This window comes from Dasypus novemcinctus, chromosome 12 (genome assembly GCF_030445035.2).
Source record: "Dasypus novemcinctus isolate mDasNov1 chromosome 12, mDasNov1.1.hap2, whole genome shotgun sequence".
Lineage (NCBI taxonomy): Eukaryota > Metazoa > Chordata > Mammalia > Cingulata > Dasypodidae > Dasypus > Dasypus novemcinctus.
Genome location: NC_080684.1, coordinates 42778403 through 42922581, shown reverse-complemented (window position 1 = coordinate 42922581; position 144179 = coordinate 42778403).

Sequence of the window (144179 nt, the reverse complement as noted above, 5' to 3'; positions counted from 1 at the left end):
TTAAGCTGCTTTTTCCAGTTATAGGACTGTCAAGGTGACTTCGGTTTCAATCACTCAGCTTTGCCATCATTTAACTATTAGAGTGATGGAAGACTGGTCCTATACTTATTTATGAAGGGTGACATTTCAGGAGAGGGAAATCTCTCCCATTGAGTGTAGAAGGAAGTGTTACGTTTATGGATTTAAAAACAAACCAAAACGATACCATGAAATGAAATCATGAAATGAACAAATTCTATTTTTAAAGATGCTTTAGAAATCACAAAAATCAATTATTCCTAATAAGTAATGAATAGGTACCAGAGACAGTTCTGTGCTTGGCTTGCTTCCCATCATTTTATCAGAGGCACTATAGAGACCCTACTTTTTGCTTTGTAAACTAGTGACATTTTCCTCATGTCCTTGAAAATAAGCAAGTAATGGAGCCCAAAAGAACTGTTTTTGCATGGCGTTTAACTTGAAATACAATAAAGTCGAGATGACATTTGGAATAGGCTAATAAATTTTGTTAAATGGCACTTTCAATAAGCTCTATAAGCTTCATTACCAGTTCCTTGAGCATAGTGAGTCTCAGATGTTTTGACCATCAGTCACCACTGAAACATATAGGAAAACCTTATCCTGAAATGCTGTGGAAATGTACATATTTGCAACTAATTTAAATACTAATGAAAGACACTTCAGATTGCAAGTCTGGGAGAAGCCACAGCAGCATTTTGCCATAATTTTTAAAAACAGTCAATATTATTCTTAAATCCACAGTGAATCAGAGAGTAAACCGATAGTAACTCTCACGTGTTTATTGACTGGTTATCATGAACCAGACACTGTGTGCTAAGTGCTTTACATACAATCCCCCACTTAATCCTCAGAACTGTGTCTTGAAATAAACACAATGACCATTTTATAGATAAGGAAATGGAACTCTAGATTAAGTAGCTTGCCTGAATTCAAAGCTCATAAGCAGTGGATTCATATCTGCTGGCCTGGCTGTAAAGCAGTTATGTTTAACTGGGGTACAAAATGACCTCCTTTCTTTTGCTTTACCACTTTCCTTACTCTGTTCTTCTGCTTCACATGAGAATTACTTATATATGAATAAAAACTGTTCCAGAAGACAGTTATTTTTATAGGGATGAAAGAACTGTTTCTTGTCAGTGAAATGAGCTTATCCCTAAGAAATGCTGTAACAGAAACTTCTTTTAAAACTGTGTGATCCTGTTTCTATGCAGCTTTCTGTAGATGCAGCTACTGCTCACAGCCCAGCAGAATTTACATTTGATAATATTCCATTTTCTTTGCATTTGGATGTGGCTGAGATCAATATGATGGGAAACCAAACTGTTGATACTGGGCTCCATGATTCTCAAATAACCTTGTTCAAAAGGTTAGTTTTAATATACTTCTTGTAATCTCCTTTTCGATAGACTGCCATAAGATTAATGGTGTATTCTCTTCTCTTTGCAGATCAAGAAATCTTCAAATGTTCGTCATAAAACTCCTCCTCCCACAACTCCAACATCTTATTAATAAGGAAATGGTAAATATGAATGGGTCAGGAATCTGACTTTTTAGGTACATGTGCCACACTAAACACTGATCCTCATAACCTCTTGGACTGCTTTGATTTGTGAGGAGAGAGGAATTTTATGGACGATTGGTTGGGGCTCTTTGGAAAAGATGGTAGCCTGGGGCCCTAGATTATTGACGGAGTGGAACCGGCCTACCAGTCTTGGACTGTTATAGGAGAGAAATAAACTTCTATTTATTGGAACCATTACTTTTTGGATTTCTTTGAAAAAACAATTTAGGTTTCACTCCAACCAATATACCTTCTTACTTTGGATATATTTGGTTTGAACTGCATAAATTAATGGTTTGTACCTCATCCTTCCTTGCATAATACGGAGTTTGGTTGTTTTCTGATCCTCTTTTCTGTCACAAATGAGTCTGCTTGCCATATTGGTGAGCTCATTTCCTGTATCAGACCTGATATTCCAAGTGCAGATAATTCTTAATGTCTTTGTATGTGATTGTATACAATTCTGACTTTGAGGTGCAGGATCTTTATCAACTATATTTGTGTAGCATCAGCCTTTATTTTCCTGTTTGCAACTGCACAGATCCATACAATAATGGAATATGAGGGAGCTTCAATTTCCTTATGTCTCCACTTACTCCCTTGTAGCTAAAGGCCATTGTGATTTCTTTCTGGTCTGTGGTGGACATTGGCACATGAAGGTGGTAGAAACTTGTGAGTTATTAACTTCTCTGGCTGGGAGGTTGGACTGGGCAGATAATAACTGCTACTGAGTCCTGTGAAAAACACTGCCCCATCTTTACTCATAATCCATCTACTTTTATTATGCTTCCCTGGCTGCATTATTAAATGCTCCATTTAATAGATGCATAAGATATATTTACTTATATAGCTATTTTGGTTCTCTTTTTCCTTTAAATCTTTTCCAAAAGTAATTCATGCATACCTTAAAAAACATAAAAGAAAAGAAAAATTTATATGGTTTTACATGCTTTCAAATAGTGTGTTATTATTTTGCCAAAACAATGACAAGAATCAGGCAAGTTTTTAACAGTTTCAAATTATAAACAGAAAAAGAAAATAAAGATTCAAATATCCAAAGAATAGATTAGCAGAAACCCATCATTTACTTAAAAATGTAACAATCCTATTTTATCTTTCTAGTTCAGTTACTCTTAAAGAAGAGAAAATTCATTGAACATCATGCAGTTAAAGTTACATGTCCCTTTAGGCTTACCCAGTTTCTGAAAAGCCCCTAGGCCCCGAGAAACCGAAACTTAACCCTATAAAGAAAGTCCATTCCTGTCAAATGCCTCCTAACCCTGCCCCCAAGTTCTTCTTTATAAAAGGAACCTGAAAACTGTGCTGGGGACTCGGCTTTTGAACTCAAGTCTGCCAGTCCCGGTCAGCTGTAAGTAAAACTACCTTCCCAGGAAAGTCTCATGTGTTCTGGCTTTCAATACTACGATCACTGAATCCCGCAGTCTGCCACAACATTTCTTGGGAGCTTGTCCGGGATCCCTGCGAAAGCCAGAGACTGAAATGCTTGGTTGTTCCTCTCGGGGTCCCGAGGAGACTGGGAGGGCCCTAGACAACCTCCCTGCCTGGGGCGCTCCTGGACTCTTTTGATCCAGCAAAAGGGTAGCGGACCTTGCTGGAGCCCTCCTGGAAGGAGTTGGGACGTGGAGAGGTCTGCTAGAGACCCCTGGAATTGCAGCACAGGAGCTCTGCGTGCCAGATGGGTAAGCCCCTGGGGGCATAGTGGAAGGGAAGACCTGACATTAACAGTCAGAGGGGGCCGTGATCGCGTCCTGGGAAGACCTGAGTACTCCCAGAAAGGGAGGAAACTATCTTCCTCAGATCCAGGAAGGAAGGAGAGTGGTTGTGTATGTGTGATTGGAAATTGGAAATGATTGAGACACAAGGAAGCCTTGAAGGGTGAATGAGGAGTCCTAATCTGTGGATCCTTAGCAACCTCATACGATGAGAAGTAGTGGAAAGTCCCATAAGGGACCTTCCATCCGAATTGGGGGTTTATACTGACCTACCCTACTGAGAGGCGCTCTAAGTGCCCACACGGGGAGCGGCAAGAGACTGACGAAGTGAGAGACCAAATGAAAGTTGTGCAGCGCTGATGGAGGGTGGAAACATGGTAGGCACACAAAGAAAGACTCCACTAGATTGCATGCTCAGGAATTTCTTCAAGGTGTTCCATGGAAATGTTAGTGGTATAAGATTTTAGCCAGCAAAGCTTAGAATCCTTTGTGAACTAGAGTGGCTGACTTTTGGCATGGGCTGGCCATCAGAGAGCACTTTCGACCTCTGAATTATCCAAAGAGTTTATGATGTTATGACCTGAAAACCAGGGCACTCTGACCGGTTCCCATACATCAATGCCTGGCAAGACACTGTGGGCCAAAGTCTGCCCTGGTTGAAAAAACATATGACTAAAGAAGCCAGGATTTGCCTGATACAGATGCCCAGGGGCGCTGTCCATGGGCCCTGGTCAAACAAGCACCTTGTGAAGGGTCTAGAAAAAGTGACTTGAAATCTAGTCATGATCCACCCATTCTGAAAGGGCCAGATGAAGACCTCTTGCTGCCTTATGCAGTTACTCCTACCCTGCCAGTGCTGAGAAGTGAGGACAAGTCATCTTCTCCAAGTAGCACGGCCTCATCACCACTGCAGCCACTGTCTCCACCAATCTTGTCCCCTGGTAGCATAGTGTCATCTTCCCAGGCACAAGCACAGACAGTCAGTCAGGAAAGAGCCCCTGAAAGATGACAACTCAGATGACAACTCAAACAGATGCATCCGGGAGGAGGGCCACCCTACAGCTACCTCTCTGTGAAATCTGAACTCCAATTTATTATGATGCTGATGGCCATGTCCAAGGAGGAAACTGAATGTTCATGTACCAACCCTTCACTATTGCTGACCTCTTTAACTGGAAATGTTACACCCCATCATACTTGGAGAAGCCTCCGGTCATGACAGATCTCTTCCAGTCCATCATACAAACCCTCCTGGGCTGATGGCAAACAACTCCTCATGACCTTACTCAACTTTGAGGAAAGGATGCGGGTCATACAAGAAGCTCTAACCTGGTTCAAAAAGCACCCATGTGTGGAAACCCTGGACGTTGACCAATATGCCCACACACACAGTTCCCAGATGAGGACCCCTGATGGGATCCCAGTGATGTGACCAAGCACAACTGACTAGGAACCTTCCACAGGGCCTTAGTCGAAGGGTTCAGGGCTGGGAGTCAAAAGGCAGTAAACATGGCCAAGACCACCCAAGTCCTACAGACTCTTGATGAAAGTCCTGCTCAGTTATACAAGTGGTTATGTAAGGCATTTCGTATATATACACTCTTCAACCGGGATGCCCCCAAGAGCCAAACGATGGTCAATGTGGCATTTGTTGCCCAATCACAGGCTGACATCTGAAGAAAACTACAAAAGTTAGACAGGTTTGCCAGTATGAACATCTCCCAACTCATGGACACCAAGGTCTATATCAACCACGACATGGAGATCAGGAGGGAGAAAAACTGGAAAATGAAAAAGAAGGCTGACCTTCTTGAAGTAGCAAGAGTCAAAAGAAGCAATCCATGGCAAGGAGTGTAAACTGGGATGCCCGTGCTCCAAGGAGGGGCTGCTCACCCTTACGATGAAATTAATGTGTGTACTGCAAGGAGGAAAGTGTGCTCCAACATACAACTTGACCTCATTACTTCCAGGAAAGCAAACGAGGCACTGCAAACTAAACATCAGGCTCACAGGAATTCTGAAGGAAAACCTATGAGTCAACTCATCAGACTTGCAAGAATAGAGGGTTCTGATGAAAACTATTAGAGCAGACCAGGTTCCTACTCTCTCGGCCCCATGGAGCCTATGGTCAGAGTCCAGATTGGGGGCCACACCATACATATGATGGTTGACACTGGAGCTCGACACTCTGTGATGACTAAACCACTTGGGCCACCATCATAGGGGCAATGGGTGAAACACCCAGCAGCCCTTCATCCAACCCAGAACCTGTAAAGTTGGGGGTAAAGAAGTCATACATGAGTTCCTGTATCTCCAAGAATGTCCAGTCCCCCTCTGGGTCAGGACCTGCTGTATAAACTACAAGCTCAGATTACCTTTGATGCCACAGGCCAATCCATGCTAACACTCGGATCACCAAGCCTCCAACAGTGGCACTAACCCTCCCTCTGCAGGAAGAATGGAGAATGTTCTGCCTCACCAAAGTGGGCCAATCCACACCTGTATCACTCCCCATTGAAGATGTGCCCGAAGTATGGGCAGAAGGCAACCCAATAGATATGGCACATGTCATTTCCCCAATTGTTGTTGAAATAAAGCCCACTGCCAGCCCAGTAAGTATAAAACAATATTCCCATTCCACATGAAGCACAAGAAAGAATCCAGTTACATAGCCAAAGGTTGCTAAACAAAGTCATACTCAGGCCATGCCAGTCCCCATGGAATACCCCACTCTTCCTGGTTAAAAAGGCTGATGGGAATTACCACCCGGTCCAGGACCTGTGAGTGGTCAACTCAGTAGTAGTGACCCTGCACCTGGCGGTCCCCAATCCCTACACTCTCCTAAGTTTAATACCTCCATTGGCAGTCTACTTTTCATGCCTGGACCTCAAAAATGCTTTCTTCTGTATTTAAGTAGCACCCTGAAGTCAACTGATCTTTGACTTTATGTGGAATAACCAGAGTTCTGGCAAAAAGCAACAACTCACCTGGACACGACTCCCTCAAGGTTTCAAAAATGTGCCCACTATTTTCAGAAAAGTGCTGGCCAGTGATCTTCAGTCCTTTGAACCAGAAAGCCATAATTGTTTCCTCCTCCAATATGTAAATGAGCTCATTCTTGGAAATCCCACTTACCAAGACTGCACTAACAGAACCCATGCCCTTTTAGAGCATCTACTTACCGGGTGTCCAAAAAGAGGGCCAAATATGCCTGCCTCAAGTCAAATATCAGGGTTACAGGATAGCACAGGGGCTTCATGAATTAGGGCCTGAAAGAAGCAATCTGCAGCCTCCCTGAGCCCAGCATCCGCCAAAAGCTACAAGAATTCCTTGGAGCAGCTGGATTCTGCCACTTTCGGATCCCTAATTTTGGAGTCTTCACATGCCCTTTGTATGAAGCCACAAACTGGGGAGATTGGGAACCCTTGCTCTGGGAGAGCCCAAAGACAAACTCTTTCACTGCTGTCAAGCAGGTCCTAATGGAAGCGCTGAGTCCTGAGCTTCCAGATCTCAGTAAACCATTTTACCTCTATGTCCATAATCACCAGGTTGTCACAGTAGGAGTCCTCACTCAGTATCCGGGTTCCTGGCAAATACCTGTAGCCTCCTGTCCAAACAGTTGGACATTGTAGCCCAAGGATGACCCTTGTGCCTGTAAGCTGTAGCTGCTGTGGCAATGCTGACAACAGAAGCCACAAAACTAACTCTTGGGCAACCTATGATTGTTCAAGTTCTACATGTGGTAGTTACAATCTTAGAAGCCAAAGGAACACACTGGCTCACCAACAACCACCTGGTCAAATACCAAACCCTACTATGTGAAAACCTGTCCATTCAACTGGAACTTGTAAAGACCCTGAATCCTGCCTATTGAACTGGGAGCTCCAACCCACAACTGTCTGAAAACATTGCAAGAAGTGTATTCCAGCAGGCCAGACCTTCAAAACCAGCCATTAGCTAATCCTGACATGGACTTCTTCACCGATGGGAGTAGCTTCATCCAAGGCAATGACTGATGGGCGGGCTATGCTGTAGTAACCTTGGAATCCACAGTAGAGGCCCAACATCTCCTAGACAACACCTTGGTGCAAAAGGCTGAACTCATTGCCCTCACCTTAAAATTTGCAGCTGGAGCCAAGGTCAATATCTGTACAGACTCCAAACATGCCTTCCTAACCTTGCACATGCATGGAGCCTTGTACAAGCAGAAAGGACTCATCAACTCAGGAGGAAAAGACATTAAACATGGCATAAAAATTCTTAAATTACTAGAAGCAGTTTGGAAGCCTGCCAAAGTAGCCATAATCCACTGGAAAGGACACAGGATGAGCCATAGCCCTGTGGCCCAATGGAACCAAAAAGCAGATGCCAAAGCAAAAGAGTGGCATGCAAGGGGTAGCCATCCAAAAGTTTGGCCGCCAACCCTCATTTCCTAAACTTTGAACTAGCTAAAACTCCAGTATACACAACCTTCACTCATGTCTCACCCTCTAAATTACCAAATGCCACCATATATGCAGGCTGAAAAGGAATGACTGCTCACTGAGAATGGACCCAGGGAATGGATGGATGGTAGTCACTACCCAATCACAAAATAGTCATGCTCCAAATATTAGCCACAACCGTGGTACAAGTCCACCATGAAGGAACACACTTGGGAAAAACTCTTCTTCGAGAAATAATTAAAAGATTCTTCTATATTCCAAGTCTAGCTGCTATAGCCCATGCCATATGCCAGCGGTGTGTGACATATGCAAAAAACAACCATCACCCAGGATCCAAGGGAGCCCCAGCGAATCAGCAAAACACCTCTCAAAGATCTAGTGGTTGATTTCACCAAAATGTCACAATCCAGAGGATACAAGTACCTCCTGGTCATCGTTTGCACCTTTTCCAGCTGATTAGAGGCATTCCCCACTTGAACTGAGAGGGCTGAAGATGTAGCCAAGGTTCAGCTCAGGGAAATCATCCCTCACTATGGGCTACCCCTCTCAATCGTCTCTAACAACGGACCTGCCTTTGCTTCTGAGGTCACCCAAAAGTTTGCCAAAGCACTGCACATCCACTGAAAACTGCACACCACTCACAGCGGTCAAAGCTCAGGAAAAGTAAAACAGATGAACTGCACAGTAAAGACGTATATTGCCAATATATGCCAAGAAACGGGACTAACATGGGTGCAAGTGTTTCCCAGGCCCTCCTTCAAGTTTGAGCCAGCCCAAGGTGAAAGCTGGGCCTAACCCCTTGTGAAATCATCTTTGGAAAGCCCCCCCCCCCAATCCAAAGTATAGTAGGGGACCTCAGAGAAAAAGGGAACTTATCAATAGCTCAGCAAATGATCAGCTTAGAAAAAACCCTACAAAACCTGTATCACTGGGTCCAAGAAAGGGCCCCCATTAGCCTAGACAGCTTTGTACACCCATACCAACTGGGAGATGCAGTCTGGGTCAAAGACTGGAAAGCTGCCCCATTAACCCCTCAATGGTGAGGACCCTATCTTGTCATTCTATCTACCCCTTAACACTGCAGTTAAGGTAGTAGAAATCATCCTGTCATATGAGCTGCCCCAGAGTCCTGGACCTGTATTCCAGATGCCCACAACCCAACCAAGTTTATCTTGCAAAAGGACAAAATGCCAAGCTCTGCTTCAGTCACACTCTGGAAGCTGAGTGGTCTATACACAACTGAAAATCGGGAGTCCAGTCAAACATCAGTTAGAAATGCCCCACTGCCTATTCCCCCTAATTCTAACCCTGCCCCTCCCTTGGTCCCCAATAGGTACCTCAGAGTGTGGGCCATGTACGGACAGGGAGTCATGTTAATAATACATTAATATATAATAGCCATTACAACTATAAGGGTCATACAACCACCTGCCAGTTTCAGGAATTCACCTATAGTGTCTGCAACATATCTGGCCATATAACCTGCTTTGATTCCAAGCCCCCAGCAATCGCTCACCAATGGGAAATAAGGGTAATTGATCAAGATGGAAAATCACTCAATTCCACCCCAGTTACTTCCAAATCCCAAAGTGTCTCCCTCCTATTCAATGCCCGCAGAGCTCTAAATGTTAACACATGGAATGCCTCAGGTACTTGTGGGGGCCACAGCTGGGAGTGAGAACATGCATCAAATGACAAGTTTATGTGCAACCTTAAGGAAACATGGCACGGGGATGCTTGTAAAAACCTGTACTGGTACCACCGTCCATCCTGGAAATGTGTCACTGTGGCCACCTGGAGTCGGAGCACAACAGGCCAGCCGGCTATCCTTACCAAATGCAAACCTCCAACAAATTGTGTTCCTACACAGTGTAACCCTTAAAGTTCACTATTCTAAAGCCTGAACTTACAAGGAGTTCAAATGGGCCTCTTCACACACAGAAGAGGAACAAACCCAGGAATCCTCATCTGGGTAGGCCCCCTGAATGCATAATCCAATACTATGGGCCAGCAACCTGGGCAATCTGGGCAAAAGATGGCATGTGGGGTTATCAAACCCCTATCTATATGCTAAACCAAATGATCTGTTTGCAGGCCGTAGTGGAAATAATAACTAATGAAAACACCCATGCTCTAACCTTGCTAGCCCAACAACAAACCAAATTCAGAAACGCCATCTACCAGAACCACCTTGCCCTAGACTTCCTATTAGCAACTGAAGGAGAGGTCTGTGAAAAATTCAATCTCTCTAACTGTTGCCTTAAGCTAGACAGCACTGGAAAATTTATTGAAGAAATTACAAAAAAAAAAAAGTGATAAAAGTTGTCCATGTTCCAGTGCAAACCTGAAATGGTTGGAACTTAGGTAATCTCTTTGGGGGTGGTGGTCAATAGCAGAAAATTTCAAACCTCTGGTGGGAAGAGTTGCCATCTCATAGGAGGATGCATCATATTTCCTTGCCTCCTTCCCTTCATCACAAACAGGGTATGTATCTTAATAAATAGTGCAATAAAAACACAAACAGCTGCCCATCTCATGGCCTTGTACAATTATCAGCCAATCCAAGAGCATCCCAGTTATAGTGACGCCAAAGCTTAACAAGTTAAGTTAGCATCAAAGGGGGGAATGACATGGCCCTTTAAGCTTACCTAGTTCCTGAAAAGCCCCTAGACCCCAAGAAACCAAAACCTAATCCTATAAAGAGAGTCCGTTTGTACCAAATGCCTCCTAACCCCACCCCCAAGTTCTTCCATATAAAAGAAATCTGAAAACTATGCTGGGGGCTCAGCTTTTGGACTCAAGTCTGCCAGGCCCAGCCTGCTGTAAATGAAACTGCCTTTGCAGAAGAGTCTCATGTGTCCTGGCTTTCATTACCATGATCTCTGAATCCCGCAGTCTGCCACAACAGAAGGAAGTGCCACGGGGAGAGGGCCCCAAGAATTGGATGAAAGACAGAAATGACTGCTCTGTAGGATTAGAAAGGGATACAACATCCGGATGAGAGGGGAGGAGGAGAAAAAAGTTATCACCACCAGTATAGGAAATAAGCCAATGGCTTAGGAATGTCAAGGACAGAATTAAATGGTGAATTCTGCTAAAAGAGACTGGGATAGGGACCCTTGGAAGAGGGAGAAATAAACTCTCCTAGATCAGTATTCAACATTCTGAGATGGTGATTCATCTGCAAGAAGCTTGGTTGGGAAAACTGACATGCCAAGCTATGTCTGAGTTCCTACCTCACAGGCACTTGGCAAAAAAACTGGTGGCACTGACAAGAAGACACTTCCAGCTTTATATATGCACTGCTAAATTGATATTTTAATTCATTATTTTTCTTAATAAAATCCTACATTATCATTATTTTGTGTGTGTTATTATTTTTGTTATTGTTTATTTGTTTGTTTTATCCCTATTGTTTGTTTAATCCCTAGAGTTCTTGCAGGTTGGATTATGGAGAAAAAAGGTTTAGGTACACCATTTGGAAAACTCAATATCAAATGAGGTTATGTTTACATTTCACACCATATTTTAATTTTCTGATATCTCACCCATTAACTGGCAGAAAATTCAGCCTTTTCCTTGTGTAGCACCCTTCAGATATTTTCTCCAAACCTCAAGCATACTCATTAATCTAGCAGTGTGCTTCTCACCTATGAGTTGCCCTGGAATTGTCTACTTGTGATTGAACTAGCCAGCCCCTAAGTTGGCCAGAGGCAGTGCTGCTGAAATCAAGCAGCCCTCACTAGCCCACTGTGTCAATGGGGAAGCCGGGGCTCTGAAGCTGCCAGAAAAACTTGAAGTTTGTGGATGTAGTTGCTAGTCACATGCCCATGTTTAGTGAGGTGAGAGACAATGATCCTGCTTTCATCTAGGGGGTGTCCTGTAGCAACCTTTGGGACCACCAGTGGTGTTGAGTCTCTCTGGGGTTTTGCCCTTTTATGTTACCCCAAGACATACTGAGGATTCTCGGGGACCTAGGTCAGCCCAAGCCCTGTCAGAGCCTCATTATCACTTCCAAAGACACCTAGCAGAGGTGTTGCAGTCAGATCATGATTATAGGACATTGGTGCTTTGTGATGAGTTCCCTCTCAGGAACAATGGTATCCATTTTAAAGTTTGGTCTTGGTAGGCTTATTCCAATCCATTAAAACATTTTTATATTCTAAACCTCAGAGAGGATCCCAGTTCCCTTTTTTTTCTGGAAGGCTTTTCAGTCATCTGTACAAGGAAATACTGGTAAATAGAAGCTTTTGAAGAACACCACCTTGCTCCACTTGTTAGCATCCAAGATCCTAATAAAAATCATTCAGGGGAGTGGATGTGGCTCAAGCAGTTGAGCACCTGCTTCCCACATGGGAGGTTCCAGGTTCGAACTGTGGTGCCTCCTAAAAAAACAGACAACAAGCAAATGAATGAAAAATCCAGCTCAGGGGAGCCAATGTGGCTCAGTGGTGGAGTGCCGGCTTCCTACATATGAGGTCTGGGGCTCAATCCCAGGCCCCTGTACCTCAAAAATAAATAAATAAATAAAAATTAAAAAAATCAGAGATGGGTGATGTCAACATTAGGAAATAACATTAGGGTCTGGGCCATGCATAAGATGTCATAATGTTCTGCACTTCTAATTAACTGGGGAATTTGGGAGAGAATGCACTGAAAAAGGTTAAAGTTTATAAAGCTTGGCACTTTGGGTTCCTTGCTCTGGTACTATTAAACATCATGTCTGTGTGTCATCATCAATAATTATACGAGAAATTCCATATGAGCAGGACATTGTGCTAAGTTCAATGCAAAGTAATTTAAAGAGTGACCCAAAGCACTTGTAACCTTGTAAGAAACACTTTTTTGGGGGTTAGGCTTTCCTTAAAACTGTACTCTTTACCTTCACTTGCCTTATCTTTGCATCTCACTCCTTAATGCAATTATTACCTAAAATATTACTTCTTAACCTTCCCAAAGACCTCTCTTTGCCTTTGCTATAACTGGATATGGATGAACAACTGAAAGGTATACATTAAATTTGTGCATGAAGAATGCTGTAGAACACAATTTAGAGTCATGGGCCAATTTACAATCTTGTGTATGAATTAGCATTACCATATGAAAATAAGGTTAAAGCTAGAATAAATTTTATCTTTCCAAGGACATCTAGATATGTGTGCTAAGGATGGGAAACAAAGGAGGAAGAGTTCATATTCAAAACAAAAAGGTAAGTGAAGGCTATTTTTGATGATGTTTGAAATGATATTGGGAACACAGTTTTAATTTAAGGCTCAGTAGGTGCAGTGACATGTCATTAGTAACATAGAAATTTTGAAACTCTTTGGAGACCACTTATTTCCATGTTAAAGAGTTATAACTACTGTATGCCTGTGAAACGAGACAAATCCATTTACCATGGCCCCTGAAAAGTTGACTCTCCCATAGTTATCTGTAGCTTTGGGGATGGCAGCATCAGTAGGGAGAGAGTTCTGGTAACCACAATGTTGTTTTCTAATATACATAAAGTTAAGTTTTGGGGGATTTATTAGTCAGCCAAAGGGGTGCTGATGCAAAATACCAGAAATTTGTTGGCTTTTATAAAGGGTATTTATTTGGGATAGAAGCTTACAGTTACTAGGCCATAAAGCCTAAGTTACTTCTCTCACCAAAGTGTAGGAGCAAGATGGCTGCTGGCATTCAGCCTTCCTCTTGCTTTTAAGGCTCCAAGGTCCCAGCTTCTTCCAGCTGTAAGTGGAGATGAATCTCTTCTCTCTCCTGGGGCTCATTTTTTTCCAGGTTTACCTGCTCTGTTCTCTCCACAAGGTCAGCTATAGACTATCAGACTCTCTAGGCTTTGTCTCTCTCCCCAGGGCTGAATTCTCTCTGGGCTCAGCTACTCTGCTCTCTCCTGTGTGTTTGCTTCCTGGGCTCCAGCTCAAAACTCCCAATTCGGTCCTTTGCCATATCTTTTCTCTGTGAGTCCTCCACCCACCAAGGGTTGGGGACTCAACACCCTATAGACATGGCCCAGTCAGAAGCTCTTCTCCTCTATTCTGTAGCATGTACTTAATCATAATTTAATGAAGTAAAAGTGAAACCTCTGACAGACCAGTTTACAATCATAATCCAAAATCTATTTTTGGAATTCATAACCAATACCAAACTGCTACAAGGGGCTATATGTGACAGTTTGAATTTGGTGAATTCCCCCCACTCTCTGCTAAAAAAAGAGATTATGTTCTTGAACAAATCCATTCCTGTTGGTGTGGGCCCTTTTGAGTGGACTACATCAGTGATGCATGAAATCAGGTTGGGTCTCTATCCTCTTACTGGAACTTTATATAAATGGAGACACAGAGAAAAACACAAAGAAAAGAAGCTGCCAGTTTTGCCCTGCAATGTGAGAGAGGACTCAGGGATCACTAGGACCTAAGGTGTAAGCACAAAGCCCACAAGGAGATGGGCCCAAGGAGCAGCTCAAGGCTGAAGAGACAAGTCATGTGCCTGATAGCCCACAGCTGAACTTGGGAAGAAAGCAGAGCAATTGAGACTGAGAGAGGAAGCCCAGAAAGAGACAAACCCTATGCCTAGTTGCCCAAAGCTAAGCTCTAGGAGATAGTAGATTCTGGAGGGAAAGGCAGGGGCCTTGGTAGAGACTGGCTGCTATCTTATTTTGGCCAATAATACATATATATATATAATATATAATAGTATATGACATAATATATGACACAAAATATATTAAAAAGAACAGAATAGAATATACAATGTGTAACATTGGCATATACAATATATAATATATTTTGACACAACAGCAGGTCTAGCACATTAATAGCTACTCTACTTGTCATTCTTGTACATCAGCTTCTTTCTTTCTGATTCTATCATGATCTATCATAGTTGGTCTCTTGCTGCCACAGCTATCAACTTCCATCTCTCCCTGCCCTCTTCCCACCACTCTTCTCTTTTTCCCTCTCCAACTCTCCTCTTCACTCCCTTTCCTACCTTCCCATCTTTCCTCTTCCCTTGTTGGTCCTTTCCTTCTCTCTTCTCCTCTATTCTGTAGCATGTACTTATTCACAGTTTTTACTGTTTTATTATTTTATTTATGATATGCTGTCCATGTATCTCTCAGACTCTCTCAATTGCTGTTACCTCAAACTGTGCATGTGTGTGTGCACGTGAGCATTTCTGCTGTGTCCACATTGAAATGCCTCAAGAGAAGATCATGTTGGATCACCTGCTTAGTCACTACCCAATACAGCTCTTTATTGAGCAATCTCCAGGTGGTTCATAGGGATTTCGCAAGTTTATGGAAGGATGTCTTTTTTATTTATTTTTTTATGAGGTCTTTCAAAATTTCTATTTAACTTCACTCTAACTTTTTAAAAAATCTTTTATTTTTACAAGCAAATACTTTGACTCAAACACAGATCCTTGGTTCTGTCAGTGTTGAGATTGGGATGATGGCAACCATTTTAAACTCTAAGTAAGATACAGTGTAACTGTCAGGCACTTTCAGACTTCATGATTTGCCTAGTACATGATAGTTTCCATGTTTATATTTTTACCCCTAAGATTAACATAGTTTCAAAATCCAAAGTTTCCCTATACTGCTTTGTCCCACTGGCCTTTTCTAGTTTTTTCCCTTCCTAAGTTTTCTGAGCAAAATTCAGGAATTTTTTTCCATTTAAAAGATGTCATCCCTCCCTTTTCAAGTGATCTTTGAACTATTCATTCCCCAACCTCCAAATGGGAAAATTAGACTAGATAACTTTTCTGGTTTTCTTCACCTCAAAGATTCCATGACTAATTATTTTGTTTTCCTTTGAGAAAGTATTCACTATACATCCCTTCTCATATGTGTTTTTTTGTTTTGTTTTATTTTCTTTTTAATGAACAAAGGAAGCTACTTCAGGAGCTTAATTGTTTCAGAGCTGTAAAACCCAGAACATAAATGAGAAGAAATATTCAAAATTACAGAACTACAATTAACAATAAAACAAGGCAGATTTTAACTAGGTTCATCACAATACTACATTTGTGCTATGCTGCTCATGAAGAAAGCTGCATTTTCTTCCTAAAGTGCCTACAATAAGAATAAGTCTTAATCACTATTTATTCTAATAACAAATTAGTTAACTGTAGTTGAGATGGCTATTTCTTTAATCATATCCCTTAATCTCTTTCACTTTCTTTGTTCTTCCTTCTGTCACCTTTGCCGTTTAGGGAGAAAACTTCATGATCATCTATCATTGAGGAAGTCTTTGAAGTGAAGGAATAGTTGATAATTAACAGAGAGGTTATTTTAAGACTAGAGTTTAAAAATCAAACCAAAATAACCAAACAATCAATCAAACAAACAGTAAACTTACAGAGAAAAAGCTAAATTGTGAGGACTACATAGAGAGAAAGTCAACTATTTGGAATGACTATAGATTCTTGTGAACCTAATTACTCTTTCCAACAAAAAAATGTGAAGACTAGGTTAATTATAGCCATCAGGGTTTGTCTCAGACCACGTCTTTAACCAGCATATTTCACAATAGTTGGAACTGTTCTAAAAGCAATTTCTAATGATAACTTAGAATTTAGGAAAGTTTCTCAGGATGCACTGTAAAAGTGTAGAAATGGATAGAATTGATGTAACACATTATAGTGAGTAAAGTTAATACAGCTGGTCTATAAATGGGATTGTGCCTGAAAACAGTGGTCTAGGGATGTAAATGTTAGTTGAAAGAAAGCTAGAGAATAATCTAGGGACTTAATAACATAGTGAATGCAGAGGTGGATGAAAATTATGGTTAATAGTAGAAATACAAGAATGTCCTTCTATGAACTAGAACAAATGTATATCACTATTGCAAGGTGGTAGAATGTAGAAATGCATGGGAAAATACAATTAATGTAACCTATGGACTGTAGTTAATAGGAATATTGTAATATTCTTGAATCAATGCCAAAGATATGCTGTGTTAATAATAGGAGGGTATGGAAAAAATATACCAAATGTACACTATAGACCATAGTGGTAATGTTTGATGATATTATGTGATAATCTGTAACAAATGTTACAGATTATGGGAATTCCACACATGTTCATGATTATTTTGTAAGTTCACAACCTCTCTAATAAAAATATATTTTTAAAAAAGTTTGTCAAGATGCAAAGATAAGTTATACAATCTCTTTAGTGGTAGCATGTTCATGGCAAAGGGTGAATGCAAATCAATAAATAATTATAATGTTTATAAAACATTGTAATAGATATTGAAGGAATTAGAATTTTACAATGGGGACTTTAAATGCTCTTGCCCAACCCTCTCACCTGCCCTTCCCTACCCCTTTTTGCACAAAGTCTTTGCCCCTGACTTTGTCTCCCTTTACCTCTTGATAAAATCCAAATCGCTAAAGACCAATAATACACAAAACAATTCCTTGCCTTCTTTTGAACACTATTCCTGAAATTAGCTGAAATTTAGGTAACCTTCCCTACTAATGTCCTATAAAATTGCTTCCCCCTTTCCCACTCAAATTTAGAATACTACTTTGGAGCCATCTACTGCCAACCATTTTCAAAAACTTAAGCCAATGTGCTATGATTGATTTTCTTCCATACTATCTTGTCAGGTGGAGTCACACTCTTCTTAAAGTATGTCTTAGATTGGCTTAACTTGCTTTCCATCAACTTTGGCCAATGTCCAGCAGAATATTCTTACAAATTTCAGTGGTTCCATCTTTTCATGGTTACCTCAGACACTTAAGCTCCTACCTTCACAATTAGCTCAGTTTAGGGATCTTCTGTACAGCACCATAACCAGTGTCCCTTCTATGGATTTCTTTTGTTTAGCTTTTTTTAATTTTAGTTTTTTTATTTTAAAGAAGCTTTAGATTATATAAATGTTACATCAAAAATATAGGGGATTCCTAGAGTTGGATGAGAATTGTGATTGATTGTACAGATGAAAGAGTGTCCTATGAGCTAGAACAGATGTACATCACTATTGCAGGGTGGTGGGAACGTGGAGAAGCATGAGTAAAATACAATTGGTGTGACCTGTGGACTGTGGTTAACAACAACACTGTAATATTCTTGCATCAATGCTAAAGATGTACTGTGTTGATAATGGGGGGTATGGAAAATGTGTGCCAAATGTATGCTATGAACCATGGCTGGTGGTAATAGTATGATGATATTATCTCATAATCAGTAACAAATGTTCCACACAGTGTGATGTGTTGGTGACAGGGTATTGTATGAGAATTCTATACATGTGCATGATAGTTTTGTAAGTTCAGAACTTCTGTAATAAAAAATACATAAAAAAAAAAGGGTGAGTTGGGGGAAAGTACACCAAATGTAAGATATAGACTATAGTTTGTAGTAATATTTTGACAATATTCTCTCATAAGTTGCAACAAATGTTTCACAACAATGCAAGGTGTTGGTGGTAGGTAAAGTATGGGACTCCTGTATGATGTTATGCATGTTTGTTTTGTAAGTTAACAACTTTTACTAAACACTTATTGTTTATGTATGTTTATATATGAATGATGTACTTGAATAAAATTTAAAAATATATGTAGGGGATTCCCATAGATTCCACCCCTTCCCTTTCCCCTCCCCCACTTCCTCCCATTAATAACATCTTTCATTAGTGTGGTACATTTGTTACAACTGGCAAACATATAGTGAAACATTGCCACTAACCATGGCCTATAGTTAATATTATAGTTTGCACTTCGTACCATACAAGTTTATAGCTTTCCACAAAATGCATTATGGCCTGTATCTGTCATTGCAATGTCATGCAGAACAATTTCAATGTCCCCAAAATGCCTCATGTTCTACCTAATCTTCCCACTCCCTCCCCTCTGAATTTCTGGTGTCCACTGCCTTTATATCAATGACGCAAGTTCTTCCATTGCTAGACTAATAATAAGTCTACTTTAGTCCACAGGTGCATTCACCTTTATGTTTGTTCATTCCTTAGTCTTTAGGATTTGGAGATGGTGATGCCCATTCTGTTTCAGAATGAAGGGAGCTTAGATCCCATGAGACAAATGACTGGAATCGTCCTGCTGCAGTTGTTGATACTCTGTTTTATGGGATGGGCATTGTCCATCATCATCCTTTTGTTAGTTGTCCTGGGCAAATTTAATGAACTGGAAAATAAGTGTTGCAACTCTGCTGAGATTTAGGACTAAACCAGCACATGAACAGACTGAAAATTTAAGTCTCTGGGACATATATTTAGTGAGGATAGTACTAGTTATAGTTTCAAATAAAAGGGGTAGAAGGACCACATTTAGGGAAATTATAAATCAGTCTTTCTCTGTTACAAAATTAAGGTCCACTGACAGGGTGCTGAATTCCTGAAATTGTCTGCCCTGCCTATAGCGCCTAGATGTCTCTAGAACTCTCAGGAGCCCCGCTGTTTGAGGTACTGTTTAGAAGAATTCTGATGCCAACTTTTAGGTTAATTTAGCTATATTTATTTATTTAGAAATTTGTTCGCATATACAACAAAATTAAAACAAATTAGGTGAAGAAATGGTGTTATAAGTTAAATAAGTTTAGGTTCAGACAAGTGTAAGTTTACCATACAAAATGCACATTCAGTGGTCCTGCATATTTCTTGGAGAAAGGTCAAACATTTCTGTTTTGTAGAACTTTTCCATGCTCTAATGATCTAACCAAGGGGGAGATATATGCACAGGGTTCCTCAGAAGAGTGAGTGGCAAACTAGGGGCCCAAAGACAAGGTAAGGCAGGGATGCAGATTAATCTTTTTGGAAAACAAATATTTGAGCTCATTAGGTGTAGGAGCCTGGGAGTATTTCTAGTCAGAGTCATGGTATGTATGTTTCAAGGAAGATCACATAGTCAAGACAGGGATCAGAAGGCAGGATGAGAAGGGCTAAGAGATGAGGCTGGGGAAAAGCTTGGGCTCTGATGGTGAAAAGCCTTGGATGCCTAAGAAGGAGCTTGCTATTTATCTTTAAGACAGTGTGTGTGTGGGGCATTACTGAAGACTTTTTAAGCAGAGGTGAGACCTAATTAAATTTATATTTGAACAACTTTTCTCCTAATTAAAAAATTGTCACTATCAATAAACTACTTTTGAATTAATTTTTTTTCAATTCCTAAACACAATTCTCTTTTTAGATAAAGCAGGGAGAGGAAATCTGTGTGTTCATATGTGTGTGTATGTGTAAAGGGAGTTGTAGTTATAGTCATTGTTTTTAAATTAGACAGACAAAATTTACTTTGGGTTAGAGCTAAACTTTACGGTGCCAGTTTGATATTATTTATGAATTCCAAAAACAGATAATACTTATGTTTGTAAACTGGTCTGTTTCTCTGGGTGTGATACCTTTTGACTGATTTAAATTCAAAGACTTTATGTTTACTTGATTAGATCAAGATTAGGGCTCTGATTCCACCATGTCATTAGGGTAACTCAGTTTGAGTCCCCATCTCCTTTGTGGGTTGTATAAATGGATACTCAATCAAAAAGACAGAATTAGAACATAGAGAAGATACACAGCAGAAGAGAGAAAGCTCTATAACCCTGGCAGAGGCCCTGGAAAGAAGATGAGCCATTTGCCTGAGAGTTTACAGGTGACCTTGTGAAGAGAAGAGAGCAGCTGAGTCCAGAAAGAAATGAGCCCCTGGAAGGGAGATGAGCCCTATGTTAACCTATAGCTGAGATTGGAAGAAGCTGGACCCCCGGAGCGTTAAGTGGGAAGGGAAAGGCTGAACTCTCACAGATGTCGCCTGCCATCTTGCTTCAACCCATTGCAACAGAGTTTGGTAAGGAAGTAACCTTGAGTTGGAGTCTTCAGGGTCTTGTAATTGTAAGCTTTAACCCCAAATTAATACCCTTGCTAAAAGCCAACAGAAGTCTGGTACTTTGCACCAGCACAGCTTTGGCTGATTATACAGTTATCAACAGAAAGGTCAATCACAAAGATTTCTTTTTAGTTCAATTCTTATGTAAACACCAAAGAGTACAGTGTACAGATATCTGGTATTTGTTTTGAAAGAGTGGGTACACAGTCTTATAATATTTGAATTGTTGGGGTTATATTTTGTATAATTCATTCATAGGCATCATTCATAGGCAATTGGCATTTTATTTTTTGGAATTCCCTAAGAATATGCCTTCTCATCACTAGGAAATGAAATCACTGAGTAAATATTATTAACACAGGAAATTGAAAGATTTTAGTAGTATAAAAGCTACTAAATATCTTCTAATTTAAGATACCATATTTGGAAGTTTTTCCATTTCTTCCAATTAAAATTTAATTTTACTAAAATCCATCAAATAGAGTAAATTATTTAATACATTCTGTTCCTACAAATGGTTAATCTTTTCAGTATCTTCAATGAAGTGAATTGATGCAATCTTATACTTGGTAATAGAAAATACTGTAAGAAGATGTTAACAATTATCACATTCAAGTACGAAATAGCATGCAAGTGATTATTCTATCTGTTCACATTTCATAGAAATTCTAGATTTGCTAGAGAAAAAGATTAGCCAAGAGGAAACTGTGAAATTATTTAATTCAAAAGGTTTTAAAACTTATTTATAACAGTGTGATTGGTTTGGGGAGTGTTATTTGGAGAGGTTGAAATCCAATGAGGGAACAAATAGGCTCACAAGTGACACAGGCACAGAAAGAAATTCACTCACACTGACATGTTATTATGTTTGAGATTAATATTTCTATTTCCTGACACACTATGCTAAATTTGAGCTAATATATCATTATGAATGTTGTTTTTTTGTTAGGAAAGTAAATTATAATAGCATGTAAAGATAGGGATTAATGGTGCACTGGAAAAGAACATGATTATATCATAATTCACTTTTTCATACTGGTTTCTGTTGATGAGGAAAGAAAACATATTGACTGAAAGATTTTTGCCATTTGCGTTCTCTTAAGGGGTAACTCTTTCTTTAATCTACCCCCAATAGTATTTTGGATAGTGTTTGAATTAATCTTTCTATATTGTTTAAATATCAAGAAACATGAGATGCCATGTCGGCATATATGTGGCATCTGACATAGGCACCAATTATATTGTGAATTTGATCATAAATTTATGCTCTTATTGACATATTAGTTATTTTGCTTTCCTCATTTTTGTGAGCAATGGTGCAAACTGAGAAGCCTCATAAAACTAATGTGTGAGGTCAAATAGATTTTTCTCATTAGTAGGTACAACACACTAGCATGGATTACATGTGTGCCAAAGTATTGAGCCTTTCCGTTCCTGTGGCCTGACAGGATTTGAGAGAGCTGAAGCCTCAGGATACTGAACAAAGAACGCTTCTCGTTGCCCAAAGTGACTGAGCAAATATCATCTTCTATGTGTGTCACCATATTAAAGACTCTGGGAAGTACTGGAAGAAGACATAACCTGGGAAACCCCAAGATGGGCATGGCTTTTCTAGTAAAGTTTGAAGCACAGGGTGAGGAAGTCCAGGTTTGAGCCCCAACTCACCTAAATTTGTGGAGCCTGTTTTCTCATCTGCAAAATGGCATACAAAATTTGTTTACTTCAAGGTTTGTTTTGAGGATAAAATAAGGTAATGCATTAAAAACACTTTGTATAAAACTGTGCAAAGCTCCCTAATTGTAAGTACATGCAACCTGACACTTTGCTGGTCAAGTCACTTATCAGGGCAACATCATAATAGTTCAGATGAATTAAATGCTGCCATATGCAGTTCTGTTTTTAGAATTCGAGTGGTACAGTGGAGGATGAGGGATTTGGAGTGGAGCAGACTTAGCTTTAAAACTTGGCTCTGTGAGCTATTGGACAAAATATCCAATTTGATGGTCAGATGAAATTGAAGTGAGATCTGACATTGTGACACATTTTGCCATTTTTAAATAGGTCTAACTAGCATGAAGTGGGTTCAGTTCTCCCTGCTATCTACTTTATCTTTGTGTTGAAAATTGTGCATCGATTAGAAAATTGGGAGTCTCTCCCCTGCTACGCAGTATTGTTTTCTAAGGCAGAAGCAACACCATATACTTCCTTGGTCCCATTAGTAAGTTGTTAAATCCTTTGGGGTCTACATCTACCAGGAAACAATAGATCAGGAAGTTGCAGATGGTGCACAGTGGGATATCGCCTCCTGAGGTGTATGCTTTTCTAGATGAGGATAGAGGAGGAAAGATATGTGTGTAGTACATGCTTGAAGGTGTGGTCTTTCATGTACTAAACTTCAAAAGAAGAAATGTAGACGGTGTTAGACTAAAACAATTTATTTCTCCTTCTGATAGAGAATCAAATAGTGAGGACAGAGATTTGCCTTTGTTCAGCAAAATTGTCCTAGTAGATTCCTCCTGGTCAATGGAACTGGTCTAGGGGAAGTGCATTTCCATATCTATATCTGTTTATTTTAAGGCTGACAATGCCAGTTTAATAAGGGTGATCCATATTCTCTTTTTGCTGACAAACGTGGACCACATTAGTTTCCCTGTTAAACAGAAACAACAAAAACAATACTATCAATATGAAGGCTGTGGGGGAAAAATTGCCATACAAAGCAAGGGAGCATTATGATGTTACTCCAGGAGCATGCTTATATCTAAAATAATTTCTTACAGATGTCATAAAGAATTGAGGAAACAGTTGCTTGGTTTATAAGTAAGCATTTGGATGAATGAATGAATGAATGAATAGTTAGAATGCAAAAATACATGTGTTCTATGAAACATGACCACAGAAACCTTAGAAAGAAACAATCTTAAATAAAAACAGTCTTAGTTTGCAAGGATTGCTATAACAATACCATAGACTGGTTGGATTAAACAGCAGGAATTTATTGTCTTACAGTTGTGGAGCCTTGAAATCCAAAATTAAGGTGTCTGTAGGCCATGCTTTCTCCAAAGTTTATAGTATTTTGGTGGTGGCTTGTGGGCAATCTGTAACTCAATCTCTGCCTCCATCACAGGGCCATCTATCTCCTCCTGTCTCCACCTCTCTTCTACCTCAGTGTCTTAATGTCCTCTTCTTATAAGGACTCCACTCATACTGAATTAAGGTCACCCTGATTCTTCAAAAATCCTATTACAAATAAGTTCATATCCATAGGAACCACCAGTTAGGACTTGAACATATCTTAGTGGGTAACATGATTCAATCCATAGCATTAACATTGATTTCTGCTTCTGAGTTGGATATAATAGGTAATGGGAGGTCAATGGTCCCATTGCAAAAAGTAGAAAGGACTGGATAAACTGCAAGGGGGAAAACCCTATCTTAAAAGATATTAGAAATCTGCAGAAGCAACAAGGATTGGTGAATTAAAATTCCCAAGAGGATTTCTGACTATCACCAATTATCCATTTCCCTCTGAGGTCATTTTCCTATGGCATATCTGGGGTAACAAAAGGTCTCTTCTGGGAGAAAGAAACACCGATTAATTTTCCACCATTACACAGGACTGAAGACGCACACTAGAAACATGAGGGACTAAAATGAACAGTTAGTTTTTCACATGAGATATTTGTTCAGCTTTAGTGCTGTACAAGAGCTCTAGATCCAGGCCAAAAGCTTCTAAAAGGCAGAATGAAATCTCCTGCTTACTTAAATTCACGGCTGGTGTTTCCTTCAAAAGAGTGTGTAACTAGACCAGTTGACAGCCCCAGATCACTTCCAGCCAACAGCCAGAATCAGCTACCAGTGGCATGAGCCATGTTGGACATCCAGACCAGCCTAGGGTCCAATGACTAGAACCCTTTCCTACCTCGTGTAACCTATAGAGAGTTGACGTGTCACCAAGTCAAGCTAGAGATCTGTGAAAGAAAATGCTGACTTGTTGTAAGCCATTAAAGTTATAGAAAGGCTTGTTATATCCCAAACTTACCTGTCCATAGGAATAGCTATTATCTCCTAAGTTAGTGTTTTTCAGAACACAATTTATAAAACATTAATATAGATATGTACAGACTTCACAGATTTTTGAAGCACTTCAGTAACCCCTGTGAGAATTAAGCAGAGCGTATATCCTTTTTTTTAATCCCCCCTCCCGCCCCCTTGCGCCTTGCTTGCTGTCTACTCTCTGTGTCCATTCGCTGTGCATTCTTCTGTGTGTCTGCACTTTATTTTTACTCCCCCCCTCCTTGTGGCTTGCTTGTTGTTTGATCTCTGTGTCCATTCGCTGCATGCTTTTCTGTGTTTTTACTCGTCTCCCTTTTTGTTGCGTCACCTTGCTGAGTCGGTTCTCCATGGCACTTGCAGGTTGGGCAGCACTCCGTGGTGCTTGTGGGCTAGCCTGACTTCACAAGGAGGCCCAGGACGCAAACCCAGGGCCTCCCATATGGTCCATGGGAGCCCAACTGATGGAGCCACAGCCAATTCCCCATATATACTTTTAAAATAACTGAACAAGGAAAAGCAAACAAACACCATATAGTAAAAGAAAACTAAAAGATAACAGTGTAAAAATTAAAAGCTCAAAATAAGTCTTTAAAAATAACAAAAAACATTAGTTATTATAAATTGGGTAAAGTAAAATAAAAAATAGACTTTTAATAAATACACATTTTAAAATTATAAAGATAAAGAAATATACAGGTATGCAAGATACATTAAGTAAATCCCACTAAAATTAAGCAGGTTGTTAATATTAAAAGTATTCAGGGGAAAAATCATTAAAATATAAAAAAGAAAGTCTTTTCTTACTCCTGAAAGTTGAATTCCAAATTGAAGGTATAATAGCCAAAAAATTTCTGTGAATCAAAATATAGAAACAAATTTTTAGGCATTCAAGGTGAAATGAACAGTTGGGAAGGCTGATATCACTATCGGTCTTTATCATAAGAAGTGGCCACAAATTAAATAAAGGCATGTCAGTTTTGAGTAATAGAATTAATAAAGTTGGATTATTAGAAATACATTAATCTTTATATTTTGTAGGAAATATATATTCTTATTAAATGTACCCTGAACTTTCACAAAATATGTTCACAATTCTAGGAAGGAAAAAAGTAATCTTGATTCCAAAAAGCAGAAATTGCTGGGCAATATTTTTAGTTTAGAATAAATTAGAATTAGATGATAAAATAATTATAGATACAACAATAACTATCATAAGTAAACAACCATAACAAAATAATGAACCCTCTGTGTAAAACCACAATACTTGTCTAAATAATTTTTGTGTCAATATCAAACTAGCAATTAGCAAATAACAAATGAAAAATACTACTTATTAAATTAATTGTTAGATATTATGAAGGCTGGCCTCACAAGTAAATCCAGATTCCTAAGAATTTTCATTATTTAAAATGAAGAAGGAAAAAAATAGTTGGGAAATAATAATTATAAATACAAGGATAAATTATTAAACAGAAACACTACTAATACTAATTAAAGATTTTCTTTCTAAAAAGTCCAGTTTCTATGTATATAGAAAGGAGATTTTTAAATTGTAAAATAAAAAGACTATGGGTTTATGTTAAAATATTGTAAAATCATAGTCAAATAGTTAATTTTCTATCAAACATGAATAATTAAACTGACATTAGTAGTTTGGAAATCTAAATAAAAATAATCAACAAAATAGATATTAACTTAAAAATTATTTAAATTAAATTAAAATCCTGCTTTAAACAAAAGAAAATCAGTATAATGGAATCATGGTTTAAAATATAAGGTAGCCATTAAAATTATTCTTATAAGGAGTTTTTAATTACATAGAAAATAATTATATGTTAAATGGAAAAGTAGTCTACACAACAAAATACTATCTAAGTCATACATATACATGAACATGCTTGTGAATTCATAGAAAAATGTGAGAAAATATTCTAAAATATGAGTGATAACATCCAGGTGGTGGTGTAATAAGCACTTACATTTTTCTTTGATATTTCCATATTAATAAAAGCATGTATAATATTTAAAATCAGGATATCTTTTTAAAGGAAGTGAATGCCTCTTTCCCAATCAGTTTGACTGGCATTTGCTTTTTGATTTGTATCTGATTTGTGATGCTTGGAAAACCACGATCATAGTGAAGCAGGCTAGTAAGATAGGGAATCAAAAGACGGATCTGGAACCTGCAGAGAGTCCATGTGGACATCAGTAACCCCCAGATGGCTGCTGGAAGACCCCACCCCCAGGATTCTGCTATTTAGAACAAAGACTTCTTCTGGAAGCCAGGAGAAGCCCCAGGTATTCCCCAAGGACTTTATCATTGGGCCCTCAGGGGGAATTGATGGGTGGGGTAATCAATCAAAACAGCAAAGCTCTTGAACTCCTCCCCTGCCATTATTAGCAAAGGGGTGAAATCATTAATAGTTTATAAAGCAAACTGTGAGGCCTGAATGCACTCTTGCCCTGCTCTCTTGCCTTTGGACCCATTCCTGTCCTCTGTGTGCTGCTTTTGCCATTTTTCCTCTGCCAGGTGGCAATGCAAGTAAAACTGGGGATTTATAATTTAAAATGGTGAATTGTAGCTTGTAAATCAGCTATTTTTATCCCTTTTCACTCGCTTCCTCTCTACCTGGGACCCCTGCTCTGTTATTTTCTCCCATTTCTCTTCCCTTCCTACCTGAATAAATTACTGATCTAACTCACCTGGTGTGCTCTAGAAATTCCTTTCTACAGCATAGCCAAGAACACAGATAAAATCCAGTAACAATAGCTTCACTTTTTTTATTGTAAAATAATTTTAGGGACCCTTCAAGTCCATCCAGTGCAGCTGGGCATGATGTGATGACATTTGCTTTGAATGTGTTTGTGTTATCAACGCCAAGCTGAGGAATCTAAACACTAAACTGCCACTTTGGTGATCGTGGCTAAAATAGAGGGCTGTAAACAGAGAGAAATTGCAGCCCGGAGAAGGAAAAAGAAAGAAAAAACCAGAATACCCCCTCACACTGTGAACTGAACTGAACGTAGAATGTAGGAACCAGGGGCTTATTATGACCACTTCTTTTATTGCCCTGTCACTCTCTCTGAGCACTAAAGGTGGTGGCTGTGGTAGTAAGAGGTGAACAAAGACTGAAATACACTCCAGTTTTGGTGATTATAACCACATGGAATCCTTTAAGCTTTCCCCCATGGTGCTGTTTATAATGGATGTGGATCCATGTGCTCACCATATTGCAACTCATCTCTGGGTGGTAGGCTAACTCCTTAAATTTTGAAGTCAGATTTGGACTGAAATTCAGTAGGCCCAAAGCTATATTTTCTGCGTTGTGAACTTTTGTTCTTTTGTATGCTGAGTTGTTTCAGCTCATAGGAAAATGTAAGGGTGACAGGATGCTGCCTCTGGAAAATTCAAATTGAATTCCCTCTCAGGAGCTAACAGAGGCTCTATTCATCACCTTCTATAAAATAATCTTGATAAACTTCCATTAAGGAGTATGAACTTCAGGGGCAGGAGTTAGGACTTGAGTGGCTTGAAGACTTGGTCTCACTGTATTATTGCCCCAGGCCAGCCAGCTGTTCTTGTCAACAGTGTTGTCTTCCAGAGTCAATCCCATTTTACTTGCCAGGTTAATTCCCCAGGGGACTTCATCTCTCATGTTATGGTCTTATTTTATTAATTTTTATGTATCCATCTGGAGAATACTGTCTTTCTGCTCTTACTCCCTATTTTCTGTGATGAATTTAATTTTGGATGTCCACTAGCTGTGTCCTTCTTGCAAACTCGAAAGGTCTAATATGTTAATGTATTATTATCATTATTATTGTCATCCAATCTGGAATTTCTTAATGTATTTTAGTTTTGAATATTATGCCGTATACTGTCACCTTTTATATGCTCATTCCGTTCCTTGAACCTCTCTATAAATACTATATATTTGTTGAATTGTTAATGTAAGCATTTTCTTGGTTTTTAATATTTATGGTTTTAACTAGGAGATTTTGACTAGAAAACCCTTTCCACAATCAGTATGGCACATTCCCACGATTCTCATAGGAAAAGTAAAAGGAAGCAGAGAGGGCAGCCATTTTTCATGCCAGTAGAAATAATATCCAGGCATGCTGGTCATAGAACTATTAGTGGAAATCCCTTGAAAAATATTTGTTGAGGGCTTACTATGTGCCAGGTATTTTGCTTGGCAATGGAAAAAAAGATCAATAAAATATGGTTCCTGTGAAAGACATACAAACTTGCTAAAAAAGAAGATGGGTAAACATATTATAGCATGTGCAGTGTTGTGATTTGCATAATATAGAATGTGATACATTTTGAATATCATACTCTTCTGCCACTTCAGACTGTTAATGATGTTGAACAGGAATGTGTTTTCAGTTCAGATAACCATCAGGAAAGTATACATCCTGGCAGCAAGGACAGAACATATCTTTCCTGTTTCTTCTTTCCAGTATACTTAACTATGCTTGCTGCTCGAAAATGGTAGGGGCTATGCCTGCCTTGTTCCTCCTAGAGCCAAGCATTGTGCCTTGCACAAAGTAGGTGCTTAATAAACATTTGTTGAATAATATTATTGAGCAAAAAAGGTTTGGAGACTAATTTCCAGTTACAAGAACTTCTCCTTTACTACCCAAAACACATTGTAAGGACGCTATAAGAACAAACACACTATCAGGAGTGCTATGAAATATTGCATATGAGAATAAATACTTATGTGAGAAGGTGGAAGAAGAGATGTACTTATTCTGGGCAGAATATATAAGTTAACTTGTATAAACTTCCTAACAGAGCAGCAGAGAGGGGTATTTGTAAAACTTAAGCATGTCTTAAAGTCTAAGCACTGAGATAGGGCCCAGAGGAAAAAATACCTGTAATAAGTACTAATAAAAGCTACTTGCCAAGGCAGAAATCCCAAAGCCCTAAGAAAACAGGTGTGTGCTGATGAAGGGGACAGGAACCTATGATGTGAGATAGTCCGATGGCTGAGACAGTTTCTAGCTACTACTTTCCATGTCATGACTGTACAACTAAATGCACAATCTTTGTTAAGCTAATCTATTATAAGATGGAGCAGCGTCCCAGACCACTTTCCAACTGGAATTCGATTTTGAGCTTATCTGCTTATCTGCCGGACATCCAGAGCTTTTCCAGTCCAGTCTTGTTTTCCGTAGTGCAAATGAGCTTGGTTGAGTAGCTGTGTGCCTTTCCCCTTCCTGTTTTCTATCTCTCTTCTTTCACAGAAATAGGAGTGGGAAGAAAATAGAAGCATAAATAATCTTTGTTCTTAGCTTTAACTAGCCTTAGGGTAAAATCGTTTACTACTGAGGAAGAAAGCAATGGAAACCTAATGAGAGCTTTGAAATTCAAATCAAAGTCATGAAAGGATAAAACACTTAGCAGCAGAATGGCCAAAGCACAGTACAGTCAACTCCTAAGGACCCTGAGCAGAAATGCCATACTCGCCCATTCCGAAGCTGAAATAATCTATTGCATTTATTATTTAAGACCATACTAGCTGCTAAAATTTCAGTGTATTATCCGAAATTTAGTTTTCTCTCTCACGATATCCAAAAGTTCTTTTTGATGGGCGAGTGGCTCTGTTCAAAACAGTGATGTGAAAACTCAGGCTCCTTTCATCTTGTGACTTTACCAACTTCAAAACATTGTTGACAAGGTGGCCCTGAAGATCATCTCCACTCCAGCCAATTGCAAGGGAAATGGCATGGGTGTGGCTCCCTGCTTGCAGTCCCGAGGTGCAAAGCCTAGTTACTGACCATGCCTAACAGCAAGTAAATGTAGTTGTGTGCCCAGGAGATAGAGGCGATGAATCTGGTGAACAGTTTGTTTCAGCCTCAGATTAGGTACTTATGGTAAAACTTCAGCAATTTTAAAAGGGAATATTGAGAACAAAGACCCAAAGATAAGAAAACATCTCTGAACAGACTGTTAGGGGCCAAGAATTGTGTGGGGCCCACAAATGAGGGTCAGTTTATCTGTGACAACACAAGAACAAGAATCCTAACTGGACTGGTGTCATATAAAGTTAAAGGTCTTCACCATTTCTTAAAGAGGATTAATAAACCCACTGCTTGAATAGCTTTAAAATATAATTTTTGTGTATAATTATGTTAAGTAAATGTACATAATTTTCATTCCATGGTGGGGATTGTCACCTAAACTATTTTGCTGTCCTTATAAGGTTCAGAGTTAAATAATCACTTCTCTTAGATTTATATCTAGATGGGTGGGAGCAATCTTCCTTGAGGCACTGTCTACTGTAGCAGCCAATGAGATCCTCCTGAGATGGGCATAAGTGTAACCTATGGAATGATCTCCCAACTCACTTTGAAATCTCAGCCATAAAAACTCATTTATATTCACTATTTCCCCCTTTTGGTCAAGGTCTTCCTCCAAATGGATCACTAGTTGGTGCTTGGTACTAATTCCTCAGTGCCAAGGAGGCTCATCCCCTGAAGTCATGTTCCACACCGGGCGATGGGGGAGGCAGTGAGTTTATTTGCTGAATTTGTCTTAGAGAGAGGCCACATTTGAGTAACAAGGAGTCTTTTCAGGGGGTAACTTTTAGGCAATATATAATACTAGACTAAGTTGCAATTTCACAAGAACAAAGTTCATGAGTACTGCCATCAATGTCAAGGGCCTGGCATATTGGACTGTTTTCCTTCACTAGGCCCTGCCTATATACTCCAGGGATTCTTGCCGCTCTATTAAAGAATGAAGCAGAACTTCCCAGGATGGGAATTCAGTATTCTTTTGGTTATTGTGTAGGTCTTCCAAGAATACCCCATGACCACTTTAACATAGTCATATTCTATAAAGGAATGCCTCAGGTGCACACATCCACATATGTTCCCCCCTCACTGGCACCCTGCACCAGTGATCCTCCCCTGCCACAGTTGCAACATTTCTACAACCCAAAACCTCTCCAAAACAGGACCCCAAAAATAAATAAATAAAAATAATAAATAATAAAATAATAATTAAAAAATAAATAAAATACAAAAAGGAAAAAAGAAAAATAGGAAAATAATTTCTTTTATTGTACCTTTTATCACCATAGGGTCTATTATGTTTTATATACAGTGACAATTTCTTATGTATGCTTCCCCAGGGTCATATTTTTTTAGCTTTATTTTCAAAGAGGCTTTAGTGTAAAGAAAAGTCACATAGAAAATAAAGGGTATTTCTCTATACCTCATCACCTTCCCTTCTCACATTTTCCCTTAATAATATCTTATATGAATATGGTACATTTGTTACAACTGATAAACAAATATTGAAGCATTGCTACTAATCATAGTCTATGATTTACCTTTTGGACCATACAGATTTAAATATTTTGACACAATTTATAATGGTCTGTATCTGTCATTGCAAGATCAGGCAAAACAATTCCAATGCCCTCAAAATGCCCTATATTTCATCTATTCTATTCTTCCCTCCCTCTCCCCTCAGAACCTATTAATTCTTAGAGCCTGTTTAATTCTTCTGCTATGATCTCTTCTCCTTTGCATGACCATAGCACTTGAAATGTATTTCTGTTTCAGAACCTTTCTTAATTTCTGAAAGTTATAGTTATTTGCATAATTCTTTTCATTTTCCTAAACCTACAATGGGTTAAAATGTCTTCAAGGGCAGAGACTGCCTTTTCATCAGGTGCTGAGTTTCCCATATGCCATCTATGTGATAGGTATTTGAGTCAATGCAACAACAAAATAATTAATCAAAAATATGGTTCACTACTATAAATGATACCTTGATGGGTTTTAAAAAAATGAATTGAACATCTTGTTTGTTAGAATTTCTGGTTTTAGAAATAAAATTAAAATACATGAAATAGATAAAAGGTATAATGGTCTGTATCAAGTAGGGGGCTCCTGAGGGCTCTAGAGACATCTGGACACTATAGGCAGGGCAGACAACCCCAGGAATTTAGCACCCTGGCAGTGAGCCTTACCTTGGAATATATGATAACCTATCCCCCAAATGTATTGGAGTTGGGCTCATTTATAATTTTTCTATACATGGTTCTTATGCCCCTTTTATTTGAACCTATAATTAGCACTATACCTGTTAAATATGTGTTCCAAAGATTTAAATCTTTTGGTTGTATACTTCAATATGTGTACATCAATTGTAACAAATGTACCACACTAATAAAAGATGTTGTTATTGGGGGGAAAAGTATGGGAGGGGAAGGAGGCTGGGTATATGGGGATCCCCCAATATTTTCAATGAAACATTTATGAAATCCAAAGCTTCTCTAAAAATTAAATTAAATTAAATTAAACCAAAAAAGGGCTCTATGGTAGCGATTACATTCAACATCGTTTTTGAAAGATGATTAGCAAGGTAAAGTGAGATGGTAGATTTTCAATTTAAGATAGTACTAATACTAAGCACAAAGTATAGCTTAAAAATGAAGAGCTCAAGGCATTTGTAAAGAAAATGGAAATGTTGAGTGTTTAATACATTCACTTATTCATTCATCTGACGAGCAGGTAAGACCAAACATATGCTTTCTACGTACAAGGAACCCAGAATTGGTAAAGTAAAAATTCATCCAAAGAAATTATTACAATACATTGAAGTAAAGGCTACAATAGGAGGGTGTACAAACCATTATAGGAACACTGTGACAAGAATCTCTGTGTCCCAATTAGTTAAAACAAATGCTATGGTGCAAACTAGATAGAATTGGTAATGCAGCCATATTGGTTCCTTTGCATTTCAACTCTCCAGATTGGTGGCTTAAATTAATTTATTCTGAACAAGTTGAGTTCTCTAGGCAGACAGACTGATGTATTGCATTTCATTATTTTGGTAACATCACATGTTCTCCCTCAAAGTGGAGCAGGAATTGAGTCGATAGCTTGGCTGAGCTGTTATCTTAGGCTTGTTAACTTCTTGGATGTAGCCCATGAACATTTATGCTTGTGTGAAAGAGGTTATGAAAATATCTGTAAGTGAATTAAGTCAGTGGGGGTTTTCTTTGAGTGAAGACTTTTAGGAAGCAACCATTCACTAAAAGGGTCTCCTGTGAAAAACACTGTTTGTAAGAGCTGACTGATTTTATTTGAAAGCGTAAGCAGTGGGTATAATAAAAGAACACAGTTATTGAAAATTTTGTCATTTTGTGTTAATTTAACTGGAGTAATGGAATTCAAATTAAGCTCTGTGCTCTGATTTTTTTTTCTGACAAGTATGCAATATCTATTTTACATAAATATACTGTAAACTCAGCAAGAGATTCTCCTAAATTCTCATTGGTTCCACTGTTACCTGGCTCCTATTTTCTTATTGAATGCAAAAACAATTTCAGGTATATTTCTCCATTACCTGAAAGCAGTTTATTAAACAGCCTGAATGAGAGCAAACACCTTCATTCCAATTTAACCCCCTCATAATCAAATGCAACGAAAACAGCTGTGCTGGGAATAGAAAATTCCTGTGTTTTGCAGTTAGTAACTGTGTTAGCAACCACTACCAGGTGAGGATTCCTGCAGACTCACACCCTCCTTGATGCTATTTTACCAAGTCAAATTTTGAGTCCTTAGGGGTAGGTTTGAGCTGAAACTAGTAATGTTAGTGTGGAACTGTACCTCAACACAAGTTTCACTGTTCAATAGTTGACCTTGGCATGTTCCTCATTCAACCAGCTAACCTGTACTGACAAGTCCTTGAAATGATACAAAATAGGAACAGGCAGATTAATACAATATCTGAAAGAAAACTTTAGAAATACCATCCAAATATTAATTATCCCTTGAAGGAGCAGCTCGGTGTGGCATTGCCTCCTACCTCATGGGATTATGAAGGTGTTACAGCAAGATCATTACAAGAAAAAGGGTTTAGACTTTAGTTTCACACTGCTGGCTTGTTAAAAGGAAGGGCCTTAGCCTGTGTTCTTTCACAGTGTTTAATGAGCTGGTATGTCTACAATCAGTGGAGAGAAAGGTACAAAATGTACCTGTAAAGTTATATTAGCGAGTTATTAGCCATTTGAAATGACTGTAAGGAGCACATTGAGGTAAGATCAATGGGATGACACAGTTAGTGCAAGGCTTTTATATGAAAAGCAATTTTCAAACATAATTGCTTTTAGAGGATCTATTAATACTGTAAAATACACTAACAAGTTCATTTGAGGGAGTAGTGAGTAAGTAGGTGATAATTAGGAAATTGAAGGTTCAAATGATATTAGGAACTGAGCAATATTCCCTACCTGTGCTGTAGGATGCTCCACACTATGTGAACTTGGTGATGAAGTTCAATCTGGAAATATATTATAAAGGAAATTTAAATCAACTTCCTTTCCTTTCCAAATGTATTTCATACAGTATAATTTCAAAACCTCTAGTCTGGTGTCCTGCCAAGAAAAACATTGAGGACGGACGGATGGATGCGGCAGGTATCTACGTGTATGTGTGTGTGTCTACACAGGGGAGGATGGGCGCTCATACAGTGTATGTGTGTCTGGGTTAAAGTGAGGGAGAGTGTTGGCAGCAGCTCGATAGCCCTCCAACCTCACACTGCTTGATTTTAGATTGTTTTTGTACCTGGTTTCTTTGAAAACACTACAGGAGGCTTCTCAGTTTGCTTCATGGCTTGGCAGGTCTAGCATAGTACCAGGATTCTAGGCAGATGATTTCAACCTCAGCACTTCTCAACAGGTTCCATCATTTTTATTTCTCTCATCTACTTCTACCCTTTAGAGTAAACCTCTGGCTAAAAAACAAAAAGGAAGAAGAAATGAAGGAAAAAAGAAAACCTCAGATAAAAATTATGACAAAATAATTGACTACATTAACTTTAAACACTTCAGCTTTTGATATAAACAAAAAGTAAATTTTAAAACATAGCCTAATTGGCAATAAAAACTGTCTCTTTAAGCATTTCCTTCCTAACTTCTTTCAGTTCCTTTTTGAGGTCTCTGACCTGTTGCTTTCTCTTCTCGTCTCTACCGCTAGAATATTTTACATATTTCCACTGCCAAAGATCTAAATAGTAAGGAAACTTTCCACAGTACTGTTTCACCTACTTCTTGTTTGAGTTACCTTCACTCACATTTCCAATCTAACATAACAGTATCTAACATATTTATTCCTGAATAGGATGGCTTATTATTTTTTTCTAGAGATGATCAGAAGCATTGTAAATATAAATAATAATATCTATATATGTGGTTCTTTATACAAGTAATCTTATTTAATCTGCATAACAACTGTGGGATGTATATATGACTCTCATAGGTTAGGTAACTTGCTTGAAGTAGCAGAGTCATGACTTCAACTTAAGTTTTATAGAACTTCTACTTAACTTATGGATTCAAATCCCACTGTGCAATTTATTAGTTCTGTGACTTTAGGCAAGTGACTTTACTTCTCAATGCCTCATTTTCTCATCTGTAAATATAAAAGTGCTTTTGATAATACAGAGTCCTTAGAACTGTACTGGCACATAGAAAGCTCTGAATTGTCATTGTTATTCTGCCTCTAGAGCTGGCTGTCTATGCCAGGGCTTCTTGAACTTTAACAAGCTTTGCGGTCACCTGGGAACCTGATCACACTGCAGGTCAGGTTCAGTAGGCCTGGGTGGCATCTGAGAATCTGTGTCTCTGAAAGCTCCCAGTTGAAACCGATGCTATCGGTCTGCAGCTGCCTACCACTTCGTCTCACGGTCAAGGAGACATATAATTGAATTGTTCATAGAAAAAGGATGAAGGCCTAAATCTCCTCTTTTTTTCTTTGGGAGAATGACTTGATCATGCTGTTTTGGCAGGATAATTTGTGAGACATAAGTTTCGATTTTGTTCTCCATGCCTCCTGTTTTCTGTCCATTCACTTCCTTTCAAGAAGGCAGCCTGGCTATTTATCTGTCTTTGCCTCCATGCCTTTTTCACGTTAAAGATCATTCCTCTTTCTGTATCTTCTGAAAGCCTCTTTCTGTATCTTAGGAAAGCCTGTCCTTCAGGAAAAGAGGAGAATTATTCTCCTCATTTAAGGTCACTGAAAAAAGCGAGAGAAGGAGGGAGAGGGACAGAGAAAGGAAAAAAGGAGGAAGAAGGTGGAAGGGGGAGGGGAAGGAGAGGAAAGCGGGAAGGAGAGGAAAGCGGAAAGGAGAGGAGAATCAGGACAAGGAGAGAAAAAAAGGAAAAAGATACTGCCATAGCCTGGGAAGGTGTAGTCTCAGCAAAAGCCCAAAACAGAGGGATACTGTGCCCCGTGTCCTGGTAGTGCAGGAGCAGGTGGGAGGTGGCAGGCACTGGTCAAGGAAGGATTGGAGGTAGCAGTACTCTGTGCCATGTCCACTTTCTGATGTGGGAGTGAGTGGCAGGGTCACTGGACTTAATGAGGTTCCTTATTTCCTGTCTGAGGAGTTAGTCTAAAACCTCACCACTTCTTTTCTCTCTCAAAGTTCCTGATGTAAGAATCGCTAAATACCTCTTTTGGCTTAATTTAGTAGATCCCATTCACTCACTCACTATTTTGGTGAGGCATTTTCCTAGGCTGTTTGGAGGATTCTAAGTGGTATGTGTTAAAGACTTCAAGGAAAACAAATACATATGCCAAGAACATTTCCTTTAGGAACGCAAACAGTTGTGGAGCAAGTAGGATAGTGTGGGCTCTAGGCCTGGGGTTCTAACCCTTTTTGGTTCCACGGACCCCTTTTCCAGTAGTGAAAACTACAGACCCCTTCACAGAATGTAGTGGCCAATGGTTTTATGGCACTCAACATTGGCATGTCTTTAAATTAAATTTTAGGATTATTCAAAATTACTTTTTACAACTTTCCCATAATTTCAATACCTGATGACCTAACACAGTTCAACATCTGTTCAAATGGTCATTTTTGGCTAACATTTAGAAATTTGAGTTTTCCCATGCCTTCATAAAACCATCTTCTCCATCCTCACCAACATTTTTGCAGGCAGTTATCCACTGCACTCAGAACACACTATATCAAAATAAAAATCATATTAAGTCCACACTATACTGTGTATTATTTAGAAAATTTATCACAGTTGCACCAACACATCCCCACAAGAATGTTTTTAAATGCATAAAATAAAATACAAAGGAAATTAGTTACATATATTGAAATACAGTTGTTAAAATAAAAAACATATGATATAATACTATACATATGTGCTTCTTTCTTAACATTAAATAATCAATATATCAAAAATACAGGAAAGTTAAAGTTAAATTTTATTTTTTAAAGACATGTCAATGTGCAGACTCTTGTTTATCTTGAATAAGAACATTAAACTGTGGTTAGTATTTGACAAGACCACATGCATATCATGTTGGGCATCTAACTGTGTAGTTTTTTTTCAATTCAAGCTCATGGACCCCCTGAAATCGGTCCAGGGACTCCTGGTTAAGAACTGTTGCACTAGAATGTGTCAGCAGGCTTCCTGAAGGAAGCAGAGTTATAGCTTGACATTCTCCAAGGTTTGTCTCAATGCTCAGTGTAGTCTTTAAAAAAAAAGATACAAAAAACCCCCCACTTTATTGCATAAGCAAAAATTACCTCTCTCTCCTGGCTCACACCAGTCACGTCTAGAATTCCTTTATTTTTCATCATTCAGCCCAGGAGTTCTTAACCTTTTTTTGCTCCACGGACCTCTTTGCCAGTCTGGTGAGAACCACGGACCCCTTGAAAGTCCATAGTGTACTGTGTATTTTTTAATGAATATATCACACCTGCACCAAAACGTCCCCACAAGAATGAAGTTTTTTGAATTTCAATTCAAGTTCACAGAACCCTGGATAAGAACCCCTGATTTAGCCTCTTTTTTCCATGTTTCTCATCATCTTATTTTAGAAAGAAAAAATAATAACTGCTTTGTCTGTCTTTTCTCAAATAGGTCTCTTTGCCTTCTTCCATGCTATTATGTTAAGACAGGTTTTCTTCAAATAGACAGTGACATTATAAAAACAAAGGAAAGTGTTGCTTCTAGACAAAATTAGGAGTAAAATTAGAAATGGGAAGATGCATATATGATGCTTATATTCTTCTATTTAAAAGTGACTTTTAGCTGAAGAATTCAAATCATTTATAAATTGTAGTTCCATGAACACCACAGATGGAAGTATATAGTCCACTACATGATGATTCAGTTTGTTTACTGGTCTTTTCCTCTGGGCATATTAAATTATATTGGATTCAGAGGTTTCACTTTTCTTTGGACCATGTCAGAAGGACTTTGAGTCCCCACCCACTAAGGGGACAGGGACTCACAGAAACCACACCGCAGAGAAGGGAGGGTAGAGTTTTTATCCTGGAACCTAGGAAGTAGACACACAGAGAGGGAGATACCTGAGGAAAGAAAGAAGTCTCAATTAGACACAGCAGAGACCCTGGGAAGACAGATGAGCCATTTGTCTAATAGTTTGCAGCTGCAGGGACCAGAGCCCAGGGCAGCTGAGCCCAGAGAGAACGGTGCCCTGGGAAGAGAGGAACCCAGGAAGCCTGAACCCTTGCAGACATGGGCAGCCATCTTGCTCCAGCATGTGGCAGCAGACTATGGTGAGGGAAATAACTTGTACTTTTTGACCTGGTAACTGTAAGCTTCTACCCCAAATAAATATCCTTTATAAAAGCCAACAGATTTCTGGTATTTTGCATCAGCACCCCTTTGGCTAATACAATGGTGGACGCAGTATCCGTCCTGCCCACCATTATTGTATTCCCATTGACTGCTGGAGTCTGTGGCACGCAGAAGGTGCTAACTGAAGAACTTAAATACTGGCTTTACTAATGTATTTCTCTGTTGTGAATTGTATGGCTTTCCTCTGTCTGTACCCTTTAATATAGTAAATACCTAAAGTATTCTTTCTGAAGATACAGGGAGCAAGCTGAAAAAGCAAAACTGCACAAGAAAATGGTTCAAATACCTCTTGTTGGAGAAAATCATCTGGAAAATTAATGCAGTGTTAATCCACTGTGCCATTCTAATAAAATGAGTTAGCTTAGTTACAACTGACAGAATGGAAATCCTGTTTGTAGTAATGCTAATAGAATAGGAAACTATAGAAGACAATTTCAAAGTAAATTTTAAAAATGTTAACAAAGGGAGAAAAAGACATTTTCTTTTCATAGCATGCCAATGGACAGTTTTTTATTCATTCAGTAACATTTTCTAACAGGGTAAAAATAAATAGTAGAAAAATGTTAGAGTCTATGAAACTCATTTCGTTGAAAAATAAAATGCATAAACTTTTTTAATGGCTTAAAAGTATTAAAATACATTTCTGAGGTTTCTGAATTTAAGTTTAGATTAATAGATGTCATATTATTACCAGAAAGAATTGGCCTGTGACTTAGAGTATTCATGTAGTAGATAATGATGATATGCTATCCCTCCCCATGGGTCATACCACTTTTATTTATATTAAATCAATGTTACATTGTTATTTAGCATAGAAAAAATATGAATACATTCATAGCATTCTTTTACTTGGTAATTTCATGTCGTCAAATATTGACCATTTTTATATTAGGTCTCCTACTAAATTAAAAGAAGGGGGGGAGTGGATGTGGCTTAAGCAATTAGGTGCCCACCTCCCACATGGGAGTTTCCAGGTTCAGTTCCCAGTGCCTCCTAAAGAAAATAAGCAGACATTGAGCAGATGCTGAGCAAAAACAAGGAGCAAAACAATGAGCAGACAACGAGCGTAAAAAATAAGCAAACAGGAGGGAACCAACTTGGGGGGGACAAAGCTAAGGATTTAAAAAAAAAAAGGAAGAAAGGGTGAATGGATTTGGCAAACAATTCCTGTTGCGTCATGCAATTGATATATTAGTAATATTAATCATATTAGCAGGGATTTTTCACATAAATATAAAATTTTATGAAATTTCTGTCAGAAATAAGAATGAAGAGACACAACATAAAATGTTCCATTTTTGTTTTGTTGCTTATTTTCACACTTTTTTTTCTTGGAGAACACCTTAGCAAGGAAATTTTTCAACTGTTTGGAAACAATATAATGGCCATATAAAAGAATTTGTTGTGTCTCTTCTGGTGGGAAGGAGAAGTGCTTATAAGGTGATTAAGTTTGAGTTTTAGCCTTCATTTTCCATAGATGTAAGTGGTTTGGGTTAGAGTCACTTTATCACAACAGTCTTGATAAAGAATAAATAAAATTAAATTGAATGTTGAGCTTTGGGAAACCTATATGGTAACTATCTTCTTGAAGCTTCCTGGTAAGGACACTACAGTCCCAAGCAGAAAATGCTTGCCTGGATTTCTCATGTTCAGTAACACTTTTTGTCAGGGGACTATTCCTATATTCCTTTGACAATTCCTCTTGTCAAAGAAACATATGAAGAATAATTGAATAAAATAGGATTTGGATGGCTGTTTGTGTATTGAACTGAAAGGGACAGCCATTAAGACTTATTACATTTAAGGTCAGGGTTAACTAATTTACCATTTCTTTATACTACCTTGAATTTTTGCTTTGCATGATTGATGATTTTCTTACCTCTTTGCATATTTTTGAACTTTTTATTTTGAAAAATTTCAGATTTATAGGACACAAACCCCATACAGAGAACTCCAACGTACCCCCACCAAATACCCAGATCTACCAATTTTAACATTTTTCCACTTTGACTTATCTTTTATCTATCTATCTATCTATCTATCTATCTATCTATCTATCTATCTATCTATCTATCTATCTGTCTGTCTGTCTGTCTGTCTGTCTGTCTATCTATCTATCTATCTATCTGTCTATCTATCTATCTATCATTGCATATATTTTCTGAATATTTGAGAGCAGGTTGCAGATATTAAATCCTTAAACATATAACACTTCCATGTACATTTCCGACAAACTAGGATATTCACTTAAATAATCACCTTGAGTGGTGCTATCAAGTTCAAGAAATTTAACATTCTGTCATCTTTTCTTAAGTCCCAATAATATCCTTTGGGCCTTTTCTCCTCCAATTTCAAATCCATCCCAGCATGATTTATTACTTTTAATTATATTTCTTTAATTTACCCTTCTTTTTTTTAATTGTGGAAACATGTACACTGTCCCCATTCCAACCCCTCCCAAGCATTCCTTTCAGTGGGATTAATCACATTCACAGTGTTGAATCACCCTAGCCACCATCCGTTACAAAAACTTTCCCTTCACCCCAAACAGAAACCCTTTTGGCATTAACTCTCCATGGCCCCTTCCTGCACCCTGATAAGCTGTACCCTACTTTCTCTCTCTCTGATTTTGTATATCCTCTGATATTTTCTTTGTGGTTACAATGGGGCTTAATCTATAACAATCCTCATATCCTAAATCTATAAAAATCTTGTCTGCTTTGATACAAATCAACTTCAATAACATATATAAAGTATGTCCCCCAACCACCCATCACTCCACCTTTATGTAGTTCATGTAAAAAATGATATATTTATACATTATGAATCCAAAAACATAGATCTATTATCACATTTTATGCATTTGTCTTTTATATCTTGTAAGAAGTTAAAAGTGGAGTTACAAATAAAAAATACGATAGTATTGGTATTTATATTTATTCATGTCATTATCTCTACCAGAGAGCTTTATTTATTCACATAGCTTCAGCCAACTGTCTAGTGTCTTTGCCTTTCAACATGCAAAATTCCCTTCAGCATTTCTTGTAGGGCTAGTCTAGTTGTGATGAACTTCCTCAGTTTTTACTTATCTTGGAATATCTTGATCCATTCCTCATTTTTGAAAGACAGGTTTTCTTCTTTTGTTGAAGATGTTGTGGATTTGCAGAGAAATCATGCAGAAAATGTGAGTTCCTATATATCCCCCTCACACATGCAGTTTTCCCTATTATTACTACTTTGCTTTAGTGTGACACCTTTATTATAAATGATGAAACAAAATTATTATAATTATATTATTAACTAGTCCCATAGTTTACATTAGGGCCCATTGCTTATGTTATACAGTCAGTCCCATGCTTTAAAAAATTTATTCTAGCAACATACAAATTTCTCCTTTTAACTACATTCAAATATATAATTCAGTACTACTATCACCATCATCCATTACCAAAACTTTTCTTCACACCAAACATAAAATCTGTACCAATTTAGTTTTAACTGCCCACTCCCCACCCCACTCCAGCCTCTGTTAGCCTGTAGTCTAGTTTCTGATTCTATAAACTTACTTATTCTAATTATTTCATATCAGTGAGATCATACAATATTTATTCTTTTCTCTTGGGCTTATTTCACTCTACATGATGTCTCCTAGGTTCAGCCATATTGTCACATGGATCAGAACTTCATTATTTTTTAAGGCTCAATAATATTTCATTATGTGTATATACCATATTTTGTCTATACATTCATCTGTTGATGGGCACTTGGGTCACTTCCATCTTTTGGCATTTGTGAATAATGCTGCTATGAATATCAGTGTGCAAATGTCTGTTTGAGTTCCTGCTTTCAATTCTTTTGGGTATATTCCTAGAAGTGGTATTACCAGATCATTTGGCAATTCTATACTTTACTTTCTGAGGACCTGTCAAACTGTTCTCCAAAGCAACTGCACCATTTTAAATTCCCACCAGAAATGAATAAGTGCTCCTATGTCTCCACATCATTTCTAACACTTGTTATTTTCCACTTTTTAAAAATAGTAGCCATTCTAGTGGGTGTGAAATGGTATCTCATTGTGATTTAGATTGGCATTTCCCTAATAGATAATTATGTCTACCCTTTTCATGTTCTTATTGACCCTTTATATATCTTCTTTTTTATTTGATTATTTTTATTTCTTTATATATATTTTTAATGTTACATTCAAAAAATATAAGAAGTTCCCATATACTCCCCACCCCCCAACATCAACAACCCCACCACCACTGTGACACACTCATTGCACTTGGTGAACACATCCTGGAACACTGCCACGCCACAGGGATAACAGTTCACATTGTAGTTTACACTCTCCCCCAGTCCACCCCGGTAGGTTATGGTAGGTTATCTGTCCCTGCAACATCATTCAGTACAACTCCAAGTCCTGAATATATATCTTCTTTGGAGAAATGTCTGTTCAGCTTTTTTGCCCTTTTAAAAATTGGGTTGTTTGTCTTTTTATTGTTGAGTTGTAGGATTTCCTTATATGTTATTGATATTAAACCCTTATCACATATGTGTTTTCCAAATATTTTCTCCCATTTTGTTGGCAGTCTTTTTTATTATCACGATGAAGTCCTTTGTTGCATCAATGTTTTTAATTTTGATGAGTTCCATTTAACTATTTTTGCTTTGTTGTGCTTTTGATATAAAGTCTAAAGAAACCATTGCCTAAGACAAGGTCCTGAAGACATTCCCTGTTTTTCTCTAGAAATTTATAATCTTACTTTATATATTTAGGTCTTTGTTTACTTTTGTGTTAACTTTATATATGGTATAAGGTTGGGGTCAACCTTCATCTTTTGCATGTGGATAGTCAGTTTTCCTAGCACCATTTGTTGAAGAGATTACTCTTACCTAATCAAGTGAACTTGCCTCCCTGTCAAAAGTCAATTGACCATAACCGTGAGGGTTTATTTCTGAATCTTAATTAGATTCCTTTGGTCTAAATGCTGGTTTTGTGACAGTACCATGCTATTTTGATTGCTGTAGTTTTGTAATAAGTTTCAAAATCAGGAAGTTTGTCATCCATGTTTGTTCTACTTTTTCAAGATGGTTTTGCCTATTTGGGACCCCTTACCCTTCCATATCAATTTGATGACTGGCTTTTCCATTTCTGCAAAGAAGGTTGTTAGAATGTTTTTTAGGTTGTTTGAATTTTTATTAGGATTGTGTTGAATTTGTAAATCACTTTGGGTAGAAATGATGTCTTAAGATTTAGACTTCTAATTCATAAACATGGATTTTTCTTCCATTTATTTAGGTCTTTGGTTTCTTTTGGTAATATCTTGAATGCATAAGTCCTTTATAATTTTTATGAATTTTTTTCCTAGATATTTGATTCTTTTAATTGCTATTGTAAATGGAATTTTTTTCTTGATTTCCTCTTTAGATTGTTCGTTACTAGTTTATAGAAATACTACTGATTTTGGAGTCTTGATCTTGTATGTCATCATTTTGCTGAATTAGTTTATTAGTTCTAGTAGCTTTGTCATGAGATTTTTCAGGATTTTCCATATGTAGGATCATGCTATTTGAAAATAGGGAAATTTTTACTTTTTCCTTTCCAATTCATAATCCTTTTTATTTCTTTTTTCTAGCCTAATTGTTTTGGCTAGAACTTCCAATACAATATTTAAATAACAGTGGTGACAGTGGGCATCCTTGTCTTTTTCCTGATGTTAATGAGAAAGCTTTCAGTCTTTCACAACTGAGTAAAAGGTGAACTTTTCCTATATGTCCTTTATCATGCTGAGTGAGTTTCTTTCTATTTCTAGCTTTCTAGGTGGTTTTATCAAAAAAATGTTGCTGGATTTTGTCACCTAAGATTCTCATGTGTTTTCCTCATCAATTGAGATCCTTATGTGCTTTTCCCCTTCATTCTAATAATGTGGTGTATTACATTCATTGATTTTCTTATGTTGAAACAACCTAGCATATCTGGGATAAGTACCACCTGATCTTGGTGTATAATTCTTTTAATGTGCTGTTGGATTCAGTTTGCTAGTATTTTGTTGATGGTTTTTGCATCTATATTCATAAGATACACTGATCTGTAATTTTCTTGTATCTTTTTCTGGTTTTGGTAGTAGGGTGATGTTGCCTCATAGAATGAGTTATGAAGTTTTCCCTCCTCTTAAATCTTTTGGAAAAGTGTGAACAAGATTCGTGTTAATTTTTCTTGAAATGTATCGTAAAATTCACTAGGGAAGCCAGCTGGTCCTGAGCTTTTCTTTGTGGATGGTTTTTGATTACTGATTCAATATCTTTATTTATTAATGGTCTGTTGAGATCTTCTGTTTCTTTTTGAGTCTTTGTAAGTAGTTTGTTTCTAGGAATGTGTTGCGTTTCTCCTGGCTGTCTAATTTATTGGTGTACAGTTTTCCAGAGTATCTTATTAACCTTTTTATTTCTGTGGGGAAGTTAATAATGTCCCAGTTTTCATTTCTGACATTCTTTTTATCATTGTCAGTCTAGCAATAGGTATGTCAATAATTTTATTGATCTTTTCAAAGAACCAACATTGATTTCATTGATATTCTCTATTATTTTCGGATTCTCTATTTTAATTTATCTCTGTTCTAATCTTTTGTCATTTCCTTCCTTCTGCTAGCTTTGGTTTAGTTTGCCTTTTTATTTTTATTTTTTTAACCCCTAGATCCTTCAATTGTGAGATTAGGTCTCTGATTTGAGATCTTTCTTTTATAACATAAGCTTTTAGAGTTAAAAATTTTCCCTCTTTGCAACTACTTTGCTACATCGCGTATGTTTTGGTATGTTGTTTTTGTTTTCATTTGGCTCAAGATAATCCCTGATTTCCTCTTTGAACCTTTGGTTGTTTAAGATCACATTGTTTAATGTCCTCATATTTGTGAATTTTTAGTTGTTCCTCTTTTATTGATTTCTAGCATCATTCCATTGAGATCAGAGAACATACATTATATTATTTTAATATTTTGAGCTTACTGAGAATTGCTTTGTAACGAAATATGTGGTCTATCCAGAAGAGTGATCCACGTGTGGTTGAAAATATCATGTATTCTGCTACTGCTGGGCGAAGTGTTCTGTATATGTCTGTTAAGTCTAGTTGGTTTATATTAGTATTCAAGTATTCTGTTTCCTTATTGATATGCTGTCCAGATGTACTATCCATTATTGAAAATGGTATTTTGAAGTTTCCTACTACTAATGTAGAGTGATCTATTTCTCCTTTCAAATCTGAAATATTTTCTTTATATATTTTGGGGCTCTGACTTTAGGTACATATATATTGTTATGTGTTCTTGTTGAATTTACCTTTTAATCAGTCTAAAGTGGCCTTATTTGTCCCTTATAAGAGGTTTTGACTTAAAGTCTATTTCATCTGATATCATTAAAACTATATTAGCTCCCTATTTTGGTTACTATTTTCATGGTATATGCTTTCCATCCTTCCACTTTCAACCTACTTGTGTCTTTAAATTTAAGGTGAGTCTCTTCTAAAGAGTGTATTGTTGGGTGATGCTTTTTTAAATCCAATCTGCCAATATTTTCCCTGTGTCTGAAGAGTTTAAACCATTTATATTTAAAGTAACTACTAATAATGCAGGACTTTCTTCTGCCATTTTCCTACTTCGTCTTTGTAGTCATATCTTTTTTGACCATCAGTTCCTCTATTAATGACTTCTTTTTTATTTATTCAATTTTGTAGTATAGTATACTATTTTAAGTCCCTTCTCATTTCCCTCTCTCTTTATTTTTCATATATTTTCTTTGTGGTTATCATGAATTTAGCATCCTAATTCTAAAATATCATGTTTAATTTTATATAACTTAACTTCAATAACATACACACACACTATTCCTAGAACTCTCCATCTCCCCACTCCTGACCTTCTAGTGTTTACAAATTTTATTATTATACATTGTATGTCCAAAAACATAGATTTATCATTACTTTTTTGCATCTGCATTTTAAGCCTATAAAAATTAAAATGTGGAATTATATATCAAAAGTACAGTATAATAATAAATGCACTTATAATTACTGATACAGTTACCTTTGCTGGAGGTCTTTATTTCTTTATGCTGCTTCTATCCACTGTCTAGTATCCATTCTTTTCTGTTTCAAGAATTTTTTTTAGCATTGCTTATTGAGTAATTCTAGTGTTTACCTCAGCATTGTTTATATGTGAGTGTCTTACTCTTTCCCCCATCTTTAAAAACAGTTTCACCAGATATAAAATTCTTGGTTGGCAATTCTTTTCTTTCAGTACTTTAAATATTTCATCCCACTGGCTTCTTGCCTCCTTAGTTTCTGATAAGAAGATAGCACTTCATATTTTTGCGGCCTTTTGTGCATAATACATTGCTTTTCTATAAGAGCTTTCAGAACTCTCTACTTGTCTTTGTCATTCAATCATCTGACTACTATGTGTCTGGACATGGTTGTCTTTGAGTTTCTTATTTGGGGATTGTGTTCTTGAATGTGCATAGTCATGTTTTAAAATTAAATTTGGGAATTTTTCTGCAATTATTTATTTGAATATTCCTAATGCTCTTTTCTCTTTTTCTTCTACTTTTGGGACTCCCATTAAGCATTTATTTGTATGCTTTATTGTGTCCTACAGATCTCTAGGTTCTCCTCGCTTTTTTCATTCTTTCTTCTTTCTTCTCCTCAGCCTGAATCATTTCCATTTTCTTATCTTTTATTTCAATGATTCTTTCTTCTGCCAGCTCCAATCTGCTGTTGAACCCTGTAGGGAATTTTTTATTTCAGTTAATTTGTTCTTCAAATCCAGTATTTCTGAATGGTTCCTTTTAAAACTTTTATCACTTTATGTGAGTCTCATTTTGTTCATTCATTGTTTTCCTGATATCCTTCAGTTCTTTCTGCTTTTCTTTATCTCCCTGAGCATATTTAGGATAATTTTCTTAAAGTTTTTGTTCAGTATGTCCGAAGTCTGGTCTTCTTTGTTGAGGTTTCTGGAGTTTTATATTGTTCATTTGGATGAGCCTTAATTTCCTGATTCTTTGTGTTGTAATATTTTGTCACATATGGTTCATTTTAATATGTTAACAAGTAGACTTTGGGATTTAATTCCTGAGCTTTCTGTTCTTTAAGTTTGTATTCAGTTACTTTTTTGACAGAGATTTCCTTTAGTGCCTGGAGCTAACAAAGATTGGGGGGGGAGGGGAACAGAGGGAGAGAGGGACAGAAAGAGAGGGAAGAAGAGAAAGTAGTAGAAGAAAAAGGTAAAAAGAAAATAACTTTCCTAGTCTTTGCAGATTGACCTGTGCAAGTGCTTTCCTTCAGGATTATCCAATGAGTTTAAAAAATAGCTTTAGTCCCAAATTTAGAGGTGTCCCTGGTCCTTTCTGCTCATGTATCTTGTCATGGTCATGTGTATTTGGCCCAAATAAATCAATATGTGGCTGTATAAGAGAAGGTCTATTATTTTCAGTGGCCAGTAAGAAAGATCACCATCCAAGACTTTGATAAGGGCCTTTTTTTCTTTCCTTTCTTTCCCTTTACCTTCCTTTCTTACATCATTTCCCTCTTCTTCCTCTGTCCCTCCACTCTTGGCTCTTTCTCTGTCCCCACATTCTCCCCTATCTTCCCCTTCTCCCCTCTTTTCTCCTTCCCCTCCTTTTCTTCTTCTTCCCTCTGAAAAATAGAGTAAATGTACTAACAGTACTTGCTTTCCAAACATTTTTTTTAAATTGAATAGGGTATCTTTCAGAGCCTGACCTTGACCTTGTTATTGATAGCTCATGATGCTTAAGATTATTTGGTAGCTAATAAAATGACCTTTATATATAACCAGGTACAAATTTTCTAGGATTAGTTCCATAAATCAAATAGTCTTGTTCTCTGTTCCCTATTTTCAGGGTTTATAAATGAAAATCTCTAGAAGTCTGTTAGTATAATGGTGTCTCATTCCAGTTGCAGAGAACAGGTTTTAAACTGGGATGGGCTTGAAAATGAACATTTTAATCCAGGAAAAAATTTGCCCTTCTTCCATCTATCCATCCATCCATCCATCCATCCATCCATTCATTAGAAAAAAGGCCTATCAAATGCCACCACACTAGGATAGATACATGTCATCCAAGTAATAAGATACAATACCTCTTTTTAAGGAATATGCTTCTGTGGACAGAATTCATTGTATATGGATTGTGCGCACTTAAATTTGATGGTATGGATCTTTCAATCAAGACACCAGGGGGAAGAGCCTAGAATTGTGAGATATAAAAAACTAGGGTTGAGGGAGAGGGAGGAATAGAATATATTGAAATAGGGAGTATTTTGGGGGTGATGGAAGTGTTCTACATGATCACACAATGATGAATACAAGCCATGTTAAATTTCATCAAAAACGTATTAAAGTGTATGGTTGAAAATGTAAACCATAATGTAAACCATTGACTATGGTTAGTAGCTATGTTTCAATATTTATACATCAGTTGTAACAAATGTACCATCCACATATAAAAAGGCTACTAATATGGGAAGGGGGAAAAATGGGAGGATGTTAGGTAAATGGAAGTCCCCTGTATTCTGCATGTGACTTTACTGTGACCTAAAACTTCTTTGAAGACAAAAATGAAAAAAAAGTAAGACACCAGGGAATAAATGGAAGAAAATATCATGGTACATACAGGACAACAGATCTTACAATGTCAGGCAAAATGTCAAAAAACTTTTTAAATATCTTTCATTATTTTTTAATATCCCAATTATTTTATTTTACTTTTAGTTTTTAAAAATTTTTCTGTATTTTATTCTTATATTTAAAACTATTGTTATTATTTCATTTTCTTATTAATTGTATTTGACTCTTATTGGCTTCATTTTTGAAGAAGTTTTGGATCACAGAAGGGTTACACCTGTGGCAGGGGAGGACCATTGGTGTGGGATGTCAGCGATGGGGGATACATGGGAGGAAGTTCACCTGGGCAGATATATAAGGCATACAAATGTTCATGGGGCATTGCCACAATGGGTGGAGTCACACAATAACTAAAATAATATCAAATTCCTATCCTGGGGAGCTCTGCTGCATTCTGTAATGGAACAGCAATAATCCCCCAAGTACAGGGGTAATGACTAGTGAAGGAGAATGGTCCATTGATGGGACCTTGATATTGATGACTATGCTTATGAGCCTTTGCTCTTGAAATTAAAACTTAGCCTAGTGTTGTAGGGTGCCTAAGAGTTACCCACTGGGAGCCTTCTTGTTGCTCAGATGTGACCTCTGTCTAAGTCAAACTCCAAATTAAAACATAATAACTTCCCCCAGTGTGGGACATGACTCCCCAGGAGGAGCATCTCTGGCACTGAGGGATTGCTACCAAAAACCAATGAGCAATGCAACTGGGGAAAAAAAAGACCTTGATCAAAAGTGGGAAAAAGTAAAGATAAATGAGTTTACATGACTAAGAGAATTCAAAGTGAGTCAGGAGGTCATTCTGAGGTAATGCTTATGCACATCTCAGCAGGATCTCATTGACAACCAAAATAGATAATATTCCAAATAGCAGGGCTCCTGCAGGCTCTGGAGACATCCAGACACTATAGTCAAGGCAGATAGCTCAGGAATTTGGTCCCTTGCCAGTGGGTCCTACTTTGGAATTTATGCTTCTCAGTGTGAGAGAGTTGGACTCAGTTGTGGTTTCCCTACACATGGCTATTCTGTCCCTTTATTTGAACTTTTAATTGGTACTAAAGTTGGTAGGTGTATGTCCAAGAAACTTAATCTTTGGCTGTCAATGTGCCAGCTAGGCCCTGGATCTCAAAGAAGTTGCAACACCTACTCTTTGGTTCACCGGACTTACCCAGGGCAACTGACAAGGAGGTGATGATGGATAACCAACATACCAATGAACAAAGAGTGTCAACTGCAAGCAAGAGTCCAATTCATCAGCCTTATGGGATCAAAGCCCCCCTCAGTTAAAGGTGGAGTGGGCATCACCATCTCAGAATCATCAGGATTGGGGAATGAACTATGGACTAAATAGACTTACTGGTATTCTACTATAGATTTACTGTAATTCTATCAATGGAAGAACTATCATTGATGTGGAGGCAGTGACCACTGGAGGATCTGAGGGTAAAGAGATGGAAAAACAGGTGTAATATGGGGACATTTTCAGGACTTGGAAATCATCCTGAAGGACATTACAATGACAGATACAGGCCATTATATATCTTGCCATAACCTACAGAATTGAGTGGGAGAGTGTAAACTACAATGTAAACTATAAAACTATAACTCATGCTTAGTGGCAATGGTCCAAAATGTGTTTATCAATGGCAATGAATGTACCACACTAATGAAAGATGTTGCTAATGTGGGAAAATGTGGGAGGTGTGGGGAGAAGGGCATATGGGAATCCCCTATATATTCTCTGTAACATTTATATAATTTAAGTATCTTTAAAAAAAAAATGAAAAAACAAAAATATATAAATATAACCAGCAAACAAACATACAAACAAACAAAAAGTAGGGTTGAAACCTGATTCAAATACCCTCTCTGGGCTCCCATTTCCTGATTGGCTAAGTTTCAATGGTATTGTGAGCATTAAATGAGACTAAGTATATATAAATCACCAGGCACATATAAGATGGCTAACAATTTTCAGCATTGCTGAGCCCTTATTTTCCACCCCTCCCTGAGAGGGAGAGTGAGAGAGAGAAAAGGGGGTTAGAAAAAACTAGGGAAAGGAAAAATTAAAGGATGTGACTTTCCTTTGAAACACATACTATGTCCACTAATTTTATCTGCTTGGGTGGTTATATGGATAATCACTGAATCAAAGTCAAAGCTCCAATGCATCTGGGACAAATTCTTGAGTGTTCAAGAGCTGTTTTTGAGAATTACCATTTAATAACAATACTTATGTTTGCATTATTTTTTTTTTTATTAGAGAAGTTGTGTGTTTACAGATCAGTCATACGTAAAATACAGAATTCTCATACACCACACCACTACCCACTACCAACAGCTTGCATTGTTGTGGGACTTTTGTTACAACTGACAGCACTTTTTTGTAATTGTACTGATTTTTTCAAAACAATAGTTATCTTTGTTACGATTGGTAAAAAATTATTAAAATTTTACTGTTGTCCGAAATTTGTATTTGGTATATGTACATTTTTACTATATACCTTGTATTAGTGTTGTATATTTGTTATAATTCATGAAAGAACATTCTTATATTGTATTGTTATCTATAGTCTATTTTCTGCAATAGGGTTCACTGTGTTATGCAGACTATATTTTATCTTTTAATTTTAATTTGAGTAACATATATGATGTCGTTTCTTCTTGTAACCACATTCACCTATATAATTCAGTGCTGCTAATTATACCACAATAATGTGCTACCATCACCACCATCTCTTTCCAAACATTTCCAATCAACCTAAATAGAAATTCTGTACAAATTAAGCACCAATTTTTCATTCTCTAACCCCATCCTATCTCCCGGTAACCTGTATTCTAGATTCTAGCTCTATGAGTTTGCTTATTATAATTAGTTCATATCAATGAGATCACACAATATTTGTCCTTTTGTGTCTGGCTTATTTCACTCAGTAGAATGTCCTCAATATTCACCCATGTTGTTGCATGCATCAGGACTTCATTCCTTTTTACAGCTGAATAATATTTTATTACATATATATACCACATTTTGTTTTTCCACTCATTGGTTTTTGGACACTTGGGTTGTTTCTTTCTTTTGGCTATTGTGAATATGCTGCTATGAACATGGATGGGCAAATACATGTTTGAATCCCTGATTTCAATTCTTCTGGGTATATATCTAGTAACAGGATTGCCAGGTCTTCTTGAGGAACTGTAAAATTGTCTTCCACAGCTGAAACACCATTTTACATAGCCACAAGCAATGAATGAATGTTCCTATTTTTCTATATCCTCTCCAAACTTGTAGTTTTCTATTATTTTAACAGTAGCCCCTCTAGAGGGTGAGAAATGTTATAACATTGTGTATTTGATTTGCATTTCTCTGATAGCTAGTGAGATTGAGCATATTGTCATGTGCTTTTTAGCATTTGTATATCCTCTTTGGAGATATCTCTATTCAAGCTTTATGCTTTTATAAATTGGGTAGTTTGGCTTTTTATTGTTGAATTGTAGGAGGAGGAGAGGATTTAAAAAAATTTATTTTGGATATTAAATACTTATTGGATACATGGTTTCCAAATATTTTCTCTGATTGAATCAGTGGTCTTTTCATTTTTGTGACAGTCTTTTGATGCATAAAAGTTTTTAATTTTTATGAGCTCCTATTTATTTATTTTTTCTTCTCTTGCTTGTGTTCTGGGTGCAAAGTCCAAGAAATAATTGCCCTACACGAGGTGCTGAACATGCTTCCCTATGTTTTCTTTTAGGAGTTTTATAGTTTTATTCCTTTGTATATACATATCCAATTCTTCCAACACAATTTGTTGAATGAACTATCCTTTCCCAATAGTGTATATTTGGCAATCTTATAAAAAATCAATTGGCCATATGTGTGAGGGTCTAATTCTGAACCCTCAGTTCAATTACATTGGTCAATATGTCTATCTTTGTGCCAATACCATGCTGTTTTGACCACTGTAGCTTTGTAATATGCTGTAAAGTTAGCATGTGTGAGTCTTCCAGCTTTCTTATTCCCTTTCAAGATTTTATAGCTATTCATGGCCTCTTACCATTCCAAATAATTTGATAGTTGACTTTTCCATTTCTGCAAAGAAGGCTAATGGAATTTTGATTGGAATTGCATTGAATCTGTAACTCATTTTGGGTAGAATTGACATTTTAATAATATTTATTCTTCCAATCCATGAACATGGACTGTCTTTACAGTTGGGTAGGTCTTCTTTAATTTCTTTTAGTAATGTTTTATAGTTTTCTGTGTACAAGTCCTTTACATGCTTGGTTAAATTTATTCCTAGATATTTGGTCTTTTTTAGTTGCTTCTGTAAATGGAATATTTTTCAGCTCAGTTTAACACAGCCCACGCCGCCCCCTTGTTTTTTTGTTTTATTGTTTGTTTGGTTTGTTTGGTTTTGTTTCTTCCCTATTACGGTATCCCACCCCAGAGAGCCAGATGGGGACAATTCAGAAAGGCATGACATCTTAGAAAAGTCTGTTTTATGTTTAGGTTGTCCAGTCAACAGAAATTGGATTGAGAGAGCACAACAGTTTTCAGCTGCAGTTTTTTGGAGGTCTCTCTCTCTCTCTCTTATTTTATAGTCTTGTTGGTCCTTTTGTATGCAGCAATTTTAGTGGCTTGTGTTCTGTCCCAGGTCTCTGTGGACTTGGGTCCCTGCACCTGGATATGCAAGGGGTTCTAACTCACTAATGTGTACTCTATAATCTGTGTCCCCAGTAGGAGGTGGAAGGATCTGGACCATTGTCTCTGAGCAACTCCCAAGCTTCCTGGGACCGAGTGAGTGAGAGGGAGTGGACCAGGAATTTCTGAGTGAGAAATTTCTTACCAGATATTTTTCTCTTTCTTTGATTCAGCATTTGTTGAGTTCTTCTCCAGTCTCTACCATCCTCCAATGTTCTATCAAGTGGGATTTGCCCTTTTATTTGCTTAATTTCTGGGGTGGTTTTTCCCAGGGAATATCTTATGTTGCCATGTTGATGACATCTATCCCTTATACTTATATTTGTGTTTAAGATTGCGCTTGCCCCACATGAAGTCCAATTCTATTGTGATGTGCTGTACAAAAGAAATTATTGGTGTAGCTCAGAGAACATTAGTAGGAGAGGACAGTCATCATGAGACACAAGTTAGTAAAGGCAGGCGCAAACAAAGAACCTGTGCTGAAATGGTACCATATATAAATGCTGTGATCAGAGGTATTATAATAAATCTAAATCTATATAAACCAATTTATAATATTTTATTAGCACTAACTATGGTAGTAAATATGAAATGAATAATGTTTATTTTCCCAAAATCTTTAATTATCGGATTTTAAATCCGTTTAATGCTAATTTTAATGAGAGAGATTTTAGAATTATCAACTGACTATTAAAACTGGCACTTGAGAATATGCTTGATGGCATTGGTTTGTATGGGGAGCAAGGTCTGAATTTTCTGAACTAGCAGAGTAAAAGGAATTATTAATGTTTTCTTACTAATCATGGTTTTCCAGAAAAGCTATGCTCTGAAATAGTATTAAGTCAAAACTGTGCAATGAATTACATGTAGAACTAGAATTGAGTCTTCATCTTTTAACTAATAAATCCCAACAATGGCAATTTAGTTTCAGCCACACAACATCATCCATCACAGTAAATAAAATTATAACTTTATAGGTTTGTAGGGTTTTTTAGTATTTAATACATCAATTTATTTCAGTTTTATAGTAGTTAAACGTATATAAAGTAAAGGATTTTATATCTGGTTTTATGTTTGCATAAATTTTAAGTTGCTTTACCAAAAATATTAACACCAATAGTTTTTAGGACATTTTGTTCTTTGAAAGTGGTTTACGAATTTCTTTAAGTTTTAGAAACATTGACAAAATCAATAATAACATAGCTAAAAGAATGTAATAATCTCCTTACCTTATAAAAATAGGAGGAAGGTGTTTTCAGTGAATCAAATTGCTCAAGCTGCCTATATTGCTTTATTTGAAGACTTAAAAAAAAAAAAGTAAATGTCACTGAAACCATCAGAACTTCTTCCATGAAGAAGACAATGAAAACCCTGATTGAATCTACAAAGGCAATTCAATCAGCAACACAAGGATTAACTTCTTAGCATAATAATCCAGTACTTTTAAAGATAAACCCTAGAAGTTTGGCTTAATCAAATGACACTTGGGTACCAGCAATGATACTTTTGTTGCCCTGATGCCTTACCAAGCTCATCTGTGAGAAGAAGAGTTAGAGAAGATCAATGGAATGAAGTGTTAAAAGAGGAAATTATCTCTTGTCTTTGTAATTCCTGAGCATCTTCACTTGTATTAAAACACTTATTTTGGAGAATAAGGACTATGGAAAATTAAACACTGTTGCTCAAGAAGGTCAAGATCTTTGACTCAGATACATGATGCCTTAGATTTTTCTAAATCAAACTAGGTGCATTAGCTGAGACTTATCTTAAAACTACTAGCAAGTGACCAGGAGATATTGATAGCAAATTTAAAAAACATTTTTATGTAGTACAAAGAAGAAAATTGTTTTAAAATCATGTTCTTTAATTCACCCATGGTATTACAGAAATTAATGAGTCATATTACAGCTGCTTTCATTTACACAATGAATATTTCTATTTAGACAACTGGGGACAGCAGCATTTTTTTGGTGAGATTTTGAAGTGATTAATAAATATGAAAATTAGATATAGAGCAGAAAATCCAACTATACTACTCAGGCTTTACATATAGGTAAACTGTAAATTTAAATTAGTAAGGTTTTAAGCAATTAACCAAAATGAGACCATTTTGATGTAACCAAGTATGACAGTTTGAAGCTTGGGTAGACCTCAGACCTTAGGTCTAATCCATTTTTGTGAGGGTAAAACCTGTTGTAGATGGGACTTTTGATTAGATTCAGGTAAGGGACCTTTGCTTTAATTAGATACTTCAGTAAGCCATGACCTAGGATGGATCTAAACCTCTTACTGGAGTCCTTTATAATCTGGAGTAATAAGAAGAGAGGGAGCTACAGATACACACAGGAGCTCAGTGAGAAACACCCAGAAGCTGAGAGAGAAGTCCCTCGGAGCCAGAAGCTGAAATCATCAGAACACAGAAGGCGAGAGGGAAGCCACTTGAGCCAGAAACTGGAAGCAATATTGTCTGGAGGAGAAGGAAGAGGTGAGTGCATACAAGTCTCCTTTCTCTTCCAACAGCTGTAGCTCAGGGAGAAAGCATCTTCTGATGATGCCTTGATTTGGAAACTTTCACAGCCTTGAACTGTAAGCTTATAAATTAATAAAACCCCATTATAGAAACCAACCAATTTCTGGTATATTATCTTGGTAGCCATTAGCAAACGAAAACATGAAGTCCTGCCTTTTCTGTTCATGTATTCGTTCAGCTAATCAATAGAAAATACCATGTATTTTGGGTATCTATAGCTATTTTATTTATTTATTTAAATTGCTGTGGTACATTTGAATTATGTACCACATTAAGACATATTCCTATGGGTGTAAACCCATTGTAGATAGGATCTCCTGAAGATACTATTTTAATTAAGATGTGGCTCAACTGAATCAGGTTGGGTCTTACGATAACTGTTTATAACTTAAAATAAACAGAAGAAATTCATACATAGAGAAAGCCATGGGGAGGAGCCAGAAGGAAGAACATGGAAGAAAAAGGATAGGACATCACCATGTGATGGGAAAGTCAAGGATTTAGGGATTTCTGGCCAGTCAGAATGCTATCAACCTTGGGAGGAAGCAAACTTTCAACTAATGCCTTGATTTGGACTTCTGGCTTCTAAAACTGTAAGCCAGTAAGTTCTTGCTGTTTAAGGCAGCCCATTGTGTGGTATTTGTCTTAGTAGCCTTACAAATGCAGACAGGTAACTTATAAAATTCATCATGAAAAATTTTAGTTTCTTATGCTTCTTTTATACTTTATTCAGTTTGGAAAAATTAAATAATGCATTTAAGTTTTAATTGTTTTTCTAAACCTCATTAAAGATGGCAACATTTTCATGCCATGAAATTTTAAGCACACATCTTCCATTATCTAGCCTTTCATTGCCTCTCCAGGTTCAGCTATTTAACAATCAGGTGTGGTTTTAGGCTTTGGTTTCTAGAGGTGCATAAGAAGGAAAAGATTCCTACTCTTATGGATTTACATTGGAGTCTGGGTAGACAGAATTAAAAAATAAGAAAACATACATGATCAAGAAAGTGTCAGGAATTTGGTGGTTTTATAAAAATAATAAAAATTGTTACTCTCAAAGAGTGATTGGGGAGTTTTTAGATGGGTAACACTTGAGATGCTTTCCTAAATAAGAAGGAGCCAATCATGCAAAAATCTCAATTTGTGCCAGATCAGTTCTCTGCTTAGAAGAGAGCAAAACTTCTGGCAAGTTCTCTGCAAGCCTATAGATCCCAAAGACAATGAAGAGAGGAAGGGGCTAAGCTATATATACTGTTTCTCTCTAAAACTCACTCATTAAGTAATTAAAGCTACCTGTGTGGGGAGGATTTACAAATGGAGCAAAGACCTAGGAGTATTTAGGGAAAACGCTTCATGGAAACCAGAAAAGTAGGACAGAAATGTTCTCCCTTCCCTCAACACTGACTGTGGATTTTATTCTAAGCCAGTGAGAAGCCATTGCAAAGTGTTAAGCAAGAGGGTGACATGGTTTGCACTTTAAAAAGATCATTCTGGCTGCAATCTGAAGATGAGATTATGAAGGGCAAAGAGTGAAAGCAGAGAGGCTAGAAAAGCAGCTATTTTGCCTTGAACATGGTACCTGAACCAGAGTAGCAGTTTGGAGGTAGTGAGGAGTGGTCGATTTTTCTCCTAACCATTTAATTTAGTGTTATGACCTTGCTCAAGTATAAAGATCCAAGCCTAGGTATCTCAGGAAGAAACCTTAAAATGTGTTCTATTTTCCAAGGTTGTCTTAGGTAGGTAGAAATGGAATTAAGAGGAGACACTTAGGTTTTATGTTGGAAGTAGAACTGAAAGCATTTGCTCAAGAAATGCTCCACACACCTCCTGAACCAGCCACACTAAACTACTGATCATCTCAGATTATGCTATACCTTTTCATGTTTCCATGGTTTGAGCATGTTGTTCCCAAAACCTAGATCTACTGTTCTCTAACACTCTGTGCCTGATTATTATCTGCTGATTCTTAAAGTCATAATTAAAATGTCACTCTCTAAAACCTCCCCAATCTAAATTAGATACTCTTTGACCTTCTAACGACTCAGTGCAGGTACTCCTCTGAAAGCAATTACCATATGGAATTACAATCGTTGATTTACATATCAGATTTCCCTGAGACAGTGAAAAAGGAGTGTGCCTTTCATCTCTACACCTCTATTTTCTTGCATTTTATCTGAAACATGGTTTAAACTAGACATGTTTATTGTATGATTTAATAAACAAATTGTTTAGTTGTTACTTTATTCCAACTCAAAAATCTCATCCTCACTCTCATTCTTTTTGCCCCCTTTTATTCTTGGATATCGTGGAGAACATGGGTAAATTCATTCACTAATTAGAAAATTGAACATTTATCTACCAAGTTTAAGATTGTCTTTGCTATCAGAGCACAAAGACTGTCAGATTACTGTTTTATTAAGATGTATATTCCTGTATACACATTTTATAACTATCAGCTATTCTCTTTCAGTGGGTGTTAGAGATTTCTGGGTGCTGGGAAGGGAGGTTTGATGGTGACTTTTTTTCCTATGAACTGAGCCAGTCTGATTTACAGTTCCCAAAACTGTGTGCTTGGTAGATTTGTTCACAATGTTTCTAAAACTAAGTTAGCACAAAATTAATTGAGACTGAAGATAGCCTTTATGACTACTGGGAGTTGTGTCAAACTCTATTTGAATTTCATGCACTTCAAGAGGATCAGAAAAAAAAGATTTTATTTCTTTACTTGATAAGACCTTTGGTGAAGATTTTGTTTAAACAAGGTTTCAGGCTCGATCTTACTAAATTTTTCTTGAAGTAGATATCTCCTTCAGAAATTCAGAGCACAGTTGCCTGTGATGTAAACAAATAGACTTGTTATTTATTATGTGCCCCTCCTTCTCTTTACAGAGTTTGTCTAAGAGAGTGTTTTGGGAAATACTGTATGTTTGTTTTGAATGTAAAAATTATGGCTATAGTGAAAGTATTTGATGATGAATTCCCTTGTCTCCTATTCTCACATTTATCTGTTGGAGACTCAGCACTTCCCAGGCTCATTCTAAAAACCTTTTCATCTCATTACCAGGCACTGCTGTATCATCATTTTGATACTGAAGGACCAGATTGTGTGACCGTTGGGTGCTCAGAAACTGTAGGACCCAGGCTGTCAAGTACAGTTTCTCATCTCATTTCACAAGAAGGAGAATGTCTGAGTGAGGAATTCAGATTTGATCCTTTATCTTCTAGTGCAGTATGATAAACACTTTCTGACTAACTCACAGGGTTTAGATGGGAAACCCAGACAAGATTGGGGGCAAAGAGAACATGAAAAATACTTGCATGTCTTTGGCTGGACCATTTGCCTTTTGGGCATCCCTTTCCCTCTCATAAAAAGAGGAAAATTGGTATTTTTAATTATAATGTTATTGTTGAAAGTGAAAACCTACATCCCTGCTCTAAGGTAGTCACTGAGTCTTGCTACTCAAAGTGTGGTCCTCAGACCAGCAGCATGTGCATCACCTGGGAGCTTGTTAGATATATCGAATCTTGGGTCCTACCCCAAACTTATTGAATCAGAACCCCAGGGCATTCACATGCACACAAAAATTGAGAAGAACTGCCCTTTAGAACAGACTTCTCTGCTTATTAGTAAAAACAATGAAGGACCTTTAAAAATAACAAAACAGCGTATCAGGATTTCATTCATATTTGAGTAACAGAAAAGCTGGCAAACAGCTGTTTAGACAAATATGGGGTTGTAGAAATAAATGAAGACCACTGACATGCGAACAAACAGGCTGTTTGTTGAGAGCTTGCTTAGCAAGGGAGTCAGACGTCATCCCTTGCATTTGGCAGAGACTCATAGTCGTTTAGAGGAGTGGAAAGCTTTTTGGAGGAAAAAAAGTCAGGTTTCACATACACTCTGGAGATTGTTGGCATGGGGAAGCTGGAGGCAGGCTAACTAGAAGCAGACATCTTATGTGATTGGAGAAGAATATCTGGCTTCCTAAGCTTTGGCTAATTGCATGGGGTAACAAAAAAGTTGGCAGTGCCCCTTGAGTAAGCCCTGACTATTTGCAGCCCATTCCTGCAGAGATAGTTGTTTGGCTTCCTGGGTTTCAAATGTAGGTTAGAGTTTTATTGTCATATATGGTCTGACCATTGTCTATACATTAATACTATAAATGTTAATGTTTCTTGCACATTAAGATATTCTGCATGGACATCCAAGACTGCTATAGCCATTCAGGGAAAGTCATCCATTCCTTTGCCTGACCATTGTTAAGCATGTGGCTTAGGATTTCATAGGGGTAAAAAGGCTGCTGCCTCCCTAGGCATCACATCTAGACTCTGGGTAGGGAGTTCAGCAAAGGATGAAGTAATCACATTACCTAAGCCTTCTACTTGCAACAATTTATATTTTGATTTGGGGTAAAAAGCCCTCCCAGGGATTTTTGTTTCCTTCTCATTTCCAAGAATTTGATTACCTCGTCAGTTCTGGTTGCTGGAAAGCTTAGAATTCTAGTATTATGAAACTCCAGTCTGTATTTTAGGGCAAGGTAAGGGGAAAATAAGAATTGGGTATTTGAAACAATCTATGGCATCTTTCACACATACCTTTGTGGTCGTTTTTAAAGAAACATATACTTTAACCAAATATGCAAAGATGCAGAAGATCAGCTGCAATTATAAAATAAAGTAAGTCTGATATGCCCCAACTTTCATAATACTTAAAATTATAGATGTTTCACTCATAGAATTTACTAATAGCTTTCTGTCCACATAATTGTTCCATGTCTGAATAATGGAAAACACTTGTATTTATATATATCCCTCTGTATTTAGATACATTCACATCCTTATTTCATATACCCACAGCGACCCCATCAGGTATGCACTATAATTATCCCATTTTACAGATGAGGAAACTGAGGGATAGTTATGCAGTTTGTCCAAGCTTACAAAACTAGGAAGTAGCTGAGCCAGGATTTAAACCTGGATGGTATGGTTCCATAGCTTGAGTTCTTAATCACTCTGTTATGCTACCTTTCATTAAACATACAGTTGCATAAATGATTAATTTCATTTAATGGAGATAAATAAGTGCTATGATGAAAGAATGCAAAGATTCATGAGAGTATATGACAGGGGAACTTAGTCTACTTTGTGGTAGATGGAAGGAAGCTTCTATTAGCTGTATTTAACTGACAGTTGAAGGATGAATTAGAATAAAGTAGGTAGAGAATTGGAAGAATTCCAGATAAAGGCAAAAGCACAGATGAAAGCCATGAGAATCAAAGTACCAGGTCTAGAAAGAAGTGCAGAATGGGCAGCCTGAGGTTTATGTGCAAGTCAGATGTGCCCACCTTCAAATCCATACTCCAGCAAAGGGAATGGCTTCTCTTTAAGGGTATAATCCAGAAAATTCTCTCACAGTTGTGGAGGCTAGAAGTCCAAAATCAAGGTGTCAGTGGGATCATATTCCCTCTAAAAGCTCTAGGGAAGAATTCTGCCTTGCTTCTTCTAGCTTCTGGTGACTCTGGGTGTTCCTTAGCTTGTAACAGCTTAACTACAGTCTGCCTCGGTCTTCACATGGCCTCCTCTCTGTATGTCTGTGTTCCTTTCTGTGCCCTCTCCTCTTCTTAAAAGGATACAAGTAACTGGATTTAGGGCCCATACTCAATGCAGGGTGATTTCAACTCAAGATTCCTAATTACATTTGCAAAAGCCCTATTTTCAAATAAGACCACATCCTGGGGTTTTGGGTGGACATACATTTTTAGGGGACACTGTTCAAACCACTGTGTACTGTACTAGGGGAGTTGAGAAATAAAACTTTCATTCTGGTCTTTTCCTTGTGGATTTATATATATATACTTCCCCTTATATTTGGGAAATTAGCCATTATCTGTGATATGAGTAATAAATATTTACTTTTTTTTTCTTTTGGCTTTATCATAAGTTTGTAAAGTATACTCTTTAAGATTTTAGGCTTATTATTATATAGCTAACTTTTATGACTTTCGAGTTTTGCATCATTCTGATATTGGGTAATTTGCCAACAAGGAGGAAGAATTAAACATTTTCTTGATTTTTTTTTTTCGGTAGAAATTTAGAAGGGTAACAAAAAGACCTAGTTGATGAAAGAAAGTTTTTCTTTACTGAAGAATGCAACCTGGCCAAGAGAGAATAAATAATAGGCTTAGAAAATCAGCATTTTACAGCCCTTAATGAAATAATTGATTCAGGCAAAGAATATCAGTAGATACTAAAACCATTAGGTGAGTTGTTTCTTGAGAAACTGAATTCACAATGTCCTAAAGTACCAACGCATAACACTATTTACCAGTCACAAGCGGGAAAACACACTTACAATGGAAATATCTGACTGTTAACACCCCTATGTGCTCTGTTTTAGCATTCCAGTTTGTGTGACAACTTGACGATGGAGCCAAGGAAGCTCACAGTTATTGCTGTTGAAGTGTTCTTTCCAAAATCTTGAACCTGATTCAAATCAAGACTTTAGACCTAATTGCCATTTTACAGGAATTATGTAGGAAAGGGGACCTAGTTAAATTGAACCATGAGGAAATAATCAGATAAGCCCAGAAAACAATCTAAGAATTCTAGAAGACAATTAGAACTGACTTTGCAAAATAATCAGTCATAAAAAGTGGCCTATTCTAAATTAAAAGGCTACTTAAGAAACATAACAACAAAATGCAATCTGTGATCTTTGAAAGGACTGTTCCAAATAAAAAATTATATATATTTGTAGTTTGCTGACAAGACCACACATAAGCAAATTAAAAAATCTGTTATGCAATTCAAATTGCTCTCTGATATATTAATCACATTGGAACTAATTCACATTTTTAAAACAAGAAGAATTATAGCAGAACTGACTATGTTCAATTTTGTTAATTGTGATAATAATATTGTGCTTATGTAGGAGAATATCGTTTTTAGGAAATGCATGAGCAAGTTTTTAGTGGTCAAATCAGGTTGTCTATAACTTACTCTAAGATGATTGAACAAAATACACACAATGTCAATCAATCAAAACAGAGAGAGAAAAAGAGCAAGAAAGAAAATATGAGTGTAAATTAAATAGACGAAATAGTAAGGTTAGCTGAATCTAAACCACAGGGGTATTGATGTTTTACTTTTACAATGATTTTTGATATGAATTAATTTTCTATTGCTACTGTAACAAATTTCCCTATATTTTGTAACTTAGGGCAGCATCCATTTATTATCTTACAGTTTTTGGTTAGAAGTCCATGTATGGTGTGGCTCAGTTAGATGCTCTGCTTAAGCTGAAATTAAGGTGCTAACAGGGCTGAGTTCCTTTCTGGAGGTTCTGGGGACAAATCTTTTTCCAAGGTCATTCAGACTGTTGGCCAAATTCAATTCCTAGCGGTTGTAGGACTGAGTTCTTATTGCTCCCTATCAGCTGGGGCCTGGCCTTTGCTCCTGGAGTCAGCCTCGTTCTTCCCCTGCCTTCCATTTACCCCCTCACCCCCCCACTCTCAGCCTCTCTCACACTTTGAATCTCTCTGACTTTCCTTCTGCTGCATCGGTCTGACTCCAGCCATCAGAAAGTTCTCTGATTTTATGGACCTATATGGTTAGATTGGGTCCACCTGGATAATCAAGTAATCTTATCTTAAAATACATGACCTTAATTACAACTGCAATGTCCCTTTTGCCATGTAAACTATACATATTCATAGAATCCGGGGATTAGGGTATTGACATCTTGGGAGTTCCATTCTGCCTGCCACACTAAATAGATGAAATTTTTTTAGAACAAAAATGTTAAAAACATAGAAATGCTTCTACACTTCAAAATAATAACAAAAATGACAAAATTCTATGTTCTTCCTTTTATTACTTGTATTATTTTGTTTTTTATGTGTAAGGTTTGATTCATTTATCGTTCATTCCTTCCCCTTCTTCCTCCCTCTTGCATGGACTGCTTAGGGAAGGGCAACAGGTGCTATCAACAGTCCCAGAATCACCTGTTTATTTGAGGCCAAGCATCTCTGGCCACTATAGTACCTCATTTTCCTGCAGATCATCACACTTAAGGCTCAGCTTCACTTAAAGCAGACAAAGTATTGTCTTTCCCGAGAAGCGACCCCTTCTTCCCATCATACTTAACTTGAGTTCAAGGGATGAACACCTTTTAATCTCTTCCCTGTATCTCCATTGATTATTTTGAAATATTTTTCAAAGAAAATCTAAATCTGACCACATTTGTAAGCTGAATTCTTTAGCCAAACTTTAAAGAATTGGGCTAGAGACACTTGTGGATCCTGGATTGCTCTTTACTTCTGTAGATGCATTAATTAGAATCTACTCTGAGTTTGGGACACAGGTAGGGGGAAATCTGGGTGACAGTGGAAGATCTGTAGAAAAGTCCCTGATGTTCTGACATAAGGGGCATCCAGAGAGCTGAAACACTGGATGACTTGTATGCAGAAGAAACACCGTGCTAAAGATGGCCAGAGATGTTGATAGGGAAAATTTATGGTAGATTGAGATTCCAGTTGGTTAGTGTGTTGGCAGAAATGAGGTACTTTTATAAACAAGATAGTAGGCACGGACTTATTTCTGGTAAAAAAGAGCATTGACCTGGAAAAATCTAGGGGTAGAAAGAAGGCTTTCCTAATACAGTGTACATGGTATTGGTGGGTGGTATATGTAGTTAGATCAGACTTGAAGTGCAGTTAGATCACAGAACTTCACTGAGCTGGAGGGTCATGTCGTTTGCATAGTAAGCAGTGCTGAAACTGCCACTTTTTCGGAAGCTAATCTCTAGCTTTGAAATACAGAATCTTCATATTTTCTTATGGTCTCCAAATAACCATGGTTCCCAAATAATCCAACCCTTGGGTTTATAAGCAACTTAAATGCTTTGCACTTTTTATGTGACTGGCTACTGCCTCCTGCAAGGTAAAACCCTTTCTTCAAAGACAACGACTTCACCTCATCTACAGTTTTGCTTGTGGTTGGTCCTAGAGATGAGGTTAATTGAATTTGGTTGGATTATTTGGTATAAAAGTGTATTGATTTGGGATTGGGAAATGTATAGCATTTAACAAACTCAGATACTTTATTATAGAAGTAAAAAAGAATGAAAATGATTGGGGATGATAGATATAAGAATTTGACTGAATATGGAATAGCCTGTGTAAGCCGAATTTACAGTAGAAGAAAAATTGCTGATGCTTCACAGGGCATAATAACATTGGCATATTTACAAAAAAATTTAATGCTATTTCTATTACACTGTAGAGTAGCTGTGGCTATTTGTTAGGGCACTTCATAACATGCTTTTCTTAGTTTGTTTGCAATAGAAATATTGAAATCTTTTATTAGGTGGCTTACCTTAATGAATATAAAATATCCTGCATTTTCTCACATTTTTGTTTCTCCCTTACAATTCCTCTCTTTCCTCACATATTATTTTTTATTGCTCATGCTCCTATATCCTTATTAACTTTGTTTTTCTGCCCTTACTTTTAAATGAAATTAAAAATATGAAACTTTCTTATATGCTCTAGAGTAATTTCTCATAAGAAGAAACAATATCCTCTTCCCTGAATTTAAACAATGGTCAAATACTAGAGAAAACCTTTCACCTTTTGAGGAATAGGGCATAATTACCCTATTCAAATGTCATGTGGATGGTCCTTAAAGCAGATCTTTTGACTCTATGTTTGTGTTGTTTAATACTTATTAGGAATTCAGAGTATGATTTGCAAACCACCTATGTGGTTTTCTATTGCTGCTATAACACATTACCAGAATCTTGGTGGCTTAAAACAACACAAATTTATAATGTTTTAGTTTTGGAGGTTGGAAGTCTGACATGGGTCTGGCTGGGCTAAAATCAAGTTGTCAGCTGGGATGTATTTACTTTTTGCAGGATCTGGCAAAGCATTTGTTTCCTTGATTTTTCCAGCTTTAGAAGCCACCCCCATTCCCTGAGTCATGGCCTCCTTTATTTTCAAAGGCAGCAAAGTTGTATTTTTCTGAGCGTTTTCTAGTAGCCAGGTCTACCCTTGGCCACAGCTGGGGAAGATTCTTAGCCTTTAAAGAGTCATGTGACTAGATTGGGCCTACCTGAGTAATTCAGGATCGTTTCCCCATCTCAAGGTCCTTAACCTTAATACCTCTGTAAAACATCTACAAAGTCCCCTTTTTTCACATGTTCCAGGGATTAGGGTATGGACATTTTTGGAGGAGTGGGGTGTCCTTATTCTACATACTACAACCTGGGTTTTGTGTTTAAAAAAAGACAGATTCCTGCATTCTTTGCTGGAGTTACAAGATGGGACCCCAGGAATTTACTTTTTTGTGTGTGTAAGATTGACTTTATTTATTTGTTTCACCCTACCCCCTTGTTGTTTTTCACTTACTGTATCTCTCATCTTCCTCGTTTCTTTAGGAGGTACTGGGAGCTGAAACTGGGACCCATGTGGGAGGGAGATACCTAATTCCTTTGAGTCGCCTCAGTCCCTGCTTTGTTGTGTCTCTCGTGTTTTTTTTTCCCCTTCTTTTTCGTCTTTTTTCTTTTCTTCTTGTGCCACTTGTTGTGTCAGCTTGCTGTACCTGCCTATTGTACATGTGGCAGGTGGGAGCCCAGTCACCAGGCCACATCTGCTTCCTAGGAATTTACATTTTTAAGAGCTTATCAGATATTCTTATACACAATAAAATCTGAGGACCGTTCAAAACAACGTGATTCTAACACCTATTCTTTCTTTCATTCTCTTTCCTTTCCTTCAATATGAGAAATAACTTTGAAACATCAATACCCTCCCGCCCCTCCTTCTCATCCTTTTCTTCATTTACTTACATCTTCATCTCTGGCCAAGTCTGAATTGAGTTGCCTTGGGAACCCTGAACAAAAGCTCCCTGAAGAGTTTGTATATTGGTGGGCTTGTGGTCATGGAACCACACCCCAATTATTTCCAAACTCCTGAGCATAACTGTTAAAAGGATCCTAAAATTTTCCAGCATTTTGGTCTAGGATAAAAATAAATCAGGTTTAAATAAATGAATTAACACCTACCAGATGCTTTAGCACAATTTGTAAATACTCTACATTGTTTTAAACATGTAGAATTCTAAAGACATTGAAAGCTATCATGCTCTTTGGCTATTTAATTTACAGAGTTCTGGAATTCACTCAGCAGACCACAGTAGCTATAAACTGAACTGGGTGAATGGTAAGTGGTTCTCAGTATGCAATAAAAAATAATCCATGTCCTGTAATAGTTGGATTTAGTGGGGCATAGTAAAGGCTAAATTCTGCAGTGTTCTGCAGGAGAGTTATGTGAACTGTCTTCTACATGCATGGCAAATTCTGGGATGGTGATTCCTTTAGGTCACTATCAGACAGATTGGGTTAGATATACGCTTGGGGGTTACATAATTGTGCATGAGGGTTGCTCTGCTTACTCCATAACTGGGACCAGGGATCCAAACTGGGAACACAGGCTGGCTCTATGCTAATCTATTGAGGGGTAGGGAGGAGGCCAGACTGGGCACCATGAGATTCTACTGCTTTTATTTATTATTATTATTTTTTTAGTCAAGTGATTATATATTTTTTTATCTTTTTTTAAAAAATACATAAATCACACAAAATGTTACATTAAAAAATACAAGAGTTTTCCATATACCATACTCCCCACACTCCCCACTCCTCCCACATCAACAACTTCTTTCATTAGTGTGGTACATTCATTGCATTTGATGAATACATTTTGGAGCATTGCTATACAGCACAGATTATAGTTTACATTGTAGTTTACATTCTCCCCCAGTCCATTCAGTGGGTTATGGCAGGATATATAATGTCCTGCATCTGTCCCTGCAATATCATTCAGGACAACTCTGAGTCCCAAAAATGCCCCTATATCACACCACTTTTTTCCTCTCACTGCATTCAGCAACTCCCATGACCACTGTTTCCACATCAATGATATAATTTCTTCCATTGCTAGAGTCACAATAATTCTATAGTAGAATACTAGTAAGTCCACTCTAATCCATACTTTATTCCTCCATCCTGAGGATACTGAGATGGCACTGCCCACTCCACCTCTAAATAGAGAGGGGGCTTAGATCCCACTTGGGTGATGGATGGGATTCTCCTGCTTACCATTGTAGACACTCTCAGTTCCTTGGTGTGGTGGTTGACTATCCTTACCTCCTTGTTTGCTGACCTGGATAAGTCCTATGAACTGGAAAACATGCTGCAACTGTCCTGAGGCTCAGGGTCCAGCTGGCACATGGACAGTCCAGAGATACAAGTCTCCTGGGCATACACCAACCCCAGCACCAACCACTATTTCAATAAAAGTGACAGAAGAGGCATGTGTAGAGAAGTCACATCTGAGTCCAACTCCATCACACTCAGGAACACAAATTCCAAAGTAGGGCCCACTGGCAAGGCACTGAACTCCAGAGCCATCTGCCATGACTGTGGGACCTGGGTATCTCCATAGCCTTCAGGAGCACTGCTACCTGGGGTTGTATCTGCTTTGGCTGTCTCTTAGATTCTGCTGAGACATGCATAAGTGTGACCCCTCTGATGATCTCCCGACTCATTTTGAAGTCTCTTAGCCACATAAACTCATTTGTCTTTACCATTTCCCCCTTTTAGTCAAGGTCTTTTTCTAGTTGCATCACCAGCCAGTACTTGGTAGTAATTCCTTGGTGCTGAGAAAGCTCATCCCTGGGAATCATGTCCCATGCTGGGGGGAAGGTAATGCATTTACATGCTGAGTTTGGCTTAGAGAGTGGCCACATTTGAGCAACATGGAGGCCCTCAGGAGGTAACTTTGAGGCACCCTGCAGCTCTAGGCCAAGTTGAAATTTCAAGCATTAGGGCTCATAAGCATAGTCATCAGTATCAAGGGCCCATCATTGGACCATCCTTCTTCACTGGTCTTTGCTTTTGCACTTGGGGGATTGTTACACTCCATTGGGGAATGTGACAGAGCTCCCCCAGATGGGAACTCAGCACTCTCTCAGTTGTCACGTGAAACTCTACCCACTATGTTAATACCCAACAAACATCCAAAGATATCTATATACCCTATATGCATGCCCTGGAGAACTCCCTCTATACTGCTTTTAAGTAACCTTTTTCTTGATTTGGCACTTGTCTTTTCTTGTAGTCCTTTAACTGTTTTCAGGAGCCTTGATAAGGATGTTTCTGCCAGTTCTTACTGGTTGTTCAGAGCTTCTGTCAGAATAGAACCCTGAAGCATTTCACACGCTACCATCTTCTACAATTGCTATTTTAATTAGCATACTTTATTCATTTAGCTTACTATTCTTAATGGCATGTGAACAAAATAGTGCTCATAAATTAGCATCTACTAAGATTTTGATAGGTGTATTTTTGATGGACTTGTAACCTGAAGTTTTCAATGACATCAAACTGTGATCTTCATGTGGACTTAGATTAATTTTAATTATTGTATTGAAATAAAAATAAAACACCATTATATACCATGTAGTTTTGTAACATTTAATAAGAAGATCATCATGATGTGAAAACCATAAAATGTTGGAAGAATGGAACACAGAAGTATGGAGCAGATATAATAATGACTATGCCAGGGCTGGTCTTATTGCTCGATAGAACAGGTGGTACTTAGCAGCATCATTTAAGCTACTCAGGGGAAAGTGTCCCCTAAAGCTCTTCCTTTCTTTGAGACATTTATTCAATGAACCCTTATTCAATGAGACATTCCTGTCTAGGTCTAAACCTCTTCTTGAGATTTTCTTTAAAATGCAAACGTTCTTGGAGAGCTACTGCACTGAGTATCTAATAGATTAAAAGTGAAGAGTTTATTTGGCTAGTTTCCTCTAGGCTAGGAGATCTGTGAGGAAGCGAGCAATTGTAACAAGAATAAGAAGGACACAGAAAATGGAATCGAGATGTCTCTAATGATGTTTCACAAATTTAGCCTCTGAGGCCCAGAATGAGATTCTGTACACAGGCCAGAGGTCCAGTGGGAGATATCATCCCTAATATCCGTTCTCCTCTTCCTCCAAAGTAATGGACTCTCTCAAACATTAGGTGATTGGTACAGTTTCCCAGAATAAAGCCCAACTTTTCCTTCTGCTTTGTATCTTTGTATGGCCATGTGACTGTGTTTTTTTGGGTATAAGAAGTGACGTGTACAATTCCTGGGATGTGTCCTCAAAGAAAGATGAGACTTTTTACTTATTTTCATTCTTACAGCTTCTGGCCTGCAGATATGACAGGGCTGGATCAGCCATCTTGGGCTACAGCGGGGAATCCTCCTGGTTAAGAATGAGAGAGCAACAGGACAGAAGGACCCCCACTCCTGACCTTCAGGGAGCTGCCCTACCCCACTGGCTCTCAACTGACTAATTTACATGGAGTGAAATTTTTGATTGTCTGATACTGTCAGCTGAGCTGAATATTAACTAAAACAGACACTTTAATACTTAATGATCTCTTTCATTATTGGTTTCGGAGCAAACAGCACCTGAAAGAAAAGTACATAGTAGGTGTTTCAGAGGCTATGGGCAAGCATTCCAAATAAAATCGATAATATTTTGTCTTGTTTTCTTTTTTTTTGTTTTAGTCACCAATTATCCCTGCTTCTTCCTTCTGATTTCTTAAATTCCATGACTCTTACAAAGTCTCTTCATATACCTGCTTGCATATAGACATTGATTTGTTTTTACAGCATTTATTGAACACTTTTTGGGTTTCACAGCACTGAATAATCTGAAAGGTATAGAAGTTTAACAATGAAACATAAATGTTATCTAGGTAGCCCCTGAATTTCATTAAATTAATCTTAGAAATCAAGAGGCTTGGTGTTCTCATTTCACAGATGAGGACACCGTGGGTCAGAGATGCTCTATGTTGTATAGCTAGTCAGTAGCAGAGTTGCTGATTCAAATGTGAGGTTTTCATGTCTCTGACCAGTGTTCTTTCCACTTATTTCAGAGATTATCACAGGGAGGAGGCTCCCTCTACTTACAAAAAGTTATGAAAACATATTTGACACAAATTTGTCATTTTAGCTATATTTTAATGTCCATTTCAGTGGCATTAATTACATTTACAATATTGTGCTACTATAACCAAACATTTTCATCACAAAAAATTTCCTCTACTTTTGAGTTGACATTTGGCTTTACAATTTAATTAAGACTAAAGCACTTTATTCTAGAATTTTCTCTTTAGCCAAGTACATTTAAGCACATCACAGAACTCTCTCTCCACCATTTAGATATTGGTCCCTAATATAACAGTTTGGTAGTGTGTATGCAGAGATGGCAATTTTAGAATGCTGGATTTCATTTTGATTTTGAGAAACATGGCAATGCTTTTTTACCCAAATAATAGTGGTTTTAATTGGATTTGTTTAAGGGTATGGAAGACATAACCATGCCAATATAGATTGGTTAGAAGCTGAGTTGCCAAATTGGAGCCTAGTTTCAAATTTTTCTGCCTATTGTGCTGACAAGATTCACTCAAAATGAAGCATCCTGTATTAATTGAGAGGTTTGAATACAGAAAACAGAACAGAAGAAACTATTTTTCATATCCTATGGCTGTGATTCTCCTATTCACCTTCCCCCTGCAGTGAAGTTTTAATGAATTGCTACAGAGGGTGAGGTGTTTTGAATCTCAGGAAAAATAAAATCATTGGGTTCTAAGAAAAACAAAACAGATGGCATGCCTTAACAAAATTTTTCCTTTCATAATTCAATTGTTCAAAAATACTTTCTGCAAAGCTGGTGTCTATTTTATAAAGGGCACACAGTGAGGAGGGACTAAATGAGTTGGAGAAAGCAGGTTAGGATGCTTACGGCATTTTATTTTTATTACTGTGAAAAAATTTTAAAATTAGTTATTTACAGTGTTTCTCACTTGAAACTGGCTGGTTACGTGCTTCCCAAACGCTCTTCTTCCCTTAGTAAATATGATCTGATTTCTATCCTGTTTTGTTGTTTTGAGTGATATTTAAAATCTTTAGTTAAATTTTAGATTTCTATCAGATTTTTAGAGTGACAAGTATTACTCACAATCTTTAACATACTTTATACTCTGCTAAATGCCTAAAGTCAATCCACAGGCAGTTATGAGTGTCTCTGGATTTTGTACAATGTTCTGTGCCAGCTTCTGTAAAATAAAATTGAAGAGACAGGCTTCATGATTTCAGGAAAATCAGAATCCAATGGGAAAATGGATTAGTGGAGGACGAAGGGAAAGGGACTAACTCTTCCTGGAGGAACAGAAAGGGCTTAACCAAAGAACACAAACTTGAGTTAAGACGTGAAGTATTAGTGAAAATTTGCCAGGAAGAATAGGTGGGGTTTGAGGAGAAGAGTCCAGGCAGAGAAACATGAATAAAATCATGAACATGAGGAAGCATGTGACCTATATTTGGGTTATATTAAATATTTTAGGGTGGTTGGAGAGTTGAATATTCGGGAAAAAGTGGAAGGAAATAAATTGTCAAGTGATAGATTTCTCTTCTTCACATAAGCTTTTTCATGCCTTTACCATGCACCTCAGAGTCCCGGGCTTCCACCCAACCCTGCACCACCTTCTCAACTTTCATCTCACAAGAAAATGCAAGTCATCAAATGGACATTTCTTCATTTTCCATCACCAAATCTAGGGATATACCTGAACCAGTATCCATTGCTTTATGACAGTGATTCAGGAGAGAAAATGTCAAAAGTCATTTCCTTCTGTATTCTGTATTCCTTCCCCTCTTGCTTTCTCTTGAAATTTTTTCCGAAATTTCCCTCCTCTCCTCTCTCTCTGTGATTATTTTCATTAGATAATCAATATGCTCTAGTAAATTTCACCTTAAAAGCAAACATCCATAAAAAAACAAAACAAAACAAAACAAACTACAAACAAAAATCTTCCTTGCCTCTACATCCTGTTCAGTTATTATGCTAAAAGCAGTATTTGTGCACCAAATATTCCATGTGCTCCCCTAAAATTCCATAATATTTGAATTGGGGCCATGAAACTAGTTCTGGCCAATGGACTGTGAATGGAAGTGATATGCAACACTACAAGCTGGTGTACCTCCTCCATCCATCTTTTCCCTGCCTTAGTGAAATTAGAGGCCACATGTTCCAGATAACATAGCAACAGGATAGAGGTGGGCTTGGGGATCCTCAATGAGCCCTGCATGAGTGAGACATAAACATCTGCTGTGTAAAGACCTCGGGTTTGTCATAGATGCAGCTCACTTTAATTATCCTGATTAATAGAGCTACCATTCATCCTTTATCTTTTCTATATTCAAATTTCTGAAAAGAGTTTCTGCAAACACTCATATTTCTTATGTGCAGACCCACTCCATTTTGCTCTTCTCTTTCTAATGTTTCTAGTGACTCCTATAACACCAAAGAGGGTGGATATTTTTTGTATTTATCTTATTAGGCTTAGCAGATTTAATATTGTTGACCACTCCTTGAAAAAAAATCTTGTCTTCTGTTGCCTCTCTATTCCTCTGGCTCTTTCTCCTCACTTTCTTATTTCTTTTGGTGACTTCTTCTCTTCCCAATATCTAAATAAGATAGTTCTAAGAAACTGGTCTAAGATATTTTTAACTTCCCTCTCTTGTACTCTTTTCTGAGGTTATTCCAGGCATTGCTTATATTGCAATCTGTGTGGTAGCAACATCCAGATTTCTCCAAGTCAGACCTCTGTTTGGAGTCCTACACTCTTACAGCCAAATATTTTCCATTTTCAGCAGCATTTCCTACAAGAACCTCAAAGTTACTATGCACAAATAAACTCTTGATATCTTTGCCCCCATCTCTCAAACTATTCTTTTTATTTTTTCTCACATAAAATTTCACAACCATTGATCCAGTTTCTTGAGCCAGAAATCTCAAAAAGTCACTCTTGACACACTTTTTATCATCCCACATCTCCACCTCCTGTTTACTAATGGTTCAATACATGCTGAATTCAAATAAATTTAAAATCAACTCCACTTGCCCTATAGCCGTCCAAGCCCCCAACAGTTATTAAGGTCTCCTAACTACTTTCCCTACCCTAGGATCATCTCCTAATCCATGTTCCATTAGCAGAGAGAGTAATCTTTTAAAGTTGCTAAGAGAATTTCATCTATGCGAGCAGAGGGTGTAAAAATGAATAACTGGGATACATGTTGTAAGAAAGATCATTTTAAATAACGCAATGAAAAAAAGAAGGATATATATATATATACATATATATATGTGTACATTTTTGACTAGGGATGATGAGGAAATACACAGTATTTAACTGCAAAGATTTATTTAAAGTCCCATCAATATGCCACACTCTTAAAAGAAAGGCAAAATTTCATTCTTTTTGCCTAACTCATTGCTTTTGTTTATAAGTACCCCCAAATAATATAGTATCTGATTCAGTTAACAAATTTTCATCTGCAATAACACAAAATTTGGCACTAAAAGGGAGATCATTTGATTTGACGATGTTATATATGTATGTTTGCTTGTCCCAAATATTGTTCAAAATGAACGATGGCACCAGTTATCTAATGAGAGTTTTACAACAGAATTGAGTACCAATGGACACATAAGTAATTTAATAGTGTCCATTAGTATGAACCAAAAGAAAATAGAAATTAATGTAATTTCTAAATTATGTTCCAATTGGTTTTGGTAGTTTAACTTTTTGGCACTCTAAGTTACAGTTCTCAATTATTTTTTGTCACAATTCTTTGAATATGTTCCCCAGAAAAATGATCATACAAATAACTACATATTCTAGGTACTTTGTTATTATTATTTTTTTGCTATGTTTTTAAGATGACTATAGTTGTGAATATTGATTATATACAGTGAGTCATTTTTTTAAAGGGGAGGTTTGTGCATGTGTGTGTGTGTGTGTTTATGTGCTATGTTGATCTATTCTTATGAAGGAATACCATGCTGTTTACAGCAATGATATTTACACTCTCATTTTTCCTAATCTAAGAAACATTCTTTTCAGTGGCTTTAGCAATTTAAATCTTTTGCACAAGAGCAGAAAACATGAACTCTACAATATAGAAATCTAGATGCATTTTTGAAGGAAGAAGACATATTTAAAAAGGATGCTTGCATGTATGTTTTCATCCAGTCTTGCAGTTCAGACACAAATATTGTATCTTTTTAGTATAGCAAGCCCGGACCTTGTAAACTGACTAAAGTGTAAGAAAAAAGCTGCGTTTAGGTCGAGGGCCGTGCTCGGTACCAGGGATAGTAGCCTGCGCCGCGGGCCAAAATTGCCGGCCCGGACTGTGGCCAGGGCTTGAGGGAGTGGAACCCCATCAAGGTAGAGGCGTGGACTTGGTGAAGGCTTGCCGGCGGCTGGGATATGGATCCGAGGATGACGAGGTCCTGGGAGGTTGTGGAAATTGTGGCTAAGGCTTCCTTCCCCCAGTGAGGGCTGGGATGGGGGAAAAATGCGCTGTGCTTTTCGCCATCTTAGCTCGTCTCATAAGGTAATTCAAAATGGGTGATATTGAGAAGGGCAAGAAGATTTTTGTTCAGAAGTGTGCCCAGTGCCACACCGTGGAAAAGGGAGGAAAGGACAAGACTGGGTCAAATCTGCATGGTCTCTTTGGGCAGAAGATAGGTCAGGCCCCTGGATTCTCTTACACAGATGCCAACAAGAGCAAAGGCATCACTTGGGGAGGGGAAACACTGAGAATCCCTAGAAGTACATCCCTGGAACAAAGATGATCTTTACTGGCATTAAGAAGAAGGCAGAAAGGCCAGATTTGATGTTTATCTCAAAAAAGCTACTAATGAATAACAGTTGGGCACTGGGTTATTTATTATGTAACAAAAATGTCTTGTGACTTTTTTACATGTACCATATTTAAATTGATCTCACACACCAGAATTCAGATCATGAATGGCTGATAGGATATTTTAGTTGGACAGTCCTGAGTTAAGTAAGATTGGCTTATAGTTAAATATATATGATCAAGCTTTTTGTATTTTGATAGTAATTCTGGTTCAGCAAATGCTATCACTCTTTCCCCCTTCTAAAGATAATAATTGGACTCAAAGCTACATTGCATTTGTAGTGTTCAACTTTTCACAAAGATGGTGAATGCCAACTCACAACTTAGAGGAGATTTGTTTTATATTTAGATTTATATAATGGCTTTATGGTTTTATGAATACATTTAAATACTAGGGAAATCCCTTCACTGTCTCATAGAGCAAGACTCACCTGTGTTTCAATTGGTGTTCATCAGCCTGTTTAAAGGCAGGTGCTGAAAATAGGGTAGTTATGTCCACTTTATCTTTTTGGTCTTAACTACGTCAATCTAATTAAAATCCCCGTATCTGAAAGGTTGCCTTTCAATTAACAAAAGGCATGTTGGTGTGGTTTATGTATGATACCAAATAATGAATACTGAAAACATCTCAAAAAAAGAAAAAAAGCTGCCCTTAGAAAATCCTCTCAAGTATTATGGCCCCAAATGTAGTCATCACATTTCCTTTTCCTCAGCCAGATATTATTTCTGGGGTTTGGTTTTAGAAATACAAAAGTACACCTTTTTTTCTGCAAATATCTTGGGCCAATTAAATTTGTAAGCAACTTATGTTTGGTGTCATAAATTTTAATTTTAATGAAACTCTCCAAAATTCTTGATGTTGAATTTCTTTACATTGTTTTTTCTGGAACCCAAGCCTCTACAATGGTGTTCAGATGGAATTTTGAGGTAATGGAGCAGATATAAATTGAATTCATCTATCATGACCAAGAGACAGCTGGGTTGAAGTGATAGGAGCACTGAACTTATTTTCAGAATACCTGTATATAAATTATGGTTTTGTCATTTATAATCAGTGGGCACTCATTTTTCTACATTCACTGAGATTCTCATTTTCTATGTAAAATAAGAATAATACCTTCTCTTTATGATTTTTGGAAGGATAAAATGTCTAATTTTTGGAAAAATTATTTAGTACAGTACATTTTACTCAGAGGGTTCTTAAAAAGTGTTTGCTAAATCTGGATCAAATTGATTGATACTGCCACTAACCAGTAAAAATTGTGTTAGGTAGTTTTTATCCATCACCTTTCTATAAGAAAGAAAAACCAGTTGACTTGTTTAGGGTTACATAGTTACTAGTAGTCCTGGGGCTGAATCCCTATGTTATTTTTTAATTTAAAATTTTTTTTACCAGTGGACTTATTTGTAAGATAAGTCTCACTGAACACTATGTATGACCAGGTATCATGAGTCACAGAACCTACTTCTGTTAAGAGAAATAGAACATTAGAAGTTATATAGCTGCAGTATATAGAGGATTGGGTTCAAATTGGGGCTTCTCTGCTTGCTAACAATGATTTTTAGCAAATCACTTCTTTACTCTGAGCAACAATTTCCATAATGCCCCTTTCTCATAATTGTTGCTTCAATTAAGCAAGGAAAAATTATGTGAATGCATTTAGCACTGTTTTGAATTCAGGGAAACTTCAGTAAATACTTGTAAATATTGGGACCCATGTTGGTGAATTCATTTAATGTACTCTGCCAATCTAGCTAATTTAGAAAAATATATTTTCCTCAAATTGTCTTTTTCCCACAAAATCTAAACAATTCTAACTCCTCTGGTTCCTAATACTTATGCAAGCTTAGGCATGATGAGTTCTAATAGTTAACTTTCTAAAATCACACTTCTGTAACAGAAATTGAGTTGCAGCATCCAAGTAGCTGACACAAGTCTCCTTAGATAATCTCCTATTGCAATCATGAAGTTTTATTTTACTTTTTTCACCGTAGTTACTCATTATACTTCCAGCTATGGAAGGCTTGAGAGGTTATCAGATTTTTTTTAATATCTGTAACCGGAAGTTAGGCAGATCTGCCTGCCTATCATGTTTTAAGGCCAAAGTGACCTCCAAAAGGGGATAGCTTTTAATTGGATCTATTTATATTCTCTTTCATTTTGGCTGGGGCACTGACCCATGCCAGGAGCACTTCTGCCCAGTGGCCTGCCCCAAATTGATACAGTACTTGACCTGTTACACTCCATTTCCTGAGCTGCAGTCCTGATAGAGTCTATTTCCATAACCCTCAGAACCCTGACATGACTGGGATGACAGTCTTTTCCTTTAACAATTGTCTTCCCAACAACTAGCTTTCAATACAACTACTCCATTTTTAGCTATATTTTTTTGTTAGCTATAAAAACATACAGCTAGGTAATGACAAGGTATTTCCTTATGTAAGTCCTTTAAATTCAGCCTGTCATTTCATCTTTATACCTGTTCAATGATGAGTGACTCCAGTTGGAGTTTTTCTTTCCTTCCTCAATTGTTAGTTAATATACTCATCTTTTCCTATCATTCTTGATAGCTTTTTCATTAATAGAAAGATTAATAGGTATTTAGTAAAATCTTGAGAAAGACTCAATTTATATAATGATTATACCATTTTATGACTGGAAGCTAGTTTAAATGCACATTTCTGTGCTCTTTAAACAGATTGTGGTAGATTGATAAGTTATGAAAATATGTCCTATATATTGATATATTGTTAAAGGAAAAAAAAGAGCTGTAAAAGAAATGCTCAGCATAAATCCATATTTGAAATGTACATGTGTAAATATGAATATAAATAAAAATATAAATTGAGAGAGAATGATTAAACAACCTGGAAAATAATGTATCTAGTGTTAACAGTTGCTATTTCTGTGGGTTAGAAAAAAAGAAGTTTGTTCCCTTTCTATTTTATACGTATCATAATAGTACATATATTTGCAAACTGAATTACTTCTTAACTAACTTTTTAATATCAGAATATAAAGGGTTTTTGTTTTAAAGATTTATTTATTTATTTCTCTCCCCTCCCCCCCCCCCCCACTCCGGTTGTCTGTTCTCTGTGTCTATTTGCTGCGTCTTCTTTGTCCACTTCTGTTGTACAGCAGCTCGGGAATCTGTGTTTCTTTTTGTTGCATCATCTTGTTGTGTCAGCTCTCCGTGTGTGCAGCACCATTCCTGGGCAGGCTGCACTTTCTTCTGCGCTGGGCGGCTCCCTATGCGGGGGACACCCCTGCGTGGCACGGCACTCCTTGCGCGCATTAGCACTGCGCATGGGCCAGCTCCACATGGGTCAAGGAGGCCCGGGGTTTGAACCGCGGACCTCCCATGTGGTAGACGGATGCCCTAACCACAGGACCAAGTCTGCCACCAAAAGGGTTTTAAATATCACAAATACACAAAAGGAACTTCATTTTAGCAGGTGTATATTATTTAAAAATCATACTTGGCTCTTCTGAGTGACGTTGTGGAGAACAAGGAACAAACTGGCATTCCTTACGAGAAATACTGAACATTTTCTCCTATTCTTTGTGTAGAAGGCTCCTTCCTATCCTTTGAATCTTAGTTAAAATTTCACTTTCTCAGAGAGATTGACCCTAACCACCCTGTTTCATTCTTTATATCAGCCCTTTCTTTGATTCTTGCAAGACTTCTTATGACTTTAAGTGATTTTATTGTTTTTTTTGTTGTTTGTTCTTTGTATCCATCATTAGAATATATTTCCTGAGCTGGGAGCTACTAGTGTCTTCTTCTTTGTAGCTCAGCATCCAGGAAGCTTCCCAGGAGCTGGCATAAAGTAAGCACTTAATAAATACCTGTTGTGTAAAAAAATGACTGAAAGAATGAGGACAGGTTCAAACTTATAAATTTTTAGTGTATGCATGGAAATTATATTTGTAAGTGATTTTTGCCACTTTCTTGGTTTATTTTTACTAGCTTTTTAGAAGCAATGGAAAGACCTTCTTGTTTTATTTTGCAAATGAATTTCATAAACCTATATATTGGTTTCTAAAACCTGTGGAAATTCCTTTCATTGCCTGCCTTATTGTGAATCCATTAAAAATCTATGCTGTGATCAAGAAGCGAAACTGACTGCTTAGAAAATTACAATGAACCTGTCTATTTTCATCTTCGAGTCTGAGATAAAAGTGGGAAAAGTGTTAAATCAAAGTAAACAGAATGTTTACTCTGCTTTCAGTTTTAATAATTAAATGTATTATTCACAGTTAAGGAGTTTTACTGATATGCACCTTTCTGCTCCATTTTTCCACGGTGCCACATATAGCTTTTCTTTTCTATTCCACAAACCTTGTATCTTCCTCATCTGTTATAAATGAACAAATCTATGTTAATTTCTTTGTACATTGAGTGGCACTTTCCTTTTCAAGTTCTTTATGCCTTGTTGGTTTATATTTGGCTATGGTCTAACCTGATTCACAAATTTGTATTTAGGCTCTGATGATAGTGCATATATTTGAGGACAAATTCTTCATTTTTGTGCTGTCACTATTTGCTTAAAATTTCAACAAAAAATAAGTTTCATACAATTTTTCTGAGCTTCTGTTATGTCCAAAGCGCTGTGTTAAGTGCAGGGTAGGTGCAGGATATAATGAAAAAGATTCAAATTCTGGACAAGTTAAAACTATTATTCTTTTAACTTAAAGTCACTAATCATCAATAAAAAATCATGTAGATCTTATATGGAACCTTTCAGGTGCTTCAAGGAATAATTTTTGTCAGCCTCTGTCCAATTATGGGGCAAGTTGGGATGATACAGAGCTGTCTCCTGACTCTTCCCACAGTGTGGGGAATGTAAGTATTTTCACCTGCTCTGATTTTCTTTTTCCGGGCATAACAGACCTCACTTCTTTTTTAAATTTGTGTTGTTTGGGTGCATCTGATGCTGCCTACTGGAATGGGCATATAACCTGGGTGTAGCCAAAGAAAGAGAATTAACCCAAAGATCCAGTTTTGGAGTAAAAAGTGGGCATTGTGACCAAGACAAGTCAGCAGATGTCAACCAAGAATTTTTCTAGAGTAACTGGAAAATGAATGCTCTCTTTCCACAGTTTTACTAAGCTAGTAGGATGTAAGGGGGTAGGGCTACTGCCAGAGAATGAGGCCAATACCATGGTAAGTGCACCTTACAGGTCCCTGACTTCATTGAAAAGCTGTAGATACAATGAGACCTGAAGAAAGAGTTATCCTTGAACTTTCACTTCTGTGAGCTAATGTATGTCCTGCTTAACTTGTCAGTTTCTTTTTGAATGTTTTGTTGGTAGTTCTTGAATTCATATTGAGCTAGCATCTCTACAGGAATGCAGACAAATTGAGAAGATGCTCAGAGAATTTGCCAGGGTGATGATGAGCTTAAAACTATTTCCTATGATGATTGTTTGCAGGAACTGCGTGGGTTAGTCAAGAAAGCAAGATGGAGAGGAACCTAACAGGACAAGAGTTGGAGTGAACAGCCGTGGGCAGCCTTGGGACATTATAATGACAGTACCTTCTTTCTACATAGGTATAGGATCAAAAACAAAATTCTCACTTAAGTTGGCCGTTAAGATATAAAACTCAAATACAAAATGGAAATTACCCAGCTTTTAATTGTTGATAAAGGTACATTTTTATCAGATGCATAGTACTGTCCAATGGGCTAGTTATGTTGAAAAGACACCAGACTAGTTCTGTGTGCCTCAGTGAAACATTTGGGACCCATTAGTCTGAGCCACAGGAATGAGACTTCACTTACAGATCAGGAAGATCTAACTGAGTTTTCTGTAGATTTGAGAAGCAAGTATCTCATCTCTAGAGCTATTCATGTAGATACTGGATAACCACTTGTTAGAAATGTTGTCAGGAGCCTTAATTATATAAATACAGGCTGGACATCAATTCCTTTACTATTGTATCCAATCCTGACATGTAAAGATCCAATGCAAATGTTAATCCACCTGAATTTGATAGTTATTCTACCTACATCATTAAAACACTCCATTCTTTTAGAAAGGAAGCATTCAATTGATTACATGTTATATATATCTATATCTATAATATGCTAAGATTTGGAGAGGTCACCCTCAGAAATATTATCATAGTAAAAGTCTTCCTTCATATTTAAATGTCTTAAAAATTAAACAGAAAACAAACAAGCAAAAACAAAACACACAAAACACAGACAAACTGAAATTCAAAAAGGAGTTTGGATGTGGCTATCTTCCAACTATTTTGGTCAATAGAAACTGCCAAACTATAAGATTTTTAAAGTAATTAAGTGATTTGGATTTTTAGATCAATAAAATTAATTATGCAATTACCAAACCTTCATACTGTATCATACAGATCATTGTTTTTCAATTTCTATGTAGTTTTTAATGTGTGAAACTATTTTATAATTAAAATTCTATATTTAGTTATTTAAAGTAATAAGGACATGCTCTTTGAAGTGTATAATAAACTAAATATGGGCTTCTTGACTTAAATGCATATGTATATTTTGTGGAGAAAACATCAGAAGGTATCAAGGCATTGCATTTTAGAGAAACGGCTATGGAGTAAGATAGCTTGGGTTCAAATCTTTGAAGAGCTGCTTTCCAAATATGTGACCTTGGGCAGATTATTAATTTTTCACAACCTCAGTTTCTTCATCTGTAAAATAGAGATCATATGCTCATCAAATCTGTCTATTCACCAGTTTTTAGGTCTCATTTCATGTTAACGGTGATACCTTGCCTTTATACTTGTGTCTTCCCTAATTTGTATTTGTTGTCTCTTCTTTAGATCCAAACAACCTTTTAGGGCTCTGCCTAAATATTTCCTGATCCCTAATGATATGTCTTGGTCCCTGCTGTATCCATCATAGTACCTTGAATGTTCCTTCATAGTAATTATCATAATGGGAAATTTATAGTTTTTTAAAAATATGCTATTATGGTTTTATTCTCACTCTTTTTCTTATATCCTTCTTAATTTATTTTGTAACACTATTTCTTCACACAATGCCTGGCAAATACTGTTCAATAAATATTTGTTAGAAGAATAAATGAAGGACTCATGAAAATTCAGAGAGATAATGTACACATAGCACTTAGAAAACACTTTAATTATTTTAAGAAATGATTGTTAATAGTTTTGTACCTTCCTCTTCTTTGCTCACCAGAATCTTGTCAAATCAACTTTCAAAATATAAATAATAACAAATTCATTTCAATGAATGTGAAAATTCCTTTACAACACTTGCCAAACTTATAGAGTACCTGTATTTTTACTATTTTATGTTCTCTGTCTGCCACTAGACTGTAAACTCCTTGGAGGCAAGGGTCTTGTCTGATTTATTCCTACCCATTCATCTCGTAGTGCTAGATGCTAGATTTGGGATTTATCTCAAGGGCAATGATATCTTCAGGAGTTTTTCAAGCAGGGGAGTAACAATATCAGTTTTGATTTCTTAGATCACTCTAATTGCTGGGTGAAGAACAGATTAGAGGAGGACCAAAATATATGTGGCTTAAGCAGCTGGAAGGCTATTGCAAGAAACTGTAGAGGCTCAGCCTAGGTGCATAGCAATGGTGACAGAAATACATAGATGAATTCAAGGTATATGATAGTGGTAAAATCAAAAGGAGTTGGTGACTGAATAGGTGATGGTGGTTAACAGGAGGAGAAGAATCTATTATGGTGATTAGGAGGAGGAGGATTCACAAAATTACATCTTTGCATTCAGATTGTTGATTGCATAAGTATGCTGGGATGGAAACGGTTATCAAGGTAAGAGTGATGAAGCACCTCTCTGTAGAGACATTGGAAATGTGAGTAGAATCGGAACCTTGTTTTGTAAGTTAGATTTTTCGCTGTTCTTGCCTCATGCAATATCAGCAGGTAAGATAAAGCTTTGAAATGGAAGAACAGGACGTACCTGGAGGGCAGTTACTGTTTTCTTTGGGAGAGAAGGGTTGTGGGATTGTCCAGAAAAATAGTCGTTTTTAATCTAAACCACCTTCTTCCCTTCATTGTGCTTATATAGAGGAGACTTGGAGTGAGATCAGGAAGATGTAACTGTGCCCATACCCTCAAGATGATTGGCACCAGCAGAATGAGAAAATACAACACTAAGGAGGTGACATTACTGATATAAGCAGCACTTGTCCACAGAAAATACATCCCGGGCCAAGAAAGGGCAGGGGTAATGAAAAAACTTTGTATGAGGGTGTGGTGGTTTGAAGCTATATGTACCCCCCAAACTGAAGCCATTTTAAGTAAGACCTTTTGATCAGGCTGCTTCATTCAGTTAAGGTGTGGCCCAGCTCACTCAGGATGGGTCTTAACCCTATCAATGAAGTTCTTTGTAAGTGGAATGAAATTCAGACAGAGAGAGAACCACAGCAGGATGCTGAAGATTAATGGAACTTGAAAGTGAAAGGAGAGGCCAGAAGAGGCTGCCATGTGCATTGCTATGTGACAGAGGAACCACAGACCAAGGATTGTAGGCAGCCAGCTCCAGAATACCAGTCTTGGGGAAGAAAGCTTTGCCTTGATGACTCCTTTTTTAGACATTTTTCCTAACCTCAAAACCATGATTAAATAAATTCCCATTGTTTAACCCAACCCATTTCATGGCATTTGCTTTAGCAGCCAAGGAAACTAAAACAGAGGTGGTAGCCCATTTCAATGAACACAAGATGAGAGAAACTGAGTTCAGGAAAAGTGATAAGAGGCACAGGTGAACAAAATATGAAGGAATGTGAGAACAATGCAAAGAGAGTTCATTGTGGGGAAAGATGGGAAAGGACCAATATGTATTGCTCCCCTATTCTGACAGGTGCTGGGCTAGGGTTGCCTGCATTGTCATGTTTGGTCCTTGTTAGAACTCTAGGAGGTAGTTTCATTTCCATTACCAGTTCCTGGAGAACAAAACAGGCTTGGGCTGGTTTAGTCATTTGCTTATGTTCACACATTAGTCAGTAGAGGAAGTTGGACTAGTTCCCAGGTTTGTCTAACTCCAAAGCTTTCCCCCTTCAACTCCCCATTATGCCGCAGTTCCCAAACTCAAAACCCTTCAGGGCCAGGCTGGTAAAAGAAATGAACAAAACTGGCTGTGATATAAGCCTTAGGCATGGAAGGCTTTGTGGCAAACAGGAGAGATTATGCTTCATCTAAGGGAACGGCCTCTACACAGGAAGATGTTGCTGTGTGGGAATGTGGGCTCAGTGTTGTCAAATCTTCAAATGACATGAGACAAACTGAGAATTTGTGTTTCTATGTAAGATCTCTTAATTTGTAGATGCTGCTAATTAATTCGGTACTTCAGAAAGTTTTTGAGTGTGATAGAACTCCCCTGAAGGCTGAATGCAGCCTGGTGACTGCAGGCTGGTGATCTCTTATGTTAGACCATGCTGCTTGGGACCCGCTTGGCAGTCAACACATTTAAGCCCTTGTGACACCATGACTGGAGACTGTGTAAATACATAGGCAGTCAGAAGACTTTAGTCCCAAGGACCAAAACAGTTGATAAGTGGAAAAGTGAGAATAAGACAGTGATAAGGCTCCACCACTGTCACTGGAGGGATTTTGGTTAGAAACAGAATGGCAGATGGCAAATTTGTACCGGTGCTGGGTGCCCATATCAGCTCACAGGAGCCACATGGTATGTATTCAGCATTAAACCACCGGCTTGAAATTGACAATGATGAGAGAATTTACACTATAGAAATCAGCAAACATTGAAAACCAGTGCTTTTTTGAGACTTATTAAACTTATTAAAATGTTCTAATAAATAAAACCATTTAACATTTATTTATATTATCATTATTTGATTATTTCCTGTTCCTGAGGTGCCAGATTAATAATCTTTTTAGTTGTTAAAGTTTAGATGAGCTCAGCTTATGATTTGCTTTCCATGTTGGTGAATCTGGAAGGATGATTTCATGACTGAAGCTCTAGAAGTAACTATCACAGAAACTATATCTTGGCCTGCAAATTAATTACCTATTTTTTAAATAATGCTAGGAACATTTAGCAAGCACTTCTGTTTGCCAAGACATTATTCTAAGAGGTTTATAACCGTTAAACTCAGTTTAATCTTTACAATAAACCTATGAGGCAGGTGTATTAATATTATCTCTACTTTATAGATGAGGAAACTGAAACACAGAGAAAGTTCTAAAAACTGTAAGTGGAACAGTTAGGATTTGAACTAGGTACTTAAGAGTTTGCTTATGGTACACTATACTATTAAAAAAATAATGGCCTCAAAGTGACTTTTTTTATTAGATCATCCTGTACACTAGCTTATCAACAAGGTAGTTGTGATGGTTAGGTTATTGTGTCAACTCGACCAGGTAATTGTGCCCAGTTGTTTGGTCAAGCAAGCACTGGGCTAACTATAATACAAGGGTATTTATGTTTAGTCACCATTGACTTTACTGCAGTGGTAAATGATAGATAGCTGGGAGATTGCCATCAGCAATGAGTGATGCTTAACCCAGTCAGGTGAATCCCTTAAAAGGGAAAGTGATTCCAGCGTTGAGAGAGAATTTCCCAGCTCGTCTTTGGACAGCCAACATCTCCCAGAACTTGTCAAGAATCTTCACTGGACTTTCACTGGAGCTCCTGTTTGCAGCCTGCCTGCGGAACCTGGACTTATGCATCCTCAAGGCTGCATGAGACACTCTGATAAATCTCTTACTATTGACAGATATCCCTTGTTGATTCTGTTTCCCTAGAGAACCCTGACTAATACAGCTTGGAACAAAAAGTGGAGTGGTTCTTGAGGAACAGAGTCTTAAACATGGGATGTCTGGGGGTTCTGGGAGTTTTGCAATTGTCTTTCTACTCTAATTGAACTCAAGGATACTGACAACTCCCTTTCCAATAACGAAAAGGCTGCTAACAGTCCATGGCGCTAGTTGGCAATTGAGATCTACAAAATAGCATCACTGGATTCCCCTCCTTCCAAACTTGTAAGAAGCAAGGATCTGGGTGAGAGTGTTTTCAACGCCTTAACAGAGTTTTGTGGAGTCAAATGGTATAATGATGTTGGATGACTCCTCCCAGATTCTCTGCATACTGTTACCAAAGAAAGAGATGAGTTAAAGGCTTCAAATTTGAAACTTAAACACCGAATGGATGAAGCAAAAGTTTCTATGTGCGCTCTGAAAGAAAACCTTGTCTCTTGGGGCCACAGGCTCGAAATACTTGAGAACCAAAGTCGGATTCTCATTGTTCATGTGGCGGGGTTTTATGGAAACTAAAATCTCAACCCCGCAGGGTTTCTGCAGTTAAAGTGAAGGCATTGATTGGAAAAGAGTGGAATCCAGAGAACTGGGATGGAGACATATGGGATAATGATGGTATTGGTGGAGACACTGGAAACTCTGAATTCTGCTGAGACTTTACCAGATAAGCCTACCATGGCCTGCCCTGTCTAGACCATACCTTGTCAACCTTGTATCATCCAGCCTCCAGCCTGTCTCATGGAGTCCAAAACAACTTCCAGCCCTGAGGTGGGTACCAGCCAAACTGAAGCCTGCCCTGCCCAGCCTCCAGCCTGCCCAGGGAGTCTGGACCTCCTCCCAGCCCTGAAGCATATACCAGCTAAACTCTGGCATGCACTGCCAAGTCTCCAGTCTTCCCTGAGGATGTACATTGCCATGTGACAGAAAAGTTAAGTTACCCAAAGGTTGCCAGCCAGCCAGAAGATACCAGCCACAAGACGAAGCAAGCCATTTTTGTCTCTGAATCTGTAAGTAAAAAAAAATTCCTATTTTTAAGCTAACCCATTTTACAATATTTGTTTTAGCAGCCAGGAAATGAAAGCAATAATAAATATGTTTTGAGGAATTTGAACGTATTTTAACATCATCTTAGTAACCAAGGTTCCCAGAATTACACATCTCTAGGGAACTAATCAGTCCTTCGTGAGGTGGTCTTGCACTTGCCAAAGAGTATAGATGCAATATAAATGAACAAGTATATACTGAATGCTTTCTCTTTGCCTTACACCATTTAATGCCATGAAAAGGAAATACTGGAATGCCTCTAACTGAAAGGTAACACAGGAAAGGATTTACAAGTGGTGAGTATTGTAGTAGGGGATATAAGGCCAGGAGTTGTGCCGATAAGAGGGTGATAACTTCAGGTCAGATGTTGAGAATAGCCAGGGCCCCAATTCTTGAAAGAAGAGGTAGATCAGGATTCGATTTCTCAAGAAGGCTGAGAGTTCAATTGGATTTTGTTTTTGAAGATTTTTATGTTTTTTTAAATTTCTTTCCCCTACCTTGCCCCCTCTCCCCCATTGTCTGCTTTCTGTGTCCATTTGCTGTGTGTTCTTCTGTGTCTGCTTGCATTCTTGTCAGCGGCACCAGGAATCTGTGTCTCTTTTTGTTGTGTTGTCATCTTGCTGTGTCAGCTCTGTGTGTGTGCAGTGCCACTCCTGGGCAGGCTGCACTTTTTTCGTGTGGGGCAGCTCTCCTTGCAGGGTGTGTCCCTTGTACATGGGGCTCCCCTACGTGGGGGACTCCCCTGCGTGGCATGGTACTCCTTGTGTGCATCAGCACTGCATGTAGGCCAGCTCACCACATGGGTCAGGAGGCTCTGGGTTTGAACCCTGGACCTCCCAACCTCCCATATGGTAAGCAGATGTTCTATCAGTTGAGCCAAATCTGCTTCCCTCAGTTGGATTTTGCAAAATGGGTAGGTGTTGGATATATGGAGAAGAGAAGGGAGGGCCCTTAAGACTGTATAAACCGAGGTACTATGGTAGGAATTAGCACTGAATATATTCAGGGCAGTGCTGAGCTAGACTGGCTAGAGAGGAGGACTGCTGGGATAGGGATAGATAAGGCTCTACTACTTGGACAGTCTAGACAAGCTACATTTTCTTTTCCCAGATATGAATGATGCTGGAATTATAATCACAGAGATTGAGCAGAATTATTTATCTGTTCTTAAAGTTAAATTCCTAAAAGGAAAAATGGGAAAGCCAGAACTGAAATCTCAATGATTCATTCATTCAACAACATATATTGAGCATCTTATGTGCATCAGACATCCTTCAGTGCACTGAAGCATAAAACAGAGCAAAACCATACTCTCTCTCCTTCAAGAGAAAAGAAGAGATAGGTAAATTAAAATTATATAATAATGTGTTGTGATACTTGTTTGTAAGAAGGGCCATGGGAATTTTTAAGGAGAGAGCAATTAATTTTGACCAAATAATTGTCTTAAAAAAGGAATTGATATCTGAGCTTGAGAAAGGGTAATTCCCCAGAGTGAGAGAGAAGATAGGGCAGAAGAATCACGTGCTAAGGCAGGAAGAGCCTCTGCTGTTAGGAGCATCCCACTGAGCTTAGGCCAGGCTCCTGCCGTGTGTGCATTCACATGCATTCAGGTTGGGCTAACTGCAGAAGAGGGGCCTGGAGAGAGGATTTTGATGGTAAAATGCCATCATATGATGATCAGCTTGGCCCTGAGGCTTAGGTTAGATGAGAGCTGAGGTCGTTGTTGGAAGTGAATTGGGGAATGGATACTTCTGTTACATGTCTCTAATCATAAAAGCAATTTATTTGTCTCATTTTGGAAAGTGATGCTGTCAGTGATGTTATTTCCTCCATTGAACTTAAGATTGACTTTATGCTGTTCAGTTACAAGCCCCATAAACTCTCCTGTGACCTTGTGCTCTAGTAGCATGCAAACTTAGTTGTGTATAGTCTGAATATTATTGACAATACATAATGCATTACTAAGTCTTTGAAAATATGCCACAAGGCTTTGCTCCAAATAAGTGTATTACATTGCTCTATAGATGACCTTTCATTGCTCAAACTCCATTAGAGACTGGAACTGCCCTGTTCTTACCCCATACCTGGAGGCTGAGTCATTCTGAGAACATATGGAACATCTTTATGGGCTTTTTGAGAAAGCAAATAAATATGCAGGATTTGACTGCAGATCCTCAATGTTATATAAAGAAGCTATGTCGCAAGTGATGCTGACATGCTCATTTGCTCACCCATTTACTTTTTCAATAAATATCTATTAAAACACAGTGTGTGCCAGGGACTTTGCCTAGAATTGGGGAAATAAATTGAATAAGCCATAATGCTGGCCTCAGGGAATTAGTGTCAAATAAGAAAATATGTAATAAAATGAGATACTTGTCATAATGAGTCTGTATGAGATGCTCACGGGGGATAGTACTTAACTAAATCTGCCTTGGGTAGTCAGGGAAGACTTCCAAGGGGAGGTGATGATTGAGTTGACTTATAGGGGCCAGACAAAGTTTGGGAAACTGGTACATGGGGAACTGCTGGAATTGAGACTGTGAGGAAGACAAGCTTCAGAAAAAGAAAGGCCTTATATAGTCTAGAAAAAGGGGTAAGGGGAGAGTCAGAATAATTGAGATATATTTAAGTGTTAAAATAATCATAATTTGACTAATTGTAACAAGAGAGGTGGAGAAAAATCTTTACATATTTATGTGCTCTTTTAGGTATTAATCTCTGACTTGATCTCATTGGCCCTGAAGAATGAGACTTAATTCGTGGTCTCATTCCTAACCTAATCAGTGTGGTGTTTGGGGTGAAGATGAAATGTATTGTTTGTCTCCTCTGCCTTTCTCAGTTTGGGGTGGGTGATGCCTTAGAAAGAGGGTGAAAGGGAAAGAGAAAGATTTTACTAGTGCTAGAGTCTCTGACTGAAAATTGACAGATTTTGTGAGGAAGAGATGGGGATGGCGAGTAATTAATTTTAGAACTAGTTAATGTAGGTTGCTAAGATTCTGCCCATCAGCTGTCTTATAGTCATTTAAGTTTGAAGGTTAGACAATAAACAAGTGTAACACCAGTATAAAGGTGATAATTAGTAATAGAAAGCATTAAGTGTAAGAGAGAGAAGCAAGGTAGTGTTTTATAATGAGGAAGATGAGAAAATCGACATGTTTCTCAGGGAACACTAAGTCCTAAGAGGTAGGAGAGGCTATCTCCTAAAAAGGAGAAAGAAGTCATTTCTCTTGGCCAAAGGCTTCAGTATCATTGGAATTTCAGTATTTTCAAGGTCATCCCCTAAATTTCTCCTCCAAAAGCCTCAGGGTCTCAATCCTTTTCTATCAAGAGGCTGACTTAGCATAGGAGATTTGCCAGGGCTATGAATTCAACTTCTTTTATAACAACACAAACTTACAGTCAAACCTTGGGCCTGATTTTTACCGGCAATCCTTCTTCCAGCAAGAAATGAGGATTTCTTTTGCTGGTTAACTCTTTATCTTCCTTCTTGGCTTTTCTGGCTAATAATGAGAACCTTCCAACTCTGTAATGATTATAATTACCATTGCTCTCATGTTATCCAAAGGCTGGAATATTGCATAAACCTGTGCATTCACTTCCATTTGTACCATTCCAATTTACCATAGCTAAAATTCTTGATAATCTTTAATTAATGAATTAATTTTTAAAAAGTAACTTTAGATTACATAAATGTTACATAAAAAATATAGGGGATTCCCATATGCCTCACACCCTCCCCCTTCCATACTTTTCAACATTAACAACCTCCTTCATTAGTGTGGTAAATTTGTTATAGTTGATGAACATGTATTGGAGCATTGCACTAACTGTGGATTATAGTTTACATCAGAGTTTACATTCTGTCCCATGCAATTTTGTAAGTTATGACAAACCATATAATGACCTGTATCCATCATTGCAATGTCATGCAGGACAATTCCAATGTCCCCAAAATGCCCCCATATTAACACCTATTTTTCTGTCTCCCTCTCAGAATCTCTGGTGGCCACTGCCTCCACATCAATGATGAAAGTTCTTCCATTGCTAGAATAACAATAAGTCTATAGTAGAATAATAATAAGTCTACTTTAGTTCATTGTTCATTCCCCAATCTTGAGGATTTGGGGATGGTAATGCCCACTCTGCCTCTTATTGAGAGGAGGCTTAGATCCCATGAGGCAGATGGATGCAACTATTTTGCTTGCAGCTGTCAACTCTCTCTGATTCCACTTACCACTAACAGCCATAGGACCTTTGGTGTCAGTTGACTAGTAAGTGGTCTGATGCCAGAATCTCACCTTGACAGTCTGTTTTCTTCCTAGAGACATTCAGATACCAACTGCCTTGGATTGGGTTCTTCTACACACTGACTTTAAGAGAAGATTGTGCATGCAAGTACTTTGTTTTGGGATGGAATCCCAGGAAGCATTGGTAGGGGAATGGGACATTGTGATAGAAAATGGAAAAAAGCCAAGGAAAGGCATGTTAATAGTTTATAATGTGGGAAACTGAAGATCAATCCACATGGGAATCCTGTGAGTCAAACCACAGAGTTATCCAACTGAGGAGCAAGGAAGCTGGACTATTAATCCTCCAGTTTTGTCTATCATTTATTTATGGGTGTTCCTGGGAGCTATATTTTCCAAGTATTTTTGGCCTGCTCTGTACTCACACTGAGCATGCTCCTGCAGACAGAGAGACTTCAGGTAGAGAGTTGTAGGTGCTGGCAATAGGACGCCATTGTTGTGCACGGGACTCTTAAGTGCCAGGCAGATATGAATAACAATAACAGCATCTACCACTTGGGTTTTATTATTATTATTTTAACAGTGTAATGAATTATAGCACAAACTCCTCCATGGACATTTATATACTTTCTGAAGTCTGGTACAAGTTTCTTCCCCTCTACACTTCCAACTCCTGCCCTTGTCATAGGAAGAAAATGGTAAAATGGTATCAAGCTAAACTCACAATATGATGCTTAAATTCTTTCACATATGAATGTGCATGCACATATAACTCCTCTAATGATTTTCTCAATTTTGACTGCATTCTAGAATGACCTAGAAAGGCTCCTCCCCCCCCAGTAATTAGCCTGAGTTCCAACCCCAGAGAGTCTGATTTAATTCTTCTGGGGTATAGCCTGGGGCATTGAGGTTTTAAATTGTTTAAAATTAATTCTATTTACACACACTTCATATCTGCCAAACTGACATTACCACTTACCCCATTCCTTGGTAATCTGTAATCAACTTGTGATTTCTGTGGATTTCCTATTTCTAGACATCATACAATATTTGTCCTTATATGTCTTGCTTATTTCAGAGCATACTGTTTTCATGTTTATTCCATGTTATAACATGTCTTATAACTTCATTTTTTCTTATGGCTGAATAATATTCTACTGTGTGTATGGAAGACATTTTGTTTATCCATTCATTTGTTGATGTACATGGTTTGCTTCCAACTTTTGGTTATTGTGAGTAATATTGTTATGGACATTTGCGTAAAATTATCAGTTTTAGACTCAGTTTTCACTTTGGGCATATACCTAGGAATGGAGTTGTCAGGTCATAAAGTAATTCTATATTTAACTTTTTGAGGCTTTCCACAATGATTGCACCGTTTTAAATTCCTAACAATAATGCACTAGACTTACAATTTCTCTGTATCCTCCTCAACACTTGTTATTTTCCTTCCCCCGCCCCACCCAAATAGCTATCCTTGTGGGTGTGAAATGGTATCTCATTGTGGTTTTGGCTTTCATACCCTAATGGCTATGATGTTGAGCATCTTATTTTATGCTTTTGGACATTTGTATGTCTTCTTTGAAAAAAATTCCTATTCAAGTCCTTTGCTCATTTTTAATTAAGTTGTTTGTCTTTTTGTTGTTGCATTGCAAAAGTTCTTTGTGTATTCTGGAATTAAGCCCTTTTTTGATATTGGTTTGCAACTATTTTCTCTCATTCAATAGGTTGTTTTTACCCTTTCTTGATAATGTTCTTTTATGTACAAAAGTTTATAATTTTGATGAAGTCGAATTTATCTACTCTTACTTTTGTTTCTCATGTTTTCATTTCATATCTAAAAGTCCATTACTGAATCCCAGGTTATGGAGCTATGCCCAATGCTATCTTTTAAGGTTTTATAGTGTTAGCTCATATTTAGATACTTTATTTATTTTGAATTTATTTTTGTACATGGTGTGAAGTAGGGGGCTAAGTCATTCTTTTTCATGTGGATATCCAGTTTACCCAATATCATTTGTGGAAAAGACTATTCTTTTCCTATTGCATGTACTTAGCCTCATTGAAGACTAATTGACCATAAATGTGTGGATCTCTAACTGGACTTTAAAAAATTTTTTTATGGCTGTCTTTATGCCCAAACCACATTGTTTTGATTACTGTAGCTTTGTAGCACAATTTGAAATTGGGAAGTGTGTGTCCTCCAAATTAGTATGCCTATTTGGGGCTCCATGCAGTTACATTTGACTTTGAGAATTGAATTTTCCATTTTTGCAAAAAAAGGGGAGGTGATTGAATTTTGATAGGGATTGCATTGAATTTATGGATCATTTTTGGTAATATTCATATCATAACTATATTAAGTTTTCCAATCTATGAACATGGGATGTCTTACTGTTTATCTGGGTCTTCTTTATTTTCTTTCAGCAATGTTGTGTAGTATTCAGTGTATAAGTCTTTTACTTCCTGCCTTAGTATGCCACAGGGCTCCTGATGCAAAGTACCAGAAATGGGTTGGCTTTTCGAGGCCATAAAATGTCCAAATCCAGGCAACAGCAGAGATACCTTTTCACCAAAGTCAGCTACTGGTGATCCTGACATCCTCCATGTGGTGAACCAAGATAGTGACCAATCTCTGTCAAGGTCCCTGTTTTCCCCTTAAGAATCTACTATCACCTGTAGCTGAGACGTGAGTGACCAGGCACAGGGCTTATTTATTTATAGGCCTCTTCTCTCAGTTACAGCTGCTTTGCTTTCTTTCCGAGTTCAGCTGTGGACTATCAGGCATTTGTCCCACTTCTTCAGCCTTGAGCTGCTCCATGGGATCACCCTTAGGGACTTGCTGCTGCAGCTTCTGCTGCTAGCTATCCTTTAGTCCTGTCTCTCACATGGCCAGGTCAAAATGGCAGCTTTCTTTCTCTATTTCTCTTTCTGTGTGTCTCTGTTTATATAAAGCTCCACTAGGAGGGTGGAGACCTAACCTGGATAACACCTCACTGATGTAGTCCAATCGAAAGGTCCCATACCCCCAGGAATAGGTTAGTTCAAGAACATAATCTTTTTCTTTTTGGGGTTCATAAAATAACTAAAGAATCACACTTCTTTAGTTAATTTTATTACTAGGTATTTTTTTTCTTTTACATGCTATCACAAATGGAATTGTTTTCTTAATTTCCTCTTCAGATTGTTGATTGCTGAAGTATAGAAACCCAATTTATTTTTAAGTGTTGGTCTTGTATTTTGCCACTTTGCTGAAATTGTCTGTTAGCTCAAATAGCTTTCTCATAAGTTCCTTTGAATTTTTTACATATAAGGTCATGACATCTGCAAATATAGTTTCACTTCTTACTTTCTGAATTGGATACTTTTCTTTTCTTTTCTTGCCTAATTATTCTTTCTGAGATTTCTAGTACAGTATTGAACAGTGGGGAAAGCAGGCATCCTTGTCTTATTACTGATCTTAGGGGCAAGACTTTTAAGTCTTTTACCATTGAGCATGATGTTAGTTGTTTAAATAAATAGCCATTTTGTGTTTGAGAAAGTTCCCTTCTATTCCTAGTTTTCTGAGTATTTTTAATCAGGAAAGTTTGCTCGATTTTGTCAAATGCATTTTCTGCTTCTAATGAGATAATCATGTGTTTCTTTTCCTTTGTTCTTTTTTTGTGGTGTATTACATTGAATAATTTTTATAGGATGAGCCACATTTACATTTTTTGGGATAAATCCTACTGGATCATATTGAATAATCTTTTTAATATCCTATTGAATTTGGTTTGCTAGTATTTTGCTAAGGATTTTTGTATATATATTAATAAGCAAAATTGGTCTGTTATTCGCTTTCCTTGTGATATCTTTATTTGACTTTGATCTTAGGGTAATAATAACTTTATAGATAGAATTAACAATTCCCTCCACTTGGATTTTTGGAAGAGTTTGAGAAGGAATGGTGCTAATTCTCCTTTAAATGTTTGGCAGAATTCATCAGTGAAGGTCCTGAGCTTTTCTTTGGTGGATGGGTTTTGATTATTAATTCAGTCTCTGTACTTATAACATTGTCTATTTATTCTTCAATAAATTTAGGTAATTTGTGTATTTATAGGTATTTTTCCATTTCACTTACATTATCTAATTTGTTGGCATACGACTGTTCATAGTATTCTCTAACAGGTCTTTTAATTTTTGTAATGTTAGTGATATACCATTTATTTTCTGATTTTAGTTATTTGTATCTTTCTCTTCTTCATTAATCTTTTCTTCATTAATTTGTGAGTTTTACTGATTTTTCCAAAGAGTCAAAATTTTGTTTTGTTAATTCTGTCAATTGTTTTTCTAATCTCTATTTCATTTCTCTTCACTGTAATCTTAATTATTTTGTTCTGTCTGCTAACTTTGGGTTACTTTGTTATTTATTTTCTAGTTCCTAGATGTAGAGTTAAGTTACTGAAATATTTCTACTTTTTAAATATAGGCATTCATAGCTATAATTTTCCTTCTGAGCGCTGTCTTGCTGCATCTCATAAGTTTTGGTGTGTTTTGTCTTTGTTTTCATTCATATCTTAGTATTTTCCAATTTTCCTTTTAATTTCTTCTTTAACCCATTGGTTGTTTGAGTATGCTCTTTAATTTCCACATTTGTAAAATTTCTGATTTTCTTTCTTTATTACTGGTTTCTAATTTCTCTCCTTTATGGTCGGAGTAGCTACTTTGCATGATTTTAAATTTATTGAAACTTCTCTTGTGTTATAATATGGTTTATCCTAGAGAATGATCCATGTGCACTTGAAAAGAATATGTATTCTGCGGTTGTTGGGAGGTGTTCTATATATATCTCTTAGATTTAGTTGGTATATAGTGTTGTTCAAGTCCTATGTTTCCATGTTGATGTTCTGCCTAGATGTCCAATCCAGTATTGAAATCTCCAACTATTATTGTATAACTTTTTTTTCACTCCCTTTAATTCTGCCTGTTTGCTTCATATATTTTGGGACTCTGTTGTTAGGTGCAAGTGTTTATAATTGTTATATCTTCTGTTGAATTGACTCATGTATCAGTACATCGTATCCTTCTTTGTCTCTTGTAACAGTTTTTTATTTAAAGTCTATTTTGTCTGACATTAGTACTGCCATCCTAGCTCTCTTTTGATCACTATTGGCATGGAATTTTTTTTTCCCCCATCCTTAACACTTTCAACATGTTTGTGTCTTTGAATCTGAAATGAGTCTCTTTTAACCAGCATATTGTTGGGTCATGCTTCTCTATCCATTAAGCCAATCTCTGCCTTTTGATTGAAGAGTTCAATCCATTTACATTTAAGATAATTACTGGTAAGGCATGATTTACTTCTGCCATTTTGATAATTGGTTTTTGTAAGTCTTATACCATTTTTTTGGTTCCTCCTTTCCTCCTTTACTGCTTTCCTTTTTCTTTAGATGATCTTTGATAATGAGCTATTTTGAATCACTTCTCATTTCCTCTTGTATAAGTTGCTTTAGATATTTTCTTTATAGTTACCATGGGATATAAGACTTAACATCCTAAATCTATTACAATTTTGTTATACTGATGCCTTCTTAACTTCAATAGCTTTCACATACTCTGTTTCTATGTCCTTCTTTCCATCCCTTCATTTTGTTCTTGTCCCTAATTATATCTTTCTACATTGTGTGCCCAGTAACAAGATTTAGTACTTGTATTTTATGAATTTGAATTTTAAACCATGTAAGAAGTAAAAGGCAGCATTACAGTAAAAATGCAATAATACTGGCATTTATTTTCACCCATAAAATTACCTATACTAGAAGTCTTTATTTTTTCATATATCTTCGACTTACTGTCTAGTGTCCTTTCCTTTCAACATGAACAGTTTCTGGTAAGGCAAGCCTGGGGTAATGTATTCTCTCAGCTTTTGTTTATATGGAAGTGTATTAATTTCTCCCTCATTTTTGCTGGACAGCTTTGCTGGATATATGATTTTAGATAACCCACTTAACATGGTTAACATGCTTAATATGGATAGCTACTTACAGATGGGAAAATGGAGGCTCATGGGTACTGAGTAACTTTGCAAATCTTTTTCAACTGATGCAACATAGAGCTGGGAGTCTAAAATCAACCCCATGGGTTCCATATGTTAAGCATGTTGTGATAAGGACAAGAGGTTAGCAATGGTCTGACATAGGTCATTAAACATAAATATACTAGGCATATGGCTAATAGCAGGCAGTAGGTGTCTTTAGGGGAAATCCTAAGGTGACCATGTTCATGGGAATGATCTTAAAACCTTCAAAGTTAAAATAAGCACCTTTTGGGTTGTTTTGTTTTTTGTTTTTTTCGGAAACTATGAGAATATGCCCTCCAGTCCCATGTCAGGAAAAAGCTCAATATTTCTTTTAAGAAGTGAAGTTATAAAGTTTTCTTTCTATATAGCTTTTGTTGATTTAAGAAATGCCTTCCCCAAATACACAGGTAGCACTTACGCATTCATGCACCTTGAAGCATGTAATGCTTATTCTCCGATAACAATACTTGAATCATTATTTGTATCATTGGCCTCTATGCTACTTTGCAAGATAAGGTGGGACTATATGGAACATATTTTAACAGTTGTGCTGCCTCTTTCATATTTTGAGTTAATATTTGGTGAAAAATTATTAGTGCTTACATTGTAGTGCCCTGTGGTTTATTATTATACTTGCTGTTATAATTTATTACCTATTTTTATCTTCTCATTCACATTATTTTTGTATAAGAAGTATGTTCTCATCCTGGCATGTGCAAATGGTAATATTCGTAATAGTAAAAAAACCAAGAAAAACAATAATAAAATATGATATATTAAGGTCTATGTATAAAAATTTTGATTGTTAATTCAACAAATACTTATTGAGCCATCAACATATAACAGGTTTCCAGGCCATTTTATATTCACTCAAAATATAACAGGAAACAAAGCAAATAAAAACCCCTACAGTTTTGAAGATGTTTCCCTATATTTTCTTCTAGGAGTTTTATGGTCATCACTTTTACATTTAGGTCCTTGATCTATTTGAGTTAATTGTTGCAAAAGGTGTGAAATAGGGGAACTTTTCTTTCTTTTGGATATGACTATCTAGTTCTCCTAGCACTGTTTGTTGAATAGACTGTTCTGGCCCAGCTAGGAGGGCTTGACAGCCTTGTCAAAAATCACATGACTATAGAGAAAATATTTCTATTTTCTCGATTTGGTTCCACTGGTCAATCTGCCTTGTCTTTATGCCAGTACTGTACTGTTTTTACCACTGTAGCTAAGTAATATGCTTTAAAGTCAGGAAATGAGAGTCTTCCAACTTTCTCCTTCTTTTTAAAGAAATTTTGAGTACTGGGTGCCTCTTATCCTTCCAAATAAATTTGATAATTGGCTTTTCCATTTCTGCAAAGAAGGCTGTTGGGATTTTTATTGGGATTGCATTGAATCTGTAAATCAGTTTATGTAGAATTGACATCTTGATGATATTTAGTCTTCAAATCCATGAACACATAATGTCTGTCCATTTTTTAAATGTCTTATTTGGTTTCTTTTAGCAATGTTTTGTAGTTTTCTGAATATGAGTCCTTTATGACCTTGATAGTTTATTCCTACATATTTGATTGTTTTAGTCACTATTTTTTTTCTGAAAATTTAGTTTTTCCAGCTCAGTTTTCACATCAGTAGTGTGTAGAAATTATTGATTTTTGCATATTAATCTTGGATCCTGCTGCTTTGCTGAACTTGTCTATTAATTCTAGTAGTTTTGTTGTAGATTTTTCAAGATATTTTATATTTAGGATCATATCTTCAGTGAATCATTGAAAGTTTTACTTCTTCCTTTCCTGTTTGGGTGCCTTTTATTTCTTTGTTTAGCCTAACTGTTCTAGCCAGAACTTCTAGCACAATATTCAATAACAGTGATTGCAGTGGACATCCTTGTCTTGTTCCTGATCTTACCAGGAAAGTTTTCAGGATTTTTACCATATTTTACTAAATTGTAAAGTTTTCAGTTTTTTTAAACTACATTTTAGTAAATAATACTGTTGAGTACAATGCTAACTGTAGATTTTTCATATATACAATTTACCATATTGAGGAAACTGCCTTCTATTTCTGGTTTTTTTTTTTTTGTATTATCAAGGGTGCTGTATTTTGTCAAATGCCTTTTCTGCATCAGTAAAGAAGATCATGTGATTTTTCTTCTTCAATTTATCAATGTGGTTTATTACACTAATTGATTTTTTTGTGTTGAACCACCCTTCCTTACCTGGGATAAAACCCACTTAATGGTAGCGTGCAATTCTTTTAATTTGCTCTTCAAGTATTTTATTGAGGAATTTTAATCATCTGTATTCATTAGCAATGTTAGTCTTAATTTTCTTTTTTAGTAGTATTTTTATTTGGTTTTGGTTTTAGGGTGATGTTGGCTTCAATAAATGAGTTTGATAGTGTTCTTTCCTGTTGAATTTTTTGGAAGCGCTTAAGCAAGATTGGTATTAGGATGTCTTTGAATGGCTGGTAAAATTTACCTGGTCCTGGGCTTTTCATATCTGGGAGGTTTTTGATGACTGTTTCAATCTCTTCACTTGTGATTGGTTTGACAAAGTCTTCTATTTTTTCTAGGGCTAGTGTAGGTGGTTTGTGTGTTTCTAGGAATTTATCTATCTCATCTACATTGTCTATTTTTTTTTTCATAGATCCTCTCATGAGCTATCTTATTTCTGTGGGGTCAGTGGTAATGTCCCCCTCCTCATTTCTAATTTTATTTTTCATCTTTTCTCTTCTTTTTGTCAGTCTAGCTAAGTGTTTATTGATTTTGTGGATTTTAAAGAACCAACTTTTGGTTTTGTTGATTCTCCCTATTGTTTTTTTTCCCTTTGATTTCATTTATTTCTGCTCTTGTCTTCACTATTTCTTTCCTTGCCTTGGTTTGGGATTTGTTTGCTGTTCTTTTTATATTTCCTCCAGATGTTCTATTAGATCTTCAATTTCAGGTCTTCCTTCTGTTTTGTGTGTGTGTGTGTATGTTTAATAGATGCCTTTTAATGATTATCAAGCAATTTTGGTTATTTAAAAGTAGATCTATTTTTCAGGTTATCTTATAAAAGCCATACTTCCAAAACCAAAAAATTCTTGTATTGTGTTTTGCACATACACATTGTTATTTATTGAATAAATACATATTTGTCAATACATACATAAACACCTAAGTCTTACACTAGGCTTAGTGTAAGAATATCAATGTTCTAATCCTCACAGTCACTTGATAGCTCTGAGGGTTTAGGCAAAGAACTTCATCTGAGCGCAGCCTCCTCAACCATAAAACTCAGGCATTAAGACCTGAGCAGTCTACCACATGGGTTTATTACAAGGTTCAAATTCAGAAACATATGAATAGTTCTTTGAATACAACTTAGAGCAATAAAAATATAAATATAGGGAAACGGACTTTGGCCCAGTGGTTAGGGCGTCCGTCTACCATATGGGAGGTTCGCGGTTCAAACCCCGGGCCTCCTTGACCCGTGTGGAGCTGGCCATGCGCAGTGCTGATGCGCGCAAGGAGTGCCGTGCCACGCAAGGGTGTCCCCCGCGTGGGGGAGCCCCACGCGCAAGGAGTGCGCCCGTGAGGAAAGCCGCCCAGCGTGAAAAGAAAGTGCAGCCTGCCCAGGAATGGCGCCACCCACACTTCCTGTGCCGCTGACGACAACAGAAGCAGACAAAGAAACAAAAGCAGACAAAGAAACAAGACGCAGCAAATAGACACCAAGAACAGACAACCAGGGGAGAGGGGGAAATTAAATAAATAAATAAATCTTTAAAATATATATATATATATATAAATATAACAAGTAACCATAATTGAATTTTTCAAGTTGAGGAATACTTAGTCACGCCCTTGGATTATGCCAACAAACTGATGCTGTGAACAAGAAAGTGATGAAACAGCTGATTGCCAATAAGAATGACTATTCTATACCTCTGAGTGGGAAGAATTGTAATATCCTGTCGCTTGATCCTGCAGAGAATTGCTTCCTAAACTTCATGATAATGTCAGAGACCCACCAGGAATAACTCTTTCATGGACACATGAGGGCCAAATGTCCCATGTTTATATACATCTGAAATGTGTTTAATACAGTTAAGAGGGGCTGTTGTGCATAAAACCTGACAGCAGCAAGACCTTTTGAAGAATCAAACATTGTCTACAGTACACCATGCAGTATATATACATAAAAGAGTTTCTTTATACAAATGGAGAAGTACAAAGCATGTTTAGGGCTAAATATAAGAAATAAGTTTCAAAAAAACCCACACACAAATGCAAAAAAATGTAACTCTCCCAGAGAACTATTAACAGAAGGGACAGAAGAGTACCTTTGCTGTACTTCAGTAAAGTGGAACTAGCAATAGTTTAGTTATTAAAATGATTGGAATAAACTCAGGTAGCTCAGGCTTAATCTAATGGTCAGTGCAATCTGCAGGCTACTGGTATAGAATGCGGGTGATTGAGGTTGAGCATCCCACCTCTAAGTACCAGAATGTTTGGCAGTAGCACCCAGAAGTGGAAATGCCAACTCTTTAGACAGCAAAAGGTTAAGTCAACTGATTATTTTTTCCTGTCAAGAGACAGAGAAATACTCTATATTCTTAGTTGTGTCTCTGTAATATGTAATAAATTACATGACAAAAACCTTGCTGTATATATCTATTAACATAATTATGTATTTGTAATTTTTACAGGAGTTCAGCCCTTTTGAAACTTTTGTCTCCTTGTTCTCTTTATCTTCTTTTTTTTGTTAGTGTGTTTTTATTAATTTTATTTTTATCATTAGTTTATTGCATCATAATTCACATATACTAAAATTACCCTTTAACGGTAATTATAATGAGTAATTATACTCATTCATATAAATTTGACCAAAATTAACCTATTTATTAAATTGGATTGTTTTCTTATTACCTTATTGTAAGAATCCTTTGTTCTAGTTCCAACTCCCTTATCATATATGTTTTTTTCTTGTATTTTTTTTCTGATTAAATTTTTTAAATTATCTTTTTATAGATACATAGATCACACAAAATGTTACATTAAAAAATATAAGATGGGAATCGGACTTAGCCCAGTGGTTAGGGCGTCCGTCTACCACATGGGAGATCTGCAGTTCAAACCCCGGGCCTCCTTGACCCTGCCAAGCAGGAATGTCCCTGTGCCGGGTAGCCCCACGCGCAAGGAGTAAGCCTCATAGGGAGAGTCGCCCAGTGTGAAAGAAAGTGCAACCTGCCCAGGAATGGTGCTGCACACAGAGAGAGCTGACACAACAAGAGGACACAACAAAAAAACCCACAGATTCCTGTGCCGCTGACAACAACAGAAGCGGACAAAGAACACGCAGCAAAATAGACACAAAGAACAGACAACTGGGGTGGGGGGGAGAAGGGGAGAGAAATAAATAAATAAATAAATCTTAAAAATATATATATATATATATATATAAGAGGCTCCCATATATCCCTACTACCCATCCTCCAAGGTGAGGAATATCAACCACCACACCAGGGAACCAAGAGAGTCTACAACTGCAAACAGGAGAATCCCATCCATCGGTCACGTGAGATCTAAGCCCCCTCTCAATTGAGAGGTGGAGTGGAGTGGACATTGCCATTGGGTTGGTCCTCAGGATGGAAGAATAAAATATGGGTTAGAATGGACTTGCTGATATTCTACTATAGAATTATTGTGACCTACAAATGGAAAAAACTATATCATTGATATGGAGGCCGTGAGAGTTGCTGGGAGCAGGGAGAAGGAAGAAGAGGTGTGATTCAGGGGCATTTTCAGGACTTGGAGTTGTCCTGAATGATATTGCAGGGACAGATGCAGGACATTATACATCCTGCCATAACCCACTGAATGGACTGGAAGAGAGTGTAAAGTAAACTACAATGTAAAGTATAATCCATGCTGTGTAGCAGTGTTCCAAAATGTATTCATCAAATGCAATGAATGTGCCAAACTAATGAAAGAGGTTGTTGATGTGAGAGAAGTGGGGGTGGGGGGTGGGGAGTGGAGTATATGGGAGCCTCTTATATATATTTTTTATTTTATTATCTTTTTTTAAAAGATATATATATCACACAAAATGTTACATTACAAAATATGAGGCTGCCATATATTCGAACAAGTACTTCTAACACATTGTTAAATAGGAAGGGTGATAGTGGGCATCCTTTCTTGTTCCTTTTGTTTTTTTAAGATTTATTTATTTCTTTCTTTCCCCTCCCCTCCCCTCCCCTCCCACCCCTGTTGTCTGTTCTCTGTGTCTATTTGCTGTGTCTTCTTTTCCACTTCTGTTGTTGTCAGTGGCATGGGAATCTGTGTTTCTTTTTGTTGCGTCATCTTGTTGTGTCAGTTCTCTGTGTGTGTGGCACCATTCCTGGGCAGGCTGCACTTTCTTTCACACTGGACAGCTCTCCTTACGGGGTGTATGGGTCTCCCCTACGTGGGGGGGAGGGAGGGACACTCCTGCGTGGCACGGCACTCCTTGCGCGCATCAGCACTGTGCATGGGCCAGCTCCACACGGGACAAGGAGGCCCGGGGTTTGAACCGTGGACCTCCCAAGTGGTAGATGGACGCCCTAACCACTGGGCCAAGTCTGCCGCCTCTTTCTTGTTCCTGATCTTAGAGGGAAAGGTTTTAGGATTTCACCATTGTAAATGATGTTAGCTGTGAGTTTTTTATATGTACCCTTAATCATGTTCAGAAAGTTTCCTTCAATTCCTATCTTTTGCAGTGTTTTTATTAGGAAAGTGTGCTGTATTTTGTCTAATGCTTTTTCTGCAGCTATAGATATGATCATGTGATTTTTTTCCTTCAATCTGTTTATGTGGTGTATTACATTGATTGATTTTCTTATGTTGAACCATCCTTGCATACAAGGGATGAAATCCACTTGGTCCTGGTTTATAATTCATTTGATATTATGTTGATATACATTGAATATGATTAGCAGTATTTTGTTGAGGGTTTTAGCATCTAGGTACATTAGAGAAATTGGTCTATAATTTTCCTTTCTTGTGGTGTCTTTGTTTGGCTTTTGTGTTAGGGTAATGTTGGCATCATAGAATGAATTAGGCAATGTTCCTTCTATTTTGATTTTTTGGAAGAGTTTAAGCAAGGTTGGTGTTAGTTCTTTCTGGAATGTTTAATAGAATTCATCTGTGAAGCCATCTGGCCCAGGGCTCTTCTTAGTTGGGAGGTTTTTAATGACTGATTTTATATCTTTACTTGTGATTGGTTTGTTGAGATAATCAATTTCTTCTTTCATCAATGTAGGCTGCTTATATGTTTCTAGGAATTTGTCCATTTCTTCTAAAATTGTCCTTGTTGGCATATAGTTTTTCAAAGTATCCTCTTATGATAGTCTTTATTTCTGTGGGGTCAGTGGCGATATCTCCATTCTCATTTCTTATTTTTGTATTTGCATCTTCTTCCTTTTTTCTTTGTTAGTTTAGTTAAGGGTTTGTTAATTTTATTTATCTTCTCAAAGAACCAGCTTTTTGTTTTGTTTATGTTTTCTAGTGCTTTCTTATTTTCTATTTCGTTTAGCTCTAGTCTGATCTTTGTAATATCTTTTTTCTTGCTCCTTTGGAGTTAGTTTGTTGTTTTTTTTTACTAATTCCCCCAAGTGTGCAGTTAGGTCATCAGTTTTAGCACTTTCTTCTTTTTTAATGTATGAATTTATGGTTATGAATTCTCTTAGTACAGCTTTTGTTGCATCCTATAAGTTTTGATATGTTGTGTTGTCATTTTCATTCATTTCAAGGTAGTTACTGATTTCTTTTGAGATTTCATCCTTGACCCAGTGTTTGTCTAAGAGTGTGTTGCTTAACTTCCATATCTTTGTGCTTAATCTGGTTTTTTGCCTTTGCAGATTTCTGACTTCATTCCACTGTGGTCAGAGAAATTATTTTCTATGATTTCAATCTTTCTGAATTCATTGAGAATTTCTCTCTGGCCTAGCATGTGGTCTGTCTTGGAGAATGATTCATGTGCCCTTGAGAAGAATGTATATCCTGCTCTATTTGGGTATAATATTCTGTATATGTCTATGAGGTCCAGATCCTCTAGTATACTATTCGAAGTCTTTGTTTCTTTATTGATTTTTCTGTTGAGATGATCTGTCTAATGGTGATAATGGTGTATTAAAGTCCCTCACTATAACTTTAGAGGCATCTATTCCTCCACTTAATTCATCTAGTGTTTGCTTCATATACTTTAAGTCATCCTGGTTAGGTGCATAAGTGTTTATGACTGTTCTTTCTTCTTGAAAGATTACCCCTTTTACTAATATGTAGTGTCCAGCTTTATCTATCACAGTAGTTTTGCATTTAAAGCTGTTTTGTCTGATATTAGCAAAGCTCCTTCTGCCCATTTTTGTCTATTGTTTGCTTGTAAGATTGTTTTCCAGCCATTCACTTTCAACCTCCTTGAATCCCTGGGTCTAAGGTGGGTTTCTTGTAGACAGCATATAGATGAGTCATATTTCCTTATCCCTTCTGTCAATCTGTGTCTCTTGATAGGTGAGTTTATTCTATTAATGTTCCATGTTATTACTCTTAAGGAATTACTTATATTAGCCATATTTTCTTTGGATTTTTTATGTCATATGTTATTTTGTTTCTCTTTTTGTCTTTTTAGTCATCCATACACTCTCCTCCAACTCTGTCTCTCCATTTTTTTCTTTCGTCCTGCAGAACTCCTTTTGGTATTTCTTGAAGAGCAGGTTTTTTATTGGCATACTCTTTTAGTTTCTGTTTATCTGTGAATATTTCCCTTATATTTTTTAATGTAACATTGCGTGTTGTCTATGTATCTTTTAAAAAGATAATAAAAATAAAATGTAATAAAAAAAGGTCAGGACACTTGACATGAGAGAAGGTAGATTGTGGAAGTAAAGATACTATGTGAGGGAAGCGGACTTGGCCCAGCGGTTAGGGCATCCATCTACCACATGGGAGGTCCATGGTTTAAACCCCAGGACTCCTTGACCCGTGTGGAGCTGCCCATGCACAGTGCTGATGCATGCAAGGAGCGCCGTGCCAAGCAGGGGTGTCGCCCCATGTAGGGGAGCCCCACGCACAAGGAGTGCACCCCGTAAGGAGAGCCGCCCAGTGCAAAAGAAAGTGCAGCCTGCCTGAGAATGGTGCCACCCACATGGAGAGATGACACAACAAGATGATGCAGCAAAAAGAAACAGATTCCTGTGCCGCTGACAACAACAGAAGTGGACAAAGAAGATGCAGCAAATAGACACAGAGAACAGACAACTGGGGTGGGGAGGAAGGGGAGAGAATAAATAAATAAATAAGTCTTTAAAAAAAAAAGACACTGTGTGAGTCTGTAGATGATGAAGTAAAGGATTGAAAACAAAGGAACTGTGGAAGTTTACATATTGAACAGTGGGCATCCCAGCCAAATTTCTCATTCTGTTCCTTAATAAAAAAAGCCTAGAACAAACTCCCCTGGAAGGTACTTACGGGTCACTTCTGACAATTTTCAACCAACCCAGATATATTTTGCCAAAGAGAAAGACCAGATCACCATATGTAGAAACCTCTCCTCAAAATACAGTGAGTCCCATCAGCTTTTTAGTGCTTTAATAATGAACTTTTCCCAAGTACTTTAGAAACCTCAATCATGAAAGACAGATCAAAATAAACAAAAAGCTGAAAAGACCTTGGTCAATACAGAGGTAATGGAGGAAAGAAAGATATTTCCAAAATATTTTAATTGATGTCTGTAATTATTAATAGCAAAAAGGAGTGCTGATGCACAGTACCAGAAATCTGTTGGCCTTTATAAAGGATATTTATTTGGATAAAAGCTTACAGTTACAAAGCCCTAAAGAGTCCAACTTAAGGTTACTTCCTCACCCAGGTCTGTTGCCATATTTTGAAGCAAGATGACAAGAACCCTCTGCCTGTTCTCTCCTTCCTTTTTCCTTTTAAGACTCAATGGATCTATCTTCTTCTGATATCAGCTGCAGACTTGGCATAGGGCTTGCCTCCCTTCCCAGGGCTTTAGCTGTTTGTGCCTTCTCCTGTCACAAGGTAGGACTGAAATGTCCCTGTCACAAGGTAGGACTGAAATGAACAAGCTCTCTCCTCTTCCATATCTTCTTCTTCTGTGTGACTTCTTGAGTGAGCATCCATTTATATAGCGCACCAAGGGGGCAGGGACTTAAACTGAGTTACACCCTACTGACTTGGTTGAATCAAAGTCCCAATCTTAATTTAATTTAATCAAAGACATTGCTGCTGAATCTAATACAATCAAAGGGGATCATACCCAGAGAAAGAGACCAGTTTACAAATATAATCTCTACTTATGGAATTCATAGATAATCTCAAACTGCCACAATGTCCTTTGAGAGATAAATTTTTATGAACCTTAAGCAAGAATGAGATGATACTGATAAAGAAAAAGGACCAAGAAAGATCCTTGGCTATTAAAATGTATAACCCCCAAAATAAATAACAAAATATTTATAATATAAAATCAAGAAATGCCCCCAGAAATTATAATAGTATGGTTTAGATGAAGAAGAGACAGGCTTAAATACTAAAGGAAGATTTCTGAGATGTTGGGAGGGGATGGGAATTCAGAGAGATTGTTTTAACTTCAGGGATGGAGTAGAGGTAGGGAAGGAAGGGGACATATGTAGATTTGTTGGTGGGACATTGCAAGAATTCCTATGAAACAGTGTTTATATTTTTTGCATGGGAGGTAGGTATTTAAAGCATGTTCTTTAGGGCCAGGGTCCCTGGATTTTAATCCTGGCTCTGCCTCTTTATAGCCACATAAACCTGGGAAACTCTCTTTTTGTGCCTTGGTTTCTTCATCAGTAAAAGAAAATTTAATAGTACTTACATTTTATATTAAATGAATTATTGGAAGCAAACATTCAAAACAGCTCCTGGTATATATGCTCTGTAAAGTGTTAGCTATCATTATTTTAACATAAAAATGATAAAAATGAGGTGATTGGTGGGATACAAGACAATCTTTCAGAAGAAAGATTTTGAGACATTTGAGAAATGAGAGATTTCAAGTTGCTGGGAGAAATACAGCAGCATTTACAGTCTGTGACTATGATTTTGGGGGTGACCTTCTCTACCAGTGCTTAGCTAAGTGAAGGTATGGAAAAGGCATCATAATTGGTTTTTACCTAAGTTGTTGCTATGTTTCCTGCTGATGCTTTTTTGTTTTCAGGTGGTGTGAGAGAAAGTCAAAGAGGCAATGGAGGTAAATGTGTTGACAAGTGGTGGGAGTGAAAGACCACAGGGTTTAAATTGGATGAGGAGGGCAGTAAACACATAGAAGTGTGCTTATGGATAGAGATAAGGTTGAGTGGCCAGTGGACTGGAAGACTAACTGGGTTGAAGAATCAGTAGAGAAATTAATTGAAAACCAAGGTGGAAGAGCATGACTTTATGACTGGAAGAGTGATATAGGCTTTAGTGATTTTGGCAGTGGAGCTATTTGATATCTTGCCAAGATCCAGTCTCTGAAGAAAAGAGGGAGAGATGAAGAATTATCTTAGTTAAAATTAACTTTTCAAGTATTTCAAACAAAAAATAAATGTAATATATAGTTCATGAGACACATTGTTCATGGGGCCAACTCAAGGTATTCTGGCACCAAGCCATGCTATAAAGGTAAATAAAAACATTCATAGTTCAAGTAATAGTTTGTATCTTTCTTGTTTCTGATTCAATAGTCTCTCTATCTGAAAACTGGATTTCATTGTTGGCATGTAAATGGATAAACCAGGCCACTCCACAGCTCCATAGTTTAAATTTATTCTGTTAATTGATCAGTCGAATTCTAAATTCCTGGAAAGAAAATCTGACTGGCATTGCTCATGTCAAGTATCTGCTAACATGGCTTCCAGGGATCACATCTTTGCATACAAGGGTCAGTTCTCAGAGAAAGGAGATCAAGATTACTGTAGAGGATGTTTGCAGAGATGTTTACTGGAGTTTAGTTGAAGTATCTAATTTTATCCAGGATGACGGCAGGTTTTTGAAGGAAAGTGAAATGGTGAATTAGGTCCCCAATTTGTCATGGAACGAGTGGGACTAGTCAGGATTCTAATAGTGAGGTTAACATATTACTGACACATTCAATAATTAATTCACTCATTTTTATCAGTTTATATTTATTTAGTCCTTATAAAGGGCCAAGTATTGCGCTGGGCATTGAACGATAGATAATCATTATTGCAAATTGGTGACAACCAAGAGCTGTGGATGCAGAATTGGTTTCAAATCTCTGCTCCACTATTTACTAGTCGTGTGTCCACCCAAAAGATATGTTGAAGTCCTAATCCCCAGTACCTGTGAATGTGAAATTGTTTGGAAATAGAGTTGTTGAAAATGGAATTAGCTAGTTAAATGGGATCATACTAGAGTAGTGTGGGCCCTTAATTCAGTATGACTTGTGTCCTTAAAAGAAGGGAAGAAAAGACACAGAGACACACACACAGAGGATGGCCATGTTACATAGAGATTGACTAACACCATAACCCAAGAAATGCCAAGGACTGCTGGCCACTGCCAGAAGCCAGGAGAGAGGCATGGAACAGATTCTTCTCTACAGACTTCAGAGGGAGCATGGCCCTTTTGACACATTGATTCTGAATTTCTAGCCTCCAAAACTGTGAGGCAATAAACTTCTGTTATTTGAAGTCATCCAGTTTGTTGTACTTGTTATGGAAGCTCTAGGAAACTAGGGCATGTGGCCTTGAGGAATAATCATTTTTGTTGTTTGTGTTGTTTCCCAAGACTGTTTCCCCTTTTGTAAAGTAGGGTAAACAATTCCTATTTCAGACTTCTAAGGATTAAATGCTGGAGTGTAGGTCTTGGGTACTTAGCATGGAACTAGATATAGAAAGAACTTCAAAATGGCAGCATCCTAATAAATCAATAAGCCAAATCACTCCCAGGCTAATCATGGGTGACAGCAAAGTTAATTAACAGTGAAGCAGTTACTCTGGCTCTGTGTACAGCAGGACTCTGGGGCCCTAGGGTAAGAGTGACTGGGGGGAGAAGGGCCTTGGGAGAGCCTCCAGCAGATCATGTCCCTGAATTCAGCTTTGAAGAATGGCTAGAGTTAGCTTCATAAAGATAGGATGCATATTTGAAGGTACCGCCATACGAAACCATATGCTTTATTGACAGGACTCTAAGTGGTGGAGTATGACTGGAGCTATAGTTCGTATTTATTTTTGGTGGAGGGGCAGGAGAGGAGACTGGATTGGAGAGGTGGGTGTTACATCTTGTACATAGCCTTGCGGCCTAAGCTGGGTGTTAATGCTATTGTGAAAAATGAGGACTACATGAGAGCCTTTGGCACAGGGATAGCAGTAGCCCAATTACTAGATGTGGGATGGACAGGACAAGGTGGGCCTGGGGAAGGGGGCATATAACAACTTGACATTTAACCAAATCTGGCACACAAGGTCACAATGAATTAGGTTGCCAAGTAATTTTCTGCTAATCTTGGACACTTGAGCTTGTGAGAACTTAAACTTCTAGACATCCATCATACATTTTCTAGGGCTGGTGATGGAAACATACTAATAGTGTAGGTCAAATGACCCCATAATCCTAGTGGTGAGATGAGATAAAGTGCTCATGCTTGTGATTTGCAGAAGCTAAATCTGATATGTCCTTTCCACTTGTGGCCCATTCAAGAAAGAGGGTGTGCCCAGGGCTGTCTATGCACAGAAGCTCAGATGTCTCAGCATTAGGGAGCATATAGGAACATGATGGTGTCAGGTTGCTCTGAATGTCTTCACAATGAAGTAGCCTTAAACCATGAAAGCAGAGAGCCTGGAAAAAAGTTGATATGCCATGAATTCTTGCTAAAGTAATATTATATTTCATTCAAAGTCTCCCAGGAATATTCAAGGAAAAATGTGGAAAACTCTCAAGAGGTTTCTTTCATAAGAATCGTTTCTTAATAACTTCAAATTTAGCTAAAATATAGGCTTTAGTGTGGAAGAGAAAGGACAGGTGAACCTTATTTTAAACTATAAATGTGATCAGAAATATATTTTAGCATAGTTTATAGAATGTACCATATGAGAACTAATTATTTACAGGAAACTATAGTGAATACCTTCATTGACACTTTGCTTCAAACAAATCATTCCTTAAATGATTTGTCTTCGTAGCTTCAGGCAACATCTAGCTGCTACAAATTTGTAGGCTGTAAATAATGATAAAATGTATTGAGTCTTAAAAACCTTGAAAGTTATAGATTCGTGATTTTCTCTTTCCCCTTTTCTATGGTTCCTCCTTCACCTCATACCTCTAAAATTTAGTCTCAACTTAGAATGAGGCCTTTTATGATCTTTACCTGATTGCACTCAGTCAGATCACATACACGGAACACAGAGAAGAAGTTTCCATTTTCTGACTGTCTGGGGTCATTTAGAACTTAACCTGAAAAGTGCTGATTACCAGTTCCTTGATTTCTCTTTGAAACCCTGAAAAGACAAAAATAGAGATGTTTGGCATTATTTTTTATTCTTTTGAACCTTTGAAAGAGCACTCAAATTTGAAAGCTATGATTAGTGATTTTTAAACTGTTTTTACCCTAAGTACTAAATTCTTCTTTGCAGACCCCAGTTCAGTTTTGGCCACCAAAGGATTGTAAATTGGAGAAAACTTTTTCTCACTTTCTCAAGATAATTTTATACCAAAGCTATTTTACAAGATGAGGCCTAAATGTTCCTACCTTTTTTCCATTTTTTGATTCATGTTCACTGTTTACGTCTTCTTCCTCTTCTTTTCTTCCATTTATGGCCTCTGGCTCCCCCCAGATCATATCTGGAACAAGAATATTATGTTGCATGAGTTCCTTTTATGAGGTTTCCTTGTCAGCAGCTGCAGTGGAAGTCGAGCATGCAGAGCTGTGATTTACCATCACTCAGCATTGAATGATTTAATGTATTCACACATCTTAAAGAGCAAGGCTAGTGGATGAATGGAAAACTACCTGGGAATGAGAATGGTCTGTTCTCACTGCTGAGTGAACAATTGGCTGCTGAGGTAAATGAATGGGGCTTGCTTACTGAAATGAACAGTTTTTGGAATTCAGGTAGGATGTCACTATACTTGCTCCTGTGTTTAAACACTGTATAAAATGGCATATCCTATAGAGAAAGGTTTAATTCATCATTCTTAATATTAGTTCTGTGTACAGAACTAAGCAAAGGAAATATTAAATGGGTATGTAATGAGAAGAAACTGACTTCGCTCTTTAGGAATTCTGAGATAGCAAACCAGAGTAAAAAACACAGGAAATGATGAATTAGAATAGAAAAAAAAATATGTCCAAACACTGAACTATTAGATTTTTTTCTGATTACTCCCCTATTTGAGCTCAAATGAGAGCTAATTTTTTTAAAACAAATATTCATGGACATAAGACATTCATCTATGTTTTCAATTTTATACTTGAAGAGCTTTTTCAAACATGGTCCTCAATGTTAGTGATATTTGGCTCTCTGAGGTATCTACATTTGGTCCTACTTTTCTTTCCTGGGGAGGTTTTGGACCACTGCAAAAGTAGAAATTTGAGTCCTTTCTTACAGTATAGTTGGAGCCAGACTTGAGTCCTTTTGTAGTGGTTCTAAGAGTGTACCTTTGCATCCCACAGTAATTGTCTGTGTACTAACAATAGAATAGAAGCACTAGAAATGATTTGAAATGTATCTATTTCTGAGTATGTCTCTAGACCTACTGTATTAGAGTTCCTGGAAAATCTACATTATTACTAGTACCTATGGGACTTTTATGTACACTAAAGCCTTCAACCACTATTTTAAAAAGCTGAAGGAAAAGATGAAAAGAACACACATTTAATGAGTACATATATTCTCACCACTTTTCCATGTGCTTTTCATATATTAGCTTATTTATTCCTTATCATATGCCATGAATCAGTCATTATTATCTCACAGGTGAAAATGCAATCCTGTGACAGTTATTTAACTTTCCCAGATCAGGAAGCCATGAAATGTAATACCTCAGGTGCAAAACCAGGTTTGTCTTGCCTAGCTTCAAAGCCTGTGTTCTTTTCCTTATGGCACAATGATCTCTTCAACCTCATAGGTGACTTATGCCCCTGGAAATTTCCCAGGCTGCACTGCCATCTGGTTCTCTGCAATGACGTTAAATAGGCACTCGTTTTGGTACTCCAAAGTCACAGCATCATCTTTAGGGGCATTGCCAGGTGTCTCTTCTAGCTCCTTCATAGACAATTAAACTAAAAATGAATGCAAGATGATTCTATAATGATTCACACATGTGTTGCTGTGCCAATCTATACATGTGATTGGTTGGTTCCATTACAACAAATTGTACAACACTACATTGACCTATTGGCTCCCAATGTATTTCAATTCATAAGATTTGATTCTCCAGCTTTAAGTCTCAGATATCTATATCCTATGATAACCAGTGTTATGTTTGTGTTTCATTCCAGTTACAGAATCAGGTATTGTCCCTTGACCAAATAGTTCTTATTCATACAATTTACTCACCCACCACCATTTATAATGGCTTAAGTGTGACAGTTGACGTCCAGCTTTTAAACTATTAGATATCAACCTCTTGGTCAGATCACTATCCCCTTTTTAAAAATTTTATTTTATTAAAAATTTTTTTATTTTATTGTCTTTTTAAAAAAAGATAAATAGATCACATAAAATGTTACATTAAAAAACATAAGAGGTCCCCATATACCTCACTCCCTACCCCCCACTCCCGCTCCTCCCACATCAACATCCCCTTTCATCAGTAAGATACATCTATTGCATTTGGTGAATCCACCCTGGAGCACTGCCACACAGCATGGACCATAGTTTACATTGTAGTTCACACTCTCCCCCAGTCCATCCAGTGGGTTATGGCAGGATAAACAATGTCTTGCTTATATCCCTGCAATATCATTCAGGATAACTCTAAGTCCTGAAAATGTCCCTTATCCCACCTCTTCCTCCCTCTCCCTGCCCTGAGCAACTTCCATGATTACTGTCTCCACATCAATGATATAATTTCTTCCATTGCTAGAGTCAAAACAGTTCTATAGTAGAATACCAGCAAGTCCATTCCAATCCATGTTATATTCCTCCTTCTTGCAGACCCTGGGATGGTGATGCCCACTCCACCTCTAAATCAAGAGGGGGCTTAGATCCCATATGGCTGATGGATGTGATTGTCCTGCTTGCAGTTGTAGACTCTCTCAGTTCCCCGGTGTGGTGGTTGACCATTCTCACCACCCCATCAGCTGACCTGGGTATGTCCAATGAACCAGAGAGTAGGTGTTGCAACTCTTTTGAGGCTCAGGGCCCACCTGGCACATGGACAGTCCAGAGATTCAAGTCTCCTGAGCATCCAGCACCAATCACAGGTACAGTAGAAGTGACAGAAGAAGCATGCATAGAGAGGTCACATCTGAGTCCAACTCTATCACACTCAGGAGCACAAATTCCAAAGTAGGGCCCACTGGCAAGACACTGAATTCCAGAGCCATCTGTCATGTCCATAGAACGTGTTTGTCTCCATAGCCCTCAGGAGCGCCCCTACCTGCAGTTGTATCTATTTTGCCTGTCTCTGGGATCCTGCTGAGACATGCGTAAGCACGACCCCTCTAATGACCTCCTGGCTCATTTTGAAGTCTCTTAGACATATAAACTCATTTGTCTTTACCATTTCCTTCTTTTATTCAAGGTCTTTTTCTAGTTACACCATCAGCTGTTGATGGTAGTAATCCATCAGCACCAGGGAGGATCATCCCTGGGAGTCATGTCCCACACTGGGGGAAAGGTAATGCATTTACATGCTGAGTTTGGCTTAGAGAGTGGCCACATTTGAGCAACATGGAGGCTTTCAGGAGATAACTCTTAGGCACCCTGCAGCTCTAGGCCTCGTTAAAATTTCAAGCACACAGGCTCATAAGCATAGTCATCAGTATCAAGGGCCAATCATTAGACCATCCTTCTTCACTGGTCTTTGTCCTTGTACTTGGGGGGTTGTTGCTATTCCACTGGGGAATGTGATGGAGCTCCCCAGGATGGGAACTCAGCACTCCATCAGTTGTCATGTGAAACTCTGCCCACTATGACAATATCCAAAGAACAACCAAACATATACCATATACGGTACATACTATATATGCATGCCCTGGAGAACTCCCTCCCATCCATGCATCCCCCAACAATGACACCCCACACCAGGGCTCCTCCCCTGCCATAGTTGAACCCCTCTGTGATCCAAAACTTCTTAAAAAATGAACCCTAATATATTGCCAAATTCAATTAGTAGGAAAGTGAAATAGTATTGACAGGCTTAAAGATTAGAAATAGAATACATAATAATTTAGAAAAACTAAAATAAAGTGAAAAGTAAATTGGGGTATTAAAAAATGGAAAATATCATAAAACTTTGTTTTTGACGTTTTGCCTTTCATCACAGTAGTAGGTGTCAGTATCCCCTTTCATAAAAGTATTTGGGAAATTGGACTTGAAAGATGTTTTGATTTATAGTACTGTGAGGAAAGATATCAAACTTTGAGTTTTTATTAGCAAGAAGGTGGAAGGATCTAGGAAAGACAAATATTGGACTGCTGAATTGTAAAGTATATAAAGTATCAAGTAAGTCATGTTACAGGTCTTGAACTGAGACCCTTATCTACCCTTTCAAATCCCTTCCTCCTATTCTGTGTCGTCTTCATATGGATAACCCAATATTCTCAGGGAACCATCAAGAATTTGGTCAAAATATATTATGGGTTTTACTTTCTAAGGATTAAATTCATAATTTCTTTTCCAACCCCTCAGTCCATAACTTTTAAGCTGGTCTCAGTTTGGGCTTGCCATCTTCAATTTATCACACACATTTCTAAAATGACAAGCTTACCTTTTTGATTCCCTGCTTAAAGTCCTTGAATGATTTCTACTGCCTACACATTGGCCACTTTCTTCTCAGTCATACCATAATTACCTCTCTCTTCTACTTTAATAGGCTCCTCACTGGTTATTACCATACTGAAGCTAGCATGATAGTTTGAAATCTTATCATGTCATAAAAGTCTGGCACCTGCCTCTGCCTCCACCTTCTTCTCCTGCCATGTAGTCTCTTGCTCTTTGCTCTCCCACACCACTGCCTTCTTTCTGTGCCTCTTTCTGGCTATGCTCATTCTCATCACACAGCACATTCTGTTTTCTTCATCTGAAACGTTTTGTGTGTGTGTGTGTGTTTTTTAAGATTTATTTTTATTTATTTCTCTCCCCTTCCCCCACCCCCCAGTTGTCTGCTCTCTGTGTCCACCCGCAGCCTGTTCCTTGTCCGCTTCTGTTGTCAGCGGCGGAGGAATCCGTGTTTCCCCTTGTTGCGACATCCTGCTGCGTCAGCTCTCCGCCTGTGCAGCGCCATTCTTGGGCAGCCTGAACTCTGTTTCGGGCTGGGCGGCTCTCCCCATGGGGCACACTCCCTGCACGTGGGGACTCCCCTGCGTGGCACGGCTCTCCCCGCGCATCAGCACTGCGCATGGGCCAGCTCCACACCGGTCAAAGAGGCTGGAGTTTGAACCCCGGACCTCCCATGTGGCAGTCGGACGCCTGCCAAGTCCGCTTGCCTGAAAAGTTTTTTTCTTCCTCCTAGTTAACTTTTACTCCTCTTGGAAAATCTTTTATTATTACTGACCTGATCAGGAGTCCCTCTGGCTAGGAGATTAGCTTAGGCCAATTGTGGATCCCTTGAGTGGCTTTTGAAAATTCTCAGCAGCCTTATTGGGGCAAAGTAAGTCCTGTCATTACTCGCATGGACTCAGAACTTCTCTGAAACTTTTGGCTTTTGAGCCAGCCCTGAGACTTTGGCTTGGCCAAGAAGCTCCAATTGGGTTCCCACTTGTATCTACCTCTTTAGATAAGGGGATGCCCAATTTCAAATCAAGCAACAAGGCAAGAGCACCCTTTTGGAGAAAGGCTAAGTATAAATATAACGTGAAAAGATGTGAATTGATGCTATAATTATATATAATTGTGAAAGAATGAATGTTAGCATATATTAAAATAGTTATGAAATAGTGAATATGCATACCCCACACACACAATTTTATAAGGCTGAGGACTCTTCCCACTGTACCTGTTAAAAAACCACTTAAAAAGAAGATACATTACTTCTTTGCCAATTTTCCTTCTCACCTTCATTCTTCTTCTATTTATGTGTCAAGCACTGTGATAAATGCTTAACATACATTGTCTTATATGATAACACTGATTATCCCTGTTTTACAGTTGAGATTGAGCAGGCAGAGAGTTAAATTACTCACCCAAGGGTACACTGCTGTTCAGTTGCAGCCCTGGGTCAAAACCCAGGTTAACTCAAGAGCCATTCCTTTAACTACCAGGTACTTGCTCCCGGAAGTGTGGTTCCTGGATCAGCAGCAGCAGCATTATCTGGGAACCTGTGATATATGCAGAATGCCAGCTCTATCCCAGACCTACTGAAATAGAACCTGAAATTTAGTAAGATCCCACAGTAACTCATATGTACCTTAAAATTTAAGAAATATTACAGTATCCCATATTTCCTCCTAATTTTTCAGAGATATCAATTTTCTATTTTCACGTTCATCTCAGAAGAATATTCCTCTTGCTTTGATAGGTACACATTTGTTTCTGTTCATTCATTGTTACAAAGTGTAGGGAAACTCAGCATATTACCTTGTCTTTGGACAATGCAAAGGTAGTATTTTTAGTTATAGATTACATTAGTTTAAATGTCTAACATATCTTGATTCTATGTACCTGAAATAACGCTTAGTCTGCTAATACCAAACTTCCTAGGCGATAAATATTTGGGGTATGTTTGGGGAGTTAGAATTTAGGGAAATCAATTTTTGCAAATTGTTTTTGAACTAAGATGTTTGATATAAAAACAAGATTAAACTGCAAGAATCCTTGTTTTGGCCTGAAGTGTCTTTTAGTTGAAATAAAAAAGTTATTTGTATTTGATATATTGTTTGAGTATACCAGCTTATCTTTGGACAATGTTTGGAGGGCATTTTCATAAAGAGGAAACAAATAGAAACTGAAGGCATGGGTCTGTTGAGCATGAGAGTAGCACTAGGGTTCTCTGGAAAATTGCATTAATATATTCTGGCAAGAGAATGCTTTTTGGAAGCTTGCCACCAGGAGGCTGGTTTTAAATGAAAGAACATTCTTTTTCTAGGGGGTACTTTCCAGATATTCAAACTTTGACTTGTTCATCCCTTTGGAGTTTAAACAGAATCATCCAGAACGTTCACTTGCCTGTGTATGTGTGTCTGTCTGTCCCTGTGTTTGCCTTAAACCAGGTGCTGCTGTATAGTTGTAGTTCACTTGGAGCCTAAATGAAGATCAATCATTTGGTGATTTGGAGCTTTGCTTAGTTCTTAAGCCCTAGGAAGTTTGAACAGGGCTTTGGAGTCAGAAGTCTTGAATTTTGGCTCTGCCATGTACTGCTGTGTCTCCATGGGCTGTTAACCACTCTAAGCGTTATTTTCTACATTGTAAAATGGGGATAACAATGGTTATCTCAACCAAGTTATGAGGGTGAAATAAAAATACATGTCAAGTGCTTAGCACGATGCCTAACACAAAGTTAGTACTCAGATTTTTTTTATCATAACAACTTTGTCTTCTATTTTGATAACCATGAATAGAAACACAGTGTTTGGAATGTATTTCATATACGTATATATGCCGGAGCCTACCCAGTGCCTGGTGCATTGTGCTGAAGAACCCTCACTTAGGTGCAGCTCATTTTGTGAGAAGACTATTCTCCATTCACTTTTTCTTCTGGAGGGGAACCTCGATGGACCTTTACAAAAGCAGGGCTTTCAGGTGGATGGAGCACTACCTTCATTTGAATCTTGATAAAGTGATGGACAGTGTAGTCCTGGGAAGGCAACAAGAAAGGGTTAATTCTAGAAATGGGGTCTTCTTTGAAAATGTTTGCTAAATAACAAAAAAGGCTAAATTTAAAAGATTTGTAAATTTATCCCCTTCTCATAGTGGCAGGGTTAGTATTAAAAAATTAGGGTGAGGGGAGCAGATGGAGCTCAAGTAGTTGAGCGCCTGCTTCCCATGTATGAGGTCCTGGGTTCAATCCCTGGTACCTCCTAAAACAAAGCAAACAACAAACAAACAAAAAAACCAACTCGGGGGAGCCAGTATAGCCTAGTGGTTGAGCACTGGCTTCCCATATACAAGGTCCGGGGGTTCAATCCCTGGCCTGGTACTTCAAATAATAAATAAAAAATAAAAAATCAGAGTGAGAGGAAAAGAAGAAAAAGATAAGGTAATTTCTAGAAATGTGTTTCTAAGGACATTTGGACCCAGTTTAATTCAGCAGTAAACCCACACAGGCACTGTTCTAGCTCCCAAAGAGCAATTTCTTTATACACACAAAAACAGTATTAAGAACTCCTCTGAGAAGAATTACATGCCTTTCTAAAATATGTGAAGTAGAACTACATGAATTCAAAGCTTAATGGGACAAGACAAAACACTTTTGTATCCAATTTCTATTCAGTCCCACCATCCCCGTCCATGCAAGCCACAGGACAAAGCTGAGCCATTTGAAAAGTCTCGGAATTGTATCGTGTGTTGACTTTTGCTCCTATCATCCACAACCCTGCCCATTCCCACCTCAAACATAAAGATTTAACTACACACTTTCACTTTTGGTTTAACTAAAATTGGCCTGCTTTCTATTGGCTTCTAGAAATGAAGATGGGAAGAATCTAACAACTTATCAACTGCCAAACATTTTGCTGATAGACTGATTATACTTCAGTGTGATTGCATTTAAAGGTCTTAGGCAGCTTTTGTAAAGTTTTGTTCTAGAATGAAGTGTTGTTTTTTCTAAAGGAAAAGCAAGGTCTAGCAAGCAGATAAGGAGAAATATTTTTTTTCAGAATTTCAGAATGTAGGTGGGGGGTATCCTTAGTAATATGCGCTACTATCATGTGAGGCCTAAAATTAAGGCCCTATATTATGAGCTCCCTTGACACCTGGTGAAATCAGGAGAACTTCAAAGGGCCTAACAGCAGGGTCCCCTTCTCACTCTACTCCTGTGCATAAGATCCCCCAGCCGACAACCCTCCTTATCAAGGGATAGGCCCAGTTCCGGCTTATCCTTGAGTAGTGGATTTCAGTTCCCTACCAGCCTGTGGAGTTATTCAAACAAGATAATCACATCCTCCCACAAAAGCAAGGGTCACCGCACTCACTTGATCCTGCAAAGTGTGCCTTCCATAGTCCTTACTTGATCACTCTTCCCAAGTGTGACCCCTCATAGTACAGTGTTCTCCTCCTCTGGGCTGTGATATCTGTGACTAAAAAATTGCTGTCAATCTCATCTGTCCAGTGTCGGGTATTATGTTTTCCACCATCCCCATAACCTGAAGGTGGGAATCCCTCTCTCACCAATGGGATGAATAGGGGGCAGCTAAAACCCCTATGACGTTCTTATTCCACCCAGGGGGACCCCTCTCCCCCTCTGGAAGCTGGGCTGGACTCCCCTGGCCTTTACAGATGGCACCGAGCCTTGCAGACCCAGTGGAAGGTCGACTTCTTCTCTTCCCTTCTCTGCTCATCCCTACTGGGACTCTTCCCTTTGTTGTCTCTCTCACTGTTTCTCTTAGCTATTTTTACTCCCACTGTTGAAAACCAAATATATATTTCATTTTAAACACAGACACCATTTTAGCTGATATTTAATGTAATATAATCATGCTTCCTTTCTAATGAAGTATCACAAGGTGTCTATATATTGAAAAACTATAATTATTGCTATGTGTTGAGTAATTTATTAGGTGCTACACCATGATCTTTAGACGTATTTTCTTATTTAATTCCATGAGGTAAGTACCATGATTCCCATTTTATTTGAGGGAACTAATGCGGCGGCTTGCTCGGTCGGTGGCGGTGGGGTCTGGCTGCGGACGAGGGGTCGGTCCAGCTTGGGACGAGGGGTCGGTCCGGCAGCAGACGAGGGGTCGGTCTCACAGGGGTTGCGCGGTTCGGCTGACGGGGTCGCCCGGCGAAGCTGGCGACGAAGGGGTCACCCGGAGAAGCAGGTGATGAACTGGGGACAAGGGAGGCCAGGCCCTTGTCGGGGGCTCTCAGGACTGGAGGGCGCACGGCAGAAGAACTACCGTGGAGACGAGGTAAACACGCAGATCCAAATTTATTGAGGAAGTCTCTACAGTTTTATAGGGGCTGGGGAAGGCTGATTGGTCGAAGTTTATGCCGTGTTCTGATTGGTTGCCGCAAGCAGTTACTGGGGAGAAAGGTCGGTGGGAGGTACTGGAAGGGGGAGGGGTGGTGGTTAGGGATTGGCTGTTGCTGTTGCTGGGGGAAGTGGCAGGGTTTAGTGATTGGTGGCTGCTGTTGCTGGGTAGAGGGCAGACTTGAGTTTCCCGCCTTGTGCCTGGCTGTTGCTGCTGTCGGGGGGAGGGGAAAAGGCAGACTGGAATCTTCCGCCCTGCGCCTGCGCAGGGAGAAAGAAGAAGAAGGGTGTTGCCTCATAAGGCATCGTGTGGCGCTATCCTGGAGGAGGGGCGGCCGCGGAAGCATGGCTGCCGAGAAGGGGAGACCCGAGGGCACTCTGCGCCCATGCCGAGCTCCCTTCAGGGGTGGCGGTGAGTCCGACCAGCCACCCTATTATGGGGGCAGCGGCTTGGAATTAGGCCTACTGCGGCTGCTCCCCCGCCAGGCCAGCAAACCACACTTCAGCCCGAGGGGTGACCGCAAACTAAAATACAGAGAAGATAACAAACTTATTGGCAAGTGAGATACAATAAAGAAAAAGCAATTTTAGTTTGGTTCTTACCTCAATAAATAAATAATTTAATGAAAGAAAAAAGAAACTAAGCAAGAATTTCAATATGACCTGATCAGTTCTTCATTGGAGAAGCAAGATAAAGAAAGGACATCAAGGTAAGTCTTGGGAGAGGTCAGGTAGCTGCTTCCCTGAGTAAGTGATGTCTAAGCTGAAACCTCAGGCCAGTAGAAGTTAGCCAGATAAGAGAGTAAGCCAGAGAGGAGGTCAAAGAGTATGTTGCTGTGTAGGAACTAAAGGAAGTTCAATATGGCTGGCATCTGAGTTTCAAGGGGAAAATGACTGTGAAGGGTCTTATGAACTGGATTTTATGCCACCAGTAATGAGAAAGAATTGCAGGGTTTTAACCAAGGAGAATGGTATACTTAAAATTGTCTTTCAGAAGGATCAGTCTGATGTCATTGGGGAGAATGATAGAGGGAGAAGATTGGAGATAAGGCCCCTAGTTATGAGGCTGGGTTAGGAATTGAGGTGAGAGAGGATGGTGGCTAAACTTGCTTAGTATTGATGGGGGTGGAGAGAAAGGGAGAGGCTAGAGATTTTTAAAAGTAGAATCATAGGACTAGAGTCCTAATATCCAAGAAAGAATATATTAAGAATCTGGGGCCAGATTCTTCGGGATGAAAGTCCACTGCTGTAACTTGTCAGTTAAGTGGATTTAACTGTTGTGTTTAGTGACTATCTTGGTTTTCTTGTCTGTAAATTGGGTGCAGCAAGGATTACCTAAGCTTATACCTATGAAGTACTTAGAGAAGTGCCAGCACATAGTAAGCCCTTAACACAATCTATGTTATTAGCTATCACTTTTTGTACTACAGTCTAGCTCTTTGACATGGAGTGAGCATTCATTCCTCAAGCTGGTATCCAGTGCCTTCTATGTCCCAGTGTCTCATTCTCTCTTTGGGTTCCAATTTTCTCCTCTGTAAAATGATTGCCTTGGAGAAATTCTCTGGATGGTTTCCAGTTCAAATTTGGTTTGATCATTAGCACTGGGACTACCATGCTGATTAAGTTGCAGTTAAGGGAAAAGTGACTCATTTCACTAACCAGACCTCTGTGTGTCGTTTGTCAATCCTTTTCTGCAGTGGGAAGCAGAGAACGAGAACATAATTGATTCTGCAATTCTGAGTGACTCCCTGTTAAGCTGCAGAGTGGGAGGAATTAACCAAGAGCATTTAATGGCTTAGAGGAATGTGCCACAAGGATAACAAAGTTTACCTGTGCTAATATAGATTACTTTCTGAGATGTTATTACATTACTCTAAACAAAGTGGTGCAAGTAAAAGACTCAAAGTCTAGAATATTAGAAGTATAAGCAGTCACTGCATTGGTTCCAGAGTCACACAGAAGGAACAAAAGACCACGTGTGGGGCTTCTACTGCGGGGGATTATTAGTGCAGGTAGACAGGCAGATCAGGGAAACTTTGAAAAATTAAAGGTATTTAAAATGGATTTCTGTTGGGTTGAATAATGTCAGCCACAGCTTTAGTATATTAAACATAGTGCCTCTTGCTCCTCAGATGTTGGGAAAAGGATAATTAAAAAGTAAAATACTTTACAACAGCAAAATGTGGTATTAGTGCTCACATATTGAGTGCCTACTCTATGCCATATGTTGATGCTTTATGTTTGTGTTATAGCCTTTACATAAACCTTACAAGTGAAAAATATCACTCCGAATTTTCTGGTGAGTAAACTAAGGTTCAGAGAGCTTATGTAATTTGCCAAGTCCACATAGCTAGTTTGTGGTAATACTAAGAATTCACTCAAGTTTACCTGCCATTTAATGTACCCCGTCTTTCCACTAGTATGTCCTTTGTTTAAATCATTAATTATTTAACTAGCTATTTTATTTTTCCTAATAATGAGAGTGATACATGATTGTTTTGGTGAAAAACACAAAAATGTCTATGAAAAAGCAAATCACCCATAATTCCAATACTGATTTAACTATTGATAATATTTTGAGGCATTTGTTTCTAGATCACACTCTCTCTAACATATATTTCCCACATATTTGCTTTTTAATGAATGTAATATTTGGGGGAGAAATAAATTAGTGAGGTCAGAATGGAGTAGAAAATAAGTACAAATGCAAGCTGTTTTACTTACTGTTTCATATTCATGATGACCAATGTATACAAACTAGTAAGGTAGGTTCCCAGTGCATATGAACTAATGCAATTAATCTATTAAGAAAAAGATATATTTTTTTCCAAGGCAGAAAATTGCTGTTGCTGAAATTTGGAATTTGGTCTTCAGTTAATGTGTGTGAGATATGCAGGGAGATAGTAATAGATTCCTGGGGGGAAAAATTAGGGCAATTCAGCTAGGAATTAGCTGATACCTTTATTGAAGCTAGATTTTTTTTTTTAACTAATGTTTTGGTGGTGTTGTTTTTTTAATTGAGTTGAAATTATACTATAATTAAAAATAGGTTCTTTTTAACAGACTTTTAAAAAAACATAATTATTTTACAGGTTAGCGTAAAATTTTACTAAACCTAATTTTTAATGGATTCATCATAGTAACTCATATGGAACTATAAAAATCATCTTGAAAGCAGTCTAGGTCTAGAAAAAAATGGTCATATGAATAAACTAAGGTTTGCAAAATCATTTTCCATGTTACTAGATGTTTAGGTTGTGTTTGGTTTTTCCTTATAAATTATATGAAATTTTTCATGTGTTAAAATGGGGCTGTTAGTATGGCGGTATGGGTAGACTGGCAAATCAAACACAGAATCTATATTCTACCACTCACTAGTTAAGGTACCCCAGACAACATTTTAACTTCTCCTTGCCTCAGTTTTCTCTTTTACAAAATGAGAATAATGTACGTTATGTTGCTTCTAGTACTTTGCAAGGTTGTTGTGATAAATAGAGTTCCTCGCTAATTAGATAGTAAGTGACAGGAGTTGTTATAATTTTTTTTTTTTAGTATTTTAGAGTAATTTAAAGGATGGATTTACAAAATTAAATGACAGGCATTTAACATTCTTGATACATATTACCAGATCATTTTCCAAAAACTTTGTCAATTTACTTCCATTAATAATGTATAATAAAGGTTGTATCATCATAACCCTTCTAGATTGAATATAGTCATTATAAAATTTTATTTATAGGTAAAAGCAATATGCCATTTTAATCTGTATTTTTCTTTGACATTGAGATTAAACATTATTTAAAATGTTCATTAGCTTGTTGTGGAAGCAGGAAGATTCATTGATCATGAATTGAAGGCCAGGACTCAGGAATATTTTTGAGGAGGAAAAAGATTTATTATGACTGGCTGGGCTCAGGGACTCCTGTCCAAAACCCAAGCCCTGAATAAGATTTTTGGGATGTAGGTGTGAGAAGTCAAATGGTGTTTGTTTGAGTACCAGATAAGCTTGAGTTAACACATATCCCCCACATTCCAAGTAAGCTTGAACTAACACATTTAGTCTGCATCCTCCCTGAATATCCAAAGCCTATAGAACCTATATCACTCAATTGGCTTTCTGGGAACTAGGTAGACTGGAGTGGTTGGCATGGTTATGAAAGGTGGGGCTGCAGTTCTTATTGTTTGCATGCACACATGGCTTATGATGGAATCTTAAGTTTTAGCAAGTTTACACACACAGCCCAGGTTATTCATGGAGAAATGCACAGCGCCCATACATAGCCCATATCAAGCTAATTCAACTTCTGTTTTATGAATTTTATATTTTTATGCTTGCTTGTTTAACAAGAGAAATCTTACTCTTTTTCTGTATTGTATTTATCATATTTGTAGCAGACATTTTTGATTGCCTTATATATATTTTTACATCACATATATTTGTAGTTCTTTAGGTACAGATGCTTGAAACGGATTTCTTCTGTTATATTTTAGGCCAGAAATCTTCCTATTAAAAGAATTAATAAACATTTAATAAATATATCTATTTTCTGCTGTAGTTCCTCTAGATAGATTCTTAAGTACTCTTTCTTAAAGGGATGTATGAGAAAAGATCAACATGAAATGGATGGGTGATATGTTTCTTAGCAGAAAGGTACTCAGAAGTTATTTCTTCCTGCCTCAAGCATTGGAGAACATGTAGAGACCAGAAACTATCTGGCAGAAATCCAAGAGTCAGGAGTGAGTGAAGATGTGTATGGTGGTGAGATTAAGGTTCTGATTGCGGAGGAGGATGTGACCACCAGAAGAGGTGATAGAGAAGAAGATGGGATGAGTGAGTTCACTGGTCCCAGGACTGGGGCAGAATTCCCTGTGTCTCAGGAAGGTGACCAGGGTCATAACTGAAAATTCTTGGAAGACTGGTAAATCTAATATTGTATTTAAAGAAAACACAGTCCTGGGAAGCAGCCCAAGAAACACACAATAATTAGTTAACAGAAAGGAGAGAAACTGAGCCTTTTCTAAATGTATTCAGGATGATATTTAGGATGACAGAAAAGAATACTTGTTTTTTGGCTTAGATATAAGGAGTGTCTTTTCCTCTTTGTTACATTAATGTACACATATGCTAATGCAAAGAGGGCAAAATAGGCAGAAGGTAGGAATAACAGCGGTAGAATGCTAACAGCACTTTAAACAAAAATCTTTATTGAAAATAAGGGCTGTGAGGACTACCATTATCAGCATAAATTTGAGATTCTTTTTTCAGCAGCAAACATAATCAATCCATATTTGGGTAGATCAGGATACAGGTAAAAAGGATGAGGATCCAAAATGCAACTTGGTACCTCAGTTAGGAAAATTAAATTACATGCAATAGATGGTTATATATGTATCTTTGTTAGCAACTTACTATTTTGTTAATTTAATGATTGTGTTGTTTCTTTTGGTCTGATCTTTTGGATACAATAGTCCCCTAACTGAAATGTTCATCTGAGCAGGGACTACCCTTAACTGAATCAGGCATGACATGATTTACACTGACCAGTCACCAGTTATCCTAATGGGTCTTCATCAGAAGCTGTCCCACCTATGGTGAGCCTGTCTTGCAAAATGGCCCCTGCATAGTGCTTAAGCCTGATTTGGTGACAGCAAATTGGTTGTTATAAAAGCCCCCTGCTGGCTGCACCTAGAATTCTGATTGAGGTAAAGTGTATTTGCTCCCCTAAATCTTTTCACTCTTGCAACCTGAATACAAGTTTAAGAAGGAAAACTTGCCCAAGTGTACGAGCCACTGTGGATCTCAAAAATTTTTTGGAAAACCCTGCTGCTAGCCAATCAGAAGTGATAGAAACTGTTATTCAGAAGTAATTTTGTAGATAGGTTGTGAAAATGTTGTACTTATCTTTAAAGTCTTCGTTTTTAATGATGACATTAAGTAACCCCTACAGTCAAGGAATTACCAAAAATATAGCAAAAGAATGTAAGTCTAGACCTTTATTTGCTACTGATTTTCAGTAGAGACAGTACAGGTGGCAACTTTAAACACAATAGAAAAACTACACATTGACTCCCAAAAAGTTAATAAATGATATTAATAATTCATGTGTGTGATAGTCTTTACTATAATAATTACTTATTTTATCTGGGTCTAAATCACACTGTGTTGTGGGAGAGTTTAAATGTTATGTTGTGATCAATAGCTATAGCCATTTAGTTTGAAAATCAAATAAATATTGACCTCTACTTTTCAAGGATTGCATTATCAAATCAGATTACCCATGAATCCATTTAGATGATCAGTAGGTTTAACATTGTCAATTCAGAATAAAATATGTTTAAATCCTTAGGATATCTCTGAATGTTGGTTTAAAGTCATATTTATTCTAGTTACTTCTTCAACTATATTTAATCAGGCTTCTGTACTTCATTTCTACAGGACAATGTGCATTCCCACCACCCCACTCCCAGGAACTACTTTCTACTATTTTGTTAGTCTTTAAATTTGTGTTTTTAATGTGTATTGTAAACACTGTGTTGGAGGTTATAGATCATATGAGATAGATGGATTCCAATGTGTTTTAATATATGAGGCATCTTAAAAACATTCTTTCCCTGTATACCTCAGTGGTCTGCCCCTATTAGTTTAGTAATATTTCGAAGCCAAAGACCTGGCCAACAGCATTGGGCACATACTACTCCGTTGTAGAGAAGGAAGGCAGCAATTGATTTCCCTTAGAGCTGAATTCTCCCAGCTATAGGCTTAGTACAAATAGGTAATCCTTGATTTGATCCATTCTAATGAAAATGACTTTTAATAAGAAAAAATGTGTAATGTACTGGTGATGAGGCTGGGTGGTAAAAGAAACAGGATACTTTTTCAGTTGCATGAATCACAGAACAGAATTAAAAGTGGAATATAGGTATACCTAATTTTATTGTGCTTCACTTCAATGTTCTTAGCAGATACTATGGTTTTTATAGATTGAAGGTTTGTGGCAACCCTGTGTTAAGAAAATCTATTGTCATCATTTTTTCCAGCAGCATGTGCTGACTTCTTGTCCCTGTGTAACATTTGTTAATTTTCACAATATTTAGAACAACTTTTTCATTATTATATCTGTTATGGTGATCTGTGATCAGTGATATTTGATGTTACTATTGTAATTATCTCAGAGCACCATTAACTACGTCAAAATAAGATGTTAATCTTAATGGATAAATGTTGTGTGTTCTGAATGGTCCACAGACCAGCCGTTCCCCCATCTCTCTCACTCTTCTTGAAGTAATTTTGAAATTAGGCCAATTAATAATCCTACAATAGCTTCTAAGATTCAAGTGAAAGAGTTGGACATCTCTCACTTTAAATAAAAAGCTAAAAATGATTAAGCTTAATGAGGAAGGCATCTTGAAGGCAAGATGGGCAAAAAACTAGGCCCCTTGCACCACATAGTTAGCCAAGTTGTAAAGGCAAAGGAAAAGTTCTTGAAAGAAATTAAAAGTGCTATTCCAGTGAACACAGGAATGATAAGAAAGTGAAACAGGCTTATTGCTGCTATGGAGACAATATAGTGTTCTAGATAGAAAATCAAACCAGTCATAGCATTACTTAAGCCAAGGCCTAATCCAGAGCAAAATCCCAACTCTCTTTAATTATATGAAGGCTACAAGGGCTAACGAAGTTGTTGAAAGAAAGTTTGAAGCTAGCAGAGGTTGTTTCATGAGTTTTAAGGAAAGAAGCCATCTCTATAATTTAAAAGTGCAAGATGTAGCACCAAGTGCTGATATAGAGGCTACAAGTTATCCAGAAGATCTAGCTAAGATAATTATGAAGGTGGCTACTCTAATCAACAGATTTTCAATGTAGATGCATCAGCCTTATATTTGAAGGAGACGCTCTTTAGGACTTTCATAGATTCAGAGAAGTCAATGCCTGGCCCTAAAGGACAGGCTGACTCTCTTGTTAGAGGCTAATGCAGCTGGTGACTTTAAATTGAGGCCAATACTCATTTGCCATTCTAAAAATCCTAGGGTCCTAAAGAATTATGCTAAATCTACTCTGCCTTGTGGTCTATAAATTGAAAAACAAAGACTGGATGGCAGCACATCTATTTATAATGTGGTTTGCTGAATATTTAAAGTCCATTGTTGAGATTTATTGCTTAGAAAAAAAGAATCCCTTCAAAATATAACTATTCTTTGACAAAGCACCCCATCACCCAAGAGCTCTGATGGTGATACAGAGTGAGATTAATGTTGTTTTCATGCCTGCTAACATGACATCCATTCTGCAGCCCATGGACCAAGGAGTTATTTCAACTTTCAAGTCTTATTGGTCAGAAAGAATATTCAAAGAAATAATAGCTGAAAGTTTCCCCAACTTAGTAAAAGACATGAATATGTACTTCCAAGAAACCTTGCATAAACTTGAAAAGAAGTATGTCCCAACAAATACTGGTCAAATGCAAAGGAAAAGAGACTAGTTTGCCAAGCTGAAAGAGAAAAGCAACATGTTGTGTACAAGGGAATACCAGCTAGAATAAGTGTTGATTTCTCATCAGAAATTATGGAGGCAAGAAGGCAGTAAGTTAAAATGTTTAAATGCTGAAAGAAAACAATTTCTAACTAATAATTTGATATCTGGTGAGACTTCATCTCAAAAATGAGGGAAATATTAAAACATTCCTAGATGAACAAAAGTGGAGAAAATTAATCATCACTACCTGCCCTTCAAGCAGTGCTAAAGGGAACTCATTAGACTTCAGCAATTCAAAGTAGCATGAAGAAATAAAGACCTTTAGTAGAGGTAATCAGATGGGTAATTATAAATGCCAGTACTACTGCATTGTATTTTTTGGTATGCATTTCCAACTATAGGAGCTAAAATGCAAATTCATAAAAAGTACAGGATATACAATGCACAGAGATATCATTTGTAACAAGTGCAGAAATGTGAGGGGTGGAAGGGTATAGGAACTGTGTATGTGTATGCTACTGATGTCATGTTGGTATCAAATCATACATGATTGCTATATATTTAGGATGCTAAGTTTCAATCTCATGTTAACCACAAGGAAAATAAATGAACAATAAATCCAGAAAAAATGAGAAGGGATTCAATATGGTATATACAAAAAAAAAAAAAAAAAAATGAATGTAGGTATTAGTGAAAGAATTGAGGGACAAGAAAAATATATAATACTTACAAAGATGAGGCAGCAAAATGGTAGAAGAAATTCATGCATTGTCAGTAATTACTTTAAATGTAAATGGATTAAACTGTCCAGTCAATAGGCAGAGAGCTTTACAAAAGGCTCATTTTAAATTCAAAGACATAAGTAGTTTGAAACAAGAAGGATGGGAAAAATATACCATGCAAGTAGTAAGCAAAAGAGAGCTGGGTAGATATGCCAATATCAGATAAAATGACCTTAAGTCAAAACAGTTATGAAGGTCAAAGATAGTCATATATAATTATAAAGTGATCAATTCAATAAGAAGATGTAACAATTATAAATATATATTCACCTAATAACAGAACCCCAAATTATGTGAAACAAAGGCTGACAGATTTGAAAGGAGAAATAGACAGTTTTATAGTAATAGTAAGAAACTTTAAGTCACTATTTCCAATAATGGATAGCACATTGAAACAGATGATCAATAAGAAAATGTAAGACTCGGATGATACTTTAAACCAACTAGACCTAAAAGACATTTATAGAATTCTTTACCCAAAGGCAATAGAAAATATATTTTTCTTGAATACACATGGATAATTCTTCAGGAAAGACCATATTTTAGGTCAAAAAACAAGTCTCAATAATTAAAAAATATTGCAATCATACAGTGTATTTTCTCTGATCACAATGGAATGAAGCTAGAAATCAATAACAGAAGAAGTGGAAAATTCATATATATGTGGAAATTAAATCACATACTCTTGAACGACCAATAGGTTAAAGAGGACATCATATGGGAAACTAGGTAACATCTTGAGGTGAATGACCAATAGGTTAAAGAGGACATCATATGGGAAATTAAGTAATATCTTGAGGTGAATGAAAATTAAAACACAACATACCAAAATATATGGGATGCAGAAAGGCAGTGCTGAAAGGTAAATTTATACCTCTACATACTTACATTTAAAAAGAAGATGTCAAATCTGACATGGTCTCAAAACTGGAGGAACTAGAAAAAAGATCATACTAATCCCAAAATGAGCAGAAGGAAGGAAATAACAAAGGTTTGATTGGAGATAAATGAATTAGCGAATTTTTTTAAATTGGAGAGAATCAACAAAAGCAAAGTTTGCTTCTTTGCAAAGATCAAAACATGACAAACCTTTACCTACACTAATGAAGAAAAAAGAGAGGGGGTACAAGTAAGTAAAATCAGAGATGAAAATGGGGAAATTACTACAGACCCCACTGAAATAAAAAGGACTATAAGAGGATATTATGAATAACTGTATGCCTAAATATTAGATAAGTAAATTAAATGGATAAATACCTGGGAAACATACAAACTAACTGTATTAACTGAGGAAGATATAGATGATCTCAACCAACCACTAACTAGTAAAGAGTTTGAATCAGTAATCAAAAATATCCCCAAAAAACAAAACCCAGGACCAGATGGCTTCACAGGGGAATTTTTCCAAACATTCTAAGAAAAATTAGCGCCAACCCTACTGAATTCTTCCAAAACACTGAAGAGGAAGGAATATTCCCTAATTCATTCTACTGGTCCTACATAATCCCCAAACCAAAGCCAGATAAAGATAACACAAGAAAAAAAATTATAGACCAATAACTCTTATGAATATAGATGCAAAAATCCTCAACAAAATACTAGCAAACCAAATCCAACACCACATTAAAAGAATTATACAGCACAATCTCAAGTGTGATTTGTGTCAGGAGTGGTGCAACATAAGAAAATCAATTAATGTAACTAATATAATGAAGGGGAAAAACCCAAATGGTCCTGTGAAATTATGCACAAAAGGCATTTGAGATAACCCATCATCCCTCTTTAATAAAAATACTTAGAAAAGTAAGAATAGAAGGAAACTCTCAGCATAATAAAATGCAAATATGAAAAACTCACAATTAACATCCTACTTAATAGTAAAAGACTTAAAGCTTTCCCTCTAAGGTCAGGAACAAAACAATGATACCCACTATAAACACTGATATGCAACATTTTATTAGAAATTTTAGCCAGAGCAATTAGGCAAGAAATAGAATAATAGGTACTCCCTAATTGGAAAGGAAAAAAAATAAAACTTTCCCTATTTGTAGATGAAATGATCCTTTATACAGAAAATCCTCAATAAAGTTCTTACAGATATAAATGAATACAGCAAAATGAATGGGTACAAGATCAACTCCCACAAACCAGTAGTATTTCTGTATACTAGTAATGAGAAATTGGAAGAAGAAATCAAGAAAAAAATTCCATTTACAATAGTGACTAAAAGAATCAAACATCTAGGAATAAATCTAACCAAGGATGTAAAGGACTTGTACACATCATAATACAAAACATTACTAAAAGGAATCAAAGAAGACCTAAATCAATGCAAGGGTATTCTGTGTTCATGGATTGGAAGACTAAATATTGTTATCAATCCTACCCAAAGCAATTTATAGATTTAATGCAGTCCCAATCAAAATTTCAACAACCATGTTTCAGAAATGGAAAATCCAATCATCCAATTTATATGGAAGGAAAAGGGGTCCTGAATAGATAAAGCCATCTTTAAAAGGAAGAATGAAGTTGGAGGACTCATACTTCCCTATCTTAAAACTTATTACAGAAATGGATGTGGCTCAAGCAGGAATGCCTGCCTCTGCAGACCTTGAACAGAAACAACAAGCAGATAAGAAAAAACAATGAGCAGACAAAGAGCAAAAACAACAAACAAGCAGATGAGGAGCAAAAACAAGCAGGGATTGGATGTGGCTAAAACAGTCGAGCACTTGTCTCCCACATGGGAGGACCCAGGTTCAGTTCCTGGTGCCTCCTAAAAGAAAAAAAAAATATTACAAAGCTGCAGTAATATAAACAGCATGGTACTGGCAGAAAGACAGACATACAGATCAATGAAATTGAATTGGGAGCTTAGAAATCGACCCTTATATTTATGGCCAACTGAGTTTTGACAAGGTGGCAAAGACCACTCAATTGCAAAAGAATATTTTCTCCAAAACATGGTGCTGAGAAATATCTATAAGCATATGCGAAAGAATGAAGGGATTCCTTATCTTACACCATGTATAAAAATTAACTCAAATGGATCAAAGACTAAATATAAAAACCAACATTATAAAACTTGTAGAAGAAAATGTAGGGCTGTTTCTTCAAGACCTTGTATTAGGCAATGATTTCTTTGACTTTACATCCAAAGCACAAGTAGCAAAAGACAAAAATTAAGAGATGGAACCTCATCATAATTAAACCTTTTGTGCATAAAGGACTTTATCATGAAAGTAAAATGACAACCTACACATGAGAGAAAATATTTGGAAACCACATATCTGATAAAGATTTAATATCCAGAATATATAAAGAAACCCTACAACTCAGTATCAAGAAGGCAAACATCCCAATTAAAAAATGGGCAAATCACTTCAATAGACATTTTCCCTAAAGAATATCTATAAATGATCCAAAAGCACACATAAAGATGCTCAACATCATTAACCTTCAGAGAAATGCAAATCAAAACTACTGTGAGATAGCTTTTCACACACACTGGAAATGCTGATTTTAAAATAATGAACCTGGCAAATGAAGAAATAGTGACACTTCATTCATTGCTGGTGGCAATGTAAAATGGTGCAGCTGCTGTGGAGGACAGTTTGGAGGTTCCTCAGTAATTCCACTTCTACTACATATCCAAAAGAAATGAAAGCAGGGATTAGAAGAGATAATTTGTACATCAATGTCCATAGCAGCATTATTTACTATCTCCCAAAGATGGAAGCAACTCAAGTTTTCATTAAGTAATGAATGGATAAACAACTTTGTTTCATCTATTTTTAGTTGGGTTTCTTTGTATTTCTTATCAATTCAAGAGCTGGAGTAAGGTCTTTTTGAGTGGGAGAGGCTTGAGATCATATGTCTGTGTTGATTGTTTCAAACCACATTCCTAATTTCCTCTTCCTAACAGTGAGAACAAGAGAGTTGTTCTATGAAATCCTTGTAAGTAGCCCACATTTTGTACCAATATTTCATGGTACAAATATTGGGCAAGTTTCCCTTGAATGCTTCACTTAAGGTCAATTTTCCTTGCCTTTTCTGAGTAAAATTTGGTGGTATAATATGTCATATAGTACATCAATAAGCCTCACGTTTTCTTGAATCTAATTAGGAATTTATCTCCTCTCTTCTCCCAGAATCTCTTCCTAAGTATTATAACTTCCCTTTTTGCTTTCCCAAATTCTCTCTTCCAAAAGATTTGAGGTTCAGAGATTTTATAGCTTCTTTACAATAAGAACAAAATTTCTCTATTCTGAGTAAAAATGGGAGATTTATTATTTCAGGAATTCTTCAAATATTTTATGTATTTATATGTAATCCATATTTAATCATTTCCCTTAAACAAATGGTATCCTAGATGCTTAGGACCTCACAGAACTTTGCTAAGTCTAGCGAGAGATCCTACGTTTTCAGTAAATGCTTATATGGATGAATTAATGTTAGATTTTATTAAATATCTCTTCAGCCAAAACATGGTTTGTTTGAGGAAACAGAAATAGTATTATTTCCACTGCATCTAATATTCCTGATCTTCAGAGCTGCTGGGTCCTGGATTTTTGAAGGTTCCATGGGACACACCAGCTTTGAGCTGTTTTAAACTCTCCTAAATCACATTAGTTCATTCATTCATTGAGAAAGAATTCTCGCGACATAGTGATGGGTGCTTTATGATCCTACTCTTTTGAAACTTACGGTTATTCTAGGGAGACAAACAAGGAAACAGGTGTTAGAGAAAAGTAGATATGGGGCCTTTCTAAGATGTAAAATCATTTGGGAACTTTGGAAACATTAAGGGAACCACAAAGTTGATATCATTGAGTTGAGGGTCATGGATCCAAGGGAAACTGTGAAAAGCAGATAAAATGCAGAACTTCAGCAGCCCTTGAGGAGAGCAAGCATTCCATTAGTTACAAATATGAGAGCTAGGCAGATCACTCTCAAAGACCAAGCACCTTATTCCTTCTGGTTCTTGGGCATATGTTCAATTTTCTACTTATCAGATTATGCTATGATTTGGGGGTGATTAGGATGTGTGTGTGGGTGCATATGAGTGTAATACAGCCAAACTGTGGCAAGGTGAAAGAGCAATTTTTAATCAAAAGAGGGGTGAGTTCTATGGGGAGCAATTATTGATTGTGGGATCTTGGGAAATTACTATTAATAAATCTTTCTATTCTCATTTCCTGTACTTGTAACATGAAAAAATTAGTCATATCCATTTATATCTAGGGTGACTTAGAGCTCCATAAAGACTTTTCTTGAGATTTTAGACTATACTTCTTGAAGTATAATCTGCACAAAACTCATCTTAGGAATTGTTCCTAAAAATAGGGGGGTGAAATTGCACGAACAATAAGCATATATCTTTTTTTCCTACCCTACTCCATGTTTCAGCATTGCAGAAGTCTTGTAATAACAAAGAAAATCTGTTTAGCATTACTTAACCCACTGTTTCCCAAATTTATTTGGCCAATGAACTCTTTTATTCCCATTTTGAATAACTCTTGTCAAAATGGTCAGGAATTAACTTTCCACATATCTCAATTTGGCATCTCTCCAGAAAAAAGCAGTAATATGAAAGAGCAAACATTAATTGATCACTTTTTATGTGGCAGAACTGATAGGATCTGGTAATACTCAGATGATTTACAATTTACAATTAATTGGGGGTTGACATAAATAACAAAGCTGAATTTTAAATTACAATTGTAAAACTACAATGCAAAATGCTTTCTCTTACTATATGACTTCATACATAGATAGATGCATGTGAATCACTGTATGCATGTTTGCATTTATATATAATATGATTCATATCCTCATAGTCTTATTAGAAGGAGGATATTATCATCTTTATAAACTGCTCAGCAGAGATCCTTCTTAGATTTAACTGCCTTATTTGGCACCAGAATGCTACAAGGATATAGGACAGGAAACTGCATGCCAGCAGTATAGCATCATTTATTTTTCAATAGGTTACCTTGTGGCAGTTCAGCAGACAACTCAGGAGTAAGGAGATGAGTTTCACGTCAGAAGGATATAGGACGGGCCTGACCTAGAAGACTCATGCTCCCCTGGAACCAATGTGTCTTGAAACAACTCCTCAAGCATAGTTCCCAGAATCCTTGCAAGGAAGGCTATGACTTCCCCATCAAATATTTATAATATCGTTATAGTTCCTATCCAGATGCAAATTTCCATGCAAGAGTAACTAGCTGGAGTTACCTAATGGCCAAATGCTCATACAAAGGGAAAAACTGTTCGCCCACAAATGCAGAGTGGTTGAGTAATTTGCCTAAGGTCTTAGCTATGAATTAGTAAGCAGTGAGTCATTGAACCTAGGACTGTCCAATTCTGAAAGTCAATCTCTTTCAACTCCTGCAATGTCATATATTAGAGAAGGATTCCTCGGAAAGAGGCAACGATGGATGAAAGCAGAGCAGAGAGAGGCATTAGCCATGAAAAGGACTATGAATAATTTCCCCTTTGAAACAGGAGGGAAGGAGGAGAAGGGTGATGAAGAGAGATTAATTTTTGGATAATTAAGAATTGACAATGTTATTTTCAAGATTTATGGGTTTTAGAGTGACAGGCATCAAAACATCCTCGGATCAGGTTTATTGAAGGGTATAATCTCTCAATGTAATGCATTTATTTCTAATTAACTTTGGGGAAAGTTAGTTTCTCCAAGGAGGAATAAGTGGCACTAACTTAAAATTAAAAATTATAAATGTTCTATAAACAGTATTTCAACAGTTTCAATTTTCTAGTTTCTTTCCAAAGTGAATGAATACCATGATCCTTTCACATTACTAGTTGGAAATATTTTGTAGTAAACTACCTCAAAATAGACCTTCTTTAGAAGGTCTATGTAATTTTCAAGGTCACTGGACAAAAGAATATATATATAAATGAAATCAATTTAGTTTGTTTAAAGCCAAAGAAAAAGGAGGCATATGTAAACAAAAATTCCCTTTAAAAATCCTAATATTGTGTAGTCATCTTGAGCTATTCACAGTGGAGTCTGTCCATTTAGGAGAGTTAGAATCCATTTTGTCAGATTGGGTACTTTAGCAGGCACTGAGATGGAACATACTACATGAGTATATTACATTTGTCAGTGGATTGCCCAAAGTCACATTTTTTTCTGTATATTGTTATCTCAGTGGAGTTTCAATTGAGGAAATTAAATGTGTGTAGTGTTTTAATGGGAAACAGAGGTGTTTAAAAATACTGAAATGGGTATATTCAAACATGGCTGCATTTAAAATGAAAGTGCAGCAGTTTTCAAAATAGGATTCTTACTCTATTAAAATGGAAATAAACAATGATTTTTTTCTTTATTTCTTTTGTGCTTTTTCCTCAGACATGCCGGTCTAGTCATAAAATAAATTTTGAAATACATTAGGTCTGTCATTGTTGAGACATGCATTTTTTGTATTGTAATTTATTTTAAAATTATGAAAATATCTTACCTTTGTTATTTGTAGCAGGAAACTGGTCAGATAAGGTTTAAAGATGGATTTTTTTTTATACAAATAAATAGAGTAATTTCTTAGAGGAAATATAAACTCCCGTTGAATGAGAAAGAGGTGAAGCCTCAAAAATCTAAATAAAAGTAACATTCTCTGAGAATTTATAACATTGGGCCTCCTGGATTGAGCTTTTAGGTGATTCTTTCCTGTATATTACTGTATCTCAACTACCCCAAATTAAGAGGACATATGAGACTACCCTTTGCTGATTTACTACTACATAGATGTATGCTACTAAATTTTATGTCCATTTCTAGAGTAATTTTTAACCCCATGTACACTGTATCTAGATGTATCCAGATATGTGTAGATGGCTTAGTTCAGTTCATGTGGGCATTTTATTCTTGTTTCTAGATGTCTTGAAGCACTGGACTAGGTGTTAGAAAACTGCACTTGAGAGTATATAACATCTCTATGTTTAGGCATCTCTTTCCTTCTCTCTATCACTTCTGATGTTCTCCATGTGAACCCTAACTTAATGCAGGGATAATATACTACTGCATGTCATTGCCCTTCTGTTGGTTTCCTTGTGAGACCCCTACTCATGTGAGCATTTTACACCTCTCTTCTGTTACATGTCAACAATTATTCTAACATACCTTAAAACTGTGATCACCTAGATTGATTTCCAAAAGTGGTTTTGTTATCTGGCAGTGTACTAGATGAGCCCTCTGAAATACAGCTCCCAAATTGTGCCCAAACTAATTACCAGAAGGCATCATAAGTAGATAAGTCCAGGGAATGGTCTAAAATTTTTCTCGACTTATCTATTGACCTATGTTTTAGATTGCTAAAAGCTTCTGGGAAGCAATATACTAGAAATGGGTTGATTTTTATAATGGGAATGTATTAGGTTAAACGCTTACAGCTCAAGGGCTATGGAAATGTCCAAATCAAGGCATCATCAGAGATGCTGTCTCACTGAAGGTCAGCTGCTTCAGTGATCCTGAACTCTTTCTGTGTGGCAAGGCATATGGAAGTGTCTGCTTCTCTTCTGGGTCTCATTGCTCCAGATTCTGGCAGCTCTGTCTGTGGTTCCTCTCTCCTGGGTTCCTGTCTGAGCTCCTGGGTCCCTTTTCTCCAACTATGGGGCTTTTTCTCTGTGTATCTCTGTTTTCAGTTCTCTGTTTATAATGGACTCCAGCAAGAGGACCAAGACCCACCCTAGGTCAGGCTGCACTAAAGCAATTCAACCAAAAGCCCCCCTCCAACTAAATCCAATCCAATCAAAGGGCCCCACTTTCAACAGCAATGGATTGGCTTCAAGAGCATAATCTTTTCTAGGATCCACAAAATCTTCAAACTGTCACGGTCTATATGACTTCCACTTCATATGAGCATCTTGGAGTTTCTTTTCTCTCTCTACTTTCCCTCTCTGTCCTCCTCTCCCATGTTTCTTTTTTTGCAGTGTTCTACCTCTATGCTCTCATTTTAGATCCAGATAAGAGATATCTGAGGTTCTTCTGTTTCTCTGTTATTAAAACAGAAGAAGCAACAGATCATTTCAGTCCTTAAGCTATCTGATTGTGATGGAAAAATTTAGATACTTCACATTTTTTTCTGGGGGAAATGGTTATAAAACTAACAAAATTTCATCTTGCTACTTTTGATGGCTCTCTTAACTACCTTTTTAAACCATTATAAAACAAACTGAGTCTTTTTCTCCCTTATTTGGCCTGCCAAAGCCTCTCTCCTGGAAATGAGTGGGAAAGAAAATCCTGGCCTGCCATAGGCCAAATTTACCCATTTTGTTATCTTTTACTGTGTGCTAAAATATCTCAAAATTTAAAGGCATGAAACAGCAATTGTTTTTTTATGCTCATAGTTCTGTGGGTCAGTAATTCAGAAAGGGCACAGCAGTGAGGATAGTTTGTCTCTGCTCTAGGATATTTAGGCCACAGCTGAAAAATTCTGGATGACTGTGGATTACTTGAACAGCTGGGGGGTCTGGAATTATCTGGAAACTTCTTCACTCATATACTTGATGACTCCCCTTGTGGCTTGGGCTTCTTCACAGCATGAAGACCTCAAGGTAGTCAGACTTTTAATATGGTGGCTCAGGACTTCAAGAGTGCATGTTTCAATAAAAACAAGGAGGAAGCTGCACGGTTTTATATGAACTATACTCAAAAGTCATATAATGTCGTATCTGCCTTTCTACATTGGTTGAAGCAGTCAGAACCAAACTCAGATTCAAGGGGAAATGGTATAGATTCCATATCTTGATGGAGGGAGTGTTAAAGAATCTGTGACTGTATTTTAAAATGACCAGACTCTTATTTATTGGGGCACATTTTTTTTCTGTTGGCATGAACAGTCCACTGCTTCCTAACAACCAGGCAAGGCATACATACAAGTTAAGAAGTACCCCACTAAATAGTGTACAGTCAACCATTTCCTCAACTCCACTTCCATCCAATTTCCTCTGAGCTAACTTTGAATGTCTTTACTGTATTTCCACATGGTGGTTTTATAATGTACGTGGCCCAGAAAAAACATGTTCTTAAATCCAACCCATTCTTGTGGGTGCGAACCCATTGTCAGTAGGACCTTTTGATGAGGCTACTTCATTTAAGGGGTGACCCACCTCATACAAGATAGGTTTTAATTCTATTACTGGAGTCCTTTATAAATGAAATGATTACAGAGAGAGACTATACTGCTTGGGATATTAAAAGGGAAGCTATTGTTTCATGGAAAAATAAGAAGGGACACTTTGTTATGGGCTTTGGTTGCCTGCTCCTGTAGTTCAGTCATATCTCTGTTAAGGCTCATTGTTTCTTACAATTAGAGTTACTGATGGCTTACATATGACTCAGACAGACATGATTAAATTGACAGGGGACCCTATTAGTGAGTGTTTCTCTCTAACATCTTTGCCTCCTTTAAATGGAGAGTTTGTCCCAGTAAAATGTAAAAAAAAATGTGAACTTAATTTGTAAACTCTAAGGAATATTACACATTTAAATTGTTACGAATAATTACAGATTCTTGTATACTGTCTTTCTGCTATTCCCTACATGAAGACATGAACTTCATCAGTTGTGGATAAAACTACATAGCTATTTTCATAAGTGGAAGAGTGATTGATTCTGTGCATATCATGACTAATATTGATTTAGTAATTTAATGATTACGAAGAAAAAAGGATGGCTGGTGTGGTAGGCTGAATTGTACATCCCAGAAAACAAAAACAAAAACAAAATCACATATTCTTAATAGTAATCCATTCCTGTCGGGGGGGAGGGGGGGGAACCCATTTGTAAATAGAACCTTTTAAAATGTTACTGGTTGAGGTGTGCCCAAACCGAATGAAGATGGGCTTTAATTCAATAGGGGTGAAGTCCTTGCCAGCAAAGGAAATTGGACACAGATAAAGGGAAACCATGGGGAGCAGGCAGAAACTGGAAGTCAATGGAACTCAAAAAAGGAGAAGACACCCCCATGTGCATTGCTATGTAACAGAAAAGCCAAAAACCAAGGATTGCCTGCAACCAGTCCCAGAATGCCATAGTCTTTAGCTAGAAAGCATTGCCTTGCTGATGCTTCAGTTTTAGACTTCTCCTAGCCTCAAAACCATGAGCCAATAAATTTCCATTGTTTAAGCCAACTCATTGTATGGTAATTGTTTCAGCAGTTGGGAAAATAAGATAGGAGTATTTTCTTTTCTCATTTACATTAACTTTTAGACTAATTGCTCAAAAAGACAATCTATGTGCTTGTGAGTTTTGTAATTTTTTGGTATTTACATATGTAAAACATCATGTTAGTAAAGCAGAAATTGTATTAATTGAAGCAGCAAAGGAAAATACACATAAATATGAATCATGAAATATCAATCTGTAAAATGACTACATTTTATGAACTAGAAATCAGTGCATGTGTTCTGA